Source organism: Phyllostomus hastatus, unplaced genomic scaffold, assembly GCF_019186645.2.
Source record: "Phyllostomus hastatus isolate PE091 unplaced genomic scaffold, TTU_PhHast_1.1 phas_contig_1, whole genome shotgun sequence".
Lineage (NCBI taxonomy): Eukaryota > Metazoa > Chordata > Mammalia > Chiroptera > Phyllostomidae > Phyllostomus > Phyllostomus hastatus.
This window is the reverse complement of record NW_025333498.1, coordinates 16859129-17003307: the sequence shown is the minus strand read 5'-3', so window position 1 is coordinate 17003307 and position 144179 is coordinate 16859129. Positions and strand designations below refer to the sequence as shown.

The following is a 144179-nucleotide window of genomic DNA, read 5'->3' as shown; positions in this document are numbered from 1 at the left end:
GCTCCTAGATCCACCATCTGGCCACAATCCACATTCTTTCCACATGCAAAATGTACCTACTCCTCAAAACCCCTACAAGTCCCATACTCTTATGGCATCAGGTCAAAGTCTAGGATCTTGTCCAGTAAATAATGTCCAAGCGTAGCTAAAGCACTTCAGGTGTTGTCTCTCAGGTGCAGCTTGGTTGCAAAGCGCTCTGAACTAAAAAGACACAGTATCTGCCCACATGCATCCAACAATACAATGGTGAAATGGGGACAGGAGTATCACAATAGACACTCCATTCAAAAAAGTCAGGGGTTGAGGTTGTGGTAATGGGAAACTCATTACAGTCACCAGAACATAGTAATTCTCAAATTAGGCCAAGCAGGTATTACCGCTGTTTAGCAACTCTGAGATCAGAGAATGTTTATTGATTTGGGCCTAGTTCTGCTTGCTGGGAGTAGTTTTCTCAGATTCTTACACCTTTGGCTCTGCGCTCTGAGTCATTCTTCCTTTTCCATAAAATCAGCGTATGTTTACAACTGAGTAGCTTTCTCTGTTGCTTCTTGTCCAGAGAATGTTGGGGGCTCAGAAGCCCCTGCCATTTTTAAACTCTATCCCTTCAGGCCATGCTTTAATAATTTCTTTAAAAAAACAATTTTGTGGGCTTCCAGTATACCAAATTATAATCTACATTGGATAAAAGCCACACTCACGAATCTCTTTGAGACAGCCTCTATCTTGGTTTTAGAGTCAGGTGTTATGGCATAATGCCCTTGATTCTCAGAAGGCTTTTTGCTTAGAGAGAAAAAAATTCATGAGGTGCACACTTAAAATTCTTAGGAACCCTATCATGGAGATGGCAGCACCTTGGACTTGATCTTTGCCAGCAACATCCTGGCTTGGACTCTATATTCACGTTTCATCGTAGGCAGCTAAAAGAAACCAAGTGGTACTTGCAACATTCTGCCTGCAAATCTCCTTAGCCTTATTCACAAGTTCATTGTTTTCTATCTTGTGTATCGCCTCAGTCAGCAGAATTGGCAGTCATTCCACCAGTACATAACAAGGGTTTCCAGACCTTTTTCTCCAGTATTCAATAACAATTTTATCGTGGTCCTTCTGCCTTGCTTTTGTTTACAGATTCCTCAAGGCCTTTTTAGCCTCTTCCCTCCAGCTCATCCCAAAGCCAACGCCACATGTTTTTAGGTTTTTGTTACAGTACAGCACACTTCCAGATTTCAATTTCTGACTCAGTTATCTATTGTTATATAGAAAACATCCCAAAATATAGTGACTTAAAATGATTGTAGACATAGTGGTTGGGCCTGGAACATACAAATGCTTATTTACTCACATATCTGGCTCAGTGTTCCTCCTTGTGACCTCTCTCTTTATATGACACTCCATCCTCCAGGGTCACTCTATATGGCCTCTCTCCAGCAGGAAAGTCTAGACTTCTTGTATGATGACTCAAGGTGCAAGAAGTGAAGTGCCAGCCCTCTTCAGGCCTGAACTTGGAATTTCCAGAAAGCTATTTCTATTGAGTTTCTTTTTTATGGTGGGGAGGAAAGGGGGAGGAGCAAAGCAAGCCACAAGATCAGCTCAAATTAAAGGGGAGAAGAAATAAACTCCATGTTAAGGAATAAATGTTTGTGTGGAAATCTAATCCCCAATATGATGATATTAGGGGATGTGGCCTTTGGGAGATAACTAGGTCATGAGCATGGAGCTTTTATGAATGGGTTTAGTGCCCTTATACGAAGAGGCCAGAGAGCTATTTTACTCTCTTTCTACCATGTGAAGATACAAGAAGTAGGCTGTCTACAACCACAGGGCAGTCATTAGAACCCAAACAAGCTGGCACCCTGATCTTGAACTTCCAGCCTCCACAACAGTGAGAATAAAGTTTTGTCATTTAAGCCACCCAGTTTATGTAGTTTTGTTATAATAGCTCAAACTAACTGAGACACTCCACTTCTAAATATAAAGAATAAACCCTGACTGGTGTGGCTCAGTGGATTGAGTGCCAGACTGTGAACCAAAGGGTTGCTCGTTCAATTCCTGGTCTACATGCCTGTGTTCTGGACCAGGTCCCCACTGGGGGGCATGCTAGAGGCAATTACACATTGATGTTCCTTCTCTTTCTCCCTCCCTTCCCCTCTGTCCAAAAATACATAAATAAAATCTTTTAAAAATAAATAAAGAAGAATAAAATGTCATTCAGGGAGGGTAGAAATTGTTGGGGCCAATTTTAAGATTCAGTTTTACCACAACCGTGAAGTCTAGATTTGCCTTGTTTGGGGTAAGTTGCAATAAGTCTGGGCACAGACTCCTCTCTTCTTAAGCGTTGGTACACTTAAGCGTGGGGTCAGATCTCTGCCTAGACTGAGCACTGTTGCTGTCAACCACAAACCCTGTTTCAGGTCATCAGTGAATGGTAGACCAGGCATTAGAAAATTGCAAAGTTCCCTTTTCCTTCTTCTTCTTTAATCCTTCCTTCCTTCCATCTTTTTTTTCTTTTATATATGCCATTAATCCATTTAATTGGTCCTGGTAAGGAAGAAAATTTTACAATAGCCAAGATATGGAAGCACCCAAGTGTCCATCAGTAGATGAGAGGATAAAGAAGCTGTGGTACACTTACACAATGAAATACTAGGAAGCCATTAAAAAAGAAAGAAATCTTACCTTTTGTGACAGCATGGATGGACCTGCAGAACATTATGCTAAGTAAAATATGCCCATCAGAGGAAGAAAAACACCATATGATTTCACTTACATATGATATCTAGTGAACAAAATAAACTAACAAACAAAATAGAAACAGACTCATAGATTCAGAGAACAGACTGACAGGTTCAGAGGGGAGGGAGTTGGAAGGCTGAAAAAGATGAAAGGATTTTAAAAAAAGAAAAAAAAATTCATCGACAATAAGCTGGTGATTACCAGAGGGAAAGGGGGGTGAGACAAGGTAGAAGATAGTAAAGGGCGAATAAATGGAGATAAAAGGAGATTTCATTTGTAGTGGTGAACACACAATACAATATACAGATGATGTATTTTAGAATTGTATCCCTGAAATAAAAATAATTTTATTAACCAATGTCACCCTAATAAATTTAATAAAAATTCAAAAATAATAAAAAATAAGAACAAAGCAAAAAAAGTGCATTCATACACTTATAGTCTTTTCTCACTCTACCTAGAATTCCCTTTTTTAGCTCTACCATTGGCAAAATTCCCATTCCTACTCCAAAACCCAGCTCAGATAACACTTGGCCATCTTAAGTTTTTATTACAGCTTCTTCACCCTACACAGAAGAATAAATTATTCCATTATTATATTTTATTATTGGTACTTATTTGCATATCTATCTTTCCTGTTAGGTAGTCAGGTTTTAGGGAGAAGCTTATGCAGTTATATATGCCATCTATTAGGCTGAGTAAGTCTGTGCTAATTTGAGTTGGAAATAATTTTTTTTAATTATTTCATTTCATTTTTTGTTTTTGTTTTTGTTTTAAGATTTTGTTTATTTATTTTTAGAGAGGGAAGGGAGAGAGAAAGAGACAGAGAAAGAGAGAGAGAAAGAAACTTCAATGTGCGGTTGCTGGGAGACATGGCCTGCAACCTAGGCATGTGCCCTGACTGGGAATCGAACCTGCGATGCCTGGTTTGCAGCTCGAGCTCAATCCACTGAGCTACACCAGCCAGGACAAGTTGGAAATAATTTAGATAAATGGGGTGTGACATTGTTGAGAGCTTTATGAATATTATTTTGTGGAAGTTGTATTTTTATCTTGTAGGCAATGAAGACGCATAAGGATTTGGGCTGGGTGGGTGGGAGTTGATAAAATGGACTCTGCCATGTTTAAGAAAAATAAAGCAGCATCAAATGAAAGAACAGTCTAGATATGTGTCCAGGTGGGAAAGGCAGCTGGGTTGCCTGCCCAACCCACATGCCTAGATAATAATCTACCTCAAACATTACAAACAGTGATGGAAAGGTATTATTCCTGCAGAGGAGAACAATTAACCAATTTCTGAGTTGTTCTCATGTTAGCTTTCAATTATAATGTCTCATTTGATGTTCCAAATGCCAATTTGTTTAAATCACCCTGTAAGCACACTCATACCTGTTTCCTCATGGCATTGACTGGCTTCTAACTATAGGCTTTATTTATGATATGGCTGCATATTCTACTGTCTGCTAGGATATGTGGGGAAATAACCTCTCAACTCAAGGGCCAGTCTCTGTTCCACTCCCTTGTATGACTCCCCTTTTCTTAACTGGATCCCACTGACTTCCCTAACAGGACCTAGGCTCCCTCCAGACTGGGCATGGCAGGAACTTATTTCACAACAAAGTCAGGTCATCCTTGCAGCACCTTGGCTCCTCTCCCCTTTCTTTACTTGCTTTCTTTGCTTTCCCTTAGTCTTGATTTTATTTTTCATTAACCTCATTGCATATTTTTTTTCTGAAAACCATGTCAAATACATTTTGGAAAAGGCAGGCTATAAATAAAACCAAGAAAAAAAGGAACAATAACACACTTTTTAAAAAGAGAGAAAAAGCACCCTGGCTGGTGTGGGTCAATTGGCTGGGTGTCATCTCACAAACCAAAAGGTTGAGGGATTGATTCTGGTCAGGGCATGTGTTTGGGTTATGCATTCCAGGCCTGTGCAGGAGACATCGATGTCCCTCACCCTCTCTTTCTTCCCTATTCCCCTCCCTCTAGAATCAATGAAGAAATAAAATAGAGAAGCAATACATATACATATATATTAGAAATTATATGAAATGTAGATAGGTATTTAAAGGTGTAGGTATTTAAAAAAAAGAAAATCTTGCTTGTAAGCCAAATTAAAGATATCTTCTTCAATTCAATCACTTACTTCACTTGCATTGTAAAATATCTCAACCAATTACCATTTGACTGGTTCTCCTAAAGCAGTATAAGAGAATTTGTCAAGTAGTAAAATACTTATTAGTGCTCAATTCCACTCCTGGCTGCTTAGGTCCAGACTCACCATTGAAGATTTGGCCTGCTTAGTGAGACTTTTCAAACAATGGATATAAATAAGACATGTTTAATGTATGCAGTAATCTTAAATTCATTTTTTAAAAAAGGCAATATATGACCAGCTGATTAAAAGATAACTTTGACCCCATTTTTACAAATCTTAAATCAGATAACTTCAGAGCCTACAATGATAGACAAGTATAACAAGGCAAAATAAACCAGCCTTGGGGACATTAAATTGGAGTAAATGCTTTATCTCTATGTGGCATGCCAATGTGTTATATAGACCTTACTTTAATCTCAAGTAGCTTTTTTTACTTTATTTTTTATTGAGATATAATTCACATTCCATAAAATTCACCTTTTAAGATGTACAACTCAGTATTTTTTGCAGCTATCACTAGTAACCAATTCTAGAACATTTCTATTACCTCCCAAAGAAACTCTATACTCATTAGCCATTGTTCCCCACTCTTGTCCTCCCAGGCCCTAGAAACCACTGATATTCCTCTGTCTCCATAGCCTTACCCATTCTGGACACTTCAAATAAGCAGAATTGCATTATATGCGGCTTTTTGCATTGTTTGCCTTCTTTCACTTAGCATAATGTTTTCAAGGTTCATTCATGTTGTAGCATGATTAAGTACTTCATCTCTTTTTATTGCCAAATGATATTCAGTTATATGAATGCTACCACATTTTCTTCATTCATTCATCACTTAATAGACAATTGGGCTTTTTCACTTCTTAGCTATTATGAATAATGCTATGAACATTTGTGTATCACTTTAACTTTAAACTAAAGATTCCTATAGAATATCCTAAATAAACAAGGTTAATTTTTTCTTTATTTTTAGTTCTTATTTTAATGTTATAGACAGTTTGTTTTTTTTTTTTTGAAAAGAGAGCTGTCTAAAAGAAAACTGATTCCTGGAGGGAGAAATTAGGGCAATAATGAATAGTTTGATAAAGTATAGAGTGTGAACTTAGAAATTACAGGTCCACTTTACTAATCAAACTCATAACCCCAGGAGAATGACAAGAACATAAAAGAGAATTCAAGCTGTTTTTCAGGGATGGGGGGGATTTATATAACAAAACTTAAAAGTTCTCTGGTTTCAAGATTTACAGGAAGTATAACCAAATAAAATGCCTTATTATGAAGATTTAGGCTGAAGAACTAAAAAAGTTCTTTTTAGCTAGTTATTTAATATCTCAGAGTGCTTACCTCTCCTGTCCTGTTTCTTGTTTTGAGGGTGTTTTTGTTTTTACATATAATTAATGGTCCCCAGATGTACTTGCTTTTTAGAGCTCTATCTTTTTTACTTTCATCTTCTTTAGGGAACAGAGGTTTCCAATATTTCCCTAAGCCCAAAGTTGAAAAAAGATCAAATAATAGAGCCATGTTGACATCATTTTTAGGAAATTTTGCCTTTAGGTCTAGTATCAGGCTCTCCTGTGTAATCTCAGCACATTTTCTCTACATATTAATACTGACTTTAGGACCTGGTCATTACCGACACTGCTCTTCCTCCGAAATCTTTAATCAGAAACCTCGTGGTTTCCCCACCGTTTTCTATGCTCCTGCAGTTCTCGTGTTCTCCCTGTCATTAAACCTGCTCTTCAGCCTTCCCTTTACCTCAAGTATCTTAGTTTGTCAGACTTCTAGTCCCCTCCTGGTTCCTTTTCCTCCCCCTCACTGGTATCCCAAAATGTCAGCACTTTCTCACCAGCCTCCCTAATTCCCTCAGCCTGAAACTCTGGCTTCATCAACCCTGTCAGCTGTCCAAACAGGAATCAGCCTCCTTCAGTTTCTCTGTTCCAGGACTATTCTGACTGGGCCTCTCTACCCTTTTATGAGAGCCTTGCCTCACTGGGGTTTCAATGTGGCCCAGACATTGTTTTATTCCCTTACTATTCACAATGGCTACTCTAAACCTTTCCTATTCTCCTCAAGTCCCAGACTTGATTCACCATTCTCTCGGCAGAAGCAAATACAAAGATAAAAACAGGTATCATGCAGGGGCTTCTTTAATTCCCCTCCATCTGTAAACTTATCTGAATCTTTCCTCACCCTTATGTCTTTCTCTTTTCTTCATCGATCTCCTTCTCTGTGCATTTTGGTTGTATGGCTTCCTTCAAGACCTTATTCTGTCAACTTCCTCACTTATAAGTGCAGGTTCTTTTACACCAGCTTCTGCCTTACAGTCTCTACACAACACCCTAAAACTCCTTCTAGCTTGTCCCGTCTCTCTGGATTCACCCTTAACTTTGTAATTAATTTCTCTGCCTTCAAACACTTTCTGTCTCTACAATTCAATCCCCAAAGTAGAGGGAGATTCAAAAACACAAATTTGGTTGTGCCATTTCCATAATTTAAAATTTCTTTCATGGCTTCCAGTAGTCTCCATGTTAAAATCCAAATTTCTCAGCTCTCTAGATAAGACCCTCAACCCTGGGAGCCCCATCTGCCTCCCCAACCCCATCTCTCTCCGCTTCCCATGGAACGTATTACTATTAACCACAGCAAACACTCAGGGATCATCATATACTTCCATGCCTTCATACCCCTGCCTAGTACCTCAGAATTGACTGTATTTGGAGAGGGGGCCTTTAAAGAGGCCATTAAGGTAAAATGAAATCCTATGGATATCCCTCATCCAATGTGACTGGTGTCCATACAAGAAGAGGAGATTAGGACACAGACACAGAGGGAAGACCATATGAAGACAAAGGAAGATGACTGTCTGCAACCAAAGAAAAGAGGCCCTAAGTAAAAACCAACCTTACTGACACCTTGATCTTGGACTCCTAGCCTCCAGACTGTGAGAAAATAAATTTCTGTTGTTTAAGCTACTCCAACTACAGTTTTTTGGTATCTCAACCTGAGAAAACTAATACACTTCCCATTCACTCCTCCAAGTTCCTGCCATGCCCAGTCTGGAGGGGGCCTTGAATTACATGGAGGCTCTATTACTTTATCACCCTCATCAGTCATTGTTGTTCTATATACCTCATCGGCTTCTTTAACCTGGAAACAGTGGAAGTAGTATTTATATTATTGTGTGATCAGATTCTCTCTGGACATCAAATACTAGGAGAAGATATTTCTTCTCCTGATAGAGATGCCAGCAGCCTTAAAAACCATCACAATTTCACATCTATGTGAGGTTTTCTCAGTATCTTCTAGTAGACCAACAACCTGATGTGACCTGAAAATACATTGCGTCACACAGATGTTCATTCAAGAAGTTTCTATTTATTTTAAAGATTTTTACCATGTACAATTAATAACATTTTAATAATTTATAACACTGAGCTTTTCAGATATTAGTATTATTACTCCAAGTGTGTTTTTAAGCACAGTGGTAAAGGAAATGAGGAATTACATAGAAACAGGTCATTGTAGAGTGTTGCTTTTTGAAAATACCCCAAAATGAAGAGTAGTCCTTTCAGGTGTGAGATAGGTTACAACCTTTGCCAGACCAGCTAGACTTCTTATATGACTGCAAAGGGCATTGTCCTTTAAAGGCAGCAGTTTCTGCAGTAACAATGGAGAAGACTCTGGCTGCCTGCTATCTGAGGTCAGAGGAGTAGAAAGAAAGGAGCAATGGCATGAGTGGGTAGCCTCACTCATTAGAGCTAGAAAGAGTATCTTAGGATGGCAGACAACAAAAGAGATGTCAGGAAGATCGCCTCTATCATGAGGAAGGCATTGGGAGAACCATGTGCTTGCCATCCAGCTTGAGATAGGAGAACTCTAAGACTTTGCTTTGAGCAATTGTTAGGGTGATTGTATGGCCATCCAGCTTTCATATAACTCAATTCCAACATTTAAAGGGACATAAGTGAGAATTTGGTACACACTTCAGCTAAAGAATTTAAGGGCAGAAATAGTATTTTGTAGGTAGAAAATATCACCTCCCAAAATACAGTCTGAAACAACAAATTAAAGACAGCCCAGGGAATTATGGAGTAAGAGTTGACACACATAATAATGCATGAGAGACTCCAATCTCAATTTCATTGTTGCAAAAAGCTCTGCAACAATAAAGGAAGACAGTCCCATTTCTTGGCTAATACCTTCCTTACTTATTGTATAAGTCACTGCCCTTAACCTCTAGCAAAAATCAGTCTAGATCTAATCTGGTTCAGTTTGTACTAGCCCTATTTCCTTGTCTGTTTCAAATTTGCATTCTCCATCTTCCACCTTATTTAAAGTGCAGTGTCATATAAATAAAGAGGTGGGCAGTGACTTGAACAATAGGAGAAATCATGGGCCAGGACACGGGACAGCCACCCTCATTGCTCCAGGACATTCTTACAGCAATGGAAATGAGATTGTAGGACAGCACTCTTTCTTCCTTTGAGGTTATGAGTGTCAGATTTCTCTTTCCCACCCTCTGAGCCTTTCACTCACCATCAAGATGTCTCATCTCAGGCTCTGTGAATTTCCACTTAAACCCCTAATTGCTAGGGGCATAGTAGTTAATTTGTAGGTGTGCGAAAAGGTAGTTTATCTGGGGTAAAGGAGCCAACTGGTACTCCCGAGCAATGCCTCATGTGATCTTATATTCTGCACATTTTTCTGTCCTATTGGTCATTTTATGTTGTGTCTATGGAAAAGACCCTGGACTTCAAACCAAGGTTTAAAATTTAAGTTTGCTGTACTCCACTCTTCCATTGTACCATCCCCTATAATTGCTGACTGCTGTAGGTTCCTGGTGGTTAGGAAGACCAGTCTCACATCTTCCCTACTCATTTCCTTATTCTGACATTCACATAAGGTGATGAATATGAAAGCTCTCAATGAACTCTAAACAATTAAGCAAATATTAATAGAAATTTTATTGCCTTGTTCTAATATTACAGATTCACTGTTTCTATTAATTCACTTATTCATTTAATGAATTTGGAGGTACAGAAGTAAATAAATAAGTAAATACAGGATCCAGAACAAGTAGCACCCCTTTTTATTACAAAATCTTTTATTACAAAATCATAAGTATGTAATTCTGTAACATAACAATATCATACTCAAGCACACCATATGACATTTTAGGTGAGATGTTCAAATTAAAACTATAAATTATTACACTCATTTCCCTACCAACCACATTCAACCAGGTCTTCTGCCAGACCCTGTATATAATAACACCTACCATTTCTACACTTTTACTTTATTTAAAAAACCTTATTTAAATACTTTACATAATTTATCTCCTTGTCACAAAAATTCTGTGGGGTAGAAATTATTATTATCCCTATTTTCATATGAGGAACTTGCAGCTCTTATATACCAAGACCTTATAACTTTTAAATGGCTGAACTGGTTCTCAGTCCAGGCCTTTTGAAAAATATTTATTGACTTTCAGTCAAGATGCAGGCATAGGTAAACATGGCTCACCTCCTCACACATCCACATCAAAGTTCACAACTAAATTATAGAGCAATCATCACTCAGAACCATCAGAAATCAAGTTGAATGGAAGTCTGACAACTACAGAATTGAAACCGTATTCATCCAGACTGGTAAGAGCAACAGAGACATGGAACAGGCTAGTCCCACAGCCACACATGGTAGATAAAAATCTGGGAGGATATCTCAGGAGCAAGAAGTCCTGGCACCACACAAGGCCACTCCAGCTCAGGGTTCCAGCACCAGGAAGATGAGCCCCCACAACTTCTGGCTGCAAAAAGCAGCAGGGATTGAATCAGTGGAAAAAAACATCTGTAGTCCCAAGCAGTTCCCCTTAAAGAAACCACACAGAGACTTACTCAGACTCACTCCCTTTGATCACCAGCACCAGGGTACTACCTTGAAAGGTCCCAGTAACATACAGGGAGGAATAGAAGTCTCTGGCTTCAAGACAGAAGGTGGGGGACAGTTTTCTCCCAGACAGAAAGGTGGGCAGAGGCCATTGTCTCTTTTCTGAACTCTCATCCCACAGAGCCACAGAGCCACTAGGCAGGAGCCATAGCTGTGACTCCATCAACCTGGCTAACACTGCCCTACCCTGGACATCCCCTGGGATTCTATCCCAAACAACTTTCCAGCCCACCTAAGCTGTTAACAATGGCCTTTCCATCTGAATGGCTGGTCTTAGTGCATGCTTCACAACTTCCAAAATCCTATCAGATAAGCAATAGCCAGCCTCAGTGAGCCCTCAACCCCTGCATCTCATGCTAGGTGACTCCAGGCCCAGCACTAGCAGCTGCCAGCCTAGATTCACAGCCTGCTTCTCCTGAGAATCTCTAAGCCCAGCACAAGTAGCAGCCATCTCAGATTGCTTTATAGCTCAGGCAGGGTGGCCCCAGGCAAAACACAGGTGGGGGCTCACTTGGCCTGCACCACCTGAGAAATCCAAGAGCCTTCACTGCCAGTGGACAGCTATGGACCACATCAGAGCACTACCACCCTGCCTTCACACAGCTGATCCCCCACAGAGTGCAGAGGTTGGTGGTCAGTGGTCACAGCCAGTCCTTGCAGCTGACTGCCTGTGTAAATCCCTCCCATTGACCTGCCAACAGCAATCAAGACTTAATTACAAAAGAAGGATGTACTCAGCCCACAGGAAGGATGCATATCGAGCACACAGCTTGAGTGACAGGGTATGCTGTGCTACAGGACCCTACAGACACCTCCTACATTAGGCCACACAACCAAGAGAGGATGTCATAGCAGCTCTACCTAATACACAGAAACAAACACAAGGAGGCTGACAAAATGAAGAGAAAAAGAAACATGGCCCAAATGAAAGAACAGATCAAAGCTCCAGAAAAAGAATTGAACAAAAATATCAGATGCAGAGTTCAAAATACTGGTTATGAGGATGCTCAAGAAACTTAGTGAGGACCTCAGTGGGATAAAGAGATCCAGATAGAAATGAAGGATACACTAACCAAAATAAAGAACAATTTACAGAAAACCACAGTAGAGTGGATGAAGCTGAGAATCAAATCAATGATTTGGAACATAAGGAAGAAAAAACAACCAATCAGAACAACAAGAAGAAAAAAATTTAAAAAACAAGGATAGTGGAAGGAGCCTCAGGGACAACTTTAAGCTTTCCAACATTTAGATCATGGGGGTTCAAGAAAGAAAAGAGAAAGGGCAAAAAATTGGAAGTCTATTTGAAAAAAAATAGTGAAGTAAAACTTCCCTAATTTGGTGAAGGAAGTAGACATGCAAGTCCAGGAAGCACAGAGAGTCCCAAACAAAAAGGATGCAAAGAGGCCCACTCCAAGATACATCATAATTAAAATGCCAAGAGTTAAAAGATAAAGAGAGGCTCTTAAAAGCAGCAAGAGAAAAGCAGTTAGTTACCTACAGGGGAGTCCCCATAAGACTGTCAGCCAATTGCTCAAAAGAAACTTTGCAGTCTAGAAGGGATTGTCAAGAAACATTCAAAGTCATGAAAAGCAGGGAATATACAGCCAAGATTGCTCAACCCAGCAAAGCTATCATTTAGAATCGAAAGACAGATAAAGAGTTTCCCAGACAAGAAAAAAAATCATTATATGAAATGTTTAAGGGACTTATTTAAGAAAAAGAAGATCAATATTGTGAACAATAAAATGGCAATAAATACTTATCTATCAACAATTGAATCTAAAAAACAAACTAAGCAAACAAGAGGAACAGAGACAGAATCATAGATATGAAGACTATTTCGATGGTTGTGAAATAGGGTATGTGGGGGAATCAGTAAAGAGGTAAGAGGATTCAGAAGTACAAATAGGCAGTTACAGACTAGCCATGGGGATGTAAAGTACAGCATAGGAAATGGAGTAGCTGAAGAACCTCTATGCATGATCTACGAACACAAACAAAGGTGTGGGGATTTCCTAGGGAATAGGTGGTGCTGGGTTTGGGAAGCAAAGGGAAAAACTGGAATAACTATAATAGTGTAATCAATAAAATATATTTATTAGAAATTTAAAAATTAAAGTATTAATTTTTGCTATGGTAAAATATATAACATAAAATTTATGATTTTTACCATTTTTAATCTTTTTTAAGATTTTATTTATTTATTTTTAGAGAGGGAAGGGAGGGAGATAGAAAGAGAGAGAGAAACATCAATGTGCGGTTGCTGGGGGTTATGGCCTGCAACCCAGGCATGTGCCCTGGCGGGGAATCGAACCTGCGACACTTTGGTTCGCAAGCCCGAGCTCAACCCACTGAGCTACGCCAGCCAGGGATTTTTACCATTTTTAAACTGTAGCATTTAGTACATTCATATTGGTTGGCAACCTGGACCACCATATATCTCTAGGATTTATTTCATCATCCCAAACTGAAATCTGTGCTAAAGTAACACTAATTCCCCCTCTCCCTTTCCTCCCTGGCCCTGGTAACCACTATTCTAATTTTTGTCTCTGTAAATCTGACTATTCTAGGTACCTCATGTAAGTAGAATGGTAGAATCAGATGGTACTTATACTTGTATATCTGGCTTATTTAAATTACCATGTTTTCAAAATTCATCTATGTTGTAGTATGTAGCAGAATTTCATTCTTTTTAAGACTATGCCATTGTATGTATACCACATTTTGTTTATCCATTCATTTCTTGATGAACAGTTACCCAGGTCTTTTAAATGACAAAACTCTTAACCTCTTAAGCACTAAACCAAACCTAATTGTTATTCTAATAATTATTATGCTGTCAAAATATATTAAAAGCTAAACTGTTGCTCTTAGAATTTTACTCTGTATGATTCTAGGAATCATTTAATTTTCCTAGCATTAAATTTAATAAGATTTCCTGCCTAATATAATAGTGCCAATTCAGATTATCAGGGATGAAAAAAATATATATCTGCATGAATTGTGTCATTCTAAAATTAATACTTATTTTGGAGAATTACTTTCTCATTTCAAAGTTAAAAATCTATTCTTTTAACTTTTAGCAAAAGATACAATTTTTATTTAGAAGACTTCTTTTTTTCTTTTTTAAAATATATTTTATTGATTATGCTATTACAGTTGTACCATTTCCCCCCTTCACTCCCCTCCACCCTGTACACCCTCTCCCACCCACTTCCCCCACTTCAGTTCATGTCCATGTGTCATACTTATCAGTTCTTCAGCTTCTACATTTCTCATACTATTCTTTTTTTTAAAAGATTTTATTTATTTATTTTTAGAGAGGGAAGGGAGGGAGGGAGAGAGAGAGAGAGAGAGAGAGAGAGAGAGAGAGAGAGAGAGAGAGAAACATCAATGTGCGGTTGCTGGGGGTTATGGCCTGCAACCCAGGCATGTACCCTGGCTGGGAATCGAACCTGCTACACTTTGGTTCGCAGCAGCATTTCTCATACTATTCTTACCCTCCCCATGTCTATTTTCTACCTATAATCTATGCTACTTATTCTCTGCACCTTTTCCCCCTCTCTCCTTCTCCCACTCCCCTGTTGCTAACTCTCCATGTGATCTCCATTTCTGTGGTTGTTTCCGTTCTAGTTGTTTGCTTAGTTTCTTTTGGTTTTGCTTTAGGTGTGGTTGTTAATAATTGTGAGTTTGCTGTCCTTTTACTATACATTTCTTTTTAATCTTCTTTTCTTAGATAAGTCCCTTTAACATTTTATATAATAAGGGTTTGGTGATGATGAACTCCTTTAACTTGACCTTATCTGAGAAGCACTTTATCTGCCCTTCCATTCTAAATGAAAGCTTTGCTGGATAGAGTAGTCTGGGATATAGGTCCTTGTCTTTCATGACTTGGAATACTTCTTTCCAGACCCTTCTTGCCTATAAGGTCTCTTTTGAGAAATTAGCTGACAGTCTGATGGGAACTCCTTTGTAGGTTACTGTCCCCTTATCTCTTGCTGCTTCTAGGATTCTCTCCTTCATTTTTACCTTGGCTAATGTAATTATGATGTGGCTTGGTGTGTTCCTTCTTGGGTCCAACTTCTTTGGGACTCTCTGAGCTTCCTGGACTTCCTGGAAGTCTATTTCCTTTGCCAGAATGGGGAAGTTCTCCTTTATTATTTGTTCAAATATGTGTTCAATCCATTGCTGTACCTCTTCCCCTTCTGGTACCCCTATAATTTGGATGTTGGAACATTTAAAGATGTCCCGGAGGTTCCTAAGCTTCTCCTCATTTTTTTGAATTCTTATTTCTCCATTCTTTCCTGTTTGGTTGTTTCTTTCTTCCTTCTGCTCCACTCCACTGTTTTGAGTCCCAGTTTCCTTCCCATCACTATTGGTTCCCTGTGCATTTTCCTTCATTTCTTTTATGGTAACCTGCATTTGTTCATCTAATTTGCGACCAAAATCAACCAATTCTGTGAGCTTCCTGATCACCAGTGTTTTGAACTGCGCATCTGATAGGTTAGCTATCTCTTAGTCGCTTAGAAGGATGAGTTCTGGGGCACTGATTTGTTTTTCTGTTTGAGCCATCTCTCTCTCTCTCTCTCCCCCTTTTGGTCTGGTCACTCTGGCTATGGTGAGGGGCAGAGCCTTAGGTGTTCACCAGGGCTGGGCACCCCAGTCGCTAGATTGTGACGTTGTATGTGGGGGTGGGGTCAAGAGGGAACAATGGCGGTAGCTCCATTCTCCGTGGGACCTCAGTCCCTTTCCTGAGATCGTTGGTTGCACGCTCTGCCCTGCTCCACAATCGCCACCTCACTGGGTCTGCCAGCTGCGGCTTGCGTACTCAGGGTCCACCTGCTGCGATCTTGCATGCCCCAGATGCCTTACGCACTCATGGTTGCCTTATGAGCCCAATTTTCCCTGTTCTCTGCACCTGGCTGTTTGTCTCTGCCCTCCTACCAGTCTGGATAAATGGGCCTATTTCAACTTTTTGGCTGTCCGACTTCCATTCAGATAAATTTTCGATCAGTTCTGGGTGTTATTCTGCCTCTAAATTGCTGTTGTTCCAATCTTGGTTGTGTGTGGAGGTACAGTGCATCCACCTATGCCTCCATCTTGCCGGAAGCCTTATTTAGAAGACTTCTGACATCATCTAAAAATTACACTTTTTTTTTTCAGAAGTAAATCTTAATGTTTTTCTAAATAGCTGTACTGAGATATAGTGACATAGGATAAAATACATATATTTGAATGTCTACAACTTCACAATATTTGACATATATACAGGTCTGTATAGAAGGTATCCAGCCACATACATAATATGAAAAATAGATCCCTGGCTGGTGTGGCTCAGTGGATTGAGTGCCAGCCTGCAAACCAAAGGGCCACTGATTTGATTTCTGGTCAGGGCACATGCCTGGGTTGCAGGCCAGGTCCCCAGTAGCAGGGAGTGTGAGAGGCAACCACACATTGATGTTTCTCTCCCTCACTTTCTCCCTCCCTTCCCCTCTAAAAATAAATAAATAAAATCTTTTTTAAAAAAGAAAAGAGAAATAGAGACATTGACTAAAGAAGATACAACATACAAGAAACATTGTACACAGAACAATGATGCCTCAATCCCCTTCAAAGTAGGTACCTTGGGACCTCACACAGTTCTCCCAGTCACCATCACCTGCCCCATCATATTTTCCTGAATCTCATCAGTGGTCTGAAATCTCTTCCCTTTCAAAGGTGACTTTAGTTTTGGGAAAAGCCAGATGTCACAGGGCACCAAATCTGGGCTGTAGAGGGCCTGAGTCACCTGGGTGATTTGCTGTTTTGCAAAAAAAGTCTTCATGAGACATGATGCATTGAGTGGACACACTGCCGTGATGATTGGTTGCCAATCACCAGTTACCCATAGCTGCAGACTTCTGAATCATCCAAATAGTTTCCACAGATGAATGTTCAAGCTTAACGCAAAATTTGATGCAGATTCGTTGCTCCACTCAGTCATTTTGAATGCCACAGCCACACAGTACACATGCTCAGTCAATGGTGTCTACTGCCCCCACTGACTAGTTCAATGAAGTCGTCATTGTTCTTGCATGCGCATTCCAGTCCACTCTCCTTGGCTTCTAGGTTACGTTGAGGTGCAAACTGTTCTCATATTAACAATAGCTGGACTTTTTCTGGACAGACCTCATATACATTCCAGCACCAACTGACTGGGAAAATTAAAATTATCCTTTTTCCACTGAACTGCCTTTATACATTTGTCCAAAATCAAATGTCCACACAGATGTGAGCCTATTTCTGGACTCTATTCTATTTCATTAATCTATGTGTCTATCTTTGTGCCGATACTACTCACCATCTTGATTAGTGCAGCTTCGCCATATCTTGAAAATAAATAGTATAAGTTTTCCAACTTTATTTATTTTTGTTGTTGTTTTAGCTATTGTAGGCTCTTTGCTTTTCCATATAAACTTTAGCATCAGTTTGTCAATTTCTATAAAACAGACTGCTGAGTCCTTTTTTTATCGGAATTGCCTTGAATCTATACATCAATTTGAGGAGAATTGACATTTTCCACCCCATGAACAAAGTTTAGCTCTCCTTTTGTTTAGGTCTTCTTTCATTTCTATCAGCAATGTCATGCAGTTTTTAGTGTATATGTACAGGTCTTGCATGTTTTCAGCCAGAAAAGTATTTATTTTTTAATCCATTTTTAAAGGAAATTGGATCTTTAAATTGCATTAATTCATTTTTAACTATAGAATAAGTATACTAGCATACAGCTGTCTGTTTTGAGTATAGAAATGTTTTAATGTCAGGAATCTCTAAAAGTTGTAATGCTTCTAGCTCTGTTTCTTATTGATGAGGAGCAGAATAGGCCTTGGTGGGAAGGCTTCATCCCAGTGGTAAGGGTTTCACTCCTTATTTATGGTAACTCTTTCCTGACTACAAAGAAAACATGCTTTTCTCCCTAACTTTCTAATTAGGAAGGTCATGAAAAATATACATTCCAGTTGGATATTTGGAGCCAAGTTTTATTTTTCTGGTGAATGAAAACATTTCCAGCTTTCCGCTACAATCCTGGAAGGTGCTTAACAAATATTTGTTTTGAAAGAATGAATAGTTAACATATGGGGCACAGAGGCTCTCTCGGAAGATGCCTTTTACAGTAGAAGGAGTCAGGATCTTTCATCTAAGCTCCGCCTGAGTTTTATAATTTACTCAGTTTATTTGTGCTCACTACTTTGTATTTGTTTCAAAGAACTTTTAAAATGATATACACTTGAGGATGTTTAAATGTGGACGGAGGAGCCAGTAGAGATGGGTTCACTGAGGTTAAAAACAGGAAAAAGCAGAAATAATTTAAATGAGTTCTCTCAGAAGTCAGAATCCGGGGAAGAATCCAGGAGAATCCAGGGCACAGATGGAGGGGTTGGTCTTACACAGGCGGAGGGTGACTGTCTCTCTCACTGAGGAATAGAGGTGACACATGCAGTGTAAGCTGTAGGTGTGTCGCAAAGACATTGAGGGAGCTCTGGCCTAGTGTTGTCCACTTTCTCTGACAGTCAGAGGCAGAGTGGTAAGGAAGGCGAACAGGAAGTTTAGTTGGGAGAGCCCAATAAAGAAAGATAGAATCATATACCAGATCATTTTCTATTAATGATATTATTAGGCTACAAAATTATTGTTTTCTTTCCCTCATTCCCACTCCCCAACAACCCTACTCCAAACCTTTGCCAAACCCTTGCAGCACTGGTGAGGGTCCAGTGATATCAGAGACGATGAATTAAACAAGAATCATCTATAAAGAAAAAAATATATTTACATGTATTAAGCACTGGGATCATTTTGATGATTTCTAGTTAAGTTGTGAGATCACAAAAATTGAGAAGTATTAATTATTTTTGGGCTATGATTTTAAGCACAAACCAATATAATAATTCCACTAGTAGTTAAAAATTTCAATATTACTTTCTGTCATAATCCTTAACACTTTGAAACACAAATATGAGAAAGAGTTTCATTATCTACACTCTTTGCTGCCAATGGTAAGTGGTTGATAACCACTGTTGATGGCCATAAAATTACTTTTTTTTTTTGGTCCATCCTAAGATGTATTTTTTTACATTTTAATACTTTAGAAATTTAAAAGTATATTACAATTGATGGCATCTTCTGATTATAATTAGAAGCATGTTTCCTTCTTAAAGAAATACATCAAGGAAAGGTGCTCCTTACTATTGAAGGCTTCATAAATAGCTCTTGCATCTCTCCACTTCCCTAATTCCTAGCTAAGAATGACAGAGAAAAAAATAAATTTTTTTGATGCATTCACTCTCTTTTAGAGAAATATGGTTAAGAATGTTACTTATCCTAAAAGTGTTTATATTTTAAAAGGGTTGAAATAGAGAATGAATCCATTCTGTAAGAGTAGAGGGCATTTCTATGGGCAAAGGCTTTTGGGGGCCCTCAGATCTACCATGGTGGCAACTCTCTGCACCTCTGAGACGGCCTTGTCCTCACCTCCTAAAAATTAGATAAACTTGTGAACAAAATGAAGTGTAGGCTTTTGCCCATAGGATTATCCTAACTATAACTCCAAAATCCCTGGGCAGTGCAGGGGTCTCACCCATCGTGTCCACCAAAGCAAGAAGATGATTGCTTAAATGGTCTGGTTTGAGGAGTTGCTGGTCCCCAAAATGTCTTCTCATCAGAATGCACTAGCTCCTTTTCTCTCCAGGAACTCCAATACAGTCTTTGGGTAGTGTTTTAAAAATAATAATATAGTTATTTTCTGAAAAGGAGCAACATGCCCACAAGGTCTTACTTAAAAGATGTGCATTTTCTGAAGGTAAGGGGTAAAGACTTAAAGTAACATTTCTCATATAGATGGACAACTGCATCAGAACCCTCTGGGAAGCTAGTTAAAACACAGCTTCCTAGGCCCCATTGCAGGGGATGAGCCACAGAAAACAGCATTTTTAGTAGATGACTCATATATACATTGAAATTAGAGATCTTAGACCTCTGTAGAGAAGCTCATACTCTCATAAGTTTTACACATAGCCTGGCACATACATACCATAAATAAAGGGTAAGGGATTGTATCATTATCTATTGCCACATAGTAAATCACCCTCAAACTTTGCAGCTTAAACAACAGCATTTATTATCTCACAGTTTCTGTAGGTCAGGAATTTGGAAGAGGTACAGATAAGGGAGCCTAGCTCAGAACTCTCATGAGGTTGTATTCAAGATGTTGGCACCGGCTACCACCCTCTGAACACTGACTGGGACTAGAGAATGGCTCGTCCACATGGTTCTTGACAGAGGCCTCAGTCACTCCTATTAGCTGCTGTTTGGAGGCTCAGTTCCTGGATTGATGGGCCTCTCCATAGCACTGCTTGACTGCCTTCTTGAGATTGCTTCAGGAGACAGCCACTGCTTTCCGAAGAGTGAGTGATTCAAGAGAGAGCCCAGAAGACTCCTCAGCACCACCTAGTCACCAGTGGCATGCTTCATCCTTTTCATTATATTCTGTTTGCCACTAAATCTAGCCTACTATCAAGGAGAGGAAAAATAAAATTAATTGCCAGCTCTTAAAGGGAAGAAAACCAAAGAATCTGTGGACATATTTTTTTTATCCTCACCCCAAGGACATGCTCACTGATTTCTAGAGAGAGGGGAAAGGAAGGGGGGAGAGAGAGGGAGAGAAATATCAATGTGAAAGCAAAACATCAATCAGCCACCTCCCGTACACGGCCCTCACTGAACGGGTTCTGAACCCACAACACAGGCGTGTGCCCTGACCAGGAATCAAACCTGCGACCTTCTGGTGTATGGGATGATGCTCCAAGCAACTGAGCCACACAGGCCAAGGATGTGGACACATTTTTAAATTACAACAGTACTAATTATTTCTTATGCTAATGCTGAAAGCAAAGCTTTGTATAATGAAAGGGCCCCTTAGTTTAAGTTTCTCAAAAATGCGCATACTTCTGACCCATCTTTTTGGAGGAGACTGACAAAGAACCAAACCTACAGACCATTCTGTGCCAGACATGACTTGCTTTTCTAACTGTGAGTAGAAGTTGAACCTCTCCCTACCCTTCCTTCCCCTGCAAACAGACTTTGGTTCAGCTAATGGTTTAAAAAACCCAACAACCTATTATCATAAATATTGTAGAGCTATAGGAAGAGAGTAAGCTTGAAGTGGGTATTGTATTCTCCCTCTGTGGTACCACTTCACAATAGAAATGCCAAGTGGAATTGCCACAACTACATTGCTACACAGCCCCTGGACCTGTCAACCTGGAGGTCAGCACTCCATCAAACCAAGGGGGAATCCAAAGCTCATGGGTTTGATTACCAGTCAGTGCACATGCTTGGGTTGTGGGCCAGGTCCCCAGTTGGGGGCATGCGAGAGGCAACCGATTTATGTGTCTCTCGCAATTAGTGTTTCTCTCCCTTTCTTTCTCCCTCCCTTCCCCTGTTGCTAACATTAAAAAAATGTTTTTAAAGAACCATTCCTTCATGTTATAAAAATTTGGACTATAACATTCCAATTGTATTGCCCTAACCAGTGTGACTCAGTTGGTTGGACATGATCCTGCAAAGCAAAAGCTTGCAGGTTTTATCCCCAGGTTTCACCCTCAGGACTCATGCCTGGGTTGCAGGTTCGGTCCCAACTGGGGAGAGTACGAGAGGCAACCAATTGATGTTTCCATCTCACATCAATATTTCTCTCCCTCTTTTTCCTCCTTCCCTTCCCCTCTCTTTGAAAATAAGTAAATGAAATGTTTTAAAATTTTTGTTTGCAAGGATGCATGAGAGACACATCTGCAGAACTCTAGGAGCCTATCAAAGTTCTATAGCTTCCAAAAGCATCTAGTTTATAACCAGCAAGTAGTTCAAGCAGCAGAAGCATTGGGTTGATCCCAGGGCTGCCTTAGCTGACACTCTGAAGGGAAATTGAGTGCAGTACAAGATGGAATCAAATCCGATCTTTCTTCAAATGCCTCTTGTCTGTTTTATCAAAGACATTCAATATGGAGACAGTGCTGGCTATTGAGTCTCAATAAAATCTTTTCTTTACTTTCTTTTACCTCTCCTCTGCAGACTGTTGACATTTTCTTTTATTTCAACACTGATGTTTTTCTTTTACATTGGAGATTTTAGCACTGATGTTGTAATTGCTTATCACACAGCTGGCCCTGTTATGATGTTCTCATGAATGTCCCTTCATTTTCATGATGGTCCTGTGATCCAATCTACAGTCCATTTAAAAACAAAACATTCATGTGCCATTTTATTCTGTGGTTCTTTTGGAGTTCCATTTCAACTTCATTAATATTGATGCTGTCTGTCTCTTTGCTTATTGCAAAAGGTTCTTTGAAATTAATCTTTAGAATTCACTGTGATTTGTTGCTGTTTGTGTGTCAGCCCCAGTCCAGCTTGTCTCGTTAATTTTGTTTTTCTTTATTTTTGCACGTCTGCTATGACTGTCCTCCTAGTTGTACTACCAGTGTGTGTCAGGTCCTTTATGGAATCCAGTGTCGCCTCTGTCTTTCACTGTGATTTCCCATCATTAGGGACCTCTTGAATAAAAATGTAGCCCTTGTTTCTGACAGAGTCCATGGTCCTTTTCTTTTCTTTCTGTGTGATTTTCCATCATTATGGTTCTTAAGTTTCTTGAATAATGATATATACTATGCACAAATGGACAGAGCAGTAATGGCTTCATCAGTGTTTTCTAAAATGTATCCACAGCCTTTAGAGCACAGAGTGCCACAGTAGAATCTGTACTATGTATGTAAAAGAATTTTTAAAATTATTTTGTGGTCTGTTGATGCCAATGTTTTGGTGCATTAATAATTCACATTCTTGCTTACAGCATCTGCTTGCTAGAATGCCTGTTCCACAGCAGCCAGGTGGAGAAAAGTCTTAGGCCTGAGTGTCTTTGTGGAAAACAAGTATATTGCTGCATCTTTTTTTTTACTTTTTTATTGTTGGCACTATTACAGATGTCTTCATTCCCCCCCCCTTTTTTGCTGTATCTGCTTTTATTTCTGTAATATTTTCAAAGACAGCCAATATTTCCTCGACCAGGAATGCTAAGTGGGAAATTGCACTAATTTCAAAAATGATGTAGATGAAGCAAAACTTTACTCATTTGAGATATTTTGTCTGCTAGAATGAGTACTTTCATTGACCATTTCTGAGTAAAATAGCTACATATTCTAGCTACAAACAGACAAGAGAGCATTATAGGTGATAGAAGAACAGGATTCAAACTTAATAGCTACAATACGATAAATGCATGGAATGAGGGCAAAACTAAAATATTGGCTATCCAATTATTGCTATCAAAATGTGGAGAAACAGTAATGCTTAAATAAGATATGGAAAATATACTGTTCACTACACTTTCTATATCATGTTCAGAACACCAATTATAGTCATACCTCAGTACCCACAGGTGACTGGTTCTAGGACCCCCCATACCAAAATCCAAGGATGCTCAAGTCCCTTACATAAAATGGTGTAGTAGTTGCATATAACCTGTATACATATTTCCATATACTTTAAATCAGCTCTAGATTACCTAATACAGTGTAATACCTAATACAGTGTGGTATGTAAAGAGTTGTTTTACTGTATTATTTAGGGAATAATGACATTAAAAAAGTCTATATCTGTTTAGCACAGACACAACCACCATAATCTTAATTACATAGTACACATTAGCACTAACATACACACATATGTGCATTTTTCAATTCATGGTTGGTTGAATCCATAAGTGTGGAACCCGTGGATAAGAGGGCTGACTGTACCAGCTGAAGATTCCAAGTCAGCTCAAGCAGTTTACTCTTTAAAAATGCCCTACAAGAACTACCAAAACTTACAGAGAACTGGCCTTTCAGAGAGTGTAATAAATCTATGATCTTCAAGTGATTTCAAAGTAAAACAGGAGATTTAGTAGTTTCCCCTTAGATGAAACCAGTGTAACTTGGACATGAACCTACAAATCAGAAGTTCTGAGTTTTCAGTTTATTGTTAATACCATATTTCATTAGAATTATATCAGTTCCTTTATCAATGCTTTCTATATTTTAAATAGCAGCAAAAGTTTCTAGAAAATGGAATAGATATCCACATTCAAAAGAATGAAGGTGTACCCCATCTCACATGATATTAAAAAAAAATTAATGAAAAATGCTTCAAAGACCTAAATGCAAAAGCTAAAATGATAAAAATCTTAGAGGAAAACATAGGAGTAAGTCTTCATGACCTTTGATTAGGTAATGGTTTCTTAGACATGGCACATAAAGCATAAGTAGCCAAAAAATAGATAAATTAGACATCATCAAAATTAAAAATGGGTGTGCTTCAAAGGACACTATCAAGAAAGTAGAAAGACAGCCACAGAAAAGAAAATATTTGCAAGTCATATATGTAATACAAGTCTAGTACCTAGAATATATAAAGAACTATGATAGCTCAATAATAATAAGGCAACCCAATTTTAAAAATGGACAAAGGATTGAATAGACATTTCTCCAAAGAAGATACTCAAATGACCAATAAGCACATGAACAATGCTCATTCAACATCTTAGTCATTAGGGAAATGCAAATTCAAACCACAATGAGATACCGCATCATACCCACAAGGATGGCTGTGATGAAAAAGAGGGACAATAAGTGTTAACAAGGATGTGGAGGATTGGAACTCTCATACCTTGATGATGAGAATGTGAAATAGTACAGCCACCTTGGAAAACAGTCTGGCAATTCCTCAAATAGTTAAACAAAGTTTCCATGTGGCCCATGATTCCACTACTAGACATACGCCTAAGAGAACTGAAAACATGTTTTCCTACAAAAACTTGTACACAAATGCTCGTAGCAGCATTATTTATAATAGACAAAAAATAGAAACAACGGGAATGTTCATCAACTGATGAATGTATAAACAAAACGTGGTATTTCTGCATAATGGAATATTACTCAGCCATAAAAAATATGTAGTACTTGTTTATGCTAAAACAAGCATGAATCTTGAAAACATTATGCTAAATAATAGAAGCCAGCTACAAAAGGCCATATATTATATAGTTTTATTTATATAACATCCAGAATAGACAAATTCACAGAGACAGAAAGTATATTAGTGGTTGCCAGGGGCTGGGGGCACAGAAGAATGGGACGTTACTGCCAAGGGGTCCGAAGTTTCTTTTTTGGAATGATAAAAATGTTTTGTAATTATATAGTGGTGATGGCCACACAGTCTGGTGAATGTACTAAGGCCCACTGAATTGCACATCTTAGAAAAATAAACTTTAAGACTTTCTGGTTTTTCCTGTTGAATTCTTCATGAATTTTCTTTTTAAGAAAAATAAGATGTGAAGGAGAAAAGGGAAAAATACCTGGAAAGTGTCTTTATCAAGCAGAGTATTATGAGAACTGAAATACTCTATTAATATTAATAACATGGTTTTTTAACTTTTTGAATAGAAGTGATTGTTTATACCTTGGAAAATTTAACAGAAATGGGCACTGAATGTACATTGATATTTCAAAGCTGTATTTATATTGTCTTATAATGAAAAGACTCTGGAAAAATTCAATTTTCAAACATGTCTCTAGGTTGGACACTACATTTCTTGACATTTTCTTAGGATCTTTTGGTGTGTAGACCTTAATCTCTTTTCCAACAGGATCTATAACTTGATTCGCCTTGGAACCCACTTTTCAAGTACTATATATTCCATAAATATTTGTGGAGTTCTAAGTATTGACATAGTTATTGACTCATCTGCATAATATTAAGCTCCAACCATCACTCAAAGCAAAAATTATGGGAAAAGAAATTTTCACTTCCGGTCCGCCAGCAGGGGAGTGCAGCTGCTTGCGCCGATCTTCAGTTTACACAGTAACGGGCCACCGCAGCAAAGGATGAACGGAGCTCCGGGAAAGGTGCTGTGTTTGAAGAACGCTATCATTTTTAAGCAAGCCTTTCCCCTTTTAGATTCAAAACTTCAGGAAAGAATCCCATTTGTTCTGCAGGTGGCATTTTGCTGAGTACCAGTGGGCATTACAAGACAAAACCCACCCATGGCATTGGAAGATACAAGCACCTAATTAAAGAACAAGAGCCCAAGAAGAGGGGAAAAGTGGAAGTGAGACCTATTAATGCGGGGACAGATTATGAGTGTGGGATTTTGAACATTCACCTGACTGCGTACAACATGGCACTAGCAGAGAGCTATGCCCGGTATGTTCACAACCTCTGCAGCCACCTCCCCATTCAAGTGGAGGGAAGTTATGCGATGCCCACCAAAACCATGGAGGTATAACGGCTGCAGGACCAAGGCAGCAGAATGTTCCTGGATGCAGCTCTTACCACCCATGAGTGAGTGGTTCAGATAAGCAGTTTGAGTGCTACATTAGCAGAAATTTTCTTGGAAATAATCCAAAGCAATTTTCCTGAAGGAGGCAAAATTGTCAATGAAGGAGCAGTTTAAAGAAGACTTCAAGGGAAGGTTCAAAGCTCAGCCAGAATTGGAAGAACTGTTAGCCAAGTTGAACTAGCTCATCACAGACTCTTTCCTGCCAGCACCAGTGATGTTGGTTCCAAGGGGAAGAGCTTGCTGGGTGGTCAAAGTAAAGCAGGAGACCTGGACCCTTAGACATTAGCATGAACCTCCACAGCCAGGAATGCCTCCTCTCTGTGCAGAGGAGTGCTGGCCAATTGCCACCACTTTCCTTGGGGCCAACCCTAGGTATCCTCCATCTAATAAAAATCTGTTGACGAAAAAAAAAAAAAGAAATTTTCACTTCCTAGAGTACACATAACTTAGTATACAATGATGCTACAATAGTAGTGAATGTTGAAATATATTTCAGTGAAACTAAAAAATAACACTAAATTTTCATTGGTTATGAACAAAGATGTTTACCTGAAATAATCATACCCATAACTCATTTTTGAGAATTCTTGGATCTAAATTGTGTCATAAATCAGACATAAAGAATCAGAAAGTGGTAAATGCTCCCAGTTCCTGACCCTTCTTTGAAGTCCCCAGGAATGCTCTCAATTCAATGCCTGCTCCCCATAGACAAGGCCATCAAATTAGCAGAACAATTCCTGGTGAGCAGCTGAATTCTAGGGTTACCACCTGGATTCATGGCTCTGGGCACAAGGTAACAGATTCCTGATGGAGGCACATCCAATGATCCTAGCAGTTAGCTTCCCATCATGACTCTTCCTTACTGTCCCACCACTGGATATAAGAGCCCGAAAGTGAGTCTGCATTGTACTGTTTGTTAACCTTACCTTCCTTTGTGTTTCCGGTATGGCAAACAGATCATCTTCCAGCCAACACAGACTTGTTTCTTGAGAGAGCAATGTATGCAGAGTCTGACCACTACAGTGATTTATGTGATGCTGGTCCTTTCATCTATCACAAAATAGGCTGCAGAAGGCTAGCAGTGAATCACCATTCTGTGCAAATTGCCATTCTGTCCCCTCTCAAAGGGGATGGGATAGTTGGGTCCAACTTTCAGAAATTTAACCAAACTAATTTGTAGTATTCACCCCTCATCAAATGGATCATCTGGAATCACATGTCTTCTGCACACAATCTTTGTGACAGCAGAAAAAGAGGGTGTACAGGGAGCAATATATTTTTATTATTCTTTCAAATAAAAGGGCTGCTGGGGTAAGAAGGGCTGTGGAACAGCTGTTTTCTCCCCAGTTTTACACATAAAAGAATTCTATATGTAAAACACCTGTAGAGCATGGGTTATCTGTTAATCCACTGCCCCGTATATTGCTTATCCCATCATAAGCCCAAGCAAACATTTATAACAAATGAAAGTCTACCATTTGTAGACCTGAACACCCTTGGACACATTTGGTAGCCCCTGCAAATCTTGCCTCTTTTTTCTTTGATGTTGCCCATGGAGAATGAATTAATTCTCTCCAACCAATAGAATGAAACCAGATTGGGAACATGCTCAGGTTAGTGTATCCTGTTCTTCACAGAAATTTCCAGGACACAAGAAAGATTTTTTAAAACTGCTTAAAAATATAGGTAGTTTTACCAGGACCAAGGAAGACTACCTCTCCCTGCAAGGGACTTAACCCCTTCACCCCATTAGGTGCCCTGTAAGGCACCTAATGAAAAAGCGTAGAGAGAAAGATAACCCAGCCTTCTCCTAAAAGGCAGGTTCCAGCTCATTTTATTCCTTCTGATGCATGAATGAGGAGAAGTACCAAAAAGGAGTAAAATGTCTGTGTTTTAAATACAGGTTCATGTCAGCTCATTGTACGAAAATATAGAGAAGAAAGTGTATCTTTAATCACAGTAACTCTGCACACAGGTAATTGTAGTCTAATAAGTTTCTGAAAACCTGACAAGAGTATCAACCCCTCCTCCCTGGGGAAAGGGGCATGAGATTTCCCTTTCCCTTTCCTGTGGCTTTGGCTGTCACAGCCCCTACTACCATGCCTTGCTCCTGCCCAGCCTGAGTTAGATTCTTGGTAAGTTAGATACTTAGCAATCAGTCTTGCCTAAGCAAGATCTGGGCAGACACCAATACCAGAACTGACAGAATTCTTTGTCTCTGCTGGCTGTGGGCCCAATGCCCTAGCCATCAGCCACTTTGCTCCTTGAGTTCTGCCTCTTCCTAATCCCCTAGAGACAGAAAGGAGAGAGTTCCCTCTCTGGTTTCAAAAATCCTTGGAGAAATTTTGGTTAGTCATCTCTTTCACATTGATGAGGATGGGGCTTTACTCTTGACCCTTTTGCTCAGTCATTTTGGGGAATTTTTTTGAAATAACATTGGTTAATAACATTATTTAGGTTTCACCTTACAATGTAATTCAATATCTGTGTACACTATAGTGCACTCACCACCAGAAGTCTTGTTTCCTTCGTCACCATGTATTTGACCCCTTTACTCATTTTGCCCTCCTACCATCCCTTCTCCCTGGAACCCATCATTCCAGCCTGTTTCTATGAGTTTGTTTTATTTTATTTTATATGTTCATTTGTTTCTTTTTGTGTTATATTCTACATATGAGTGGAACCATACAGTTTTTGTCCTTTTTCACCTAACTTATTTTACGCTCAAGATCCATCCATGCTATCACAAAGGGCAATGTTTTATCTTTTTATGGCTGACTAGTATTCCATTCATCTGTCTATGGACACTTAAGCTGTTTGCATCCCTTGGCTATTGTAAATAATGCTGCAGTGAACATGGGGGTGCATATATCTTTTGGGGGGTAAATATCCAGAAATGGAATTTCTAGATGATAAGTTCTATCCTTAATTTTTGGAGGAATCTTCATACTGTTTTTCATAGTGGCTGCATCAATTTATATCCCCACAACAGGGCACAAGGTTTTCTTTGAGGACTTTTAAAGCCCCTCTGCTACTAAATTGTGTAGGCTTTTAAGAACATTTGCTTTCTCAGCAATTTCATCTTAGTGCTCATAGCATGTGTTCCATCTTATGTTGACATTCCACTGGGGGCAAGCAGAAGAATTTCCAACTCTTCAGGTTCAAAAGTTATGCCTCTATGTTGGCTCTTCCACTCCTTTGCTGTTTTTTGTCTTTTGAAAACTTCACCTAGCTGGTGTGGCTCAGTGGATTGAGTGCCAGCCTATGAACCAAAGGGTCACAGGTTTGATTCCCAGTCAGGGCACATGCCTGGGTAGTAGACCAGGTCCCCAGTAGGGGGCATATGAGAGGCAATCACACATTGATGTTTCTCTCCCTCTCTTTCTCCCTCCCTTCCCCTCTCTCTAAAAATAAATAAACAAAATCTTTTAAAAACATTATATAAAAAAGGAAAACCTCAATGTGCCTGGCAAAGATGAAAAGCAAGTTCTAAACCCAATGAATAATCTTACCTTTACCTCCTCTATTAGGTCTGCCTATTATCCAGAATCTCTTTAATGACTAGTCCCATCTAATAGCTCTCTAAACACAGTGGTTTGTGGAGGGGAGAGTAAATTTCTCACTTGCACTAAAAAAGAAAATTTAGTAATAATATCAGGAAGACTATCATATTGTAATGGAAACTGAAAAATGCAGTAGCATTAAGAAACAGATAAAACTTAAGATCTTTAAAATTGTGGTGGAGCCCAATCTCTTTCCAAAAACTATGAAGTCAGACATCATACCAAAATTCTTGATTCACAAATGAAGACTTAAGAAAATTTGTAAGTAGCAGGACTCTTCAAAAACAATTTCCTGCCCTGGACATGTGTGTGACATCAGGATAACCAGCTAGCTCCTAGATGATGAGCCAAAGTGGACATGTAGAATGATTAGGGTCAACAGAACTGCTACAGGGGTATACACAGACATTCAGCTTTTTTAAAAAATAGATTTTATTTATTATTGTTAGACAGAGGGGAAGGGAGGGAGAAAAAGAGGGAAAGAAATGTCAATGTGTGGTTGTCTCTCATATGCCCCCTACTGGGGACCTGGCCTACTACCCAGGCATGTGCCCTGACTGGGAATTGAAGCTGTGACCCTTTGGTTCGTAGGCTGGTGCTCAATCCACTGAGCCATACCAGCCAGGGCAACATTCATCTTTAAACATGTGGCATCTCCATGGAATACTGAAGAAAATCAATAGCAGCCCTTCTCAAGAAAAGATTTTAAATAGGGGATAAATTTTAAAGGACAGAGTTACAAATAGCAGTAAGGGACTATGAATGGTGGTGGCTGCCATATATTTTAAAAGAACATGTGAGTCACTTGAAGTAAGAAATGCTTTGGAGCACCGCTGTTATAAAGAAGGGTCACTACCTTTGGTATAACTAGTTAGTGGTCCTGTTAAGCAGACTCTCCCACAGCCCTGATCTTTCCACCCCAAAAAGCACAATAGCACTGAGCAGCAATGGTTTATATTTCACTAGAAGTTTTGTGACTCTTAAATTGGAAATGCAGTGGTAAAATTTGCAAGGATATTACTTAAACAACCAGGTTGGTCTAATTTGAAAAATCAGAGCATAACGGTCTATTGGATTATTTCTTCATCAGCTGCATCTCATTTAATAGCTGCGGAAGTATATATTATTGTTTTCAATTATTCACTTTTACTTTCTGTAAGAAAATTATGTATCCCATACATTTCCATGTGACTTGCAGTCCCTTCCTAGAGAAGTACATACTTCCCCATTACATTAACATTAGGTTTAACCATGTGATATACCTTAGCCAACGAAATGTGAGGTATGATCCACATGTACCATTTCAACAGAAGCATAAGAGCCATTGCATGATTCATTCATTACACCCCTGTGTCACAATAATGAGTGGTCTAAATAGGTGTTGCTCCTTCAGCCTGGATTTTTTTCTCATCTAAGGACATTTCTTCATTGCTTTTGGAGAGAGAAAAAGAGGAGAGGAGACAAGAGAAGAGAAAGGAAGAGAAGAGAAGAAAGAGAGAGAGAGAGAGAGAGAGAGAGAGAGAGAAACATCAACTGGTTGCTTCCCACGCATGTGCTGACTAGGCATCAAACCCACAACCTTTTGGTGTATAGGATGATACTCCAACCAACTAAGCCACACAGGCCAGGGCCAGCCTGGATCTTGAAATTAACATATATTGAACTGAGACACAGCTGACATGTTCTGTGAATGAGAAATAAACATTTGTTGTTCTAAGCCATTGAGATTTGTGCATGTTTCTTATTGCAACACAAACTAGCAAAAGCTCATTCATATAATAACCATGTAAATTAGTACAATAGTTACCCATTAACAGTATTCATCTGCTATGCAATATACATGTTCCAGATGAAGTGCTGGAGTCCAAATATCTTAGATAAAAACATGTCTCACAAAGAAATGTAATTGATGTTAATCTTAATTTTCTACCTCCGACTTTTTTGCTTTTTTGGAAGGTTGATAACAGGTTGTAGAGTATAATATATCCAGCTTCTGACATGATCTTTAAAAAGGTTTTGCCCTGGCTGGTGTGGCTCAGTGGATTGAGTGCCAGCCTGTGAACAAAAGGGTTGCTGGTTCAATTCCTAGTCAGAGCACATGCCTGGGTTGAGGGCCAGGTCCCCAGTAGGGGGCATGCAAGAGGCAACCACACATTGATGTTTCTCTCCCTTTCCTTCTTCTCTCTTTAAAAATAAATAAATAAAATATTTTTTAAAAAAGATTTTTGTTGTATTCAGTTAAATTAAGACTCTTGTCAGTGTAACATCTCTCCAAATAAAAACCATGCACTAACTTTTAAAGGAATCTTCATTTTTTGGACAAAACATTACTAATTCCCAGAGTATTTTGTTGAATGGGAAATTAATTTGCATTTATGAGTTTGAATAAACAATTCAATTGATCTCCAGCATTTTTAACGGTAATAGAAGCAAAATCATATATTAGAACAGAACACAAAAGCACTAGGAACCAGGCAGCTTTCTATGGGTTTTTATAGCTAATGAAGCTTCAGACTATAATTATTTCCTCCTTCAGTTGTATTTTATCTTGGGAACCCAATATTTACAACTTCTAGGCTTGACATTTTTAAGGTCAAATACTGCAGCTTCGACTTCTGAAGAGATTATTTGAAATTCCCTATCTACACGGGGTCAAAATGTTTGGTCAGATCAATGAAAATATTAGGCAAATCAGCTGTTTGGTGCAATGTTAACACAAAGTGAGTCCCAATGACTGGTAAAGAGATGACATTCCTTATTTATGGCTTTGATCTTACGTTTAGAAATATCTTTGCCTCCCTGTGATTATAAAGATATTTACCATTTTTCCAGGTTCTCATATTGGGAGACAAATAAAAGGACTTTGGGAAGATACCCAGACCCTAAGAAGGTGGCTATAGGCCAATTAGCTTCATTTGGGGAAGCAGCCAGCCATGAAGCCAGACTGAGCTTTGCCACCTGAGTAGCTACGACCTCCTGGCTTGAGGAAGAGTCTGGCTCACGGTTCTGTTCTCTGCCACGTACCTTCAAAGGGAACCTTCCTGAATGCCTTTTCCTCAACCCTACCATACCCTAAGCCACACCTGCCTACAAAGCCTGCTGTAGTGGTGGCTGGGGGGCCCAGTGGAGGGGACATGCAAAGGGAGAATCAGCGACTTACACCATTTCTTATCAAATCCATACTTGAATGCCTGCACAAATCATTTAAACCTTCATTACTTTTCTTTTCTTTAGGAAAGAAAATGCTGGCTTCACACTTACCAAATTGGAGAGTTTGACTCAGCCTCTACCCAGACTCGTTTTCTAATACTTCTACATGTACCATCATATTCAGTCGCAGGCAGAGCTCCTGGACAACCCACCTTAGCCTCCCCTCCAAGCCAGCCAGTCATGTCCCATGTTGTCACACACTGTCCTTCTACTTGTGTGTGAACCCCATACTGTGTTATTTGTGCTGTCATTTAAACCATCAATTATTTTTTTTAAAAGATTGAAATAAGAAAAAAATCTTACACACTTGCATACATAGTTACCACTTTCAATGCTCTTTATTCCTTTTGGTAGGTCCGTATTTCGAACTATAGTATTTTTTTCTGCCTAAAAGATTTTCTTTGATATTTTTAATGTGGATATGCTGATGAAGAACTGCTTCAGCTTTTTAATATCTGAAAAGGTCTTTTATTTTGCCTTTATTTTAAAAGATATTTTAGTATAATATGTTTATAACAGTTTTTTTTATTTTTAGTACTTTAAAGATGTTACTTCACTGTTTGTTTGTTTGTTTGTTTCTCACATTATTCCTGACAAAAGAATATTACCTCATCATTATCTTTGACCCAATGAGCTGTTCCTCTTCAAACTCAAAAGGCGAAGCACTTTGAAGGCTGTTTGGTTAGTTGGGGACACCCTGAGGGAAAACTTCATCAAGGTATCCCTGCAAAAGTCTCATCCTTATTGTGACAGAGAGATTACAAAAATGGTTCCAATTCTTCTCCTCCCAGAGTCCTTGCCTCTTAGGATGTAATTCGCAACTTCTCCCATCTGGAGGTGGAATCTCTTTCCACTACCTTTGTATCTCTGCTGGGCTTGTTACTTGCTTAACCAGCAGAATGCAGTGAAGTGACCATACCGGTTCTGAGCTGAGACCTCAAGAAGCCTTACATGCTTCTGCCTGCTCTCGTAAAACCCTGCCTCCACCATGATGGTGAGTATGGGTTAGACTGCTGGAGGCTGAGTACAGAGATGAGTCACATCAGCCAGGGCCATCCTGGTTCAGTCAGCTCCCAGCTGACTTCCTGGAGGATCCCAGACTGGAGTGAACCCAGCTGAGATCAACCAAGCCCAGCTCAAATCAGCAGAAGTACCTAACCCCAAAGGCTCATGAGCAAAAATCCCTATTTACTGTATGCCAAAGTAAGTTAATGTCTGATGATTTCCATCATTGTAATCTGGGATACTGAACTATGGCTATCTGCTATTATTTGGTGGAGGAGCGTTGAGCATACATATCTTATATATCAAAGCTCAGTGTTGATCTGAAAATGTGGTCGGAACTTGGCCCAGCTGTGTCAGGGCATCGCTGCAATGATTGATTCAGATTGTGTACTCAAGGGAGAATTTCCCGTGGAAGATTTGGACAGAATTTATAGCTATTGGCCACAAAGATCATGTAACAATGTTGTGAGAACTTGTAAAAGATTACAGAGAGTTGTTTCATCTACAAGACCAATTCTTATAATAGGGACCAACAGAACTCAAATATTTGTGAAGTTTGTAAACTGGCAACAATAGAATTTGTACCATCAACTCACTTTGACAGTACTCTTAGTGGTATAACCTCTGCTTCTGCTTATGTCTCTATGTTTTTTCTTACAGTACTCCCTTCTTGCTTTTAAGATGGATCCATCTTTTATATCTCTAGTATCCTTTTCCTCTTCAGTAGAGACTTCTAAGTCTTAAAATTAAATATCAAGTTATAAAATAAGACATACAAAATAAAAAGTTTATCTAATCTTAACCTCAAAGTTATAAATAACTTCGTTTTCTTTGGAAACTTCTGGAGCTTCTTCTTTAATGTCATTTTTCTGAGTCACTTGCTTTACCTCTGACCTGGGAGTTAGGCATTCTCTATCAGAGTACATATCTCTTCCTCTTCCCTGTGGTCACTAATGGTCAGCAGGCTGCAGCAGTTCTATCCCATTTTTCCTTCTTTGAGGGTGGCTTTTGGGGTTCAGCAATCTCTGTATCAGAGCCTCAGATGTGGCCCTGAATCTTCTCATTCTGCTGACTCTCTCCTTGCTTGTATCCATATTTGACAACTTTGTCTGGATATTGTCTTCTTTCTTTATTCAGCCTTTCTTCCTTTTCTTTTCTTCTATAACAATACTGTCATTGGTTTTCATTTTATTTTAACTACTTCTATTTAAATGTTAATATTATATAACTCATGGGCTACTCCAAGGGCAAGAATGGGCTTGTTTTTCACTGTCTTAGGTTTTCTTGGTGCCTCTTTTGGTGGGTTGTAGGAAACTGAAACAAAAACAGCAAAAAGGTTTTCTAACTATTTAAGACACTTGCTAACTTTCTTTTTAGGTTCTGGACCCACCTCTAGAGTTTTTGCTGCTTGTTCTTTTGTTTCAAATTCCACAAAGGCAAATCCCTTTGGATCTCCAGTAGACTTGTAACTTGGTACACTTATGTAAACAACATTGCTGCATTTTCCCAGTACTTTTTCCATTCAGCTATGATTAACATTTTTAGGAAGCAACTCCAGTGATAAATTAGCAGCAGTATTAAATATGTAAGAATTCTTACTCAGAAGGTCAATATATGTTTGCGTGAATGCTTTTTTAAAAAATGTTTGTATGACAGAATTTTTGAGTCCCCACTGGATAGCCTGCTCTTTGGAAACAGTTGATAGAAGAAAATCTCAGTACTGCTAGAGAATACTCTGTTCCTTGGGTCCGTAATAAAAGGTGATGTGATTACACTATGGCACATTTTCCCAAGGTGACTAAAAAGGAAATTACCGTTCCTCTGAGTTGCCAGTATTTCCCTTGTGATTTTGAAGATGCCTATGTCTTTGCCTTTCCGCCAAACTGAAACTCTGCCACCGTGTGTCATTTGAAGCTAGTTATTTCCTTGTTCTGGCCCTCAGTTTTCTTTTATGATATATTGAATGATCTCTCAAACCTCTTCTATGTCAGTTTTGCATATGAATTTTTTCTTAAAAAATTTTGTTCTCACTCATTGAACACTTATTTTATATCTATCATATGCCAGGTGTTTTACTACTCACTGAAGATACAGCAGTGAATAATGAGACATAACCTCTGCACTCACATTAATAATAATAACAAAAATGACGGCAAGCATAGTATTAACAATAATTTATACCATACTGCATTATGGGTTCTGAAACACTTTCATAGGTATTTTTACATGTGACCTTCACTGAGATGCTATTAACTGTTTAGGACAAGTATTATCATCTACATTTTACATATGAAGAAACTGAGACTCAAAAATATTAAGTAACTTGGCCAAGGCTACAACTCACGTTGTTACTTAGGATTTATAAATTTGAACTTGATGATTTACAAAAAAAATATTATAACATGTTTCAAAAATACTAAAAAATAATAGTATGACAAATCCCATATACTCATAAACCAAAATGTAAAATTATAAAAATTTTGACCCTATTAGATAGGAAATACTTTTTGCCCACAACATCTCATTTCCCCTTTTCCCTTAGTTATATAGTTTTTAGCTAGTAACATGGCCACAAAGAATGAAGACTGCTCGGCCCCAGGCTTTCTTGCATCTGGAAATGACTGTACGAGTAAATTCTACTGGATGAGAAGTTAAATGTTGGGTGTAGCTCAGGGGAAGTGTTCTTCAGGGAGACAATATGTTTTCCTTGCTCTTCTTTCATTACACTGACTAGTCTATAGAATTGATAACTAGGACTTAAGTAAGCACCTTGACCCATGATGCTCTATGCTAAATAAAGCGGGTGAGTCAGCACAAGAGAAGGAGTCAGATTCAGGATTATGGACCTACCATATTAGTTTAGAAGTAAACTTCTATCTTCTAAACTTCAAGCCAATGTTATTTATCTTGGTTATTTTCTGTTTTTTTTTGACACATGTAGCCAAACAAACATAAACTTACACACATTTATCTATATATACTTCTTCCACTATTCCTCAATTATGGTAGAGCTAGGCACACAGGAAAAAAATGGGTTAGTTAATGCCTCCTCATTTAATATAACAATGAACTGAGATATATTCCATTAACTTAATGTTTTAAAATGACAAATTGTCAACTTTAATACTCCTTTCCCTTGGGAATGTCCCTGCTATATAATCAACATTGTTTCTGCCTTCTTGATTGATAGGCTACCCAAATGTACCAATTGTTTGGTTCTTAAAAGAGGTATTTTGTTCATAAAGTTGGCAAAAAAGATTTAGAGAAAGGTGGAAAGTCCGGAACCATTGAATGTGTGACAAGCTTTGGATGTTGAAATCAAGAAAGCCCGTGACCTGTCTCAGATCTCAGAAAATACATCATTGATTTCAGAGCTAATCTGGTGACCACAGTGAGCTGTCGCAATTGACGTCATTATCAAAAGATTAGAATTTACAAGATTTGTCCAGAAGGTTTCCATCCACATAACATGAAAAATAGAGACATTTATTGAAGAAGATACAAGAAACATTGTACATAGGACAATGGCGTTTCAATCTCCTTTAGGGTAGGCACCTTGGGAGCTCACACAGTTCTCCCAATCACCATCAGCTGCCTTATTGTATTTTCCTGAATCTCATCATGGGTATGAAATCTCCTCCCTTTCAAAGGTGATTTTAGTTTTGGAAAAAGCCAAAAGTCACAGGATGCCAAATCTGGGACATAGAAGGGATGAGTCACCTGAGTGACTTGATGTTTTGCCAAAAACTCTGCAAGAGACATGCTGCATGAGCAGGCATGTTGTTGTGATAAAGCTGCCAATTACCAGTTGCCCATAGCTGCAGCCTTCTGAATCATCCAAATATTTTCTGCAGAGGAATGTTCAAGCTTAACACAAAATTTGATGCAGATTCGTTGCTCTACTTGCTCCATCATTTTGAATGTCATGGCCACACAGTGCACATGCTCATTCAACAGTGTCTACCACCCCCACTGACTAGTACAGTTAAGTCAACATTGTTCACACATGTGCATTCCAGTCTGCACTCCTTGGCTGCCGTGTCACATTGATGTTGCACAAGCTGTTCTCATTATATTAACAATGGCTGGACTTTTTCTGGACAGATCTCGTATAACAGGGCAGCTGATGGCGATTCCAAGGAAGGATTTTGCAGGGTATTTTGAATGGTGGAAGAGACACTGGGAGAACTGTGTGAAGTCCCAAGCAAGGTGTGTCCTTTGAAGGGGACTGAGGCATCACTGTCCTATGGACAATGTTTCTTGTACCTTGTATCTTCTTCAATAAATGTCTCTATTTTTCATACTAAATGGCTGGGTACTGGACATGAACAATGGTGTGGGGATTATTTAAGGGATTGGGGGGTGCTGAGTGGAGGGGGCACAGGAGGAAAACCTGGGACAACTGTAATAGCATAATCAATAAAACATAATTTTGAAAAAGAAAGTAGAAGGACAAATAAAGAGCTTTCTAGACAAGAAAAATCTAAGAGTTCATCACCACCAAACCAGTATTACAACAAATATCGAAAGGTCTTCTTTAAAAAGGAGAAGAAAAAAGATAAAAATGTGAATAATAAAAATACATATCTATCTACAATTACTTTAAATGAAAATGGATTAAATACTCCAATCAAAAGATACATGCAGGCTGAATTGACACCAAACAAGACCCTTACACATGCTGTCTTCAAGAGACTTCAGATAGAAAGACGTACACAGACAGTAAGTAAAGGGATGGAAAGAGATATTTCATGAAAATACAAACAAATAAACAAAAGCTGGGGTAGAAATACTTATACGAGACAAAATAGACTTTGAAACAAAGGCTATATAACATGAGACAAAGAAGGACCCAGCAATTTCACTTCTGGGTATTTATCTAAAGAAACACAAAACACTAAATCAAAAAGACATATGCATACATATGTTCATTGCAGCTTTATTTATAATAACCAAGATATGGAAGCAACCTGAGTGTTCCTCAATAGGTGAATGGATAAAGAAATGGTGCATATATACAATGGAATATGACTCACCCACAAAAGAATGAAAATCTTGTCATCTGCAACAATATGGGTGGGTCTAGAAGGTATTGTGCTGACTGAAGCAAGTCAGATAGAGGAAGACAAATGCCATGTGCTTCTACTTATATGTAGAATCTAAAAAACAAAGTAAACAAATAAGCAGAACAGAAGCAGACTCATAGATTCAGAGAACATGTCAATGGTTACCAAAAGGGAGGGGTGTTGGGAAGATGGGTAGAAAAGGTGAAAGGATTAAACAGTACAGATTGGTAGGTACAGAACATTCAAGGAGACCTAAACTACAGCATAGGAAATATAGTCAATAATATTGTATCATTGTATGGTGTCAGATGGGTACTAGATTTATTGTGGGGATCACTTAGTAAGTTATATCATGTCTCATCACTGAATTATACTTAAATTTAATGTAATAGTATATATCAACTATAATTGAAAAATAAGTATTTAAAGTAAAGAAAATATTTTAGCTAAGTAGAGCAATCTAAAATAAAATGGAAGGACTAGAAACTTTATTATATTGCAAAGGAAGACTTCCTGTACCAGAATTCCTTTTTTTTTTTTTTTGGTCTTCTGAAGGATGACAAAATAGCCTCCCAGGAGACTCATAAAAGGAGTCATCTTACCAACAGCAGCAGAAACACCTGGCACTTTTACTACCCTGATTTATACACACCGTAGTTCCAGGTCTTGAAACGAACCTTCCTTCCATTCAAGAGGAAGGATTTGAATATTTGTAATTTTACAAAATCAGGTTTTGGGTTTTGTTTTGGGTTTTGTTTTGTTTAGAATTATGTGCATTAGAAGCACGACTATGAGGGAAATTTTATTTGGAAACCTTACTGAACACATTTCTCCTTTGCTGATTCTTCTCTACTTCACCTCCTTGAAACACTAACGACTGATTTATCAAATGCATAAAACTCAACTCAGTGTGCACCACCCCCTTATTCCCTTATCTCACTAACTAGCACCATTGCCCTCCTTGGCAACAGCACACCTATCGGGTGTTTCCAGAAAGATTCTGTAGTAGACTATTGGCTCTTCTAGTCACTTTTTTCCCCTGGCGAAGTCTTTGGCGACTGAGCTAATGCTCTTTAGCCATCCCTCCTCTTTTTGTTTTAGAATAAATGAAGCCTTTAGGTTTATTTTAGTGCTGCTTCTCACCCAGAAGCTCCTTTGGCAGGTTAAGGCCCTTGGATGGTAAGGCCCTCAGCGATAGACACTGAGTCCTGTCCTTACTGGTATTTGCTCCTTGGAGGTGAAGAAAATAAATGTTTTATAAAGCTCAAATTGGCCTTATCAAACAAAACATCTGCTAGATCAGTGAATGACTGGTGACAGCAGGAGATGGCAGTGCTGGCCTCTCCAATAGAAGTCACTGCAGTTAATGGAAGCTATTATGGGAAAATTCTGGCAAGAAGTTTTTTCTTTTTTTTCTCTTCCAGACAGCTAAAATTTTTTAAAAGAAAAAATGTATTCAGTTGCTAGGGTAACTGTGGTTTCAAAACTACTGTAACAAAAGCCAGATATCACATATCAAGCTACTAAATTGTTAATTTGACTGGAATTTTAAAATAAGTATGTAGAAGAGATGTTTTCTCCTTATCTAGCTATAGAGAACAGAGAAAAGGGTGAAATAGGAGGAAAAATGGAGGAGAACAGAGAAAAGGAAATTGGTAGATTTGTTTAAGAAATGTTTTTGCTTTGCTAAATATTTGTTGGAAATAAAAAACCCTTCAACCATGTTATAAATACATTTGCATGCAGAAATTTAGTCAGATTCAAAACATAAGAAGGATAGTGCGTTATCCTGTTTTCAATTTCTCTTCCCACATTTCAACTCCTGCCTGAATTTCAAGTGAATGGTTTTCTGTAGGCACTTGGTAAAGGAACTGGTTACTTAGAGGAGTCTTGCATGTTCTGAAATCTTTTACCAGTGATTGTGTTTATCCTCCCTTGATTTAAAAGGAATATAATAAAACCACTAAGCACTTGGGTTCTGGAGTCAGACATAGGTAGGGCTTAATTCCTTTTCTATCTTCTACTAAATTCCTTTAACCTCTCTGAGCCTGCTTCTTCATTTATAAAAAGGATATTAGGACAAATGACTTGGTTACTTCAATAAATAAATTGCAAGGAAAGAAAAAGAGGGAGAGGGACCCATAGATTAAAAGAGACTTGAGAGGCCCTGGCTGATATGGCTCAGTAGATTGAGTGCTGGCCTGTGAACCAAAGGGTCACTGGTTTGATTCCCAGTCAGGGCACATGCCTGGGTTGCAGGCCAGGTCCCCAGTAAGGGGCACATGAGAGGCAACCACATATTGATGTTTCTCTTGCTCTCTTTCTCCCAACCTTCCCAGATCTCTAAAAATAAATAAATAAATAGTCTTTTTTAGAAAAGAGAGAGAGACTTGAGAGTCTAAATGTATGGATATTGGTTAGATATGATTGGGGGTGGGAAGCAATGGTCAAAAATCATCTATGAGACAACTGGAGAGACTTAAACACTGATTAGATGTTTGGTAACACTAAGGAATTATTTCAAATGTATTTAGGTATGATTGTGACATGGTGTTACAGTTCTGGAGTTTTTTAAAGAGTTAATTGTCTTGATATTTTGATACCTACTAGAACATTTACAAGTGAAATGATACAAAGTACAAGATCTGCTTCAAAATACGGGGGGAGGACACAGATGGGGTAGACATTAAACAAGAGTGGCTATCAGCTAACAATTATTGATGCTGAATGATGGACATAGGGGTTCATTTTAGCATTCTCTACTTTTAAACATATATTTGAGATATTCCATAATAAAAGTTTAAAAAGAGAAATGGCAATAATAGTCATCTGATAAGGTTATGGGGTGGATTAAATGAGATGCTGTGTGTAAATCAGTTGACAGAGTGTCTGCCATATAATAAGTGCTTGATAAAACCTTAGCTACTCCTATCAGAGAAAACATTTCTTCCTTCCCATGGGCAGACCAGCGAAAGCCAGACCATGACAACTTGCTGACTGGAACAGCTACCTCTACCCCTCCCCAAACAGGCAGCTGTCATGACACTTATCCAACCTGACTTTGTTCTAGTTCCTGTGCTTTACACACACACACACACACACACACACACACACACACACACACACATTCTGTTTTACAGTAGCTGTTGATTTTTGTCATTAGTTCCATTTAAGTTTTAGGTGGGAATACTATCTCAGTGGAACATGAAAATGAAAGGCAAGAACTTTTTTTAGTTCAACTATTAAGCTTTGAGCACATTACTATGAATTTCCCTATATAGTTTAATTTAACCTTTATAATAAAACTTAGGAGTTTGAAATTATTAGCTTCCTCTTAGGGAGGAGAAAATGTAGAAGCATCTTGGCCCAGCCAACATCACAGCATTAAGTGGTGGACCTTAACTCACACCCAGCTCCTGAGAGTCCCCAGGGGTGTGTGCCCACCCAGGACAGGAGCCCTGGGCATCAGCCCACTTGCCTTTCTTTTCCTTGTGCCAGCTTCAAAACAACCACAACCCAGAAAAAGTTAAATGACATCCCCAATCAAGAGTTTGAAACCGTATTTATCTGTCCTTTGGACTGACTGGCAGGATAGTTTGCAGCAGGGCGGTAAAAGATCTGTATAGCTGATAAGGAGAGTCACAGGCTTGGGAGGTAGCAGAAGAGAAACTCAGGAAGGAGTAATAGAAAAAGGTTTTCAGGATTGCTCTGACATTTGTGTTCAATTTTCCTCTTTTTCGAAATGCTATTCAACTTTTAAGGGAAGGAGAAAGCAGAGATACCAGAACTGTTCAATTCCAAAAATTAAAAACAGCCAGCTGCCATTCAATCCTGTGGGATCTAATTCAAGCACCAGCTGTAATTGAGTTCGGTGGTTGCACCGGCACCCTAAACTTGCAAATGATGAGTTGACTTCAGAATCCCGGCTCATTTAAATGGAACAACTGCACGCAAAGCGGGTATCTGATTACAACGGGAGTTACTGGTTGTTTATACCGAACATTGTTGGGAATGGAGGGGAGAAACAGAAACTCCTAGCGGCAAAGTGCCCCAGGAGAAAGTGTTACCGCCTCAAACTGGAGGGCCAGCCTTCTGCGTCCCACTCCAGGGCGTGTCGGGAGTGGATCCAGTTTTTTTTTAACAGCCACCAAGAACTATCCCCACTGACCCCTTCTCTGCGGAGGCCCAGAGGCCTTTCCTCTAGGGCCACAGTGGCAGCCAAACTGTGGTAAGGAGTGAACACCACCCCTCGTCAGAGCGGACCGCCCACCTCCCCGGGCCCGACCACCCGTAGGGGCGAATCGAGGATCTTCTCCTCTCGGTGAAGCTGAGGTCCTCTTTTAGGAAACAATAGCTATTTCAGAAGAAGCGCAAAAAGCCAGGTCTCTGGTCGCCCGAGCAAGACCTTCTCGGGAGTTCCCGCGGGCCAAGGAACCTGGCAACTCCCAGCAGCCGCGGAGGAAAAGAGGGAGCCGGCCTGCGCAGTCCCGGGTTCCCGGAGCACGCGGCGACCCGCCTCCCGGGCCCCGCCCTCAGTTATCCCGCCCGGCCGGGACCAGCCCGGCGTGGAACCGCTCTCCTCTCCACCAGACATTTGGAGGGGCGGGGTCCAGAAGCCGGCTGGGAGACGGCGCCCAGCGCGATTTCGAACCGTTCGGAGAACGGGGCGTTCCCAAGTCCAGCTTCAGGCTCCCCAGGCGCGGGGTGTCACGGCCACGAAGTCCTATTCTTCCCCGGAGAGAGCCGCCCCTCGATCCCTTGGAGGGTGGAGATTCCTTCCGTTCCCTCCTCCCGCTCTCCCGCGTCGGAGAAGAGACGTGTGATTAGGCCGGAGTGAATATTCTGCGTGCTTTGTAATTACGCACACACTGAAATGTTCACCGTTGACTTAAGTTACTTGGCGCTGCGAGGGTTTGGGCCCTGGGTATTGATTAAACGCAGCCTCTATTTACCTAAACAATAAATGTAGAGATTGGACACGTTCACTTGATCGCAATAATGGGATTGGCAATTAAGGGGCAATGCATCCCAGATGGAACCCAGTCTATGGAAGGCGGGCGGGCAGCACACTTCTCCGAGACCCGCGCTCCATGGCTGAGACCGCGGAGGTGCGGAGAGGGGCGTAGAGCTGGAGGCGGTGCCCTGAGCGCAGCAGGAGACGGAGGGAGGCCCTGCCGCTGCAAGGCCGCAGGCCACCAGCCCGGGAAGGCCCCCAGCGGGCTTTGGGGGACCCGAACATCCCCCCTCGCAGGGTGGCGTCTGGAACGCGAAGTCCGTTTCCCAGAAGCGATGTCACCTGCCTGGCTGGGAAGGAGGAGGGACGTCACTGCGCGAGCTCAAGTAAGTGTGTCTGTGTCCTCAGTGTGCATTCGGCGTGCGGCAGCGGGAGGGGGAGCGAGAAGAGGCGCACGTGTCTAGTGAGTGCGGAGCCTCCCTCTGCCCTTGTGTAGACCCGGCTGTCGATACTTCGAAGAGCGAGTCAAGGTGGTGGTGTCAGTCTGGCCTCGAGATGGAGGTGAGTGTGACAAGAGAGGCTAGACGGCGCAGGGTTGGACTTGAGAGTGGCTGGAATCCAGAAAGCATGGTAGTGTTGGCTCAGGACAGGCCTGTTCCTGGGGATGTCGCAGAAGTGCCTGGGTCCTTGGAGAGAGTCTTATAAGCGACTTTCTCAGCCTCTCACTGAGCTGTAGGACCCTGTGATGAAGTCTTAGGAAGAAAGGGGTTGAAAGGCACTAACTCAGAAAAGAACTCAGGAGAATGAGATATGGGGTGAAAAAGGATCCATGAGAGCAGCCGCTGATGGTGGGAGGGTTGTGTGTGTGAAAGCATGATCCACCTAGAGGAGTTTCCATATCCTGGGCTCTGGTGGCATTCTGGCTGCAAGAGATGCAGGTAGCAACTCTCCCAATGCATGTGGTTTCTCGGCTTTCCGTCTCTTCCCTCTGTGCCCCATTATTCACTGGAATGCTTCCCATTCCTCATTTAGACACAAACAAAAGGATTTGTCCCAGACACCCATGAACAAGCTAGGACGAAGCCCTTTCCCGCCAAAGCACTAAGGCCAGGAAATCAGGGGCGCCTGCCTAGCCTCTGGGCGCGGGAGCCCGCGAGATTTGAGTGGTAAGAGGACCTAGAGGATTGGAAGGGAGGAGGGAGAAAGGAAAGGAGAAGGTTGGGAAAGAGAAGATGGAGGAGGAAGAGGAGGAATCAGCAGGGGCAGAGTTGGACGTGGGGTGCCATTACGATTGCTCCGCCCACACCCCCACCCCCAGTCCCCCCCGCAGTGTTCCGAGGTCCTTCGGCCAGCCGCCTGCCCAGCATTTCAGAGCTTACGGCAGGCTGGGGGAGGGGGGATAAGACAAAGGGAATTCTCCCTCACTGGGAAGTGTGAAGTGCGTCTGTCCTCTCTTTGCAGGCTCTGGAAAAACTGGCAGGAATTTCCTTGTCACGAGAAGACCGACGAGTGTCTGCAGCAAAGGAGACAACTACAAACAGACTTTGGGACGGGATAGCAGGGCGGGAGGCGGGGTAGCGGGGCCAGCTTTGATCGCTTCAGCTCTGTTGTAATTTTGTCTTCGCCAGATAGATTAGCTGAAATAGTCGGCCCTTGCGAGGAGTTCCGTTCCGCTGAGTCCCCTCCCTCCCCGCCCCACCCCCACCCCACCCCAGCGTCATCTGCGCGCGGGGAGCTGGGTCGCAGCTCCTCTCCGAGCAGCGCCTGAAACTTAAAGGGCTAATGGTTCTGTGTTCTTGCACAATTAGGAGGCCACACGGCTCTCCAGCACACCGTTAAACAAATGTGTCATCCTCCCCCTCTCCAGGGACAGACCGGGGAAGAGAGACAGCTGGGACCCCTCTGGGAGGTGTCCTCTCCTAGAGGAGTGGCGTCACTGTGACCCCCCCACCTCCCCTCCTCCCGGCCTTGGTCTTTCTAAGTTCTTCCTTAGGGAAAAAAAAGGGGGGGGGCAAAGAATGTCCATCTTGCCACCCACCGGAGGAGCCAAGAGAGCCTGTGTCCTTGCTTGAAAAGTTTTCTAAATAAATCGCTCTGGTGGTTCTAAGTAATAGCGGTCCCAGGTTTTCTCCAGAACAGTGGGAGAGGCGTAAAGGATATGCACTCGTCCCCCGCCCCCCACTCTTCTTTTTCTTCCCCCTGTAAATCAGCCATATAAATCATTCGCATTGTTTAAGGTACATTGATCAATCTAATGGCTTGTAATAGGCTCCTAATTGCCATTTGCAGAGTTCTGCAGGCTCCTGTTTGAACAGGGAAGGTTCTCGATTCCAGCAAAGTCCACCTTAATCTTGAGCCTGGAGGATTACAGACCCGGGAAGAGAACCACGACGTCCAGGTCACTGCAGCAGTCTCAGCGCCTCAGGAGAGGGAGGGAGGGGGGCTTACTGCAGATATTTGCTATTCTTCTAAAATCTCACTTCCAAATCAGCGATTCGTTAATTAGCAAAGCTCAGACTGTGATTTACTAGCTATTGTAGATTGAGGATGGTTTCATTTATGTCAGACAAGAAACCTTCCTTATTTGTGTCCCTTGTGTCTGTATGCACAGGGGAAAACGTTCTTAGCCACAAACTGGTGTGCTCCTAGGCATACCTTTTCTATTTATTTACTGATTTCTACCAGGGCAACATTAGGACTTGTGATAGGAAATAATATGGGTAGGCATGTTAAAAGGAAGGAAGGAAGAAAAAAAACTTTCTCCAGTATGAAGTCCTGGAGATATGCCTAAGCTCATGTTTAACAGCTGGCACTTACAGTGCCTCCTCCAAGCCCCGGATGGAGGAGGAAGAGCTGGAGGTCTCCTGCCTGTGAAAGAGTAAACTGAGGAATCTGGTACTCAGGCTGGGAGAAGCTGACTAGTGACCAGAATCCTCTGGCCTTTGATATATGTGTATATATATATTTTTTCAGGGTTTATGTGAAAACATTACTTTAATGCCTCCAAAGATGGTTCCATTAGAATTTGCCATGACAAGAAGTATACTCTAAAACAGGAACAAGCCAATACTGACTGCCACATTTGCTTAGGTCTATGACCCCTGTATGATAGTTGATGAGGGAGGGAGGAAGGTAAACCCCAAGCTGAATAGGCCCCCCATAGTTTCCAAGTAATGCAGTAAACAAATCTATGATGCTTGTTGAATAATCTTCCAATAATTGCAGTCATTAAAATCATCACACAGTCTACAGTCACCTTCCTTCCTTTGACACACCAGAGTCTTTCCTTTAATTGTTAATGCATTTTTGGCTCAGATAAACAGATCAAGGCAAGCTTAAAATATATGGCCCAGATACATCTAGCAGCAGAAAATTAGTTCTGTAGCAAATGTTTGGAGTATACTTAACAGACTAAGGGTTTTCAGTTTCTCCAGTAGACCTTACAGGCAAGATGGGTACTTCTGAGCTGGAGAAAAGATGAAAGTTCCATTGACCTACTGATTCTTCCTGGCTGTTTTATTTGCAAGGGTTGGGCTGGAATGAGGGCATTCTAGAACAAATATTAAATGAAAGCTCAATAGAAATTGTGGGAGAGTTTCTCAATTTTCAATTAATTTCCCTATTCATTTGATCTCAAGGCTGGTGCTTTTTAAAATCAAGTATGTGTTAACTATAAAAGATTCCCTTCTAATCAAAAGCTGCATTTCCTTTGCACCCACAACTGACAAACTCCTACTGTGGGAAGGAGTCACTGTGTTCACCAGGTGCTGTGGTCTGCACGGTGTCCTCCTCCCTTGTTCACTGCAGGTGACTATGGTACACAGGGCAGCTTTTTTTTTATTTTAACTCAACTTATTCATGCATTTCCCCAACTCCCACACCGTGTTAACCTAATAATCATTGCTGTAGTGTAGGTCATGCAAACGAAAAGCATAATTAATTGCGCAAATGATTCAAAAAGGCAGTTCTGAGGGCTAGCAAATAAATAAATAAAGACAGGTAGGAGGAGGGCAGGTCAGAGACACGCTTTTCAAGGGTTCCTCTTTCTTGCCTCTCCCCTCTCTCCGCCCCTAGAACCCAGGCACGGATGGCTGACACCGGACAGTAGGGCCCAGGCGAGAAGGTTCGATTCCTCCTTCCCCGATGCCTCCACTCCGTCCCACATCCTTGAGTCTCCCCAACTCTACCTTCACCCCACCCCCACGCAGTATATCCGCTGCTAACTCAGCTACTGGCTAAAGCCCCCGGGGGGACTAGGCAAGCCACCGAATATTTTGAGTTTCTCAGAAAATAACTGGTCCTCCCCCACTGCACTCTGTTACTTGTGCATTAGGGAGAAGCTGCCCCGCTCCCTCCCCCACAATCGCGCCCACCCCCGTGGTGTAGGAGCTCCAATCCTTCGGATCAGTGCTAATGACCGAATTGTTCCCCAGCTTTGCCTCCTAAACTCAGCAACTTGAGCAGTTGCTCTAGATCAAAGCTCTCGGTAGAGGCAAGATGGGGGAAACAATATTTGTTCAAAGGAAGTGAACTCTTCCCTTTAATTACCCTATTCTTCTTTATTAGGATTTCTATTGAAAATTTTGCAAAAAATTATGTTGATTTAACCATAGTGTATTTATGTTGTAAATATATTCCAAGATGAAAACATCACGGATCAATTGTAAAGGACCCGGATACATAATTTTTAAAAATCAGTTTCAGTGTATATGAGGTTCTCACCCCACTTTCGCTGCTCAGTCAGATTTGTTTATGCAGAATCGACATTTAATAGTGCTAATTGCACTCCAGTTAAATTGCCCTGATTGCAGAAAGGGAAGCAATTTTCGTGCTCTCTGTCTGGGTTTGGAAGAAATTGTTTTATATTCACCTCTTTATAAAGAAGTGGAGATAAGGCACCGGGGCCTTTGCACAAATTGCACTTAGGGGCTGACTGGCAGCATTCAGGCGCTATAATAGAGCATTATTTGGCCGTTTTGAATAATGTAAAGCGTTTGCTGAAAGCTATTCTCCTGAAAATTGCTTTAACTTTTAAAAAAGGGTGATGATTCACTCCAAACCAGGCCTTTGTTACATTGTCATTATTTCCCCAAATGTTTTAACAGTCAGCTCAACACTTTAGCATAACACATTGATCTTTGTTTAAAAACTAGATTTTTAGAGGATGAAAAAATCTGTCACACAAAAAACTGGACTTCTTCAGAAAGATTTCCTTGGGGCCCCACCTTAGATTTAAAGTCGCTAGGGTGTTTGCCTGCGTTGGTTTGGAAGATTTCCCTAACTTTTGTGATCCCGACGCGTGTATCTAAAGGAATATCCCAGGGCATACGTGGAGTCTGACAGCTGGAACCACATTGAAAACGGCAGGAGGGGGAGGGGCGGGGAGGACGAGGAGGAGAAGAGGAAGGCGAACGGGGCTCTCGGAGCCCGAGATGCCATCGTGAACGGTTTTAAATGGTTGATTTGAAAATGTCACCAGTGCTAAGTGGCTTTCGGATTGTCTTATTTATTACTTTGTCAGGTTTCCGTAAGAAGAGGGTGTGTTGGAGTGAGGGAGGAGGTGGAAGGGGGAAATCTCGGCCCTTCTCCTCCCGGAGCTTTACTGGGTGAGTCTGAAACGCCTCGCTGCCACTTAACAGTTCCTCTATTAGTAAATCCGCGCAGAGACTCTACAGGAAGCCGAGCACCAGTCTCCCCTTCCAGGGCAGAAGTCACCTGTTGGGAACGGCTCCCTAGTACCCCTGCTAGGCTTTCTGGCTCTCCCAAACTGCCTGGGTTCCCCCTCAACCTCCACTCCGAGTCCCACGGGGCTTTTCACACCTGCCCCTGTCCCCCGCGGATTTCCACCCCAATCACCCAGTACACTGGGCTTCATTACGGTCATGTGAGTCTTCTCACTCTCTCCTCTCCTTTCTCTTTCTCTGTCATAATTTCCTGGGTGCTTTCTCCACCTTAAACCAAAGGGGAGGAGAAAGCATTCTGAGCAAAGGTATTCTAATGAAAAGCAAAGAAAACAATCCGTTTAGCCATCCCCACCCAGGGAGTGCACTGGGATGCAAGCAGGCTCCATCTTAGGGCTGAGAGAAGAGCCACGCTAGTTGCATTTTTGGGCCAAGAGATATTGCAAAACAGGAAAGAAAGCACAATTCCACGTCCTCCTCACTGGATTTTCCGCTGCAACGACTCATCTTTTTCACCCAGCCACTCGAGGTTCATGGGTTTAAAATGTCTTTTAAAAACCAGGATGTGGTTTTGGAGGTGAATGTGGTACACTAAAACCAGTACCCAGGTCTGTCCGAGGGCGCTGGTATTTCTGGTTCAAAAGCAGCTCCTGGATGCCCTGAAGAAAAAAGAGAAAGCAAGAGCCAGGAAGAAAAAAGATCCAGGAGGAAGAAGCTCGGCGGTTGCTGAGGGACTCCAGGAAACGCAGTTTTCTGTTTGAGGACCCCTCCTTTTAAATAGACAAGTCTGGAGAGGACTTCAGGAGGCTTCTTCTTAAGTCTCCTGAAGGCTAAAATGTGGAGGCGCCTACGTTTGGTCTCGTCCTCTGCACTCGAGGGTGGAGGTCCCGGAGAGAGGCTCTTCAATCATGTTTGCCAAAGCAAGACGCGGGGGGGTGGGGGGGTGGGTAAGGGGCTAGCCCACCTCTCAACAGGGTGCCCTTTCCCTGCAGAGGAGCCCCTAGGCCTAGGGGGACTGTAGTGGGAGTGGGCTGAAGATGGGACAAGAAAACTCGACTCTCGGCTGAAACGTGACACGCAAATCTTCACCGGGTTAAACAAACAGCCGAGCAAGCTGCAGCTTCAGCGGGGGTGGAGGTGGGGGGCGGACGCGGCTCACGCCGGTCTCTGTTCCCAAAGTTGTTGAAACGTGAAAATAACCAGCTTCATGCAGCGTGTTGTATGGGCTGATACCTCCCACCCCCATGCCAACCCCCCAGCGAAACACGGCAGATAATCAGCACGTCCCACTGTTTAGTCGTATTTGACAACTGGGTTAACCTGGTATCTAGGCGCTTGCGAAACGGTACAAAGGGTGCCCTCAATTACCATCAGAAGCCTCTGGTGTGAGTGGCACTTGCATTGCCCACCAGGTCAGAGGCCAGAGCGACAATTAGGAAGTCACTTAGACCGCTGGGGAAAACGGTGGGATGCAGCAGGCTCTAGGCCCTCCCAAGTCTGTGGGTGTAGACTTCGACGGAGAGGCCTGTTTCTCTCCCCTCAGAGGAACTGTCCCTTCCCGCTCCCTCTTCAATGAGACTCAGAGTAAAACTGCATCCACTGGGAATAAGGAACTGGGTAGAAGCCATGAGACAAAGCTAAAATCGTGAGCTATAATGATGGATTCCAGCTGAAGTTGGGCTCCGAGGCGAAAGCTTGGACACACAAAGTGAGCGTTGACATTTGCGTCTCCACTCAGGCCTTGGTCATACGGTCTCTGCCTCGGCGCTCCCTCCCCTCCCGCTTCCTTTTCCACAAGTGGGGAGTGGAGTAGGACTGTCAGTTCCAACTTGCATCATCTCAGGGTGCTCTGGGGGGCTTGTGACTCGGTCTCAACGGTACTTAAACCTGGCTTGTTGCGTGTGTGTAAATTTTTAATTGCACAGTAATGTCTTCAGGACCTAGCGCGCGACCCCCGCCCCCCACCCCCATCTCAAGCGTCTTTGACTGGCACGCGCCAGGAGCCCGGGCCTGGGCCCGTCTGAGCGTCTGATTGGCTGCGGGACAGCTCCCGTCTGCTCTGCCTGCGCCCTCATTGGGCGAGAGGCGCAGCCAGCGGCACTTCAAAGCGGGTGCTCCTCGCACTTAGGCTGAGTTTAGCCGGCGGGAGCCCGGAGTCTGCTCGGCGCGAGCGCGGGGACGCGGGAGCTGCGCTGGACCGGAGCGGTTCTCCCAAGCAGCCGCCAGGCTCAGCTCCACTCCTGGCCCCATCACGCAGCCCAGGGACTTGCTATGGCCACGTCTATACTTGGGGTAAGTCGGAAGTGTGGCAACGCTTTTGCGTGTTTTAACTGAGTAATTTTTCGTTATGGCTTCTCCGGGTCTGCGGCTCCGGAGAAACTGTTGCTGCCGGACTGTAGCTTCAACTTCTTTTAGCACTTTCCACATTTTAGGGACTGATTCTTTCTAAGTTATTGGCACCTAGGAGGTGCCTTTGTTTAAAAAAAAAAAGATTTGTTAAGTAAGTCTTTTTAAATATAGCTTTTAGGAAAACCTAAAGGTTTCTTCCCCTCGTGATTTTTACCCCCTCCCCCTTGCTTCGGGGATTGCTGCAATTAGGCGACAGTGGTGTTTCCAGAAAACAGCCTTAATCGGTTTGCAGTTCGTGTAGTCATGTTAACAAACATTTACACTTCTGCTGTTCCCTAATTGTCTTGAGACTCAAATCCATCGCTGGGTCGCTTCTCTGTGGATTCTTGTTTTCATAATCGGGTATTTGGGTGCATAAATATTTAAAACAACAGTTTCTACTTTTTTTAAAAAAAAGAGTCTAGTAGTAGACACCCTTGAAGGAGTGCCCCAAGTTTCCTCCGCCCCTGGGCCGCTGTTTCAGCCGCTTCCTTCCTCACCCTGTGTTTGTTGTGGTTGTATTTACCTCCGTGCTTCACCCTGAAGGGCGGTTTGGGGGCATCCATGAAGGAATAGGTTTATGGCGAGCAGAAGGCGAGAACCCTGAGTCTGGTTCTGGGCAGGGGTTGCAGCGACTGAGGCTGGGAGAACCGAGACATCTTTGATTTGTAGCTCTACCGAAAAATAACTTTCCAGTTCCGGGCCCCTCGCCCTTGTGATCATCTGTGCTCGGTGAAGGGCGCGGCGCATCTTCAGTGAGCCCGAGGGTAGGAGGCACGAGCCCGGGAGCCACGACCACCCCCCCACACATACACACACGCCGCGGGGCGATGAGGCTGCTCACGGGTGCACTTTGTGTCTTCCTCCCACTTCTTCCTGTCCTCCTCCTCCTCCTTGCTCCCTTCCCCCAACCCCCTCTCTAGGAAGAGCCGCGCTTCGGAACGACCCCATTGGCCATGCTGGCGGCGACCTGCAACAAGATTGGCAATACGAGCCCGCTGACTACGCTGCCTGAGTCGAGCGCCTTCGCCAAGGGCGGCTTCCACCCCTGGAAGCGCTCCTCGTCCAGCTGCAACCTCGGCTCTAGCCTCTCGGGCTTCGCGGTGGCCACTGGTGGCCGCGGCTCAGGCGGCCTGGCGGGCGGCTCAGGCGCAGCCAACAGCGCCTTCTGCCTGGCCTCTACGTCCCCCACGTCGTCCGCGTTCAGCAGCGACTACGGCGGCCTCTTCTCCAACTCAGCGGCGGCCGCGGCGGCAGCAGCCGGTGTGTCCCCGCAGGAGGCAGGTGGCCAGTCAGCCTTCATCTCCAAGGTGCACACCACAGCGACCGATGGCCTGTACCCGCGCGTGGGCATGGCGCACCCGTACGAGTCGTGGTACAAGTCAGGCTTTCACTCTACACTGGCAGCGGGCGAGGTGACCAACGGCGCAGCGTCGTCTTGGTGGGACGTGCACAGCAGCCCGGGCTCGTGGCTGGAGGTGCAGAACCCCGCTGGGGGGCTCCAGAGCTCGCTGCACTCGGGCGCCCCCCAGGCCTCGCTGCACTCGCAGCTCGGCACCTACAACCCCGACTTCAGCTCGCTCACTCACTCGGCCTTCAGCTCCACCGGCCTCGGCTCCTCGGCTGCCGCCTCGCACTTGCTCTCCACCAGCCAGCACCTGCTGGCCCAGGACGGCTTCAAGCCGGTACTTCCCTCCTACTCAGACTCCAGTGCAGCTGTGGCTGCTGCCGCTGCTAGCGCCATGATCTCGGGAGCCGCGGCTGCCGCCGCCGGGGGGAGCTCCGCGCGCTCCGCCCGCCGCTACTCCGGCCGCGCCACCTGCGACTGCCCCAACTGTCAGGAGGCTGAGAGGTTGGGCCCGGCCGGGGCGAGCCTGCGGCGCAAGGGCCTGCACAGCTGCCACATCCCGGGCTGCGGCAAGGTGTATGGCAAGACGTCGCACCTGAAGGCACACCTGCGCTGGCACACGGGTGAACGGCCCTTCGTGTGCAACTGGCTCTTCTGCGGTAAGCGCTTCACACGCTCGGACGAGCTACAGCGGCACCTGCGGACTCACACAGGCGAGAAGCGCTTCGCCTGTCCGGTATGCAACAAGCGCTTCATGCGCAGCGACCACTTGAGCAAACACATTAAGACGCACAACGGGGGTGGCGGGGGCAAAAAGGGGAGCGACAGTGACACGGACGCCAGCAACCTGGAGACGCCCCGCTCGGAGTCCCCTGACCTTATCCTGCACGACTCCGGTGTCAGTGCTGCCAGGGCAGCGGCTGCGGCTGCGGCGGCAGCAGCGGCTGCAGCAGCGGCGGCAGCCTCAGCAGGAGGCAAGGAAGCAGCGTCTGGCCCCAGCGACTCTTAGAGGGCTTGGCGTGAGGCGCGAGCGAGTAGAGACACCGAGAGCGAGAGAGCAGAGCGGAGAAGTTCGAAAGGCGAGCGAGCGGAGAACGGGCGGGGGCTCCGGTGACGCCGCTGGGCCGGCGCGAGATGGAGCAGTACCCGACTCTCCAGCCTCTCTTCGCCGGCCACGCCTGGAGCTTCCTGCTGCTGTCCGAGCCCACAAGAGAATCGAACGCATGGTCCAGGAACAAAAGCGAACCACCCTCCAACACAAGCACTTAAAAACTTTACAACACAGAAACATACATACACACACCGGAGACCTACAACCAAAAGCACGCACACTCGCGCACAAACACACCACTCGCACAAACTTCTTGAGAGAAGAGCAATACACAGAAACGCTCCCTCCTCCTCCACCGCCCACCCCCTCCACCAACCTCCTCTTTCCTTTTCTCCAAAAACAAGCCACTACCCTGCAAAGGACTGTCAGATCATTTGAAAACAAATGGGACCTAAAAAACAGACCTTTTGTGTGGATTATATTATATATAAAAATGCTCCAAGTCCTGCTTGATACCTACTTACAATGAGACTTTTTTCCCTAAAAAAAGGAAGCATCAAAAAAAGCTTAAGGTGAGAAATTAAACTGGAAGTCTAGTGACAGTTTCTCTGTATTTCATAACTTCTGTATAAATAGGGTTCAAAAGATTGTGTTTTCTTTTATTTTCTTGTAAATGTTCATTCGAATAGAGGGGTTTTTTTGGTGAATTCCTGAAATTCAGGGAGTTTTTTTCTTTAATTTTCTGATGCACTTTGTGAAAGTCAGTATATATGTAAAAGATATTTAAAATGTTGAGTTATCATTTCACTCACAAAAACGTAAGTTAAAGTCATCTAAAGAAATTAAATGCGTTTACCTGTATGAAGAAAATCTTGACATCATATTTTCATTTTGGTATTATTAAAGGACTCTGAACAATACACTTCCTTTTTTTAATCCTGTTCCTCAATAACTTTTATGTGGGTCCACTATTTTGGGTTGGGAAAAAAATTCCCTTAATGTTAGTTTTAGGTAATGTAAGGTTCATGTAAGTTATGAAAGCCATAAACATATACATTTTTTGAGGAGTCAAAATTATTTATTTGTATATTAACAGTATAAATTAAATTGGGTTATAAGAATGTGTAGTTGTATTACTTCATGGGAGAGTTCTCAAAAGGTGACATTTTAAAACTCTGGAGCGCCTTTAAAAAGCAAAAATCTTACGCAGCTTTAACTGAGGAGGTGCTTAAAGCTCCCCTAGGGGGTCAGCAAAAACTCTAGTGGGTTTGTTTGTTTTTTAAAAGCGATTTTAAAACAATTTGAAAGCAAAGAGCTTTTTGAAAGAAGTCTTTTAGTTTCCAAGGCTCTCTATGTTGGGAGGCAACTCAAGGGAATAAATCGCTAGAGTCAATACCCCGGAAAAGACATTTCATGCCTAAATGAAAATCTTGTTAAATGTTATTAATTTTGACTTAGAGCACACAGCAGCCCCCTGTGCCTTGTATTCCCTTATTAGGGATTCATGTCTTATCAAATATCTAATTAATCTCCTAGACATCATTTGTTCTGGCCAACTTTATCTCAGCTGGTCCACAGGGAAAACTCCAAATATTCTCCGTGACAAAGCTCCCTTGAAGATCTTTTTAATTGTCTAAATTAACTGCACCAAATTTGCATGTCAAACGGTAAAGGGCAACCTGAGATAAAATGTAAACGTTTTAAAAGCCCCCAAACTAAGCACTTGATTTGATAACTAGCCGTTTTAATGTTATGGAAGACAACTGCTCCTTTCCTTTTCAAAGACGGCTGATCTATGCAAATAGTGAATTGGAAATGCCTAGGTCCCCGCGCCGTCAAATGGCCCTCGCAGGTTATTTGAATATCAGTGGCGCTGCCTCTGAAAAGGTTCAAGGATGCTCTCTGACTTCTTTGTGATTACTCAGTGCGGCGTCTTATTCTGAAGAAAAAAAACTCAGGAATAATTAAAGGCTGGGATCAGGCCTGGGAACACATTTGGGACAGGAATCTCATTTAGACAGTCTCTTTCAAAATACGGCACAGTTAAATTGACCAGAAGGCAATTATTGAAATGAAAATTATTTTCACTCTCTTTGTCTTCTGACCACCAACTTAACAGCCCCAGTTTAAAAGAGAGGGAGAGACTAAAAGAAAATTGGTAAATGAGATAATTTCGTAATTCGAAAAAAATGTTAACTTAGAAAATAAAGTATGTATTTACAGAATAAAATATTTCTAAAAGGTTCCCCACACAATAGGAAATACAAGCAAAGTGAGACCCAGTGGAAAAAATTTTTTTTTATTACTTTCCATCTTGGGAACTTGAATGAAGAAGGTTTTGATTTTTAGGGAAGAAAGATAAATTGTTGTTATTAACAAGCAACAAAATGTTTTCTTGGGAACTCTGCTCTGAAAAGTCAAGTAACAAAAGTAGTGATAAAACATAGAGCAAGGGTCCTCGGAGGGACGTTTGCCTCGTGAGGTTCTGTGCCTACTTTCCTCTCCTCCTTGCGGTCCTCGCAGCCTCGGATGCCCAGCTCTTCTTCCTCGAGATTTTTTTTTTTCCTTTGGCTATTTTCTCTACCAGATCAAACAGTTCATAACAGTAACACCATCCCCCACCCTATCCCCAGCGGGCCTTTGGTTCAGGTCTAGCCTTCTGGAAAGGCTGGCGGGAGTGCATTTGCTCTGGGGACTTTGGGCCGAAGCGCTGGAAGCCGAGAGGGTGCCCGGCACGTTTGGGGGCATGGGCCAGCGGAGCAGAGGTGAGGGTATGCTGGGCTTTCCTGCAGAATGAGGGCGCCCGGGCGTCTGTCCCGTGCAGCTTTGTTTCTGGTGGATAATAAAGGCAGATCAAAGGGCCTGGTGGTGCAGGTCCCGCTGGCCTTGCGGCTCCCTCCGCAGCTCACTGATCAAGGCCTGTGCGCGCTGTCTCTGCCCCGCAGGTCAGCGGATGTCCATCACCGCGGCTCCCGGGAACGGCGGGCGGCAGCCGGGGTCCGAGCGTCCAGCCGGAGACCCGAGCTCTCGGAACCCGACCTGGAGGGAGTGGGGCTCCAGGTCCCCTGCTAAAACCAACAAGCGAAAACAGATCCCAGCCCCAGGGGTCCCAGGGGGCGCTGAGAAACCTTGATCTGGGCTGTTGGAGACCCGCTGAGGCTGAGCAACTAGCAGAGAGCGTGCGTAGGAGGCGAGCGCCCGCCGGAGAAGACTTAGTCTCCACCTGAGCCGAGGGTCCCCGGGGCCACCTCGCGACTGCAGCGGCCCGGGCCGCTCTGGCTCTGGGGCCTGGGAGGAGCAGGGAGCCGCGGCCACGGGTCCAGACTCAGACGAGGGCTGCTGCCTAGAGGCCAGTGTTCGGCGGGGGCGCAGACCGGACCCCTGAGTTCCACCCAGGCCCGGGTGAGGGGAAATGAGATTTCGTTTAAGCCGATTTTTTTCGCGTGTTTCCTGCTCTGTACCTTCCTGCGTCGTAGAGAAAAGAAGACCAAGTTTTCCCCGGCCCTGCGGCTACCTGTGGCCCCAATCTACACCCTCCCCTGGCGGTTTTCCCCCTCTTCTTTTTCTGGACTTACTCTCCTCCCCCCCCTTGGAGTGTATTGGATCCCACCTGATGAGGAAAAAGAAAAAAAAAAAAAGATTTTCTTTCCTCAAGGAGGAAAACATTATTTTGACGAGATTAGATTGTGCACCTGAACTGCGTGTCTGGACATTCCTTCAAATCGTTACAAGTCGTGTAAAATTGAATTTCTTTTTTATTCAGATGGAAACTATTTATTTTAACTCTAATCTTATTTGCATCTATTATCTGTATTCACCAAGGCTCTCTCCCACTACAAAAATGCAGATGAAGTAAATCTTACATAAATCCCGCCCATTTGTGTAATTGGTATACTAAGTGTTTATTTTAAGTGAGAATAATTTAGCTACAAATTTTCTTAAGGAATAACATTCTTAACACATTAAAAAACTGAAAACTCTGATTTGCTTTTATGTTTGACAGTCGCTCTTGATTCCGTTAAGAGGAGCTTGGCGAGTGCGGCTCGCTGGCGCCATCTAGAGCTCCGCGCCGGGACAGCTGCGCTGTCCGCCGGGTTCGCTGCTATTAGTGCCGGGAGACCAGCGCTTTCCGCTAGCTGCAACAACCCATCGAAGCAAGGAAAGAAAAGCGAGCTTTTGTGTTGGGGGTTACGGTGAGGGTGGGGGTGAAGAAAGGGAAAGCCCCGCTTATGGGGGGCATTGCTTAGCAATGGCCGGTTCATTTCTCCTAGAGAAAGAGGTCGTTTCTGAAACACGCTAACTGAAAATCTAAACAAAATAAACAAAATAACTCCCTGCTTGGCCCTAGCCTTAGAATTGTTGCATTTAACATCCCTTTCAAGGCAAGTTCATGGTCTTACGACTCGGAGTTGAGCAAGCCGGGTGTTGGCGGCGACGTGGACCGGGGATGCGGACCCGGCGTGGGCGCAGCTCCGGGTGCTCTTCGCCCAGTGACCCCAGATCCCAGGGCTCCCGGGCCGCCAGGCCCGCGGGCGCCGTCCGGAACCCAGCTGGTTAAACCAGGCAGCCAGACAGTCCCAGGTCCCCAGATTCCCCTGTGAAGGGTTGGGAAGCGAGGGGCTTGCAGCTCTCGCCAGCCTGGGGCCGGGATGGCCGAAGCGGTCTCCGGCCTCGCCGACGTCCTCCAGCGGCCGTCCCGCCCGAGTTGAGCGCCGGGGGCTGCTGCGCGGGCCCGGGCCGGGAGGGGCGCGCAGGGCCGCGAGAGCCAGAAGTCCCGAAAACCCTCTTCGCAGACCGTCCCAAAGGGTCCTCACTTCCTGCCCGCGAAAACTGACCCCCTTGGCCCCCCACCTTTTCCCTTTGAAACTCAAATCTAAAATCGGATAACAGTCGGGGGCGTTGACCAATTTTCTCTCCTCTCTGAGCATCGCCCTCCCCCACCGCCCCTTTCCCTCCTCTTCCTAGTCCACGACCCCACCCCCAGTCTTCAGACGTCGTGCAGTGGTTTCTTCTCCTTTCTTGTCCCCCGACCACCCTGCGCTTCTATTGTGTTTCCATCTGGAAAGCTACACCTCCAAGTCCCGCGCCCGAGGTGGCGGAGGCGCCGTCGACCGCAGCAGCTAGAGCTGGAGGAACCTGCCCGGGCACCGGCCTCCGGACTCCAGGGTCTCGAGCCGGGGAAACGCCGTGCTTTTCCGGGAACTCACAGCCACCTTGCAGCGGATAACTCGGCTGGATTTGTATTTTCTGTTTTAATACAAACCCCACCGCACTGCCTATTTCAAAGATGTGCTAATTACTACTTGGATAGCAGGGCGCAGAGTCCTTGTCCATTTCCCAGTACAAAGTAGGTTGCTAGAAAATTTGAAATTGCCTTTCAGCCTAAAGCTGCCTTACCTGAATGTCATAATTACAGTAATTATGTACATCCAAATTACATGCTAATTAAATTAGAATCAAATCGTTCTAAATCGAAATCAAATGAGGTAGTGAAGAATTAATCAATGACAACATAAATAGAGAGCTTCCTTCAGAGATATTTATTGTAACGATCCAAGGAGGAATTTGATCTGAAAAAGTCACCTGTTTATTTACTTTCAAATTAGTAATCAGTTATTATCCTTTCTCCATAATTTTAACCGTTCAGTGTTATTTACCCCCCACCCTTTCCAGACGCACGAGTTTATAGAAATATGTATGAAGTAAATACATACAGACATGCCTACCCTATATGTAACTGATATAAACATATACAGTGCGTCTGCAACTCCACTTAAGGGGAAGGTTCCAGAATGTCCATGGGGACCATCTTCCAGGGCCCTGTTCTCAGGGATTTCGGAAGGGAAAGAATCTAAGTTTCAGGTTTTCCAACACCCGTGCCCTCTCTTCTTTTGGAAATGCATACCAGGGATTTTGCATTGTTTTGCAAACATCTATTTCTGGGTAATTCATATATAAAAGAAATGTAAAGTGACAGCGAGCCTCTCCCAGCTCGTTCCCTGCTTGCAGGTTGCTGGCGAGAGCTGACATTTTCCTTTTTGCTCCAGGAGTGAGATTAGCAGCTGCGTCCTAATGCGCCCTCTTCACCTGTGGAGCCGGAGAAACCAGAGAAATTCGCCCGCCCTCCGACCTGCGCGGGAGAAACGCGTTGGATGCCCGGCGAGCTTAGGCGGGAACTGGCAGGCGAGGGCTCGCGTCGGCCGGGGTGCGACGGTGCCCTGGACGCAACTCCTGCGGCCAGCAGCCTGGCGGGGTGGCCGGGGAATTTCTTCTGGGTGGGCCACAGCCGTGCGGCGTGGGGGCACCAGTGCTGCGAGCCAACCTGACCCTTTCCCTTTACACTTTGCGGCTGGGGAGTCCAACCGCTGCCTCACGCCCGAGGCGCATTTTCTAGAAGGATGTGCCCCCTAATCCTCGGCCTCTCCATTTGGGTTTGAGGTGTGTCGGAAGATTCCCAGCCACGGGTCTAGAAGGCAAGCACCGTAGTAGGCAGAGGCAGCGGCGCCTCCGGGGAACGGAGGGGAATGCCGGCAGCCCCGAGCTCTCTCGAGCACCCGCTCCAACCCTTTTCTGGCTTCCTTTGGGTCTAGGGAGAGGCCCTTGAAAGCCCCGCTTCGGCCAGTAGCCAAGCCCCTGAACCCCGCTCTGCCCACGCCTTTCATCAAAGGGACTGTTGTTTTCTTTTCCGTGTCTACGAAGACGCAAGATGGCTCACGGGCAGTTTGGGCCAGAATGTGCATGCCTTTCTAGCACTGTAACGGCAACTCCTGCGTTTCATCCCGCAGCTGGCTTCATTATTACTGTTACATTCTGAGGGTGGTGGTAAGTGTGGCGTGAAGGGAGGAGAAAGGGGGAAGGTGATGAGTATCTGCTTCCTTTCTGTCAGCAGGACCGGGTTTTAGGAACCTCATCAGGAGACCGCTCGGCTGTCATCGCATTTCCCAAACCTTCGAGTTCCCTTGGTCTTATTTGTTCCTCACAACTCTTTAAAAGGATTTCTCCTTTTTGATCCAGAAAACTCTCAAGGCCTGCAGCTAGTGCATGCTTTTCTTCATCTCAGTGGTAACTACCAGTTCCCTTTTCAGAAAACTTAAGTATTTCTTAACATCCCTCAGCTACTTAAGTTAAAATGCAGCTCTCTTCCAGTTCTTCAGCACAGGGTATGGAGGATGAGGCCTGTACCAGCACCTGGGCTCAGTGGTCATTAGGTAAGCAGGAGAGTGAAATGGCTCCAGTGGATTTTGGAAATCTTTGACTTCAATGCTAAAGCAAATTAAGTATTTGGTGGTTAAAATTGGAAAATGTCGTGTTCCCAGCAGACGTGGACTGATCTGATTCACTACCAGTCAGCAGCCTCATGGAAGAATGGCAAGACAGGTCAGGTCCCACAAGGCTTTCAGATAAACAGCTTTTTTTTTTTTTTAGATTAAAACCGTATGATGCAAAACTAGATCTCCATTTCACGTTGCAAGGTAACCAGACCTGCCACTTTGCTGCAGCAACCTCTGCTTATTTTGACACATTTATTAAATGAAATTGTGACTGACCACATCAGTAAACAAGTCCTAACCTAGTAACCTGATCCTTCTTGGCCATTTGTAAATCAACAGCACCTCCTACAGGAATTAATTTGCTAGTGTTAAATTATGTTAAACATTAGGCCAAGGAAAAGGGGAGTGCCCCCAAAATGACTAAGAATGCCAGTGTTTCCAGGGCCCTGGTCAAATAAATGTTACTAGGCACACCCAGATTTCTTTAAAAGAACTTCTATTAAGGGTAAGAAGAATTACAAATATCATCAGACTTCTCTTGTGGTTTTTTAAAAACGTCACCATTGAGGACTTTTGTTCTTGAATCATTTTCATTATACTTGAAGGATTCCTTTTCGGTTTTCAGTACTTTGGGGACTCTTCATACATACAGCTAGACATTTTTATTATGAGGTTTATCTATGGTTTTTACCTTATATTTCAAGAGCAAAAGAATTGGTGCCTAACATTTTTATCTTAAAAAATCACTTTCAATTCCTTTTACTGTTATCAGTAGAGTATACAGAACAAGTAAGGTGAGCCTCTTTAAAGATCTTACCTTATGACTGTGTGTGAATTTACCTTCCTTCATTTTTTAAGTTTGCAAGGTTGATATACTAGCCCCTTAGGTGACCGAGGCTAAAAGCCAAACAGCAAATCAATTTGATCTCCCACAAATACATGGGAATTTTTCTTACCACTGGATGGATAAGTTGGTAGCACTTTATATTTTTTCAATCTTAACAATGAAGGATAATTAAACCATAAATTTAAAAAATTCCTATGGCCACATAAAAGAGGACCACACTTTTGTGAAAGTCAAATGAAAAAACTGTAAAAAATAGTATTTTTAAAATTCATTTTATGTTACAGGATGCATTTCAACATTGCTCTTCATTAACCCTGTATTGGTTCAGAAATCTTATTTTAAAAATTTTATTTATTTATTTTTAGAGAGGGGGGAGGGAGGGAAACAGAGAGGGAAACATTGGTCACGCCTCCAGCCCAGGCATGTGCTGCTCTGACTGGGAATCGAACTGGCAACCTTTAGGTTTGCAGGCCCGTGCTCAATCCACTGAGCCACACCAATCTCTCCAGAAATCTTTTAAGGCAGTAGATATTGCATAGGTTTTGACATTATAAAAATTATAAAGTCTAAAAAGGCATAAGATAGAAAATTAATGCAACACTGATGAACTCAAGGTGTAAATTAGCAGCCTTTATCAATTTCAAATGCATGCTTTCTTTTTTTATTTTAAATGAAGGAATCTTTTAGGTGCACTGTAAGTTATTAAAAAACACTGTAAAAGGAATTCAAATTCTTCCACACTAATTTTCTGAAAAATCTAAATAAAGAGTTGCTTACACCTTTCCTTCTAAATCAGAGGGCATTTGTGTGTGCATATACAAGACAAAGACATATATATCTTATTTGGAATGCTTTTGTTTACCTCTTCTTTCACGCTTACTTACTTTTTTACAGAATTTATAAAATTATGACTGCCAACCCTTAAAATAATCTAATCAATATTTGTACTGTAGCCCTGGCTGGTGTGGCTTAGTGGATTGAGTTCCGGCCTGCAAACCAAAGATGTCTCGGGTTCGATTCCCAGTCAGGGCACATGTCTGGGTTTCAGGCAAGGTCCCCACTAGTAGGGGCGTAAGAGGCAACCACACATTGATGTTTCCCTCTCTCTCTTCCGCCCTTTCTAAAAATAGATAAATAAATAAATAATCTTAACAAAATATTTGTACTGTATTACGTTAACAAATGTTTAAAAAATGTGGAACCCTGATAAAAATACTTGTGCCCAAGATGTTTAGTATATATATTTTGGCATTGAATGTTACTTGTAATTTGTACTGATATTTTCTATAGTTTCCTATTACCGGATCCTTTGAAACACAAGGGAAAAATTTGCAGCTAAGTTTAAATATACCTTTTACGCTTATACTCATGAAATATATCTGAATAATTTACACTGGTCCATTTGTAATAATACATAAATGCTTAACCTTTAGAAGTAAATTCTTTAATAGCAGTATGCCAATAGTAGAAAGACCATCTGTAGTTAAGTAGAATAATGGTTCTTTAAAGATACACACATCCTAACCCTTGGAACCTGTGAATATGTTAGATTACATGGCAAAAGGGAATTAAGATGACAAATCAGTTGATTTTAAGACAGGATGATTCTCCTGGTGGGCCCATTATAATCACAAGGGTCCTTAAAAGTAGAAGAGGAATGCAGAACATCAGTGTCTCAGCGATTTGCCTTTGTTAGCTTTGAAGATGGAAGGGGCCAGGAGCCAAGCAATGCAGGCAGCCTCCGGAAGCTGGGATAGGTGAGCAAATGGTTTTTCTTTAGGGCTTCCAGAAAGAACCAAGCCTACTGACACCTTGATCTTACCCTGGTGAGGACAACTTTAGACTTCTGATCTCTAGGAACTGTAGAGTATTTTTTTGTATTGTTTTAAGTTTGAGGGAATTTGTTACAGCGGCATTGAAAATTAATATGTCGCCTGAATGTAAACAGCTTACTCTGTAGAACAAAACCCCTGAAAGGAGTTCAGTTGACTGGAGCGCCAGTTCCAATTTGCCAAGGATGCAGGTTCGAACTGCAGTCAGGGCACATACAAGAATCAACCAATGAATGCATAAATAAGTGGAACAACAAATGGATATTTTTCTTTTTCTCTAAAATCAATAACAAAATAAAGACTTTAAAAAAGTTTTAAAGAAATAAATTCTACCCATTCAATTGTACTATCATTCTTTTAATGATGTTTCAGAACAAAGAAAATGTCACAGAGTTATATGGGGTTTTTATCTGGTATAGAGGGCACAAGAAACACTTATAAACGGAAAATATTTTTATAGCTCCAAAATAGATTACTTACAAATATTTGCAAAATTCATTCTTATGAGACTCATGTAGTTTGTACTTGATATGACAGTTCATAGAGATGGAGAATTAAAATAGAGCTTTTTTTATTAGGAAGACAACAGTGCATATTAGCCCTTGCTAAAGGTATTCAATAAGGAAGTGGAGATATTTTTATTCCCAGGTAACTGTCACATGCAGTCTCTCTTTACTCTCTACTTCTGCTTCATTCTCTCTGCATTTCTCCTTTTCTGTGCCATGGCTTCTGGTGTCATCTCTTCTATTCCACTCTTCACTGGGAGTTCGCTGTGGCCGTTTTCTTATTTCCCTTTGCTTGTAACTACTGTGACTTCTGCTCCGGCTTCTCCTGCTCCTCTCATCTCTGCTCCGGCTTCTCCTGCTCCTCTCATCTCTGTTCTGGTTCCTGCTGCTCCTCTCATTTCTTTCAGATCCTCTCTTCTCTGGGCTGTGGTTATGGCTTCTGGACTTTCTGTCAAAATCAGAATGACTCCATCTGCTAGTCTCCCTAGAACTCTCTTGTTTTAAAAATCTAGGCTCTTCCTTGGCTTTTTCCTTGTCATAGTGATTGCTAGAAAGTTCTTCATAAAGTTTTCTCTTCCTTGGCTTGTCCTTTTCTTCTGTATCACTGTTTTTATTCCTTGAACATTTGTTTTTCTTTCTTTTCTTTTGTATTTTTTTTTCTTTGTTATCACTCTCACTGCTGCTTTCTGAAGTCTCACTACAGGAAGAGGAGGAAGAGGAAGAGGAGGAGGAGGAAGAGGAGGATTTTTTATGTTTTTTGTGTTTACTTCTGCTCTTCTGAAGCTTTTTCCTTTTTCTATCTTTTTTCTTTTTCTTTTTTTTCTTCTCAAGTCGATCCAATTTCCTGTTATTGGGAAAAACAGTAACAGACTAAAAATAGTCCGTTTTAGGACTAGCATAAAATTTTGAATAGACAATATATTTTCTTAGCAGCCATTAAAGTGGTACTAAATATAAACATATACTTTATTAAATGATAAATAACTTTCTTCCTTTTAAACTATTCATGTTACATATACATTAAATTTAAATAAAAAAATTAAATGCATTAAGCCAATTCTGACTATACTTTGCTTAATAGTAATGTCTATTAAAAAAATTCTTACTGAATCAGAATTTAAAATTATATAGCACTTCAAATAAATGGTTATCATGACTTAAGGTTTGGAACATGCATTAACTGTAGCTACTGCAAATTCAAGTATAGAACTATGATCAGATGAAAAATTAATTTCTTGTATATACTATTTTAAACTATGTAAATACTAATCAATATTACATGATCAAGATTCAAGAGCATTTTTTCCAGAAATTCTGAATAAGAACACACTTTACATTTTTTTATACTGTTGTTTAGTTATATAAAATTAAATAATCACATACTGGTTTCCAATAATTATTTAGATTTATAAATTATTAGAATAATTTTATTAAGGCATTCTGAATTTCTAAAGAGTACTTCACATTCTCAGAAGAGCAGCTCGTTTACATGATTTGTCTGAATTACTCTGAAATAAAAATGTCTTTCACTGGGTTCTGTCCAGCCGTTTTTCAAACTCCACACACAGAAACATCATGAGCTCCCTCTATTGGACGCAGCAGATACTTCTTGGATTCTTTAATCCAGAGGTAGTATGTTTAAGAAGATTCATGTTTAACTTAAATTTAAGCTTTTTTCAGCATTCCTCATAAAATCTTACAAAATATAAAAAGAGAAGTACGTGGCCAAAAATAATTTTCTAAGAATAACCTACAGACATATACAAATCTATTATAACAAGTAAAACCTACAAATTAATCTATTTTCAAATTAAATGTTCTGAAAAGTGCCATGTTTTTCTGGTGCAATCTGAGTATATAATCTTAGATTCATTTTCATATTACTGAAAGAAAGAGCTGTATTACTATAGCTGAATGTGATACATGGTTCCAGTACCTTCATGAGCTCTTAGGATCAGAGTTAAATATGATACTAAGATGAACACACACACAAAAATATAATTGAACCCATTAAATATATACTTTTTTTATTACCTGAGAAGTTTCTGTTTTTGTTTGGTTGTTAGTGACTTTAAAAATTCGACTTCTGGATCTTCTTCACCCTCACTTGCAACATATTCCTGAGTCAACAAAGATCATTAAATTGCTACATTGTAAGACAAGTAAGTTATCGGATAGGAAAGAAAACATTTATAAATAAGAAATTTTGTATTGGGGACATATTGTAGATGAGTGTGACCTTTTGGACTGGAACGTAGGGAGGGAGTACGTTGAGGAGTATCATTAGACACTAAGAAGTTAAGATGACAGCTTTACCAGCATTAACAAACTTTACTTAGGAAGAGTATGTCATAGAAACATAGATCAAATGTTTATAGTACAGCTTCTACTTTCCATCTCTTGAGTTTGAATGTAAATATCAATATTTATGAGTTTGAATGTCTTGTTTTAAATTTAATGAAATATTAAAACCAAGAAGATCATTAACTTTTGGGGAAGATGAAAACATCCATAATTTTAGCCTTTGTAAGTTCAACAGTACATTATCAAGTATATGATGAACAAATTCATATCAAATACATCAAACAATACATATAATTAAAAAAACAAAAAATATAATTATTTAGGTTATGTGAACAATCCCTAGTAATGTTTGAATAGTAATGGGCCTCTTTTCAGAACAGCACAAGTTTACGCCAGTGGGAGACCAGGTTTTGGTTTCATCTCTGTCTCAAAATAGACACATGACTTTAGAGAAATCACTTTATTTCTATGGGCTCCAGTTTCCTCATTAAATAAAATAAATGGTTTGCATTAGGATATCCACAACCCTTTAAATTCAACCATTTTCTGGATCTAGGTACAGTTAAATATTTAAAATATTTTCTGTAATTTTTAGAAGTTTTCTTTTATACACTTCTTCCCACTGGTTCTATTTAATGCCACTTCAGGAATAAGTTAGCAGGAAGGACAAAATAACAACCTTATCACCAGTTTAGTTAGGTATTCCATGCACATAAACCCAGAGGAGCAGTTCCATTTATTAAAATACAGGTTTAAAAACAATTTCTCATTTAAGTTAAAATAATAAAGAAGCAAAATCATAATACATTTTAGGCATTTTCTTGCTCTATTTTGCTTTCCTACGGATATATGCATATTGGAAAACATTAAGTAGCAATTCACAAGCAATCACATTTAGATTTATAGACATTTTCAGCTTACTGATAAAAAGATCATTACCTGTGATGGATCATTTGCGGTCAAGTTTCTCCCCAGTACATTTCGTTTCAGTGCAAACCCACTGTTTCTCATCTCCGCTATTAGCTCCGAGGGGTGCATCGATGGCCCTGTTCTCAAAAATCACAGTTTGAATGTATCATTTATATCTCTCTACCTTTTTCGGACTCCACAGTAGGAATGCAGTTGAAGCTTTGTTAAGTAAAATCACAGCTAAATCAACTCAATAATCTTCTGCTGGGCAAATAATCAGATATGATTTTCTAAAACAGCAGTCTGGAGATTTAGAATAGAAAATAATTGCATTTTTCTTTACGTGCTAGGGGATTCTCTTATGTAACTTTGTCAGAAAGAAAAAGATACATTTAGATGCTATCTGTGTGGTAGCTGTTAGTAAAGTCAAAGCAAAGTGGTAACAAAAACTGCAATTAAACTTTTAATAATTATTTTAGTAAGAATTAAATTTAAAAGAGATACTTTTAAAGGTGCATGACCAATTTATTATTCTACTTTCTAATTCAAAGTTCCTCACCATTATTTATCAAGTATCAATACTGAGTACATTGCCCTGTGGTTGCTAATTATCAACAAAACACACACTCACTCTCACGCAAGCACTATGGGTATGGTTTCTATTTCAATTAATCTTATGTGTGTGCTCACATGTGTGTACTCGCACATGTGTGTATACCTCCAGAACTTGAAATTCCTAGTTATTGGTAGGGCGTTCGTGATAGCAATTTTAGACTGGTGATAGGTTTGTATGTGTTACGTTTTTCACAAGCTGCTATTTCCACCACTGCAAAATCCCAAATGGAAAAGTGAGCTGCTTTCCGGTCACATAATATACACTAAAGATAAATAATATGGAATAAAGGTAGATATAATTAAAAAAAATTGTAAACATCTGAGACCTTCCCTCAAACATTATTAGGTTTACATAAGGTAGGTGAGACTCTTTCCAGTTTCATTTTGTTTTCCCTGCAGATAACAAATAATGACGATAGTTTATGGAAGCTATTCAACTTTCTGGTCTAAATTATCTATCTACACTGGCTTAAATGAACGATACTGGGCGATATATCTGGAATACAAGGAAGAATAAGAGAATTCCTGAAAACGAATTCATGAAAGAGGTGGGGGATAGAGAAACATGCACAAACTGATTCTCTAGTTTGAATTAAGTACTTTATCTATTTGGTTTTTTTACTGCTTTATTGACTGTTTACCTACATGTTACCATAGAGGACAAAAGGCAATACAATTCCAATCTGTTCACTGGTCAGCAGCATCTTTGGTAAAGGTTTGGTCATAGAGCTCAGGTGTAGGTAGGTATCTTTTACTGAACTCTATGGGATTTTACCACTTTATTCATGTTACCAAAGAGCAACTGAAAGTTGGCTCTAAGTATCAGGCAGATAAGAGGGCAAAAGATGCCCATTATTGGAGGATGGGAAGTTATTAATAATGCGATGCTTCACTTTACTGGGGAAAAAGCCTTACTTAGTTGAAAACAAAACAAAAACATCATGAAGCAGCATCTTATTTAATTAAGATTTCATTTTAAAACAATGTAGGATTTTTAAATTTTTCTTTTATACAGGATCTTTAATTCCGATGGATTACTTTATTTTTATTATTTAAAAAATGTATTGATGTTCAAATATAGTTATCTCCATTTTCCCACCACCACCTTCCCCCACCCTACCCACGCCCACCTCCCACCCTCAATCCCACCCCCCCTTGGCTCTATCCATGGGTCCCTCATGCATGTTCATTTACTGATTACTTTAATAACATTTTGATTATTCAATTTGGTTGATAATATTGATAATAAAACCTTACATTTGAATTTTAAATATTAATACTAGTTGCCTACAAATGACATACAAGTCCTAATACAATTAATGCAAATGACTCTTAGAGAACTCAAAATTTAGTTGATATAATAGATTATATAGCTATATTGAAAAAAATTAAATTAGATAGTGTTCACTTTGGTGGCTTAAATTTCACACACAGAAACATAATTTTATAAATCAGAAAATGTCTTTTCTAAAGTGTCAAAACTACATTTTGTTGTCAACAACTATTTTAGATACCAGATGAATTCAGAAGACAAACATGCTAAGAATAAGGATAGAAACCACTCCAGTAAAGGGCCAAGGAACTTGGCCATTATGACGAGAGGTCACTAATTTCATCAGAAGATGGGTGATTTTAATAAGGTGTTTTAGAAAACATATTTACATTTTTTTTTATCTTTTTGTTCTACATTTTTATTACAGTGCTTTTCAATTACTTCAAGAAAATTATCTCTTTCCCTAACCTGATAGAGAGTATACAGATTACAAAAGAAACACTAGTCTCCTAGTATTTGTATTTCTTCAAAACCTTGCCCTGGCTGGCAGAGCTCAGTGGATTGAGCGCGGGCTTCGAACCAAAGTGTTGCAGGTTTGATTCCCAGTCAGGGTACATGCCTGGGTTGCAGGCCAGGGCCCCCAGCAACCGCACATTGATGTTTCTCTCTCTCTCTCTCTCTCTCTCTCTCTCTCTCTCCTTCCCTTCCCTCTCTAAAAATAAATAAAATCTTAAAAAAAAAAAACTCAACTGATTTCTGTGTAGTACGTATGCATAGCGTAGACTTCCACATTTTAAGACTGTAAAATACAGTGCTTAGTGAAATACCAGGCAAATAGTACTCAATAAATAGTAACCATTATTTTTGCCAGTAGCTATAAAACTTTTATAATTATCTTAAGATATATCCTTCATAATTAAAAAATACTCTTAGTAGTAACATTTTTAAAAAAGATTTAATTTATTTATTCTTAGGGAGAGGGGACAGGAAGGATAGGGTGAGGGGAGAAACACCCACATGTGAGAGAAATACCATTTGCTTGCCTCTTTCATGTGCCTGGACAGGGGACCAGACTGCAACCCAGGCATGTACCCAGACCAGGTATCAAACCGGCGCTTTGCGGGACGATACCCAATCAAATGAGCCATACTGGTCAGGGCAGTAGTAACATTTTTCAAAATCCTGTCTTATTCACATACATTATTTTTGTACTTGAAACTTCTATCATCAAAATTTCTGGATTTAGAAGATGTGACAAGTCAGATTTAATTAAGACATATTTAGTAAGATGTCTTTATATTTCCACGTTATTGAGACAGCGGCTAGGTAAAAGTTAATTTGATAAAAATGACTCTTAGAGAACTAAAAATTGCTTGATATAATAGATTATATAGATATATTGAAAAATATTTTACATATATGTTTAAATGCAAAACCACCTCTTTTATGTATTATATTTCAATACTTTACATTATAGCTGGCGTTCGGACTCAGGAATGTTTGGTTTGCTCTTCAATTTGCTATGGCGGAATAATTCTAGGTAATCCAGAAAAAGGGCACTCATTTTAAAATGTTGACTTTGTGAGGGTTCCTTTCTAGATCTCCTAGGCCACAAAAAGTTAAGTCTATATATCATGAAAACTAATGTTTCAACTTATAAAACCAGGCCTACTGAAGAACATGTTTTGAACACTCATGAATTTTGCAAACTTTCTTTGCTGTGATCTGGGTAAGCACCAAAGTACTGATTATGACTATGGTATGCAGTCTGTGTCCTGACTAATCCAACTATTTTCTACTAGAAAAAAGCCAAGAAATCAGTGTCTCAGGGGAAAAAAAATTCCCCAAAATGTGAATTATGTTGTACAAAATTATGTTTGCAAAGGTTTCAATCTATTCATTGAGAGCATTCATTTTTATAGAACTAAGCAACAGCAACTGAAGGCAAAAAAAAAAAAGGTTCTGAAGCAAAATAGGTATTTTAATCTTAGGACAATATGGGAGGTTTTGGCCATTAGGCCACATCACTGGCTTCACAATTAAGAGGATGGCAGTCACACGCTAAGGGCAAAGATACTTTCTGTGTTTCATTGCAAGCACAAGGGCAGATGTGTCTTCCTCTCAAAGTTTATCACTCCTTTCAAATGAAGAATGACCTTCTACAATTTATGGTATTCAGTGGGAGAAGAGAGGGCACTGAGTTATAGGTTAGGTAAGGCTGTATTAGAAATTGTCTTTCTCTCCTTCATCAAATTTAAAACATTAATTTATAGGATGGGTACTGTTTGCTGAAACTAAATGGCTACTCCTAAAATGAATATAGTTTTGTTTGCTATTACAGTGGTGATCAATTTTTCCTTCTCATTGTGAATGTACGTGTATATATGTTTTACTAACTTTACATTATGGAAAATTTCCAACCTAGAGAAAATGTAATGAGCCTTATGCACTCATCACACATTATCAACAATTATCAATATTTTGCCATTCTTATTTTATCCATTAACCCCAACCTTCTATTTCCTTTCTGATAGAGTATTTTTAATAAATGTCAGATATATAAATCACTAACAAATAAGGATTATATCTTAAAGATAAAATCCCAACATCTTCAATATATCTACCAATAGTTTTTAAAATACCATCAAATATCCAGTTAACATTCCAATTCCCCTAGCAGTCTCAAAAGTATCTTTTCTTCTTTTTTAGTTTTCACCAAGGACATGTTTATTGACTGTTAGAGAGAGAGAGAGAAAGAGAGAGAGAGCAACATCGATGCAAGAGAAAAACATCAATCCCATACACACCCGGACCAGGGATCAACCCTGCAAGCTTTCAGTGTACGGGACGGTGCTCCAACCGACCAAGCCACCTGGCCAGGGCTCAAAAGCATCTTTTTATAACTGTTCAGATTAGGATCCAAACAAGGTCCACATGCTGCATTTGTTTCATGTATCTTTTAAGTCTCTCTCTTTTTTATTGATGTATAACTTACACACACTTTAGGTCTCTATTAATTTTAAAAATTTAGCCATCTTTCCCTCTCTCCCCCATTACTATTGTACTATTTGTTTGTTGAAGAATCTCAGTCATTTATCCTGTATAATTCTCAAAATTCTGAATAGTAACACCATTTAATGTGTTCTTCTAGCACTTGTATTTTCTGTAAATGTATAGTTAGATCTAGAGGCTTATTACTGAATTATTTTGGTATTTATACCACATATTTGGGGGGAATATATAGAAAGTCTTCTGAAGTCTGAATTCAGGAAATGATACATGAAAATACACACATTTTTGGCTAATGGACCAGACTATGGAAAAAAGGCTGAGGCTCCAACCTGCTACATTGCGGCTCTCACCATGTATTTACTACAGTTGTAAGAACAGTGGTATAACCTTAAAAATGTGCTTTAAAAGAAACCCCTCAGCACTCACAAATGAAATACACTGTAATTCTTATTACCATGAAAGTGCAACCTTCTTTCCTAATCCTACAGTTAAATTGACTATATTTAGTGAAAAAGCCAGTCCTTGTCCCTAAATGTAGAAAGGACACTTAAGAGACACTTGTTCTAGCACATGATCAAGCAAGAGATCTGTGTCTAGTAGGAATTATCAAGAATTATCTTACACTTGTATTATCTTATAATATCCTAATATTACCTAACCTTTTTGCTTTTAAGAAAGCTTAGAGAAAGTTATCTTTCAAACAAGACTAAAAAAGGGGGCACAGTAGGAACATGCAGCACAAGTCCCAGGGAAAAAGTGAACAAAGCTATTAATAAAGTGTGTGGGTGATTTTTATTTATATAGATGAGAATGTTTTATGTATGATTTTCTAAAGGTTATGCAAGAACCAATTGTACTGAATTGTAATAAAACTGCTCCATACTGGGAATTTTCCTGACACACTGCCAGTTCATCTTAGTGGAGGCTGGAAACAATGGGGTTTCTTATTGCCCTTATCCCAAGTTCATACTGAAGACAGCTAATTTGATCTCTATTAAAACATACAATATAAAAGAAAAATTAAACATTTCATTTAGTCTATGTGTCTGGAAAATACACAAAAGCAAGGAAAGATAAAACTGCCCTTATTGTATGCTAATAGAAAACACTATTTATTAAAAACAATCTTGCTTTACAGAATAAATACAGTTAAAGATATATGGCTTGTATTTGATTATGTCTTTAAACTCACATTTTCAACTTAATTTATATGCAGATATTTTAGTGATGATACATCCAGCTATAATAAAGTTAATTCATAGTCCTAGAAGACTAAGAAAAATCATTTGTTATATGATGACAAAGGGATACTAGACTTTGGGTGGTGAGAAAACACTGCAACATACAAATGATGTATCATAGAATTGAATATATGAAACTTTCATTTATCCCCTCAACTTTTATAGAGAGGGGGAGAGAAAGAGAGGAAGAGAAACATCGACATGTGAGAGAAACACTGGCTGCACCGCCTGTAGGACCCTCAACCAGGGACCTGGCCTGCAACCCAGGCACATGCCCCAACTGGGAATTGAACTGGCAACCTCTTGGTTTGCAGGCTGGCACTCAATCCACTGAGCCACACCAGCCAGGACAGTACTATGTTTTAAATAAATTATGAGAAATATTTATGAGAATATTAATGCTCTTGAAAAGTTATGCATCTACAGACCTCAGAGACAGTATGCTGATTTCACAGAAGTCAGGCACAGAAGAATATATACCGTATGACTCCATTTACACAAAGATCATGAGCAGGTAAAATTAATATGTGGGATCAAAAATTAGAAAAGTGGTTGTGGGTGCAGGAGGCCAACTGGAAAGGGATATGGGTGTTTTCTAGGGTGACTGTAGTGCTCTCTATCTTGTCAGAGACATTGGTTACATGGGTGCATATATTTGTCTTACTCAAACTCTACATAAGACCAGTGTGTTTTATGTAAAAAAGAAGTTACGCATGATATTTTAAATCAGTCACCAGTAATTACTAAGACAGAGAATCCAAGATTGCAGAGGAGTAAGTAAAAGCTACACTAACTTCCTCCTGGGACCAATCTGGAATTACAACTAAATTATACAGTAATCATCCTGAATAACCAACTGAGGACTAGCTGGAGAGAAGGCTTATAACCAGGACAGACAGAAAAAACCATTTCCATACAACCAGACCGGTAGGGAGTATGGAGGAGGAGCGAGGGCTGGCTGGGCTCTGGGGGTGGCAGCTGAAGTCCTAGAAGGATATATCAGCTGCTGAGGGGTTTCCCCTGAGAAGTGTGAGGTCTAAACCCTAAGCTGGGCTCCCTAGCTTATGGCACCAGAGCTAAAAAGGAACCCAGGTAACAACCAGCTGTGAAAAGCAGCAGCATTTCTGTCTGCTAGGGAGAGATTGCTGGAGATGCAGAGCACCTCAAAATTTTGTTTGCAGCTATTTACCCTGGGCTCTGGCAGAGGGAGAGCAGAGTGGACTAGAGATGCTTGAGGAGAGTCTGGGGTTGGTGGCTCTGGGGAGAGAACTGAAAGAACAGCTGCCAGGATGCCTGTGCTGAGTCATTCCCCATACTGCAGGAACCATCTTTCTCAGGCAGAGCACTCCCCTCCCAGTGGCATCAGCCTGAGGGGAAGCAATGGCCCCACCCATAGGAATTAGTCTGCCCCACCCAGTGGAGCTTAAGCCAAGAAGCTGATTACAGCTTGAGGCTGTAGCACACAGTTCAGTGTGACAATTAAGGTGGAAAATACAAAGAAGCAGCCAAAATGGGAATACAATGAAACAGACCCCATATGAAAGAACAAGAGAATTCTCCAGAAGAAGAACTAGATGAAATGGAGGCAAGCAATTTATCAGATAGATAATTTAGAGTAATGATTATAAGGATACCCAACAGCATGAAAAAGGACATAGAAATCATAAAAATAAATTCAGAAAAAATAAAAATCAGCCAGAAATAAAGAATGCAATACCTAAAATAAATAATACACTGGAAGGAATAAAATGTAGCTCAGATGAAGGAGAGGCTCGATTAGGTATTTCGAAGATGAGGTAGGAAAAAAAAAACATTCAGGCAGAGGAGCAAAAAGAAAAAAGAATTTAAAAATATGAGGAGAGCTTAAGAAACATTTTGGACAACATGAAGCATGACAATATCTGCATCGTGGGAAGACCAGAAGGAGAAGAGAGCGAGCAAGGAATCATGAACTTTTGAAGAAATAATGACTGAAAACTTCCCTAATCTGGTGAAGGAAAAAGACACACAAATTAAGGAAGCTCAGAGAGTCCCAAACAAGTTAGACTCAAAGAGGCCTACACTGAGACACATCATAATTTAAATAAGGCTTAAAGACAAGGAGAGAATCCTAAAAGCCTCTAGAGAAAAGTTACATACAAGGGAGCAGCAATTAAGATTGTCATCTCATTTCTCAACAGAAACATTTTAGGCCAGAAGGGAGTGGCATGAAATATTCAAGGTGATAGAAAGCAAGGACCTACAATGAAGGCTCTTTACCCAGCAAGGCTATTATTTAACACTGAAGGAGAAATAAAGAACTTCCCAGACAAGAAAAAGCTAAAGGAGTTTGTTAACACCAAACCAGTACTGAAACAAATGTTAAAGGGCTGGCTTTAAAAAGATGAAGAAAATGAGAAGGAAAAATAAAACAAAAAACAGAGGAAACTGCCTCCAAGAGACCCATCTCAGATGGAAACACACACAGATTAAAAGTAAAGGGATGGAAAAAGATATTTCCTGCAAATGGAAAAGAAAAGCTGAGGTAGCAGTACTTATATCTGACAAAATAGACTTTAAGACCAAAGCTATAGTAAGAGACAAAAAAGGACACTACATAATGATAAAGGGAACAATTCAACAAGAGGATATAAACACAGCAAACATTTATGCACCCAACATGGGAGCACCTAAATATGTGAAGCAAATCTTGATGGACATAAAGGGAAAGATCGACAGAAATTCAATCACAGTTGGGGATTTCAACACCCCATTGACTTCAATGGATAGATCTTCCAGACAGAAAATCAATGATGAGACAGCAGCCTTAAACAACATACTAAATGAAATGGACTTGATATCTTCAGAGTATTTCACCCCAAAGCAGAAGAAAATACATATTTTTCAAGTGCACATGGAACGTTTTCTAGGCTATACCACATGTTAGGACACAAAACAAATCTCAATAAATTTAAGAAGACTGAAATCATATCAAGCATCTTCTCTGACCACAGTGCCGTAACACTAGAAGCACTGAACAACACTGAAGTCAATCACAAGAACACTGAAAAACACACAAAGACATGGAAACTAAATACCATGTTATTAAACAAAGAATGAGTCAACAATGAGATCAAGGAAGAAATTAAAAGATACCTTGAAACAAATGAAAACAAGGACACAACAATCTAAAATCTGTGGGGCACTGGGAAAGCAATCCTTAGAAGGAAATTCACAGCATTACAGGCTTATCTCAAAAAAAAAACAAAAAACCAACAACCCAAGAAAAAGCTCCAATAAACAATCCAACTTACTTCACACTTAAAAGAACCTGAAAAAGAAAAAAACACCAAAGCTCAAAGTGAGTAGAAAAACGGAAATAAAAATATGGGCAAAAAAAAAAAAAGAAATAAAGTCTAAAGAAAGGTACAAAAGATTAATGAATCCAAGACCTGGCTCTTTAAAAAGATAAACAAGGTTGACAAACCTTTAACTCATCAAGCAAAAATGAGAAAGGACCCAAATAAATAAAATCACAAATGAAAGAGGAGAAATAACAACTGACACCAAAGAAATGTAAAGGATTGTAAAAAAATATTATGAACAACTATATGCCACCAAAATAGATAACCTGAAAAAAATGGATAAATTCTTAGAAATATACAATCTTCCAAAACTAAATCAGGAAGAATCAGAGATTTTGAACAGGCAGATTACACCTAATGAAATTGAAGCAGTCATCAAAAACTCCCAACAAACAATAGCCTAGGACCACATGGCTTCACAGGTGAATTTTACCAAATATTCCAAGAAGAACTAACACCTCTCCTCTTCAGACTTATTTCATAAAATTCAAGAGGAAGGAAGGCTCCCACATGCATTTTACGAGGCCAGCATTATCCTAATTCCAAAACCAGATAAAGACACTACAAAGAAAAAAAATTACAGACCAATATCCCTGATGAACATAGAAGCTAAAATCCTGAACAAAATATTAGCAAACTGAATATAGCAATGCATAAAAAAGATCATATACAATGATTAAGTGGGATTTATTCTGGGACTGTAAGACTGGTACGACAAATGCAAATCAATAAATGTGATATACCACATAAACAAAATGAAGGATAAAAACCACACGATCATAATAATAGATGCAGAAAAAGCATTCCATAAAATCCAGCATCCATTTATGATAAAAACTCTCAGCAAAGTGGGATTAGAGAGAATATACTTAAACATCATAAAGGCCATAGGTAACAAACCCACTGCCAGCATCATACTCAATAGACAAAAACTATAAACGTTTTTTGATCCCCTTAAGATCAAGAACAAGATAGAGGTGTCCGCTTTTACCTCTTATTCAACATAGTACTGAAAGTCCTAGCCACAGCATCAAACAAGAAGAAAAAATAAAAGACATCCAAATTAAAAGGAAGAAGTAAAACGGTCATTATTTGCAGGTGGCACGATACTGTACATAGAGAACCACAAATATTCCACCAAGAAACTACTAGAACTGATAAATGAATTCAGCAAAGTAGCAGGGTATAAAACTAATATCCAGAAATCAGTTGCATTTTTATATGCCAATAAGGAACACAAAGGGAACTTTGGAAAACAATCCCATTCACAACTGCTACAAAAAGAATAAAATATCTACGAATAAACCTAACCAAGGATGTAAAAGACCTTTACTCAGAAAATTACAAGACACTGAAGAAAGAAACTGAAGAAGATACAAATCAGTGGAAGCACATACTGTGTTCATGGATAGGAAGAATCAACCTCATTAAAATGTCCATATTACCCAAAGTAATCTATAGATTCAATGTAATTCCTCTCAAGATTCCAATGACATATTTCACAGAACTAGAACAAATATTTCAAAAATTTATATGGAACCACAAAAGGCCTGGCATAGCCACAGAAGAAAAAAAAACAAAGTTGGAGGAATCATGCTTCCTAATATCAAACTATACTATAAAGCCATAGTAATCAAAACATCACGGTACTGGCATAAAAACAGACACATATATCAATGGAGCAGAACAGACAGCCCAGAAATAAACCCACAGCTTTACAGTCAATTGATATTCAACAGAGAAAGCAAGCACATACAATGGGCTCAAGATAGTCTATTCAATAAACGGTGCTGGGAAAATTAGACAGATACACGTAGAAAAATGAAACGAGACCACCTTCTTACACCACACACAAGAATAAATTCAAAATGGATCAAAGACTTAAATGTTAGACCTGAAACTGTAAAAACCCTAGAATAAAACATAGGCAGCAAAATCCTGGACACTGCTTATAGCAATATTTTATTGTATATAACTTCCCAGGCAAGGGAAACAAAAGAAAAAAATAAACAAATGAAACTACATCAAACTAAAAAGTTATTGCACAGCAAAGGAAATCATCAACAACAAAAAAAGACAACCCACAGAATGGGAGAACGTATTCACTGATACATCTGATAAGGGGTTAATATCCAAAATTTATAATGAACTTACAAAACTCAACAACAAACAACTCCAAACAACTCAACTAAAAAATGGGCAAAGGATCTGAACAGACACTTCTCCAAAGTGGACATACAGATGGCTAATAGCCATATGAAAAGATGTTCAATGTCACTAATCACCGGAGAAATGTAAATTAAAAAACCACAGTGAGATATAATCTCACACCTATCACAATGGCTATCATTGAAAAATTAACAAACAACAAGTGCTGGTGAGGCTGTGGAGAAAGGGGAACCCTTTTGAGCTGTTGGTGGGAATGCATGTTGGTACAGCCCATGTGGAAAGCAGTGTGGAGATACCTTAAAACACTAAAAATGGATCTGCTTTTTGACCCAGTGACCCCATTGCTGAATATATTTAAAGGATCTCAAAACACTAATTTGAAAGGACATAAGCACCCCTATGTTCACTGCAGTGTTACTTACAATCACCAATATACAGAAGCAGCCCAAGTCTCCATCGGCAGATGAATGGATAAAACAACCACAGGACATTTACACAATGGAATACTACTTGGCCATAAAAAAGAAAGTTTTACCCTTTGAGACAGTATATACTAAGTGAAATAAGCCAGTCAGAGAAAGACAAATACCGTATGATTTCACTCATATGTGGAATCTAATGAACTGAACTAACAAGAAAATGGGGACAGACTCATAGATTGAGAGCAGGATGACAGCTAGTGGTGGGGAGGAAAAGAGGTGGAGGGATTGAGCAAAAAGGAAAAAGGACTTATGGACATGGACAACAGTGTGGTGACTGCTGGGGGGAGGGGAACATAAGGGGACTAAATGGTAATGGGGAAAATACAATAAATATTAAATAAAAACATGGTTACTATGTTACTATAGATTCTCATGACATTTCCATTACATCTGTAACGATGGAGAGGGTCCTGCATGGGAAATTCTAACTTATTTTCCCCTAGTACATAACACAGAAAGTGATTTTAAAAATCAGTATGTGTTACTGAGGGCTTACTATTGTATCTCACTAGGTACTTGAGAGATAAGGAATAGAGATCTTGGTTTCTGCCTTTAAGGTGATGATCTTTTTTTGGGAAAATTAGTTTATATGAAAGAAAAGGAAAAATATAAATTATAAATTTGTGTTATAAGATATATTCAGAAAAGTGGGTAAACTGATGTTTAGAATAGTTAGCAAAGCGTTTCTACTCACTTACTAAACAATTATTCACTAACCATGCAGAACAAGGGTGTCTAACCTGTGGGCTGCATGTGGCCCAGGATGGCTATGAATGGGGCCCAACACAGAATCATAAATTTACTTTAAAACATTATATTTAATTTTATTACTAAGTTTTATACTAAGTTGTATTACTCAGATATGTGCATTTTCTATATTAGTGATAACAAACTCTGGACCTGCTTGACAATTTTTAAAGATTATCAAAAGGGCCACTGCATAATAAGGGTTGTTATGTGAGAAATATTTTGCTTATCTGTGGTGGCAGATATCACAAAAATTATGCAGAGACCTTTTTTTTTGCTCATCGGTTTTCATTAGTGTTTGTGTATTTAATGCATGGCCCAAGACAATTCTTCTTCCAGTGTGGCCCAGAGACACCAAAAGGTGGTCGCCCCGATGGTAGACTGTACAAGACATTGCAGATAAAAAGGTACATAAGATACAGTCCCTATTTCAGAAAAGCTTGTATGTGCCAGGAAAGAACTAGAAACTGAATTTGATGTTCAAATTCTCATAGAATTTAGGAAAAGGTAAAAAGTAGGGCATTCTAAGTGAGTGGGACATGATGAGGTTCATGTTAACTTCATTAGTTTGATTTGAATAGAAGAATTAATATTTACTAGACAGACTACATTTCACTCATTCTCTTTTTCCTAGTTAATCACTGCCTAATTTCCTTTACTTGAAGCTGGCAGACCTTGAGTAGATGAACGATGTTAACATGAAAAAAGAGAGTCATGTAAAAGAGAGTTATGGCTGAGATCTGAGAATCATAATGCCCCTTTGAGATTATGGGAGGTGTAGCTTCTGCTAGTCCCACACATGCCTTTAACACAGAGCAGTCATTTACTGATAGAACAGGATTGCAATTAGTTTGTTAATGTCAATGGAATTTCAAGGCATAGCCACTCTAACAAATTTAATCACTGAATTATAATAGTGCTTATAGTTTGAAATGACTTAATCATTGGTAATCACTTAAAACAAAACAGCCAAAATATAAAATACCAATCAAGAGCATCATTTTGACCTTTGAAGCACAATGACTTAATAAGTTTACTGAATAATAATCTCTTTTATAAGTCAAAATTTCTTTTCAGTTGATTAGCTTCCTCATGCATTAAAAAAAAATTTGGTTCCTGACTGATCAACTACATGTTATAAAGGACAGAAATTGTGCCTAACTTCACTTAGTTACTTTATTTATTAGTTTTTAAATATCTGCTTTTTAAAAAAAATTATTTATTATTTATTTATTTATAAGGGGGACCCCAATAAACCCAGAATTTACTTATAAAAATTGTATATTTATTCTTAAATATTTAAACTTCAGTCACCTTCAAAGCACTCTCTATTGGATATAATACACCTACTGAGACGTTATTTCCACTGTTCAAAACAGTTTTTGAACTTGTTGAATTTGATGCCTTTTAGCGCTTCTGCAATTTTTTGTTTCACCCCTTTGACACTGGCAAAGCATTTATTTCCCTTTGAAGACTTTTTTCATCCAGGGAGGTAAACAAAAAAAGTCACTCAGGGTGAGACCAGGTGAACAGAAAGGTGGGACATGGGGGGGGGGACATGCTGTTTTTGGTCAAAAAATGGGTGAACGGTATGGGCAGGTGTGCTTGTAGATCACCCATCATGAAATGACAATGTGTTGAGTCTTCAAAAAAATTCACTGAAGCTGAATGCAGCTTCACAACAACACCAACTGGTACTCTGATACAGATGGGTTTCTAGAACACTCACCTTGCAGGGGAAGCCTGCACTACAAGGGGCCCACCCTCCAGAAGATAATTCTCATTTTTTGGGGGGTCCCCCTGTATGTATTTATTTAATGAGAGACAGAGGGAGGTGAAACATCGATTAGTTGCCTCCTGTACACACCCCAACTGAGGACTGAATCCTGCAACCTACATGTGCTCCAACTGGGAATCGAACTTGTGACTAACTAAGACATACCAACAAGGGTCACATCTGCTTATTTTAGGAGTTAAGCTTTAAGGACATTCTGGTAACACAAATACTTTTTCTGCAGTAGAATTACATTGGAGGATTTATATTTTTATTTTATCTTTTACTTTTTTTTTAGTTTTTTTTTATTGTATTTTTTCCCAATGTTGAAGGATTTAAAAAAAATTCTGCCATCAGATATAGGGCTTTCTAGTAGCTATGCTGGTAGAATTGAAGTTCTTCAAGGATTTGCATAAGGAAAATCCATGACAGATTCAGAAGGATCTGCCAGAAGGGCAACCAAGTTTATCATCTTTCTTTCTACAGAAAGTCCTTCCAGTATGCTTGTATGTGTCTTTCTAGCAAAGCCTGTGATCTGACAGTTATTTTTCAAATTTCCCAAACATGTTTTCAAGTATCAAAAATGCCTTCAACATGAAAGGTTGATGAAAAGACAGAGAAGTAGCATGTGGGAGCTCTGCTGCAGAATACTTCTATCAGTCTTATGGCTTAGTGTAAAAATCTTCAAGAAAATTAAGCCAAGAGTGAGGGAAAATTATACAAGGGAAAGAACACTGATATGCGGACAAATATTTCAACAAGTGTAGAATAATGCTTTCTTTAATTTAGCTATTCATTTTCATATTGTTTAAACACACTACAAACTATGATGTAAACAAGACTGGATAGAAACATTTCAAATATTAAGTACTTATTGATAGCATTTGAGCCACTGTGGTATTACTGGATCTCACACTGAGGCATTAGAAAGAAAAAGAAATATTGTACATGATCAAGAATATCCAATAACATCATTTGGAACTTGAAATTTACTTTTATTAACAATGTGAAACTTTCCACATTACCTAATGAGACAATTTCAAGTATTTTTAAAATTATAGTTAAATTTGGAAAAAATAGCAAAATAACATATAGTAACTTAAGCCTGAAAAACCTAGTCAAATTAGTGCCAAGTGAAACTGATGTTAACAAATTTGATTCAATGTTTATTCACTTTTATCTTGCTTTTACAACTTTTGGGTTTCAATGCAATACACATGGCACTTGAAAGTCCTATTCTCACAAAGAAAAAAGCTGAAAATACTGGAAATCAATAAATTCTCGTAGATCTATAACAGAATTGAGGTCACAGAGCAAATTACTACCCCCAAAATGGGAAAGGCAAGTGACAGAGAATCACAGTTTGCCAGAACCAGAAACCACCAGTGGAGCCAGCAACTGGTAGGATTACTGAAAAGATAACTGACTATTGCTGGAAACTGAGCAAGAATTGCCAAGAAAAATTGAAACTCCTGATGGCCCAACCTTAATGGGACTCCCACTGTTTTGTGAGTTTTCCCTCCAGGACCCCCACCAGGTTTTCACTATGAACAACAAAGGACAACCCCCTTCTACTTCCCTTCCAACAGAAGAACAGAAAAAGTAACCATTTGGCAATAAATCCAGAGCATTCTGTTGTCCTGGACAAATGCTTACCCTTCAGGGAAGCTACTTTCCCAGAGCCTAACCTATATGGGGAGAAAAAGCTGAGGAGCACTTGTGAAGGTTACAGCCCAGGGGCACAGGCTCAGTAAAAGAATGAGACCTGCGCACAGGATTATAGAATGCTTTGCTTCCCCCCATATCTTACCACCACAGCAATAGGGCTCCTGTATAATATCAAGGGATTACAACTGAAAAAAGGCTCAGACTCTATTAAAGAAGGAGTCTTGAGGGAGACAAAAACAAGAACGCTTGAGGAAATTTTAGCCTCTGACATCTAGCTACAATAAAGAGTAAACTCAACCTAACACATAGCCAGATAAACATACAACCTCACACTAAAAGCATATTTACCTCAGTTCTGTCTACCTGATACATGATGTCTGGCTTTCAACAAAATTTTGCAAGCACACTAAAAGGTAAAACCACAGTCTGGAGAGACAAAGCAAGCGTCAGAATCAGACAGCATGATGGAGATTCTGGAATTATCATTATTGGGAATTTAAAATAACTAAGATTGCTCTGCTAACAGCTTTACTGGAAAAAGTGGACAATATGAAAGAACAGAAGGATAATGTGAACAGAAGGATAATGTAAGCAGAGAGATGGGAACTCTAAGAAAGAATCTAAAGAAAATGCTAGAAATATGAAACACTAATGGAAATGAAGAATGCCTCTGATGAGCTCATTAGCAGCCTAGACACAACTAGAGAAAGAATAAGTAAGCTTTAAGATATGTCAATATAACATTCCCAAATGAAAAACAAAGGGAAAGAAAATGGAAAAAAATAAAAAAAAAGGAAATCAGAATATCCAACAACTGTTGGACAACATAAAAGGTATAACATATGTACAATAGGAATACCAGAAGAAGAGAAAACAACAGAAGAAATATTTGAAATAATGCCTGAGATTTCTCAAGACTAATGACAGACATCAACCACAGATTCAGGAAGCTCAGAAAACATCAAGCAGAAAATACAAAACACACACGCACCCCTGGAGATATCATATTTGAACAGCAGAAAATCAAAGATGAGGACAAAATCCTTGAAAGATACTGAGGGGAGGAAAGTGGGGAAATCCATTACCTAGAGAGGAACAAGGATAAGAATTAAATCGGACTTCTCTTAAACCACGCAAACAAGAGGAGAGTGGAGTGAAATATTTAAACTATTTAAAGAAAAAATCACCAACATAGAATTTTGTATCCAGTGAAATTATCCTTCAAAAGTGAAGGAGAAATACTTTATCAAACAAAAACTGAGGAATCTGTCACCAGTAAATCTATCTTATAAGGAATATTGACTAAAGTTCTTCAGAGAAAAATGATGATCAAAAACTCAGATCACCCTGGCTGGTATGGCTCAGTTGGAATGTTGTCCCATGAACTGAAACGTCTGGGGTTCAATTCCTGGTCAGGGTATATGCCTGGGCTGCGGGTTCGGTCCCCAGCTGGAGCAAGTGTAAGAGGCAGCCAATTGATATTTCTCTCTCCCATTGATGTTTCTCTCCCTCCCTTTCCTTCTCTCTACAATAAGCATGTCCTCGAGTGAGGATTAAAAAAACAAAACAAAAACTCAGATTTACATAAAGAAAGAGCATTTGAGAAGGAATAAATGAAAGTAAAATAAAAGTTTATTTTTCTTACTCTTAACTGATCTAACAGATAACATCTTGTTCCAAATGACAATAGTAACAACATATTGGACGATTGTTGCTTATGGTAAATGAAATGCATGACAGCAAAGGGACAGGAGGGAGGAACTGGTTTATATAAAAGGAACTGGGTTTACTCTGTTTTACGATACTGACATAGTGTTATTTGAAAGTGGACTTAGATTCACTGTAAATTTCTACTGCAATTTCTAGGGTAACCACTAAATTAAATATAGGTATAACTAATATGCTAAGAGAAAAAAGAAAATGGAATCATATAAAATGCTCAATTAAAAGAGAAAGCAGAAGAGTGGAAGACCAAAAGTAAAGAATGAAGGCAACAAATAAAAAACAATTATAAATATGGTAGATCTTAATCCAATTATATCAGTAATAAATTAAAAAAACAAGATCCAACTGCATGTTGTATATAAGAAACCCGTTTTAAATATGAAGACAAATAAAGTAAAAGGATGGAGAAACAGATACCAAGCTAACAGTAATTAAACAAAGCTGGAGTATCTATTAATTTCAGACAAGGCAGATTTCAGATCAAGGAAATTTTATCAAGGATTTAAAGAGAACCAATTACATAAAGAAAAGAGATTCTCCAAGAAGACACAACAATCTCATATGTCTAAGCACCTAACAAAATATGTGAAGCAAAAACTGATAGAAATGTTTTTACAAATACACAAATACACTATTATGGCTGAGAGACTTCAATGCTCCTCTGACAGAAATGGACAGATCCAGGAGGCAGAAAATCAACAGGATATAGTTAAACTGAACAGCACCATCCATCAACTGGATCTACCTGACATTTATAAGGTACTTCATCCAACAACAGCATAATACACTTTCTTCTCAAGCTCATATTCACCAAGAGAGACCAAATTCTGGGCCATATAATGCACTTTAACAAATGTAAAAGAAGAAAAACCATGCAAAGAATGGTCTCAGACCATAATGTAATAAAACTCTAGAAATCATAACAGAAAGACAGCCAGAACAATCCTGAAACATTTGGAGATGAAACCACACTTCTAAATAACATGGATTGAAGAAGTCTCAAGAGAAATTTAAAAATATTTAAACTAAGTGAAAATGAATATACGACTGCTGTGTAATAAAAAATTTGGCAGGCCCGCGTCCCCAGTTTCTGGGAATGAGCCTCTAAATCCTCAAAATTACCTGGGTGACAGGAGTATCTCTGTTATTCACGGTGGAATCTAATAGTTTATATTAACAAGGTGACTCATGGTGAGCCCTTAGATAGGTTATATTAAGGAGATGACTCAGGATGGGACTGGCCATACCAGAAAGACCAACCATGTGATTCTAGAGGGCTCGGCCTTTGAGCCACATGATTATCAGTCTGACCTCCAGGAAAGGCACAGGGACTAGAGGTTGAGTTCAACCACATGGCCAATGATTCCATCACTCATGCCTATATAATGAAACCCTAATAAAAACTCTGGACAGCTTGAATGAGCTTCCCTGGTTAACAATAAATACTCTGTGCACATTGTTGCATATCAACGTCCAGATTCCATGGGGAGAAAGAGGATGCTGGAAAGTATGCATTTTGGGTGTGGGTTGGAGGCGGGGAGCAATGCAATTTTCATTGTGTTAAAGTGTAAAATTTAAAGGCAAAGAAAGAGATATTAAAACAACTTTCTTTACTACATACTGTATGATTCCTTTCATATAAAATGTCCCAATAGGGGCATTTTATAGGGAGACTAGGTAGTGAGAAGTTTCCTACTGGAGTAATGAAAATGTTCTAAAACTACGGTGATGAATGTACAACTCTGTGAATATACAAACTAAAAGTCATGCAATTCAAAGCCACTGAATTGTACACTTTAAATAGGTAAACTGTATGGTGTATAAATTATAACTCAATAAAGCTGTTTTAAAAACACTTTCTAAAAAAAAAATGATCTAACAGCCTTAACAGACACCTCACCAAGAAGATATACAGATGGCAAATAAGCACATGAAAAGATGAACTGTCAATGGCATACTACTTGGCTATAAAAAAGAAGAAACTTTCACCCTTTTCAACAGCACAGATGGAACTGGAGAACATTATGCTAAGTGAAATAAGCCAGTCAGACAAAGACAATTACCACATGATTTCACTCATATGTGGAATCTAATGAACAAACTGAAAAAACAAGCAAAATAGAGACAGATTTGCCTTGATCGGTGTGGCTCAGTGGGTTGGGTGTCATTCTGCAAGGTGAAGGATTACTGGTTCAACTCCCGGTCAGGGGACATGCCTGGGTTGTGGGCCTTGTCCTAGGCTGGGGCACATGGAAGAGGCAATGGATTGATGTTTCTCTCACATTTTGATGTTCCTGTCCCTCTCCTTTTCCTTCCCTTCCTCTCTCTCTAAAAAAAATAGAGAGAGAGCAGGCTGACAGCTGAGGGGGTGCAGGTTAGGGGGAATGGAGGGATTAAGCAAAAAAGAAAAAAAGAGAAAAAAGAGAAAGAACTCATGGACACTGACAATAGTGTGGTGACTGCAGTGGGGAAGGGGTGGGTGGAGGTGGAAGAGAATATAGGAGGATAAATGGTAATGGAAAAATAAATTTTAAAAAGATGCACTTCGTCATGTCATCGGGGAAATGCAAAATGGGATACCACTATAGATCTATTAGCATAGCCAACATTCATAACATTGACAATGCAAAATGGAAACTCTCATTCATTGCTAGTGGGCATGCAAAATGGTATAGCCATTTTAGAAGACAGTTTGCAATTGCTTATAAAACTAAACATACACTTACCACACAATCCAGCAATCAATCACACTCATTGGTATTGACCCAAAGGAGCTGAAAATTTATGACCACATGAAAACCTGCATATAGCCGTTTTATTCATAATTGCCAAAACCTGAAAGTACCGTAACTAAGATGCTCTTCAGTAGGTGAATGGATCAATAAACTGGGATACATCCAGACAATGAAATTCAGCACTGAGAAGAAATGAGTTATGAAGCCATGAAAAACATGGAGGAAACTTAAATGTATATAGCTAAGTGAAAGAAGCCAATCAGAAAAGGCTACATACTGAATGATTCCAACTATATGATCTTCAGGAAAAGACAAAACTGTGGAGACAGGAAAAAATCAATTGTTGGAGGGGAGAGAAGGATAAACAGGCAGGGCACAGAGGATTTTTAGGGCAGTGAAGCCACTCTGTATGGTACTATAATGGTGGATACATGTCACCATACATTGGTCCAAACCCATAGAATGCACAACACAAAGAGTTAGCCCTTAGGTAGACTGTGTACTTTGGCTGACAATAATGTTTCAATGTAGTTTGATCAGCTGTAACAAAGATACCACTCTTGTAGGGGATGTTGATAATGAGGGAGGCTACACATTTGTGAGAGTGGAGGATATATAGGAAATCTCTGTACTTTCCTCTCAATATTACTGTGAACCTAAAACTGCTATAAAAAAAAGTACTAAGAAGAAACACAAACAAGATTAAAACAAAAAGACTAAGTAGAGGCATACAAGTATATGTAACTATGAAATTTATGAAGAAAGCAGAAATACAAACAACCCCCACCCAAAGAAACCCACTCGCTTTGTTGAAAACCCCATTGCAAATTTTAAAATGTTTAACTTTGATATATATTAAAAACATGAATGACAATGGTAATAGTCTATGATAAGAATAAAGGCCATAGATAAAAGCCAGGTGGGTGGGTCATTTAATTATGTTATAATATAAAAATATTTCATAAAAATTCAGTCACCACGGAGGCTTGCAAGTTTTGCATATAATTTGGATGTATCTAGAATGGGTGAAAACCTACAAAGTTAAGATGATCTTATCAATAGAAGAGATTCTAAACCAGCTTAGCCAAAAGAAGCATTTTGATTGCCTAATTTTACTTTGTAAAGGAGAAGTAAATCTTATAGCTGGTCTCTGTAAACCTCACAGCTGGAACATTCTAACAGCACCTTGTAGTTTCCAGTGATCAAAGTAAGTTACTTTATACACTAAACTAAGAATTTCATAATAGAAATAATGCAACACCAGGGGGTACGGTTATCAGGAAATAATTACACTCCTGGGAGATTACAGGCAGAAGGCTGTATACCCCAGGGGTGTGATTATCCCATGATAACCGCGTCCACTGAAACTGCCTTATTGCAAAAATAATCTCTTTTCACTGGTGAGACATTATTCAATAGGTGATTTTTTTGTAAATGAAAAGATTTTTTTTAGCTTGAATCAGCAAGTGGATTAGAAAATTGAGAGTTTGTTTTTCACTGCAAACTCAGAATACATCATTATTATTTGCTTTCCTATTTGATACAGTAGAGTTTTGATTTTGTTGTTGAAGAGTTTCTGTTAGAGTTAGTTAAGTGGCCCTATTATAGTTAGGTCAAACTTGAAAGGTATTAATTGAGCAATACAATTTAAAATAACTTATACATATCTATGTGTAACTTTTAATTTTTAAAATAATATTCACTTAAAAATTATAAATGTACAGCTGCTGTTAATATTCTGTGAAATCATCTTCTAGGCATTTTTCTAAAAGTATCTGTCTATATTTTTACCTAAAGATAAAAAAAAGAAACTCCAATGGATAACTACTTTGTTTTAAAATCTGTTTTTATTTGACCAAATGTTAAAAACAACATCCATACCATTAAGCAGTCTTCATATCATTTTTAATGGCTGTATAGTAGTATTCCTTTGTTAACATCACGTAATTATTCATCTAATGTCCTTTTATTAGGTATTTAGGTTCTCTCTTTTACTATTAGACACATACTTTGCATAAAATCTTTGGACATAGCCATGATTATTCTTTTAGGATAAATTCATGACTGTAATATTAATAAAACATAATTTAAACAAATAAAAGAACAAATAAATAAAAGTACTATTTCCCATATCTTCAATTGTTCCTACATACAGCTGAAGCTGATGGCTTTCAGCTGTGACAGTACATCAGAAATATATGGTATATCATCTAATGTGGTATCAGCAATGGTGGAAGTTACTGACTTGTTTTTATCATAATTTTATCATAGAGTTCAGTGCTTTGAGATATTCTCAGATATTTACCAGTATTTGTTCTCACATTTACACCTCACGGAGTGGTTAAGCAGTCTGTTTCAAGTTACGTGGCTACTAAGCAGCAGAGCTGGGGTTCCAGATCAGGCATTTACTACCTCCATCGCACCACAGTCTGTGCTCTTAGCCACTAAGTACATTGCTTCTCTGAATTTATGGTTCCCTCTGGGCGGAAGGCTGTTCTTTCTGCCTGAGATGCCACATGCTCTTCTCTCAGATCTTGCATAGCTGCATTTTCCCTGTCATTTAGAGATCTCAGTTTAACATCACTTACTCCGAGAAGGCCTTCCTGACCACTTAAATCAAAAGTTACTCCCCATTGCCCTGACTAGTATGGCTCAGTTGGTTGGGCATCATCCCTTAAAGCAAAAGGTCACCAGTTAGAATCCTGGTCAGGGCACACGCCTGGGCTGAAGGTTGAGTCCCTGATCAGGACATGGGGACAAGACAACTGTTTCTCTCCCTCTGTTTCTCCCTCCCTCCCTTTCCCTCTTTCTAAAAATAAATAAATAATTTTTTTTAAAAAAGTTACTCCCCATTTAGTTGTTATCACAGTATCCAATTTAATTTTATCATAGAACTTTATTAATACCTACTGCTTTCTTATTTATCAATTCATTTTGTGTGCCCTGACTGGTATGGCTAAGTTGGTTGGGCACTGTCCCACAAAGTGGAAGGTCACCAGTTCGATTCCTGGTAGGGCACACACCTGGGTTGTGGGCTTGGTCTCTGGTTGGGGTGTATATGAGAGTCAATAAATAGATGCTTCTCTCTCACATCGATTTTCTTCTTTTTTTAAAAAATTATTTTATTGTTCAATTACAGTTGTATGAATCCCCCCCACTCACATAGATGTTTCTTTCCCTCTCTTTCTCCTTCCCTTCCCCTCTCTCTAAAAATAAATAAAATCTTTAAAAAAATCTTTCCTAGGATTTTAGAAAAAAATTTGTTTTGTCATTTCCAATATAATGAAAGGAAGGACCTTTTCTGTCTTGACATTGTATTCCTAGAGCCTAGAAAAATACCTGGCACAGAGTAAGTGCTCCATAAATAATTGTTGAACAAGTGAGTTTATTTTACCTTTACTGATGAACACTTAGGGTTGTTTCTAATATTTCATCACTATAAACCTTTGAGCATCTGCTTTATCACTTTATTATAAATTCCTGGAAGTTCAATTTGTATGTAAAAATATGCATGTTTTTAAGGCTTTTGATACATATCATCAAATCACTCTTTAGAAAAGCTGCTTCAATTTATCACATCAGATTAAAATGTTAATTTTACACTTGTTCTAACACTGGGCATATAGTTGTTTTAAATTTTTACCAAATTTGAGGGGCAAAAAGATAATATATCACTTTAGTTTTCATTTAATTGGTAATTAATGTTGTTGAAAATATTGTCATAGCTTTTATGGCTATTTGAATTCCTCCTTTTGTAAACCACCAGTATTTATGTCCTTTGCTATTTTGCTCTTTCATATTGACTTGAAAGAACATTTTATATATTAGAGATATTAACTATAGTATTTCAATAAAGGTGATACTTTTCATCCTCTACCCCCTCCACCCCTCCACTGCTCAGTTTATTCAGAGAGAAAGAGTCACTAATTTGTAGACTTCTCAGGGTGGTTACATGTGTTAAAACTTGATAGCAGCCAAAAACTTGAGCATTTTCCTACTCCATTTACTTTATTTTGAAAAAGTTCCTTCGACTGAAAAATACAGTAAAACCCCACCATAAGTGGGGTCCAAAAACTCTGATTGCACAAAATGAATGACTGAATTACTGTAAGGTTAATAAGTATAAATGGAGAGCTCAAAAACAGCCAATCCAGTTTCATTGTATCTGAATTCACTGTTTTCAATACGAGGTTCAAAAATAGGTTAACTAAATAGCACAAGTTCTTTTAGCTGTTGTAGGAGACTTTCTAATATCGACTCAAGAGAAAGTAGGTCTAATCAATTACTAAGTAAAGGGCTAAGTCTGGAGTCTATCTTACTCATTCTCTCAGACTAGGATCAAAGATGAGGCCAAGCAACAAAGACAGTTACCACCACTGCCCAGCCCTAGCCAACACAGGAGTCATGCAATTGAAAAGGCACCACAAGGCTGGAGTGAAGGAAAAGATAAAGACACAACCCCTTCCAGCAAACAGAATATAACTTTCATATGTAATAACAGATCCCTGTGAGTAAAATTACTGGTCAGAAATATCTGAGCCAATGGGTTCTTCATATAAGACCTACTCCACCCCCATTTCTTTTGGGGCTTTATTTCTTTGAGGTCTCTCACCCTTCTTTCACCAGTTAAGTAGGGGCAGGGGAGCAAGGAGCATAGTATGTGGGCTTGAAGATACCTGCATTGCAGTAGCCATGGGATGTTCTTTTTGTCAGAGGTTGTCAGACCAAGGTCTGTATCAGTATTCTCTCACCTCTGAGCAAATAGTTTTCTCTTACTTAAAATGTGGCTTCTATTTTTTTAGAGCAATAAGGATTTAAAAAACTCAATGTAATATTCTATTTGAGTACTTCCTCTACCCATTCTGACATCTGTAACACCATTAAAGAAACAGTCTAACTTGATAATGGATCAAATTTTTAAACTCCTAATAAGAGAACTGGCATCTTGAATCCTACAGCTTGCGTTTGGCTTGCTGGAAGGAAGCAGGATCTCTAGCTACAGAAGAGAAGCTAAAAGTCATATGCTGACTGGGGGTGAACCTTGGGCTCAGAGGTGGCGATGGATGACAGGAAGTATATAATGTGGTGCATCAGAGGCCTAGATGAACGGGGGATTGGGTTCATGCCCAGAGCATTTGCTTAAATAGAGCAGCTCTGCCTTTATATGTTCTATATACTGGGTTTCATGTTAGATATCTTTAAAAAAAATTAGACAGAAAAAAAGGTTTTATAGCTGCTTAAAAAATACTGAAAACCCCTAGTTATACTATCAAATCCCTATTTAAATGTTTTTACTTATTAATTTTAGAGAGAAAGCAAGGGAGAGACAGAGAAACGTTGCTTTATTGTTTCACCTACCCATGCATTCACTGGTTGTTTCTTGTATGTGCCCCAACCAGGGATCGAACCCACAACCTTGGCATATTGGGACAATGCTGTAACCAACTGAGATGCCCAGCTAGGGCTCAAATCCTTATTTTACAATGAAGAGTTGAAGCTGATAAAAGTGAAATGAACTGTGTAATGTTTCAGGATTAAGCAGGTTATTTCTACTATACTTTATCATGAGTTATGGTTGGACTAGTGTGGCTGTCTCAATAATATACTAACAAGGCACTGATAAATTAACTTAAAACTTCTCAGTTTTAATATCTTTTTAAAGATTATTTATTTATTTATTTATTTTATTTTAGAGAGGGAAGGGAAGGAGAGAGAGAGAAACATCAATGTGTGGTTGCTGGGGGTCATGGCCTACAACCCAGGCATGTATCCTGACTGGGAATCGAACCTGTGACACTTTGGGTCACAGCCTGCGCTCAATCCACTGAGTTTAATATCGTTTTATAAAAAGAACACAAATAATACAAACCAAATTAGACCAATTTTTCTTAGGTAGATAATAAAATGCAGGAAGGTAAATAATTTTCAAGTAAACACCAATTTTTAACATAGTTAACATCTTTTATTTTTTAATATTATATATATTTTAAAGATTTTATTTGTTCCCTTTTAGAGAAAGGGGAAGGGAGAAAGAAAGACAGGAAGAGAAACATCAATGTGAAAGAGATACAGGGGTTTTACTTGCCTTCAACTGGGGACCTGGCCTGCAACCCAGGCATGTACCCTGACTGGGAATCGAACCAGTTACCTATCGGTTCACAGGCTGGCGCTCAATCCACTGAGCTGCACCACCCAGGGCTAGTTAACATCTTTTAAAACACAATTTTGATTTTATCTCTAAACTAAAGAGAGGTGATTTCTGAGGCTTCTAGATCAACCTACTTTTACAATTGAGAAGGACATAAAAACAAGAAATAACCATTTCTTCCTGCCATATTTAGGTTAGTAGCCTGATAAACTTTGTTTAATATATCTTGCATAGGGGCCCTTGGCTAGAAACATTAAATTTAATTCTGAAATATCACCCTTGAAATTCAAACCACATGATCAGAGTTTGACTATATTTTGGGAATGTGCCTTAGTCCAAAAATCCCAACCCAACCCAACTAAAACAATACCCAGAGAGATTAGAGAAAAATGTTATTTTATCTTTCCTTATTTATCCTTGATATATATTCTAAAACAAACAAACAAATTGTGTCTAGTGCCTACCTGAGCCATCAGTAGGAACTGAACTTGCATTGATTCCAGAAAGACCAAACAAAGGACATTCTCGGTCTGTGTTGACATGACCCCATTTGTGACACTTAATGCACCTCACATTTCGAACCTGAGAAATAGTGAATGTGATTTTGGTTATTAAAATACTAAGTCTAACCAATGTTCAATTCTCCACTCTTTGACAGAATTTACATTAAATTATTCTAATTTTTAAAAGATCTCCAGAGAGAGACTTCACAACCGTATTTTATAATTTAATACAAATATGAAAACCTTTTACTATAAATTCTGCCTAAAAGCTAAGCTAAGTTCTATCTATTTCTTTTTGACTCTTATTTTATGGCAATAAAATAACATCATACAAAAAGAAATGGTAGAATTTCAAAAAAGAATTATCTTATGGCTTAATCTTAAATTCTCTAATTTAAAAAAGTTTCCTTTGAAATTTCAATTTCTTGAAGCAGGGGCTGGCAAACTTTTCATAAAGGGCTAAGTAGTAAATATTTTAAGCTTTATGAGCCAGAAGTCTCTGTTGCAACTATTCAACTGCCACTGTGGCAGGACAGCAGCCACAAGACAATCAGTAAATGAGTGTGGCAGTGTTCCAAAAAATGTTATACATAACAAGGATATAGCCCTCTGATGACAGCTTATCCCAGTTCAAAACAGATAGTTTTGCATCTTCTCTGGACTTTGAGCTAATTCCTCAAATTTTTTGAAAACTGCGGAAACCATTTTCACTACAAACTTCACTACAAAACTTTGATTTCTATCCTTCAACAATGTGTTTATTACATTTAACATTTTCTCCCCTAGTCTCCCTATTATCTGATACAAACAGAAACCACAGAGCCCCTCTGCATTTTAAATACCTTTTGGACAACAATATAAAGAAGTACTTATTAATTAAAAATTATTCTTACAAAGTAAAATATGTGTCACTTGCCTGAATACCAAAGGGCTGATCTCGGATGTTCATGTCATCTTTGGCATATCTATTAAGTAGAGAAAAATGTACAAACACAGTATTAAAAATAACTTTATAATAAACAGCAGTTATTCTGAAAAATAATTTCATAGTTCTAGGTACATTACAAAATGTGTAACTGTAATAAATATATAGAACTAAAAATTATTTAGTATTTCCAAATACCACTTAGTTATTAAGTGTCCAGTCTAATGACTATAATTTTAAAAAATGAAAAAAATAAAACTAATACTGTATCAAGCAAATTGTGTAAGACAATCATTGAAAATGCTTTCATATTAGATGCCTTTTAGTAAAAATATATTTTATTGATTATGCTATTACATTTGTCCCAATTTTCCCACCTTTGGCCCCTTCCACCCAATAACCCCCATTCCCTCTGGCAATCCCCCTCCCCTCATGTCCATGGGTCATGCATATAAGTTCCTTGGCTACTCTATTTCCTATACTGTTCTTAACATCCCCATCTATTCTGCACCTACAGTTAATACTGCTTAATCCTTTCACTTTTCCCCCTTCTCCTCCTTCCCCCTCCCCACTGATACCTCTCCAAATGATCTCCATATCTATGATTCAGTTTTTTAGATTCAGTTGTTAATAGTTGTAAATTTGTTGCCATTTTAATGTTCATGGTTTTGATCTTCTTTTTCTTAAATAAGTCCCTTTAACATTTCACATAATAATGGCTTGGTGATGAGGAACTCCTTTAGCTTTACCTTGTCTAGGAAGCACTTTATCTGCCCTTCCATTCTAAATGATAGCTTTGCTGGATAGAGTAATCTTGGAGGTACGTTCTTGCTTTTCATCACTTTGAATGCTTCTCTCCAGTCCCTTCTAGCCTGCAAAATTTCTTTTGAGAAACCAGCTGATAGTCTTATCGGAACTCCTTTGTAGGTAACACTGCTTTTCTCTTGCTGCTTTTAAGATTCTTGATCTTTAACCTTTGTCATTTTAATTATTATGTGTCTTGGTGTGGTCCTCTTTGTGTCCATCTTGTTTGGGACTCTGTGCTTCCTGCATTTTTACGTCTATTTCTTTCACCAAATTAGGGACGTTTTCTTTCATTATTTTTCAAATGAGTTTTCCATTTCTTGCTCTTTCTCTTTTCCTTTCAGCATCCCTATGATTCGAATGTTGGTATATTTGAAGTTGTCCCAGAGGTTCCTTTGCCTGTCCTTGTGTTTTTGGACTCATTTTTTCTTTTTGTTTTTCTGATTTAATGTTTTTTTTCTTCCTTTTGTTCCAAATGATCAATTTGATTCCCAGCTTTATCCACTCCACTGTGATTCCCTGTAAATTTTTACTTCATTTAGTGTAACCTTCATTTCTGCCTGGGTCTTTTTTATGCTGTTGAAGTACCCATGAGTTCCTTGAGCATCCTAATAACTAATGTTTTGAACTCTGCATCTGATAGCTTATCTCCGTTTTGTTTGCTTTTTTCCCCTGCAGTTTTGTTCTGTTCTTTCATTTGGGCCATGTTTCTTTGTCTTCTTGTTTTGGTAGCCTCCCTTGTTTGTTTTTATGTATTAGGTAAAGCTGCTTTGACTCCCTGTCTTGGTAAAGCAGCCTATTGTAGAAAAGTGCACCAGTAAGTTGGATGGGGTGGAGCCTCAGGTAATTGCCAGGGCACAGAAACCCACATGAACCAGGTTGATGGAATCTCTGATATGGTGTTGCCTCTCTGTGGCTCTGTGTGGGGGTGGGCTCAGAAAAGGGACAGTGGCTGCTGCCTGGCCTCTGGAATTTTTTCTAGAATGGAGCTGTCTACCGCCACTCACCCTGATGGCAGACACTTCAGTTTCTCCCCACGTGCCCTGGTGCCCTTCAAGCTGCTGCCCTTCAAGCTGCTGCCCTGATGCTGGAGCTCTGAGGGAGTCTGCCTATGTCCACTGTGGGCTCCTTGGAAGAGACACCTGAGAATCCTGCAGTTTCTTCTGCCACCCCAACTCCCACTGACTTTTACAGTCAAAAGTTATGGGGACTTATATTCCTGGCACTGGAACCCTGGGCCACGTGGTCTAGTGTAGGGCTAGGATCCCTCATTCCCAAGGTATCCCTCCCAATTTTTAGCCACCACACATGGGTGTGGGACCACCCATTCTGCATCTATGCCCCTTCCACCCATCTGGATGAATGTGATTTCTTTAATTCCTTGGTTGTTGGACTTCCATACAGCTCGATTTTTGACAATTGTGGGTGACAGATGTTTTATAGTTTAGTTGTAATTTTTGCTGTGGTTGTGTAAGGAGGTGAGTCATGTTTACCTATGCCTCCATCTTGACTAGAAGTCTAGATGCCTTCTTTAGTGAATGAAAAGGCAACATAAAATAGGATATCAGATAAAAAAATTTTAAATTTTTGCCCAAAGATAGACTTATTGATTTTAGAGAGAGGGGAAGGGTAGGAAAGAAAGAGGGGGAGAAACAATGATTAGTCTCTTTTCGTACGTGCCCTGACCAGGGATAGAACCCAAAACCTAGACATGTGTCCTGACCAGGAATCAAACCTTGCAATCTTCTGGTCTACAGATGACATTCTAACCAACTGAGCCACACAGCCAGGGAGGATAGCAGATAAAATTAATCACATATATTTTATCTTAAAAGAAAAACCAGTTCTTACTTTTCTCGTGGGGCTCCTTTCTGCCATTCAAATTTGTATTCAGTCTCTCCTTCTGTTTCTTCTTTCTAAAAACATTCATTAAAAAGTCTTTCAATTTCTTCATAAAATTACAATCTACTGCAAATAAATTCAAACATAGAATATGGTACTTTACCTCTTTGTTTTCTTGATTGCATATCAAAAATATGGGAAAAAAAGGAAGATCAGGTTAAAAATCTCATAAAAGTCTACCATATACTATACTATGATATCATATTTAATTGTAATATGTAAGAATTTATTGGTTTAACTTTTTTCTTCACAAGGTAGAATTCAAGTCACTGAAGGACAAGATACAATATTAAATAAAGAGATCATATTCAATAAGCGTGTAATTCCTAATTTTTAAACTTTTATATTATCCATTGTCAGTGAATTATTATGCCTTCTATTTCCAAATTCATTCAGCAAGGAGTAAAAATATATACAAAAGTTATAAAAAAGAAATGCATTTCTGTTGATGTTGAGATTTTGTTTTCCTCCCCAAAGGACAAGTCATGAAATATTACTAGTTAGACAAATACTTTTAGTATTTATTCTAGTGATTATAGCACGTTTAAAGATTATTTTATAAAACAATGGCAATATTTTTTTAAACAATAGCAATTTTAAAAGATAAAGAGCAACCTAAAAAAATGTCATGTTTAGTTACCTCAAAGAATTATAAATGGAACTGCCTTATTACTCAGCAATTTCACTTCTGGGAATTTATCTGAAGAAACTCAAAACACTAATTTGAAAGAATATATACATCCCTATGTTCGTTGCAGCACTATTTACAATAGCTAAGATTTGGAAGTAGCCCACATGTCCATTAGTCGATGAATGGATAAAGATGCTGTGGTACATTTACACAATGGAATACTACTCTCTTGTAAAAAATAAGGAAATTTTACCCTTTGCAACATGGATGGACCTAGAGAACATTATACTAAGTGAAATAAGCCAGTCAGAGAAAGACAAATACCATATGATTTCACTCACAAGTGGAATCTAATGAACAAAATGAACTAACAAGAAAAACAGAGACAGACTCATAGATAGAGAGCAGACTGAAAGCTCAGGGCTTGGGTGGGCTGGGTAGGGGGGCTGGGAGGGACTGAGCAAAAAAGAAAAAAAATGAGAAGGAATTCATGGACACTGACAACAGTGACTGATGCGGTAAGAGGGGTGGAAGAGAGACGGAGGAGGGTGTGGGGGAGATAAATGGCCAAGTCAAGATGGAGACTTGACTTGGGTGGTGAACACACAATACAGTGCACGGATGATATGCTATAGAATTGTGCACCTAAAACCTGTATACTTTTGGTAACCAGTGTCACCTCAATTAACTCACTTTTAAAAAATGTTTGTCTTAACAGTTCTTAAACTTTAGTTGCAAACATATCAAAGACTAAAAAAAAAGAAATAAGGTAAGTACCTTTTTTAGCTCCTGGTGGGGCCTCATACATGAAGTTAAGACCATTCTTTACACGTTCATCTCCCATAAGCAATCTGCATAAAAAGACATAAGGTTAAGAATTTTATGTAGGAGGAAAAACTTACAGAATAACTGTCCTCCCAACCTCTAAAACCCCGAAGGGAATTAAGGTATTTTTGTCAGAAATAAAGTTCCAAAACTTTACTCCACTCATTAGATGACATCTGAAATATCTAAGTCCACAATGATAGAAATAAATGACTAAATAAATAAGTAAATAAGAAAGAAAGAAAATTTTTCTTTCCAGAGGAATTCAAATGAAAAAATGTATCAGGAACAAGAAAAGTAGAAAATCACTGTTAGTAAACCACAGTAGTAACTGATGCAGGTGAGATCCACCAATAAATGGTAACATTAATGGGCAGAAGTTCCAGGAGAAACAGCTTCAATATTTATTAATTACCAAGTTAAAAAAGTAACTTTTTTAAAAATAAAGAATAAACATACTATGATCTGCCGCAAACCTACTCTCCCACCTACACTATCTCTTTATTGGTCTAACTCAATTATTGACTGTTTCCTGAACACCCTCTCTACTTTCCCACTGTGCTGATACTTAGCAAGCTTTTACTACATGTAAATCATGGCTTCTCAACAGTGGTACTATTGACAGTTTGGACTAGATCACTCTTGGTTGAGTGGGGCTGTCCTGTGCGCTGCAAGCTGTTTTTCAGCATCTCTAGTTTCTACCTACTAGTTGCTGGTAGCACCCAATCCCAGCTGTGAAAATAAAAAATGTGTCCAAACATTGCTACATGTCCCATGGGGCAAAACTGGTCCTCAGTTGAGAACCACTAATATAAATCCTTATTATTCTTTTTTAAAAAAATATTTTATTTATTTATTTTTAGAGACGGAAGGGAGGGAGAAAGAGAGAGAGAGAGAAATATCAATGTGCGGTTGCTGGGGGTCATGGCCTGCAACCCAGGTATGTACCCTGGCTGGGAATCGAACCTGCAACACTTTGGTTCGCAGCCCGTGCTCAATCCACTGAGCTATGCCAGCCAGGGGGAATCCTTATTATTCTTTATAGTTCAGTTTAAGTGTGACCTCTTTCTTGAAGTCTTACCTTGTTATATCCCACATGGAATTACTCTGTCCTATATTAGCATGCCATAGTTTTAAAGCAGTGCCTTTTCGATACATCAGTTATGATGTTCACCATTGAAAACCACATCCATCCCTTTCTAGGTTTTTTTGAGGCTAGAGAAGAATTATGTTATCACACTTTTATAGGCCCTTACAATACCACTTATTGTCTTGCATAAAGTAGATACTCAATAAAAGTTAACCAGATTAAATAAAATAGTGAGAAAAGTACTTAATTGAACTAAAAGTTTTATTTTTTACGTTTTGCTCTCAATATACAATATATTTTAAAGAGCGTATTTAGCAGTAATAGTTTGGTACTACTTTGCTTAAGTTCTGTATTTTGATAAAAAGCAGGACAGAGTAGAATTGAGAGTATGATCCAGGTTAACTGAAGTACCACTATTCACTTGCTTGATTAACCAAGAGAAACCAGCTTCAGAGTTAGACTCGCAAATACATGTATAAAATGACAACAGCTAAAGGGTAGGTACTTTGCTGGAACAAACCAATGAAGAACTCCAGCCAGGATCCTGCCACTAACAGAACAATGACATACGGTCAAGTAAAGACACTTCACTTTACTTCTCGAAGTTGTCCTTGCATCTTTTCATTTCAGTGTATTTTAAAGAAATATCTTTGTGAGAGGTCTCAGTAGTTTGAGTATAGACTTTTGTTGTTCTTCTAAGCTTTGCCTAAGTTGGAACTTGATCATAGACTGTATGTAGAGTCACATAAATATATTTTATGTAAATTATAAGTGGCCACCTACAAACATAAGAGTAAAGATAGTTCACAGGGAATAGAATCCTATCTTTAAGCTAACATACAAGGTCTGTCCGGAAAAAGTCCAGCCATTGTTAATATAATGAGAATGGTCTGTCCAACATTGATGTAACCTGGCAGCCAAGGAGCGTGGACTGGAATGCGCATGTGTGAACAATGACAACTTCACTGTACTAGTCAGTGGGGAGGGAGAACCCATTCAGTGAGCATGTGTACTGAGTGGCCATCACATTCAAAATGATTGAGCGAGCAGAGAAATGAATCTGCACCAAATTTTGCGTTATGCTTGAATATTTCTTCACGGAAACTATCCAGATGATTCAGAAGGCTTTCAGGGACAATGCAATGAGCGCAGTACAAATAAACGTGTGGCACAAATGCTTCAAAGATGGTCAAGAATCCATTGAAAATGATCCACATTCTGGAAGGCCTGCAACATGCAGAATGCCTGAGAATGTTGAATGTGTATGGGCAACTAACAGTGTGAGAACTAGCAGCTGATCTGGGGATTCTAAAATCTACTGTGTCTGAGATTTTGACACAGGATCTTGGAATGAAATGTGTCATGGCAAAATTTGTTACATGGCTTCTACAACCAGAGCAGAAGGAACATTGTGCTGCAGTTGATAACTTCATTCAAACTGCTACCAATGAACCAGATTTCCTCAAGAAGGTCATAACGGGAGATGAATCGTGGGTCTATGGCTATGGTCGGGAAATGAAGGCCCTTTGTCCCAATGGAAGTTACTGGGTTCTCCAAGCCTGAAGAAGGTGCGGCAAAGTTGCAGCAAGATCAAGACCATATTAACCATGTTTTTTCATTAGGAAGATGTTGTCCATCTTGGGTATGCCCCTCCAGGCCAAACAATTAATAAGGAGTACTACCTCAAAGTTCTTTGTTGGCTGAAAGATGCAATAAGACAAAAACGGCTGCTGTTAAGGACAACTAGTGATTGGCAGCTTCATCACGACAAAGGTACCTGCTCATGCATCACATCCCAAGCAGAGTTTTTTTGATAAAACATCAAATCACCAAGGTGACTCCACCTCTCCCACAATCCCTCAAAGACCAGATTTGGCACCCTGCAACTTTTGGCTTTTCCCAAAACTTAAATAACCTTTGAAAGGGAAGAGATTTAAGACTGTTGATGAGATTCAGGAAAATATGACAGTGCACCTAGTGGCAATTCCAATAAAGGATTTTGCGGAGAGTTTTGAACAGTGGAAGAGATTCTGGGAGAACTGTGTAAGGTTGTCCCAAAGTGCTTGTTTTGAAGGGGACTGAGACATTACCGTCCTGTGTACTATGTTTCTTGTATCATCTTCAATAAATGTGTCTTTTTCATAGTACATGGCAGGATACTTCTTGGACAGACCTTGTATAAGTCAGTTAGGGATCAATCTCATGCAATTGATTATTCTAAAATCACTAGCATAGTGGAATTTCTTACCTGTTATCATATGATTCTTGTTCTTTAAGATATTGCTGCATTAATTCTTCTTGCTTCTTCTTATCATATGATATTTTCTGTTCTGCCATCCATACCTAAATTAATGAAGTAAAAATTTCAAATTAAATGGGAAATTTGCCTTTCTTTATAAATCATAAAACACTATTGTATATAGTTCACAACATAATGCATTTTGGTCATAATGACACCATCACAAAATATCAGTTGAAGCCTGATTTGTGCTTTTGTACAAGTCCTTCAAGCCAACCATTCAAAAGAGTTACACTTTTAAGCAAAAATATCAAACTTGAGAACCACTCTGAGCACCTGCAGTACAACAGATTTTTCCATTCAGTCCCTGTGTTACTTCAGAGAGGAGAACCACCATCTCTCTACACGTAATAAGTCTAGACTAGAAAACACACAGGGTACAACCAGTAGGGTCAAATAGTGCCAAGGGGTACAAATGGGAGTCACTGACACCTGAAGAGAGGACAAATGGAGGAAAAGGAAGAGGGAAAAAAGGAAAGGAAAAAGTTGTAGAAAAAAGGAAAGAGACAGAGAGGAAACAAAGAGATAAGAAAGAGGTATATCAGATATTTCAAAGACACCAGCACCAGAAGCTGAATGTGTCCCTAAGTGAAATTCTCAAAATCATAAATGTGGTGAAGGTAAAAAGCGCACACAACTTATGTAATGATATTTAAGCATGTTTCTTCCAGGTTTAAAAGTCTTCCTACCACCTTTAGCATGAAGGACAAAGTATTTGACAACCATTCAACAAAAACAACTCAAAATTTTTGCTCCAAACATGCTAAGTTTTAAGAAGGTAAATTGTAGGACAAACACTTATGTTGATAAAATTATAATTATTAACTGTGTCCAGATGAGCATGGGGAGAAGGGTGTGGGACAAGACTGCCACTGCTCAATTTCAGAAGGAAAAAAAAGGGTAGTTGTTAGTACTTTGGTAGTGCTGAGATAGGAAGGTTCTATGGGGACACAATTGAGATGTGAACAAGAAAGATTAATGTGGAGATAAAAGCAGATATTGAAATGAAAAGAGAACCCACCACAGACCGAATACACTAGAAATTTATTTTGGTGTAAGTCCCTGAAAGTTTCTTCCACTGACTTTATACTTACCAATGTAATGTTATAATAGAAGAAACATATATACTTGGGATAGGCAATAAAGGGCACCTGTTTGGAATTTTCACTGTAGCTTAAAATACAAACTGTCATAACAGAGAAATGCTCAGCAGAATAATACTAATAACATTCTAATGAATAACATATTACTTCTAACAGAGTAACTACCACCTATTTGCTTTAGCTTTTATAAAGTTATTTTACTTATCTCAATTGCTCAAGAACTTAAATACATACTGAGTATTTATCACAGACTGGAGTAAAAAGTAATAGAACATATTCTTGCCTTCAAAGTGCTAAGAAATCTGCTAATAGAAAATCATACTAACTTTTCTGTAACTTTAAGCTATTTGTAATAAAAATAAAAGGTGTGAATTACATAAATAACAATAAAGTTTGATATTTGGATAATAGAAATATGTACAACATAACAAAATAAAGCAAAACAGTGATTAACTTTAGGGCACATGATGGAAGGCTGGTATAATGGAATACTTTACAGCAACTTTGGGTTTTAAAAAGTTATTTATTTTTTAAAATTAAGTAACTATATTCACAGCTGCCCATGTTATCCATTTCTTATATATGAGTGTGTGTATATATATATATCCTTTCAAAGCTGCTGTAATGCACATATACATAAAGAATATATAGGGTGGGGCAAGAGTACATTTACAGTTGTGAGTACATGAAACAGTTTATTTTTGTATTGTTATTTAATTATTGTATTTTCCATATGAACAAATGTAAACCCACTTTTGCCCCACCCTGTGTAGTAAATCATACACACATTTCTTTTCTTACTCTTTTCATATATTGGTAACATATATTGCATACACACACACACACATATATCCACACAGAGAAGATGTACATAATTCTATACTGTGGAGATCATTCCAAAATCACTAAACAAAAAGCCTTCTTGTATTTAGGTGGGGGCTGCAGAGAGCTGACTATCATTCCATTGTGTGGCTATAACATCACTTATTTAACCCATCTCTTGCTCTACTAGTGGGCATTTAAGAAATTTCCAATCTTTTGCTATTAAAAACTGTGCTGCAATAAATAGCCCTGTACACAAGCAACTTCATACATGTTAAACAAGATTTTAAAGAGGATCAAAATTTTGCCAAGGAAAAAACAGGGTAAGATATTATCAGTAGAGGGAACAACTCAGTCTAAGGCCCAAAGATATAAAACCAGAATTAAGTAGTTTGATATTGCTGGAATATACAATCTGAGGTAGGAGAATGGCAGTAGGGGACGAAGGAGGAAAAATAAACTGGAGCCAGATAACTTGGACTTACTCCTGTGATATTTTAATAAGAGGGAAGAGATCAGATTTGTCCTTTAAAAAGACTACTCTATGGAAACAACCCAAATATTCATCAACTGATGAATGAACAAATAAAATGTGCTATATACACACAATCAAATATTCATCAATAAAAAGAAATGTAGTACTGATACACTGAACATCGATAAACTTTGAAAACATTATACTAAGCAAAATAAACCAGTACTTGTCAAAAGATCACATATTTTATTATTTGTATGCAATGTCCAGGACAGCAAATCCACAAAAACAGAAAACAGATTAGTGATTCCTAAGGCTGAAGAGGTGGGAGGGTTAAAGACAAATTGGGAAGAACTGCTAACAGATGTGGGTTTTGGGCTGAGTGGTGATGAAGATTGTATCTTAGTAAAGCTGCTAAATAAAATAGTTATTCTGACAGCTATGTAGAGAACAGATTTGAGAAGGGTCAACACTGGGAGGCAGAAAACCCAGTTAGAAAACATAACAGTCCAGGTGAAAGACAGTGAATCTAAGCTAAGACACAGGCAGTAGTGACAAAGAGGAGATAAAGATTCAAGATATATTTGGGAGGTGAGACCAATAGAATTTATTAGCTACCTAGATAAAGGGGTAATGGGAAAGGGATGAATCTTGCCATTCTGGCTTGGGTGACTGAGTGACTGGGTGACTGTTAATGTTAGGTAGCAACTAGGAACCAGCAGCCAGAGGGGAAACAAAGGCAGGGCCCTCACTATTACAATCTAACAAAGAACTTAATACAGGAGGCGGGAAGCAAAAGGAAAACAAGTCTCATCAATTAACTCAGCAGTGGCCAGGTATCCCAAGCATTACAAGGAAAACAGCACAGGTGAAGGGGAGAGTCCTTGAGACCGTGCTGAGAAAAGGGGCTTCTGTAACAATCTCACTAAGATTGCCAGGCATTCTGAACATCACAAGCAGGAATTACACCTGAGGAAGAGGGGGCCTATGCTGGGAAAGGGACCTCTGCAACAATTTCACTAAGACAAAAAGCCTTTACTAACCAGGAAAGAAAGCCTTTGTAGCTGTACATTATTCCCAAAGGGGGAAGGAAGCGGGAACCTAGAAGCCAGCTAAATTGTATAACCCCAGAACCCTAATAGTCAGTGTACTTAGCTAAGTACTCACTTGTAGCCTTGCCTCAAGTGTATAGAATAAACTTACTAACAAACTTACTAGCAACTTTATGGGTGCCTGCCTGCAGCTTTGTGCTTGTGTATTTCATAAATGAACTTGCTTCTCATTTCCACTATACTTATTTGTCTCTCACTTTAATTCATGTCTTGTGAGTGAGGCAAGAACAGAGAGGCTGGGGAAAGAGCCTCTTGACTCGGGTCTCTCTCATCTCACCCATAACATTACTCCCTACAGGGTCTGGCTGAAGTAACCCTCCCATGCATGTGGTTGGTAGGGTAATATATGGGTGTAATAATTTGAACATGTCACCTAAAATGTCATATGGTGTGTTTGAGTGTGATATTGTTATGTTACAGAATTACATTCTTATGATTTTGTAATAACAGGTTTTGTAATAAAAAAAGGGGCATTATTTGTGCCAGACACTGTATATTTACTACTCATCTGATACAGTAAGTAAAAAAAAAGAGGAGCAGATTTTGGATGAAAGATAAGTTCCATTTCAGAAATGTTGAGTCTGAGATGCCAGTGGAGTATCAAGATGAAACTGTCTACTATATGGTTGTTTCTGAGGTGTCTTGAGCTAGAGGGAGAGACCTGGGGCTGTAGCTTTGACAGGGTGAAGAAGGGGTAGTTAAAACTACAAAATTTGATACACTTGCTTGGGAAAACATACACAGTAAGCAAGACCTAGGCCAAGAATGAAACCTTGGGTAACACCTGTATTTCCAGAGCAGGCTAAGAGTACAAGTACATGTGTAGGGGCAACTAACATTTTATTGAGCACCCGACTGCATGGTGGGCACAGTGCTAGGTGGTATCTTGTTTCAAGACCTTTATCTAACCAGGGGTGTCCGAACTTCTGGCATATCTGGGCCACACTGGAAGAAGAAGAGTTGTCTTGGGCCACACATTAAATACACAAACACTAACAAAAACAAACAAACAAACAATCTCATAATGTTTTAAGTAAATTTATGATTTTGTGTTAGGCTGTATTCATAGCTATCCTGAGCCACATGTAGCCTGTAAGCCATGAGTTGGACACCCCTGCAAGAGGAACACCCTGAAATAATTGAGGTACGAAGACACAAAAATTTTTTTAAATCAGGAAAAGTAAAAGAACTCACAGAAAGCCTCACAAGCATGCTATTGACTCAATGTTGATCATTATCTCTTTAAAGCTATTTAAAATGCCACTTATTATTACTTAAGGAAATAAGTAACTCAGTCTAGGTTAAAAACTGTTATGGTTAGTGGGCTTCAAATATAATGTCCTGTGTTAGCTTATGAAATATGGTAAGCCTGAGGCAGCCAATATAATCAGAAGCTGATTGCTAAAACCATCACTTAAAACTGTTTATTAAACCATCTTATTTAATAATCATACCAATTTCACCAGTCAAGGCAGCTGATACTGATTATCCTTAATTTATAGACTTGGAGACGGGAATGAGGGATATTAACTACTTTGTGCAAGGTATCAGGGCTAAAAGTGACTGTGCCGTAATAACTAGAATCCAGGTCTTATTCCAATGCTCAGATTCTTCCTACTTCAGTTCTGCTTTCCACTTCTACAGTATTGAGCAGTTTTTCTTTACCGAACCTAGTAGACATATAATTGATTGCTTAAAAAGCCAAACTAAAGAGGTCATCAAAAAGGCGCTATATTACCGGGTGGAATAAGAAGAGGAAGCAAGGGGGTGATTTTATTTCCGTTTTGAGATTTACCTTATCTTAAATAAACAGGAAGTTTTAGTTTGTACAGAATAGCAGTGCTCCAAAACAGTGACCCCTGGGATTCGAAAAGGCTAACCCAGAATCTGCCGAGGGAAGTAGTGAGGAATCTCTATGACCAGTTTTCCCATCTTAGGAACTTAAAATCTCGCTGACGGAACTGACAGCAGAGACCAGGACCGCCTGTTTCCGGGCTGATGCAGAATAAACGTCGAAGACCAGCTTTGTCAACGAGTTTCTCAGTGGGGGAGAAAGTGCGAGAACACCTGGGCTTCAGGCCTGAAGAAGAGGCGACTAACTCAGGGATCCTAGGGACACCATCACTCCCATTTCCAGCACCCTTCGGGAACCCAGTCAAAGGGCCAGCACCCTCCCCAGCTCCTCTTACTCACTTTTTTGATATTGGATTTGGAGGCGGGATGAAAGTCCTTCTTGCACATGAAATTGGCGAAGGATTTCCCCATCTTGGAGAATAATACAGGGAAACCACCCACTAGATCTGAGAGCTACGTAAACAAACTCTGCCGCCTAACCGGAACTGCGCCTTCTGTGCACTGAACACTTCCGGTTGAAAGGTAACAGCTTCCGACAACTAACACTTCTACAAGCCAAAGTTCGCCTTTTTCCCTTTTCACTTTGGGTTGCTCTGAGGCCAGGTGAGGTACGCGCACAGAGGAGGGGTATGCGTAGTTGAGGTAGGAAAACGGAAAGTGCAGCGCGATCGGACCAAAGGGCGCTGGGAGGGGTTCCGGGTCACTACTGCGCGGGGTGCGTTTGAACGCCCGAATGGGGTGCGGTGTGCAGCCGGGGCATTGGCTCTTCTGCAAGTGTTTTAAGTTCGAGCCCTTTACCCTGTGAACGCTGACTCGAATTACATAAAGTGTTCTGCACCTATTTTCTCATCTGTGTTACGAAAGTAGTAATTCTCGCAATATGTAGCACGTTTGTGAAGATGTTTCTGAAAGCATCTAAAGCATATAGAATACAATGTCAGCTCTACAAGTGCGAGGGCTGTCCATTTTGTTACCAGCTGTACGGTGCCTGGTGCAGAAAGATGTTCAACAAACTTTTGTTGAATGATAAATGCACAGGAGGTGTTAGTAAACGCTCTCAAGGCTTCCCTCCGAAATGGGCTTAGATGTCCTTCTAATCAGGATGCTTGTTTCCTTTGCTTCCCCTACGACCCGTTAGAGAGGTCAGATCACCTAGTGCAGCTAATGGCCCTGAGTCTCCAAGGTTTTAAGTGGAAGTGGCTGCTGCAGGAGATCCATAAATCAGCTATTGTGTGCGCGCGTGTGTGATGCCTTTTGTAAGAAGTTTACTCGGCTGCCAAATGACAACAATAGCTTTCATTCGAGTGTCTTCTATGTTCTATGTAGTGCAAAACGCTTTACACATTGTCTTATTAAGTTCTCAAACAGCCCTGTGAGATCATTACCAATGAGGCAGGGGCCAGAGAGAGAATAAATAACCTGCTTCGCAACACAAATATAAGGCTATCCAAGAAATAAAGGTTGAAATACACACACAAAAAAGAACAGAAACAATTGTGACCTCTCTGTTTCCATCACTGAGGAAAAGAGAAAAACTCTAGGAGTTTCAGGCTGAAGTTCTTTCCTGTTTGAATCATTTTGTCTTCTTTCTAATGAAACATTTATTAGATTTAAATTTTGTTTTAAGATGTATGCATAAAACCATTTTAAGTTTTGGGCATTATACAATAAAGGGAGAAAACTATAAAACAATGTGTTCATTCTGGAAGCACAGTAAAAACTATGAGACACTTAAGTGTTCTAAAATTTAGGATTTAAGATTTTTCTGAATTACAAATGAACACATAATCTTTTTATTTAAAAAATATTTTATTCTTATTCTGTTACAGTTGACCCCATTTTTTCCCTTTGCCCTCCTCTGCCCAGGGCTACCCCCCACAGGAAATCCCTACCCAGTTGTCCATGTCCATGGGTCACTCATACATGTTCCTTGACTAGTCCCTTTCCCTTCTTTCCACCATTATTACCCTCCCCCCTCTCCTCTGGTCACAGTCAGTCTTGAGCACATAATCTTGATATTAAATTCTGCAATCAGGGTTTACAAGTTCCAGATGAGAAATTTCTCATGGAAATTTGAAATTTTATTGACATCTTCTTTGTATTTGTCTGATTTAGTGAGTCTGTTTCAAAGTGTCAGTCTGACTAGTATTATAATCTGTGTATTCTTCTCCAGCTCAAAGGAAATTCCTTCTCAAAGGAGACCCATTCCTCCTTCCTTTGAGGAAATAGTGGATACACAATACCAGGACTTTTCTGTAAATTCCAGTGATGAAAATACAAAGTTAATAAGACATAGTCTCAGGCCTCGAGGATCTCCTAGTCGGTTAAGGACTCATATATGTACATAAATATAGTAAAATATGGTCTTGACAACAGCAGAACTAGGTATAGGGATTCCCAAATATAGAAATAGTTAAAGGTGAATCAGGGAAGACTTCAGGAGAAAAAGATCTTAGAGGGTATATTTGAGGGTATAAATAGATAGAAGAAGGTACTTGCCAATGCCATTTTCCTGGTTAAAAAAATTAATTTTTAAATTGGTTTTAGAGAGAGGGAGCGAGGGAAAAGGAGAGAGAGGGAAGAGACGTGGATTTATTGATTTGTTGTTCCACTTAATTATGCATTCATTCGTTGATTCTTGTATGTGCCCTGACGGGGAATCCAATGGACAACTTTGGCCTTTTAAGACAATGCTTTAACCAGCTGAGCTACCTGGCTAGCCTCAATGCTATTGTCTTTTGATTCTTGTACTATAAGATTCATTCCTAAGTCATTTTCTTACTGACTTTTATACTATAGTATATGAAGTCTAAAACATCAACTAATAGCTTTTATTAGTATGGTAATAATATCCCTCAGTCATTAAGTTAACTTTTTGTTTTGTATACACTTAAAAATGCTTTTCTTTTTTATTTTTAATCTTTTATATGATTTTCAGTTAAAAAATGGAACCTCGTTCCTGTGACACTTTCGTGGCATTACCTCCAGCAACAGTTGAAAACAGGATTATTTTTGGAAAAAATTCAGATAGACTCTGTGATGAAGTACAAGAGGTAGTTTATTTTCCTGCAGCAGTTCATGATAACCTGGGAGGACATCTTAAGGTAGGTGAAATACATATTTGTTAGTAATATGCTTCTTGAAAAATATAAAGTTTTTTTCTATCATTAGCTAGCTATTTTGCAGATATTATAAAAGTTACAAATTCAAGAATATAAATTTGAAAAATAATTTAAATCAGAAGTAGACTCTAGTCTTTTATGATTTGGAGGAAGGTAAAATAACAATAATAGTTAATTCTTGGATCAAATATTTGAATACTTATATATGTGAGTGTGTTAAATAGAGCAGTCAAGCTTAGAGTTTAGTAGAAGAATTGATGTGAATGCATCTAACCCCATTATAAAGTGTGATGGTCTAATTTCAAAATTTAAGAGCAGCAAGCTGTGACAGCAGTGCAGAAGAAACAATTAATTCAGACTAAGGGTGAAGGAAGGCTTCAGGAGTTTGGGGTTTCAGCTGGGGTTTGGTGGACAAAAAGGATTCTGATTGGTGTAGAATAGGAAAAGTCATTCCAAGTTTCTAGAATCACAGTTTTATTATCTGGGAATAAAATTTTTATTGAGCCCAATGAAAACACTATCAACATGAATTTTTATGTAGCCATTTGGTAGAATTAAAGGATTCTTTAAATTTTTTAATTAAAATTCCACTTAACATGGAAATTAAAGTTCTATATTGTACTTTAATTGCTAACATATTTTTTAGATTTCATTGATATTCTAATATATTAAATACTAGCTGTTTTCTGGGTACTAGGCCAGTTTTTCTTTGGTTGTGACTATTTATTCATCTTAGGTCCCTTTCCACTTTTGTCTCTTTATATTTAAATCTAGCCTATCCTGTAAACCAGTGGTTCTCATTCTTTTCACTGCTGTGGACATACCATGCCAGATGGATGGGCTTCTGTGACAATACCATGTGTTTAAGGGCTACCATGTGGAACTGAAATCACTAACCAAGAAATACTGGACATTGAGATTGAGAACTGCTTCCTTAAGCTTCAACTCACATATATCTCCCTTTACAAAATGTTTCCAAATTTCACAATTAGAAACCATCTCTCTCCTGAGTTTCTGTTAGCTCATCTGCCTTTTCTTTGTGGCCCTTATACTTTATGTTTTGTTGTATGTCAGTTAATGTACAAATCTTAGTTTCTTAAAAGCAAGATCAGTATCTGATTTCATCCCTTAGCAGAGTGCTTTATAATAGGAGATGCTCAGCAAATATATGACTTGAATAAATGCATCAGGGTCAATCTGAGTATGTTTTGTGAGTAATGACTTTATTATTGAAAATTTCAATTTAGTTATATTCATTCTTCTCTTTCACAATGGTTATGCTTTCTGATTGACTTTTAAGATTCCAGACTTCGACAACTTTCAGTTTTCGACTTTATGGTTATTGCTGTGACTTTCTTTACAGTGTACTTACATAGAAATTGATCAAGTTCCTGAAACATATGCTGTTGTTCTCAGTCGCCCAGCTTGGTTATGGGGAGCAGAAATGGGAGCCAATGAGCATGGAGTTTGCATTGGGAATGAAGCTGTCTGGGGAAGAGAAGAAGTTTCTAATGAAGAGGCGCTACTGGGCATGGACCTTGTCAGGTTATTTTTCTGTTCCTTTTTTTGCACTTATAGAACTTGTCGAAATTTTAAATTTTGGTATAACTCTTACATATTTCATTTTTCCATTTTTTTTCTTTTTTCTTGGTCTTTGATACTTTATAGTTTGTGTGAAAAATGCTTTAAAGTACTGGCATGCAATGTAAAGACTTTCAAATATCATTGATTGGGAGAGGCTATCTGAGGGTCAGAGATGAAGTAACTTGCCAATAAATTACCAGGTTGGAACTTGAACATTGTGAACATCCATAATCTTTGTTTTCAGTTGCCAACTGACTTCAGGAGGAGCAGTTTTGAAGTTGGATGTTAGTTTATTTGTTAACTTGAAGGGATATTTATTTTGAATATAAACACAAAATCTCATGTGCATGAAATTATTTAAGCAAAATAATGGGAATTTATTTTTAATCTGAGAACTTTAATATTTTTATTTTAGACTTGGCCTCGAAAGAGCTGATACAGCCGAAAAAGCCCTTGATGTCATTGTTGATTTATTAGAAAAATACGGCCAGGGTGGAAATTGTTCGGAGGGTGGTATGGCATTTAGCTATCACAACAGTTTCCTGATAGCTGACAGGGGTGAGGCCTGGATTCTGGAGACTGCAGGGAAGTACTGGGCAGCAGAAAAAGTACAAGGTATGGATGACTTTTCATCATTTGTTTTACAATTAATAAATACCCCATTAATTGCATAAATTGCATTTAATTGTCTTTCAAGATTTGTAATTCAGTGTAATGAAGGTTGAACTACAGGGGAAATGAAAAAATGTTAAAGAACATACAATAAGAGCACTATAAGAGCTTTCTTGAAAAGGAGGCATTATCTCTTTTTCATATCTTTAATATAAATTTTAAAAACCTGTACATATTTTCTTTTTTTTAAAGATTTTATTTATTTATTTTTAGAGAGGGAAGGGGGGGAGAGAGAGAGAGAGAGAGGGAGAGAGGGAGAGAGGGAGAGAGAGAGGGAGAGAGAGAGGGAAACATCAATGTGCAGTTGCTGGGGGTCATGGCCTGCAACCTAGGCATGTGCCCTGACTGGGAATTGAACCTGCGATGCCTAGTTTGCAGCCTGTGCTCAATCCACTGAGCTACGCCAGCCAGGGCAAAAAAAACCTGTATATATTTTCTATACAGTAGCTGTTGCTGTTTTATAGTGCTTTCCCAGTTTTTAATAATTCCTTACCATTTCTTTCTCTTTTTAACTTTGGGCTGAAGTGCAAAATTTCATCATGTCTGGGGATGGCAGTAAGAAAGGGGAATGGTGTTGGGTGGAGATGGATGTTTGAGGGGTTAGTGGTTAGAAACCTTATGTGGATACAATAGTGAGGCATGCAAAAATTGGTAATGGGTATCAGAGTAAAATAACACAATTTGATTGTTTTAGGATGCTTTGCTTTGTTTTCCATGGTTTCTTTGTGATCACATAGTCCTCTTATTTTTCAAGTGAGAAAATCCGTATATGTGAAGTGAATTACTCAAGGCAGTGAGTGAAAGACTAGAATTTAAATCTTTCCGCCTGGACTCTCAGTTCAGTATCCTTTCACTAAGAGTACAGTCTTGCGCTCAGGTGTGATCACATAGTTATTGTGAACGTGCCTTCTGGGTCTCATGGTTTTACAAGGGAGATAAGATACACATATGAAAATATTACGTGATGTGTGAATGATACAGACACATAAATGCTGTAAACATTTGGAGAAGTAAAAGTCATCGTGAGCCAGAGGAGTTCAGAAAGACTTCATAAAGGTAGCCTTGAGCTTTGGAGGATTTGGATGTTATTTTTCACAAATGTTGCCAGTTTTGGTGGACATTTTATATTTTTTCATCTATGTTTACTAATATAACAGTAAAAAAATACATTTAATTGAATTTATACTATTTTTCTTATTATGATAATTGCCCTGCTTGTATCATTAGCACTTTTTATTTTATGAAATGTGCCACATGCAAGAGAAATGAATAAATGTATTCTTTTGAAAAAGATAGGCCCAACCCTGACTGGAGTTGGCTGGGTGTCGTTCTGCAAAGTGAGGGGTCAACATCGTTAACCACTAGGGAAAGGCAAACTGAAATCACAATGAGGTATCACTATACTTCTCTCAGAATGGTTAAGATAAAAAATGACAGCACCAAATGCTTGTAAGAATGTGGACACTGGATCACTGATACAGGAGTTGTAACAATATACATCTACTCTGGATAACAGTTGGGCAGTTTTTCAAAAAACTAAACATGGCAACTACCATAAAACCTAGCAATTGCAATATCGTGCATTTTCCCAGAGAAATAAAAGCTCACATTATTACAAGAATCTGTACACGATATTTATAGCAGCTTTTTCCATGACAGCCCAAAACTGGAAGCAACTCAAATGTCCTGTAACCTGTGAATGGCTAAACAAACTATTGAACATACATACTATAGAATACTACTCAGCAATAAAAAAGAATGAACTGCTGACACATGTAATAACCTGAACGAATCTTTAGAGAATTATACTGAATGAAAAAAGCCAAAAGGTTATATCCTGCATGATTCTTTTTATATAACATTCTTAAGTGACAGCGGTAGAAATGGATAACAGGTTAGTGGTTGCCTGGGTTTCATAAGGGGTTTGGGGTGGAAACCAAGTGAGTGTAGCTATAAAATGGCAACCTGAGTGATCCTTGTGGTGATAAAAATATTGTGCATCTTAACTATATCAACACCAGTATTTTGTTTGTGATATTATGCAAAGCATTACCATTGGAGGGAGCTGGGTAAAGTGTATGCAAGATCTCTCTATTCTTAAAACTGCATGTGGGTCTATATCAAAATAAAGAAGTTTAATTTAAAAAGCAATTCATTTACCTTTTTGAATATGTAATAGATGCATATGATATACAATTTAGAAGTCTATGTTCACATTTAAATTGTGATTAAGAATCACAATGTACCAATAGCTACATTATGTTAAATATCATTTTTCCTCTCCCTTTACCTCTTCTTTGAAAACAGAGGGAGTTCGTAATATTTCTAATCAGCTTTCAATAACAACGAAGATTGATCGGGAACACCCACACATGAGAAACTATGCTAAACAGAAAGGTTGGTGGGATGGTACAAAGGAGTTTGATTTTGCGGCAACATACTCTTATATCGACACAGCCAAGATGATGGTTTCACCAGGCAGATACTGTGAAGGCTACAGACTTCTGAATAAACACAAAGGTAATCATTTAAATAATATCAAAATGAAAAATTATATTTTGTGTAGATATAATGAGGGGAACCCCATATTATATGATCTTAATATGATCTTTGATCATATTAAACACATGATCAAAGTGTTTTTGAGAAATTATTCTTAGTAAAGATATAGTTTTATTTAAACTATAAACATTGTGATATTGTAAGCTATTTTTTAAGATGACTGAAGTGCTGTATAATTATGAGAAGGTAATGACTTTTCAAGGACAAGTTCAAATTTATAATTCTCAGACCCTTTTTCAAGTTCTTACTAATGTTCTTAAATCCAAATTAGGATTGCTTTTCTTCTCAAAGTTCATTGGAACATGAAAACAGAGTTCTTGGACTACAGCCATTGCTTCTTTCATTTATCTTTGATAATATAACTATTGGTTATTTGTTTACAAAAGTTATATCGAGACCTGGTCAAAAAGACAAACTGAGCAGATTAAGAATTTCCACTTTCCACTCCAAAACTCTAGAAATGCTGAACAAAATATTTAAACATTAAAGACATGTATAGTTCGGACATAAGAGGAAATCACTAGGTAGCAAATGTGAGGAAAGAATACATAGTGGTAGCAAGATTTGAGATGTCTTCTTCCAACACAATCCTCTTTCTCTCTGTGTCAAAGTGTGTGGGGGTGGAGAGAAGGTGATTCGGGACCAGATGTAAGCTTTAGAGGCTAATTTTAACATTTATGAGAATATAGGTGTCTAGGTGAAAGACCCATTTGGGGAGCAGGAACTGTACTCCTTTCCAAGATTACAGTGTGAAAAATGCTACTCTGCTCCCTGCGCAGGGTTCCAGGTTGGAATTGGGTTGTCTGCTGTCTCAGGCTTTGGGTCCAGAAGTCACCTGTGAGCAACTGACCTCCGAGCTACACATATTTTGTAGGCACAGCTAAGGCCCTCTGTGCTCTTCTGAGAAACAAACATTGGTTTGGAACCAGTAAACCACACAGCATACCTGTATCTCTACAACCACTATGACAATATTTGATACAATAAATAGGTAGATTTTTTACTCAAAACTTTCTGTCCAAATAGTAAGCATGCTATATATAATGAATCTGTATGTAACTACCATTGAAAACATTTAAGTTTCATGGACATTCAGATGAGAGCTTGTAGTTTCTACATTTACTATGGATAATTTCTACTGTTGTGTCCTAAAGTTAAATGGTATTTTTTCTATATTATCTAACCTGCCGTTAATCTCACCTAGTGACATTTTTATTTCAGTTATTGTAGTTTTCATTTCTACATGTTTCTTTGGTTCTTTTTATATATCTCCCATTATTTTATTTATTATTTTCATGTTTTTCTTTAAGTCCTTGAACATATTCAGCATATTTAAAATAGCTGTTTTAGCATCTTGGTCTGCAGACTCCATTATCTCTGTAATTTCTGGGTCTGTTTCTGTTGTTTTAATTTTCTTCTGTTTTGGGTCACATTTTCCTGCTTGCTCATGTATCTAATTTCTTTCTTTCTTTCTTTCTTTCTTTCTTTCTTTCTTTCTTTCTTTCTTTCTTTCTTGTTGTTCAGTTACAGTTGTTCCGTCTTTCCTCGCTTGCTCACCCCAACCCAGTCTGTCTCCTCATGTATCTAATTTTTGAGCAGATGGTTGGCATTATAGATTTTATTTGTTGAATGCTGGATTTTGTTTTGTCCCTTTAAACAGTGTTGGACTTTGTTTTATCATTAAGTTACTTATAAAACAGTTTCATCTCTCTTAGGCTTGTTTTTAAGCTATACAGGGTCGCTCTAGAGTCACCTTTACTTTAGGACTGGTTTATTCCCACTACTTAGGAATGTCATCCTTCTGGAATTTCCATCGAATGCCCTGTGTATTAAACAAGATGTCTGTACTCCACTCCAGCTGATGGGAACTCAGTAGATTCCCAGCCCTGTGTTCGATTTATGAACTTTTTTATTCATAGTTCCTGGTAATTGCTCTTTCCTTAAAACTTGTTTTTTGACTTTGTGAAGTTTTACTGTGTATGTATATATATGCAAATTGGTATTCAGGCAGAGAGGCTTATTATACAGATTTTTAGAACTTTTTGGAGGGTAGCTCCTTCTTCTCTAGTGCTCTGCTCTGCAAATTCTAGCCAATAGTGTCTCCCTGAACTTCAATCTTTGTTTCCTCAGCTTAGAGTGATCTTTGGCTAGTCTGCTTTCCTCCTCCCTACACTGTGCTCTGGAAATTGCCTCCAACAAAACCAAACTGGATTCAGTATGATGGTAGAGCTTGCTTGCTTTGTTTGGTTCCTGTCTTTCAGGAATCACAGTCTTACTCCACCTGTTGTCCAGTGTCCAAAACCAGTTTTCTATATTTTGCCCAGTTTTCTGGTTTTATTTTTCTAGAGTAGGAGGGTAATTCTGGACCCTGTTGTTCCTTCATGGTTGGAAGCAGAAGTCCTATTTACATTATAGTAAGTGTTTCTTTGCAGTGTAGAAGAGAAATACAGTTCTTATCCAATAATAGACATTGTTATTATGAACTGCACATGAGCACAATTACTATAAAGTCCATTAGAGTTAAATAAACAGGTAGTAAGTGTTCTACATTCTTTCTATTATACAGAAATTTTTATATTGTTATATAGCTTTTAAAAGTGTTTCAGTAATATTGGGAAATTGAGCTTTTAAATATGGCTAGTAATACATTATTATTTTTCCTATATAGAACAACAGACTCTAGACTCTTGCTATTTTGTGTCTTTTCAAATATTCTAGATTTAGGTAAGGAGGATGTATGTTTTATAGTAACCACCTATATGGGGGCCTCTATTACCTATGGCCTACCAGGATTCTACCAGAGGAAAATTCCCTTTGAAGGTGTTTACAAAGAAAAATAAACACATGAGCAAAGTCAGTACTAAGAGAAAACAATTCATAGATCCAACAAATGTAGGACATTCATAAACAAGGACAATTAGAGCTAACAAGAAGTTTAAAACAGTATAGTAAAATTTTCAAAGCTATCTGATAATATTAAGGAATTATTATTAAAAAATTCAGGTGTGATCATTGTATTTGGTTATGTTTTTAAAGTTTCTTTTTATAGATACATGCTGAACTATTATAGATGATATGATATGACTGGGATTTCCTTCAAAATACCTTGGTGGGAGTGGTACTTGACAACTGTTGATGCAGTGATGAGTAGATGAGGATTCATTGTATAATTTTTCTCGATTTTTACCTATTTGAAACTTTCTGTAATAAAAAGTTAAAAATAAAATAAAAATGGTCAAAGATATAAAGAAAGGAATAAAATCTATAAAGCAAAGGTAGATTATGAAGAAAACCATAGGAACTTAAAAATTCTAAAATATATAGAAATTCTGAAAATAAAAATGTAATCATTGAAACAAAAGTAACAACTGTTAAAAGTTAAGTATTTAGAAGACGCAGGTGACCAAAAAGGAAAAAAATTCACTTATAATGAGCACTCAGACTCACTTAAATTAAAATTTTTTAATTGCAAAAGTAAAATATGTCATTGTTAGCAGTTCTTTATAGCCATATTTTTTGTAAATACATACATGGCTTATTTTAAAAAATAAAAATAGGTCAATACTGTATATACTCTATTTTATTTTATTTTTTGAGTCCTTTTTAAAAATTATATTTTATTAATTATGCTATTATAGTTGTCATGATTTTTACCCTTCTGCCCCCCTCCACCTAGCACCCTCCACTCCCCCAGATAATCCTCCCACCATTATTCATGTTTATGAGTCATGCGTATAAGTTCTTTGGCTACTCCATTTCCTGTACTGTACTTTATATCCCCATGGCGATTCTGTAACCACCTACTTTTATTTCTTAGTCCTCTTAAAACCTGATCCATTCCTCTACACCCTCCTCCCATCTCGCAACCATCAAAATGTTCTCCATATTCATGATTCTGTCTGTGTTCTTCTAGTTTGCTTAGTTCGTTTTTTAGATTAAATTGTTGATAGATATGTATGAGTTGCCATTTTATTGTTCATAGCTTTGATCTTCTTTTTCTTAAATAAATCCCTTAAATAGTTCATAGAATAATGGTTTGGTGATGATGAACTTCTTTAGTTTTTTCTTGTCTGGGAAGGTCTTACCTGCCCTTCCATTTTAAATGATATCTTTGCTGGTCAGAGTAATCTTGGCTATAGGTCCCTGCTTTTCATGACTTGGAATATTTCTTGCCAATCCCTTCTGGCCTGCAAAGTTTATTTTGAGAAATCAGCTGATAGTCTTATGGGAACTCCCCTGTAGGTAACTAACTTCTTTCTGTTGCTGCTTTTAAGATTCTCTCTTTATCTTTAACCTTTGGCATTTTAATTATGATGTGTCTTGGAGTGGGCCTCTTTGTATCCACCTTGTTTGGGACTCTCTTTGCTTCCTGGGCTTTCATGTATATTTCTATCCCCAAATTAGGGAAGTTTTATTTCACTATTTTTTTAATAGATTTCCAATTTCTAGCTCTTTCTCTCCTCCTTTTGGCACATTTATAGTACTAATGTTGGACTTCTTGAAGTTGTCCCAGAGGCTACTTATACTGTCCTCATTTTTTTGGATTCTTTATCCTTGTTGTCCTGATTGGTTGTTTTTTTTTTTTCTTCCTTATGTTCCATATCATTGATATAATTTTTGGCTTTATCCACTCTATTGTTGTTTCTCTGTAAATTGTTCTTTATTTCAATTAGCATGGATCTTTTTTATGCTGCTGAGGTCCTCACTAAGTTCCTTGAGCATTCTAATAACCAGTGTTTTGAGCTCTGCATCTGATAGATTGTTTATCTCCATTTTGTTTAGCTCTTTTCTTGGTGTTTTGATCTGTTCTTCTATTTGGGCCATGTTTCTTTGTCTCCTCATTTTGGCAGCCACTCTGTGTTTGTTTCTATGTATTAGATAGAGCTGCTTTGATTCTATGCCTTGGTTGTGTGGCCTAATGTAGTAGGCGTCCTGGAGAGTCCAGAGGAACAGCCTCCCCTGTCACCCAAGCAGGGTACTTGAGGTGTACCCTTCATGTGGACTAGGTACACCCTCCTCTTGTAGTTGAGCCTTGGTTTCTGTCCAGGCCAGTCAGCTGCAAGGATTGGCTGTGACCACCAGCTACCAACCTGCGCCCTCTGTGGAGGATCCACTGTGCAGGGGCAAGGTGTTGGTGCTCTAATGTGGTCTGTAGCTGCCCATTGGGTGTGTTGACCATGGGGTTTCCTGGGTAGTGCAGGCCAAGGACAGTCCCCACCTGTGTTTTGCCCAGGGCCACCCTGCCTGAGCTATAAAGCAATCTGAGATGGCTGCTACTTGTGCTGGGCTTGGAGTTTCCCAGGTAAAACCAAGCTGTGCATCTAGGTTGGCTGCTAGTGCCAGACCTGGGGCTCATTGAGTCTAGTTGTTGCTTGCCTAATTTAGGAAGTTGTGAAGCATGAGCCAAGACCAGCCATTCATATGGAAATGCAACTTGGGTAGGTCTATAAGTAGGGTGGGGTAGAGTCTCAGTGAATTTCCAAGGCGGGTCAAACTGTTGTAGCCAGGTTGATGGTGTCTCAGATATGGCACCAGCCTGCCAGCTCCATGGCTTTGCAGAGGCAGGGGTCAGAAAATGATCAATGGCCTCTGCTCACCTGGATGCCAGGCACTTAGCCTCTCCCAGTATGCCACTGGTGCCACCAAGCTGCCACCTCAATGCTGGAGCTCCAATGCTGGAGTTCTGAAGGAAAAGATCTATCAACCCAGTATTCTATATCCAGCCAAAATATTCTTCAGGAATGAAAGGGAAAGAAAAATATCCTGACATGTAGGAAAATTAGGCGGCTACTTTGTTGCCAGTAGCCCTGTGCTAAAGGAAATGCTGGAGAAGTGTTGTAGATAGAAGGGATGTGCTACCACAGGAAAACATGCAACTCCAGGAGTGAAAGAACTACAGAAATGGTAAATATTGGGGTAAATGTTACTAAATTTCTCCTCTTAAGATCTTAAAAAATATGTCTGGCAGTTATGCAAAATGTACATTTCTCTGTCTCTTTTACAATCTAACCTACTTTTTTAAAAAAAGATTTTATTTTTTAGAGAGGGGAAGAGAGGGAAGGAGAGGAAGAGAAACATCAGTGTGTGGTTGCCTTTCGCACGCCCCCTACTGGGGACCTGACCTACAACCCAGGCATGTGTCCTAATCTGGGAATCGAACCTATGACCCCTTGGTTCTCAGGCTGATGCTCAATCCACTGTGCCACACCAACCAGGGCTATCTGCATTATTTTTATATCTCTAGTAGTGAACAATGGATTCACCATCTTTTCATTGTTGACTTAACGTATCACACAAACACTTGGAAATAAATCTACAGTTGACCCTGAACAACACAAGTTTGAATTGTGCTCTTTTCCCATTTTTATATTCAGTTACTACTAACTCTTAAAAAATAATTTCTAATGTATCTTTGTCCCTTTGTTTCCAAATAATACCAGAAAAATAACTTTTACTTAAGAAGATTATTAATTTGCATGTAACTGCTAAAATGGTCAGTCCACTAATAAGAAAATATGATATATCCTCTTTCACGTGAAGTATAAAATAATTCTTTAAAACTGTCAGAAGCAAGTACTCAGATCAGTGAATGATTGTGATACTTGCTTCCCAGGAATTCATTAAACAAATTATGATGTTAGTTATTTAGTACTAGAGAAAAAAAAGTTTGTGACAGTGTTTTTAGAATGCCCTAACATCATTGTTTTTGATATATTTAGTATCTTATTTATATTTTGATTTCCAGAAGTATATATTATCATTTGAAAAATTTGCTATAAAGTTTTTTTAAAGATTTTATTTATTCTTAGAGAGGAAGGGAGGGAGAAAGAGAGGGAGAGAAACATCAGTGTGTGGTTGCCTCTCGTGCACCCCTCAACTGGGGACCTGGCCTACAATCCAGGCATGTGCCCTGACTGGGAATTGAACTGGCAACCCTTTAGTTTTCAGGCTTGCGCTCAGTGAACTGAGCTACACCAGCCAGGGCTCTATAAAGTTTCTTAATGTTACCATAGTTTATCATTTTATAAATAGGTTATTTAAACTGTATGTTCTCGTGTGAATAGATATATAGAAAATGCTAACATATGTTATTCTAAGGATTTTAGTTTTAGACTAATTACTGGAAAAGTAGAGACAGGAGTAGCAGTGGCAGCAACACCTACTTCCATTTATTAAAAGCACGTCAAGGGCTAGATACTGTGTTAAGTGATTACATTTCATCTTCAAACAACCATGTGAAGTAGGTGTTATCTTCACTTTACAAATTAGGAAATTGTGCTCTTCATTTACCTCCTCTATGAAATTGAAAAAAAAAGGTGGACTCTCTTGTCTTTGTATTTCTCTCAGCACCTAGTCTTGCACTAGTGTGTTGTGTGTACTTAATAAGTGTTTTTGATTAAAATTTAAAAGGATTGCTTTAAATTATAATTTGCTCAGTTTAACAAAGATTACTGTTGTGCACTTTTTTTTGGCAATAAACTTAAGTCCTCAGGACATAAAATTAGCAGGCCTTCTTAAAAAGTGAAAACAACACATAATTAAAGTGGAGAGGAAAATGCCAAGAGTCCTAAGGTTTATGGTAATTAAACAAAAGGAAGAAAAATAGAAATGATTACAAATTAATTAGGCACTGCATCATAATAATTAATTCTATTTTATTTAACTACAAAGTAATTGAATAATATATTTGAAATGTACATATGATTATAGTAATAGATGTATCTGACAGGAAACTTATTTTTTCCCCCAAGTTTAAAGTACAGTTCATCCAGTTTTTGTTCTTTGCCAAAAGAATAAATGTCTTTCCAGCACTTTTATAGAAAATTGTCTACCAGTACATTATGGTTAATTTTTTCTATGATTTTTCTAGATGGAAGAGCTTAGCTCTTCTTTCCAACTATCCCTGTCTGATAGCTATTAACTGTGCTGCAATGTATATCCAAATTGTATCTATATTCACTCATGTATTTTAAATAACTAGTTTAAATTGCAATGAAATTGCACCCTGTGCTTTGCATTAATTTTAGTAAACCCTGCCACTGCAGTCTCAGTATTTATTCAATGCTTGGTAGTGGGTTACTTACAGCTATCCTACTCCAGTGATCATATAAATCCTCCTTTCATTTTGAGAATTGTAGGTTCTGAATACAGAAAACATTTTCATAATACCTATATTATTGCAGTGTTATGGTTCTGACACTGTTTTCACTTAAACTTGCCATTTATAGGAATTTAGATTTGAATCATTTTAAAATCTCACTGGGTGCAGAAGCTCTGTGTCTGATGGGTGTGGATGGTGATAGGTGTGGATGTTAGGCTTTTCCTTTAATGTTTAGTCTTAATATTAAGGCTTGTCTTCAGTTGTACTTTTTTCCCCTTCTGTATCCTTTTTCAAATTTAACAGAGAGATATTACTCCTGTAACGAGTATTATAAATTACTTTTCTTGAATTTGAAGTCATAGCTATACTATGGAGGAAACAAAAATTTGCTGTTAATATAAAACAGTTGATAGCTTGTATAATTAACTGTGGGTAGAACAATAGATTATTTTATATGCAAGTCAATTTTATTTTAATTTGAAATGTCAAAAATTCACAGTTTGGATACACACTTGCTTTAAGCCTTTTTCTTTTAATTTTTCCCACTATTCATGGGAATAAGGGAAAGTGTTGCTTTTCACACTTTTTGTCTTTGTGAATTATTTTACTTTTTTATTCCTTTACTGTTATTGTAATAGGATTTTGGGGAGAGAGGAAACAAATACCTGTGGTCAACCGACTATGTTAAATGAAAATTGTTCGTTTCTTTAGATTTAATTTAATTTAATTTAATTTTTTTTAAAGATTTTATTTATTTATTTTTAGGGAGGGAAGGGAGGGAGATAGACAGAGAGAGAAACATCAATGTGCAGTTGCTGGGGGCTGTGGCCTGCAACCCAGGAATGTACCCTGGCTGGGAATCGAACCTGGGACACTTTGGTTCCCAGCCCGCGCTCAATCCACGGAGCTACACCAGCCAGGGCTTTTTTTTTTTTCTTTAGATTTAATTTTAATGTAGTAATTAAACATTTCCATATAAAGTATCTGAAAATATCTGATCACAAGACTATATATTTTCTTTAAAAAACTGTACTTATTACACTATGGATCTACTGTGTTGATCACAGTTACAGGCATACCTCAGGTGTATCACAGGTTTGATATTCACACTAAAGAAAGTGAATATTGTAATAAAGTGATTCACACCAGTTTTTGGTTTCCCAGTGCATATAAAAGTTATGTTTACATTATACTGTAGTGTGTTAAGTGTACAATAGCATTATGTCTAAAAATCAATGTATATACCTTAATTAAAAATAGTTTATTGCTAAAAAATGCTAAGTATCACTTGAGCCTTCAGAGAGGCATAATCTTTTTTTGGGTGGTTGCCACAAATCTTCAGGTTGTAAAAAACAAAACATTTGCGAGGTGCAATAAATTGAGGTAAGCCTGCATTAAGAAATTGATGCTACTCGAGGGTAACAAGAGACTGGTGTATTTAATAAATGGGGGGCATAATAGTAGAGTGGTTAAAAGCATAGAGCTGGACTTCTGCTTCTGGTTTTGAAGGAGTTGCTAGTATTAATCTAACCTTTCCCCAAGAATAACTATAAAAAGTGGAGGAATAAAACCTACTGTTTGAAGGCATGAGTGAATGCCCAAAATAGGACATGAGAGGCCTAGATCCAGGAGATTGAGAAAAGACTGTCTACAGGTTGAATAGAGCCTGACTTTCTAGCCACAATTTCTCCTTAAAGCAGTTGTTGACTTCTAAATAGCACATTATAGGATGAGATACTGAGAAACCAAGCAGAAAGCAGTTGGTAAGAGCCTACAAAACTAAGTAGGGATTTTGGCAGTCTCACAGTGCTTTAGGAACAAAAATTGAATTTGATTACTTACCAAGAAGAGGCCTGGGAAATACCCCAGGCTTTTAGACCCCAGAAAGGATACATCTTAGAAATAAGAACAAACAGGGACTAGATCAGTCTTAACTTGATCAATAGGTAATATGCCTATATTCTGTCTGCTTGCCAGAAGACAGTTAAATCTGTTCTGGAGGAAAATACTACACAGAGTCTCCACAGTTTTCCTATACAGTGTCCAACAACCAATAACAAATTATGAGACATGCCAAGAAATAGTCCCAAATGACTGAAAATCAAGAAAAATCATACAGTAGAAACTGACCCATGGGTTATCCGCACATTAACTGTATCGAACACAGACTTTCAAATGGGTATGTTTTGTATGTTCAAGAAAATTACATAAAAAGATGGAGAATTTCAACTGTCATCTATAAAAGAGAACCAAATAGAAATAATAGAACTGTAAAATTATAATAAGTGGAATTAAGAACTCAACAGATTGATTTAATAATAGATTAGATATAGCAGAAGAAAAAAAAAGAGTGAACTGGAAGATCAGTAGAAAAGATCCTGGTTAAAACAGATACATAAAGTTCGGAGAGTGTTGACAAGGGTGTGAGAGGCATATGGGAACTCCGTGAAAAGGTTTCACATCTATGTAGTTGAAGTTCCAGCAGGAGAGAGAGAATATGGAGGGGCAAAAGCAATATTTGAAGAGATAGTGGCCAAGAATTTCCCCAAACTAAAAAACGTCATTAAGCCACAGCTTCAAGAAGTTCTACAAATCCCAAGAAGGATGAATAAAAAGAAACCATACCTGGTACATCATAGTAAGATTGCTAAAGGGGGAAAAACAGAAAATCTTCAAAACAGCAGAGGAAAAAATGTATCTCCAATGAAGCAAATATGACTGACAGCTAAGTTTTCAACAGGAGGTAAGCAAATCCAGGAGACAGTTAAATGACACTTTTAAAGTGATGGAGAGAAAATAACTATCAATTTAAAATTTTATACCAAGGGAAAATATCCTCCAAAAAATGAATTTGAAATACAACTGAGAGAATTCATCACTAGCTAATTGGTGCTAAAATACTAAGGGTCATTCGTCAGGCAGGAAAAATGACCTCAGAAAGGAGCAAGGTAAGCAAGAGTGCATGAAGAGCAACCAAAACAGTAAACAGTGGGTATTCACTGTTTAAAATAATAATATTATCTGACCAATGGTCACAGCTACAGTATTCAAAATCTGTTGTGCATGGATTATATGTAGTACTGAGATTATGCTTCCTACAGGCTGCTCCTGGCTGGTGACAAAATATCAGGGAGACCAAGGCAGGCCCATTACTGGAATGCATGAGGCTCCTCTGGTGGATGACTTGGAGTCAAGATCCCTGATAAGCTTCCCAAGCTTTCCTTAGATGGGATGGCAGTCTAGGATGTTTCCACCTGACTTTCATTCCCTTTCTACTAAACCCAGGTTCAGACTCGTATCACAGTTTCTTGCACAGGTACTTTCCCTAGTAAAACCTTTGTTATTTAATACCGTGTGGTGGTATCTGCTTTTCAGAAGACCCAGATGAATACAGTAGAGTTAAATGTGTGAGAATAGCACAAAAGATAGGTGACCATAATTAAAGTATTGTTAAGATCTTGGTGTTAACTGATGAATGGTGAAGAACTGATTTAAGGCAGACTGGAATCAGAGAAATGAATAAAACAATAAATGAATGTATAAATGATAAGCTAAAGCACAGAAGTAAAATAATAAACACTCAAAAAATTCAAGGGGAAAAAGGAGAAAGAGGGACAAAGTATGAATATGGTTGGAATGAATGGAAACTAATAATAAAATGGTTGACCTTGTTCCATGTGGAATTTTTTCTTATATGGTTTCTAGCACTGATATTGTGCTTTTAGAAAGGTCATTTTTACCGTACCAGAAATGTATCAACATCTCATATTTATAGTTTTATTTTGTAAATTAAAATATTGGTTCATCTGGAATTATTTTAAAATAATTAAAGTATGAATTAGGACTCCAGCTTTTTTCCCCACCCCTCAAATGATTTGCCAGTGATCTCAGCACCACTTACTAAGTGAATTATCTTTTCTCTACTGATTTGAAATGCCAACCAACTTTATCAAATATAAATACCTAAGTACACCCAAGTATAAGTTAGATTACAATGTCTTGTCCAGTTTTGTTTAGAACAGTATATGTGCACATAGTAAGTCCTCAATGTTTGTTGAGCCAAAGAACAATATGAGTGAATGTACAATGCTGTTTTTTAAAATTTTTTACTTCATTTTTTTAAAGATTTTATTTATTTATTTTTAGAGAGAGGGGAAAGCAGGGCGAAAGACAAGGAGAGGAACATCAGTTTGCAGTTGCCTCTCACGTCCCCCCTACTGGGGACCTAGCCTGCAGCCCAGGCTTGTGCCCTGACCGGGAACCAAACCTGCAACCCTTTGGTTCGCAGGCTGGCACTCAATCCACTGAGCCACACCAGCCAGGGCCTGCTTTTTAAAAATATGGTGAAACACATACCTCCTATTAGTGTTTTTGTTTTGTTTTGTTTTGTTTTGTTTTCAGACTTTTCCTAGCAATCCTTGAATGTTCATTTTTCCAGATGAATTTTACCATAAGTTTTTTCAACTCTTCCCCCCCACCCCCAAATCTTTTTGAAATTTGATTGGAATTGAATTAAAACTGTAGATTATTTTTAGAGGAGAATTGATATCTAGTGATACTGCCTTCCTATTCAAGAACAAGATATGGTTGTTCATTTATTGAAAATTTCCTTTGTGCTCTTAAGTAGACTTTTATAGTTTTATTTATTTAGGTTTTCTATATTGACTTTTATTTTTCACTAAATAAATCTTTTTGTGAGAACTTCCCCAGTGCTAGGCATGGGACCACATAGCAGCAGACATGTTATGGTCTATGGCCTCTTGGAACATAGAGACTAGTATAGGGGAGGATACAGGCAAGTAACAAATGGTATTGTTTGCCATTTAGATGCTTCTAATTTTTGCCACTGTAAGTCATGTTGCAGTGAACATCTTTGCTCATTAAGTTTGTCTGCATTTCAATGTATCTAATAACAACATCTCTATTTCTCTGCTACAGACCTTAAATAAATTGTTCCTAATGAGGACTTTTTTTCAAAATTTCAAATTGTTTTAATTTTTTTTTGTATGTAGATCTTGTATTCTGTGACCTTGCTAAACTTACTTACTCCTAGAAGTGGTTTGTTTGTTTGTTTGTTTGTTTGTTTGTTTTTTTACAGATTCCTTGGGATTTTCTAAGTAGACAATCATGTCATCTGAAAATAGAGACAGTTTTAGTTCTTCCTATTCAGTCTGTGTGGGTTTTTTTCTTACCTTATTGTGCTAGCTAAGACTTCTAGTAATATACTAAGAATGGTGAGACCAGGTATCCTTGCCATGTTCTGAGTCTTAGGGGGAAAGCATTTAGTCTTTTACTATTGAGTATAGTGTTAGCTGTAGCTTTTTTTAAAAATATATTTTATTGATTATGCTATTACAGTTGTCCCATTTCCCCCCTTCACTCCCCTCCACCCTGTACCCCCTCTCCCACCCACGTTCCCCCCTTTAGTTCATGTCCATGTGTCATACTTATGAGTTCTTTAGCTTCTACATTTCCCGTACTATTCTTGCCCTCCCCCTATCTATTTTCATCCTACATTCTCTGCTACTTATTCTCTATACCTTTTTCCCCTCTCTCCTCCTCCCACCCCGCTGCTGCTAGCCCTCCATGTGCCCTCCATTTCTGTGGTTCTGTTCCTGTCCTAGTTGTTCACTTAGTTTCTTTTGGTTTTGCTTTAGGTGTGGTTGTTAATAATTGTGAGTTTGCTGTCCTTTTACTATACATGTCTTTTCTTTATCTTCTTTTCTCAGATAAGTCCCTTTAGCATTTCATAAAATAAGGGCTTGGTGATGATGAACTCCTTTAACTTGACCTTATCTGAAAAGCACTTTATCTTCCCTTCCATTCTAAATGAGAGCTTTGCTGGATAGAGCAATCTGGGATGTAGGTCCTTGTCTTTCATGACTTGGAATATTTCTTTCCAGCCCCTTCTTGCCTGTAAGGTCTCTTTGGAGAAATCAGCTGACAGTCTGATGGGAACTCCTTTGTAGGTGACTGTCCCCTTATCTCTTGCTGCTTCTAGGATTCTCTCCTTCGTTTTTACCTTGGCTAATGTAATTATGATGTGCCTTGGTGTGAGCTGTAGCTTTTTGTAGATGCATGTTATCAACTTTATTTAGTTGAAGAAGTTTCCCTCTATTCCTTGTTTGCTGAGAGTTTTTATCATTAGTAGATGTTGAAGTTTGTCAAGTGCCTTGTTGTTGTCAATTAATATGATATTTTTCTCAAGTCTATTAATGTGTGAGGTTACATTGATCTTTAATATTGAACTAACCTTGCAATCCTGAAATAAATCCAGCTTGGTCTGGTATATAGTTTTTTATGTATTGCTGGGTCCTATTAATAATGTTTTTTGGGGGGTTTTATATCTATATTCATATAAACAGAGATATAGGTCTATTGTTGTATAGTTTTGTTTGTATTGTCTTTTGTTTGGTTTTGTTGTCAGGGTAATATTTGCTTCATAAAATGAGTCAAGAAGTATCCCCTCTTTTTTTACTTTCTGGGAGAGATTTGTGAACTGGTTCTTATTCCTTAAGCGTTTGGTGGATCTCTGCAGTGAAACCATCTGGGCCTGCAGATTTCTTTCCTGGGAATTTTATTTCTTTTTTATTTTCATTTTTAAATATATTTTATTGATTATGCTATTTCAGTTGTCCCAGTTCTTCCCCCTTCCCTCCCTCTGCCCCATACCTCCCTTCCCTCCAGCAATCTGCCCCCCTAGTTTATGTCCAGGGGTCATGCATGTAAGTTGCCTAGCTTTTCCATTTCCTATACTGTTCTTAACCTCCCCTTGTCTATTTTGTACCTACAAATTATGCTTCTTAATCCCTGCGCCATTTCCTCCATTCTCCACTTTTGGAGGGTTCAAATGATAACCCTCCAAATGATCTCCACATTTATGATTATGTTCCTCTTTTGGTTGTTTGCTTAGTTTGTTTTTTTAGATTCACTTGTCGATAGTTGTGAGTTTATTGCCATTTTAATGTTCATAGTTTTTAACTTCTTTTTCTTAAATAAGTCCCTTTAACATTTCGTGTAATAATGGCTTGGTGATGATGTACTTCCTTTAGCTTTACATTGTCTGGAAAGCACTTTATCTGCCTTTCCATTCTAAATGATAGCTTTGCTAGGTAGAGTAATCTAGGTTATAAGTCTTTGCTTTTCATCACTTTGAATACTTCTTGCCAGTCCCTTCTTGCCTGCAAAATTTCTTTTGAGAAACCAGCTGATAGTCTTATGGGAACTCCTTTGTAGGTAACTCTCTGCTTTTCTCTTGCTGCATTTAAGATTCTTTATCTTTAACCTTTGACATTTTAAGTTTGAAGTGTCTTAGTGTGGTCCTCTTTGGGTCCAACTTGATTGGGACTCTCTGTGCTTCCTGGACTTGTATGTCTGTTTCCTTCACCAGATTGGGGATGTTTTCCTTCATTATTTTTTCAAATATGTTTTTAATTTCTTCCTTTTCCTCTTCTCCTTCTGGCATCCCTATGATTCAGATGTTGGTACATTTGGAGATGTGCCAGAGGTTCTTTATATTATCCTTGTTTTTTGGTTTTTGTTTTTTTTAATTCTTGTTTCTTCTTCCTTTTCTGGTTGAATGCTTATTTCTTTCTTATATTCCTAATTGTTGGTTTGAATTCCAGCTTCCTTCCCTTCACTGTTGGTTCCCTGTAGATTTTTCTTTATTTCACTTGGTGTAACCTTCATTTCTTCCTTTATGTTGTTGCTATACTCAGTGAATTCTTTGAGCATCCTGATCACTAGTGTTCTGAACTCTGCATCTGATAGGTTGGTTATTGCTGTTTTGTTTAGTTCTTTTTCTGGGGTTTTGTTCTGTTCTTTACTTTGTAACGTACTTCTTTGTTTCCTATGGAATGAGTTTTGGTAATGTGTGCTTTTCAAAGAATTGGTGCCTTTCTTCTAAGTTGTCAGTGTATGTGTATGTATAGAGTTTTTTGTAGCATTTTCTTATTATGCTTTTAATATCAGCAAGGTCTGTCCTGATACCCGTTTTATTCCTGATATTGATAATGTAATTTGTGTCTTCTCTGTTTTTCTATTAGTATATCTAGAGGTTTGTCAATTTTATTGATCTCTTCAAAGAACCAGATTTTTGTTTCATTATTTTTCTCTATTCTATTATTGCTTTCAGTTTCATTGATTTATGCTTCTATCTTCCTTATTTCTTTTTTGTACTTGCTTTAGTCTTATTTTGTTCTTTTTCTAGTTTATTAAGGTGGGATCTTAGGCTACTGATTTCCACACTGACTTTTAAGTTTTTCTCTGGAGAAATATATATATATATGTTTTGCTGGTAATGTGAATGGGATATTTTTCTATTAAATTTGCAAATTGTTGTTTTTTTATCTCTGAGAAAACTGTTGAGTGTTCTCATTTACTTAGTGGAACACTTTATTGACATCCTGTTGCTTTTATAGTTTTACTGTCAATTCTCTCGGGTTTTTCAGGTAGGTAATTATGTGTCCGTAGTCCTGTGTTAATGTCCTAGTAGAATTATACTATTAATATATTTTGAGAAATATAAACTTTATACAAACATATAAAATTAGGCCATATAAGAAAAATGGGAAAATGTACTTTCTAAAAAATCACCTCATTTTATTCATATATCACCTGGTTGATGAAGCAAAGATTGTAGAAAGCTGTGATGAATAGAAGAAGGGATGTCTGTTTTATCTGAGTTTTCAGTTTGATGCCCCAAAGTCACAAGGGTTGCCTAGGGAAGAAAAGTTCTAAACATAAAGATGATCACTGATGAACTGTGCACTTATAAAATTAGTCCTTGTTCAAACATCTTTCCCTACTTAATACTATTTTTCTTCTACTTTACTGTCTGCATTTTTGTTTGTTATTATTCAACAACACCAAATAAAATACAAACTGAAAGTCTTGTAAAAGGCAAGTTTTAAAGAAGTCCATGAAAGTAATTTTGGATAACCACTTAAGTCAAATACAAAGCTATTGACAAAAAATGGGCAGAGAGTTATACCTACTAAGAACTGAAGAAAAAACTGATTACAGTAACATGACAGAGAGCTTCAAAATAAAATGATTTGAATATTAAAGAATTAAGACAGGAACTTGAGAAACGTGATGAAGTTCTCCAATATTTTTGCAAAATTTATCTTTATGATCATGCTATAATAGTTAAGTAAAGTTCCATCCTTTACCATTTTGTTGGAAAAATATCCTTGAACCTTGGCTTGTATGGCTCAGTGGATTGAGTGCTGGCCTATGAACCAAAGGGTTGCCAGTTCAGTTCCCAGTCAGGGCATATGCCTGGGTTGCAGGCCAGATCCCCGGTGGGGGCACACAAGAGGCAACTATACATTGATGTTTCTCTCCTTTTCTTCTCCTTCCTTTCCCCTCTCTCTAAAAATAAATAAATAGAATCTTAAAAAAAGAAAAATATACTTGATTCTTTCTTTGTTCTATGAACATTATTAAAAACTTAACCTAAATTTTGTCAACTCTATGCTTATATAAATGCATTTTTGTAATATGTTTGTTTCATTTTAAAGACTTTATCCTTTGCCTCCACTATTTACCATGAAATTTTGGTTCTCATTTTAAATATGTTGCTTTAAGTGGCTATTTTCTGGTACCAATTTTTTTTTCTGGTAATGAGAATTTCTTGTGTTTATTCAAAGGAAAGCTTTTAAACCTGTTCTGAAACTTGAGGAAGGATTCTTTTTGAATTGTTAACTGTGCTTACCTCAGCTGAAATTTGAATCAGGGGACCTTCCCTCTTTATATTCACAAATCTACAAATCTATGCCTGTGTTTTATCAGTATCTGTCTTTCTGCTTATTTTTCTCTTCATTGCCTAGAACAGTTTCTGGCATTAAAAGGGACTCAATAAATATCTGTTGAATTAATGAAAAGTAAACAGAGAAAAATCCCATTCTTATACTTAGAGACTTTATAATCTAATGGCAGAGCTAGGACCAAAACAGACAGATGGTCAGGAGTGCTGATAGATGGAGAGGAAAAGGTCATTTGAGGTACACTTAGTAGTAAGTTTGCCTCTGAAGGAGTTTTAATTTGATTCAGGAGGAATTGGGAGTCATAAATTTTAGAGAAAATAATTATGACATATGAGCAGTTTTGGCTACTTTTGGAGGAGCAAATTGTGTAGGGTTAAGATTATTCATCTTATCATGATGTAGTTCTACATCTTTGACTATGGATATGAGTAGCAAGGAGTAGTGAAGGCTTGAGAGGCTTTCAAAATTTTTTGATAGAAATGCTTTCCAAATACAGAATTTGGAAAGGCTCTCGGTAACCATGGACTTATTATGTTGGCTAAAGAAAAAAAAAGATTTAAAAAAATTTTTCTTAGAAAAATCTCCTTAAGTATCAAACTTTACTTATTAAATCAGAAAGTAGAATATAATACCATCTGGTTTTCATCATACACAATGGACACGTAAAATTTTATAGTCTTGCATAATTATGCACATACAAATTCCATTAACCAATAACGTCTTTCACATGTCTCCATTCCCACAATTCACACTTTTAAATAAGAGTATTAATTTCAGGCACAAAAATTATTACAGAAAAAATAATTTGTTATTTTGTAAAGGACATCTTGAATAATACTATTGGAAACTAAGGACAATATTCTCTTAATCGTTGGTTCCCAGAATGGATAAACTCATAATATTGATATCCATTCATTGCTAACTAAATTCACCTTAAAATTTTTTGTAAAGGCAGTGAGCTTGAATATAATTTTGCATTATTGATTCCTTATACTTAGAAAGTACTTAGATTTTTTACATGCTATAATGGTCTTGAGAGTATATATTTCATATTCAAAAAATACGTTTCTTGCAATAGTGGAATAGTCTAATCTAACAGTTATGATGCAAGGTTTGTTTACAGTCAGTCTCTTAATTTGTACCTAGACCAATATCTCATGTTATATATTACCAGTAGAGAAAGTAGTTCATATTTGCAGGATACTAACTTGCAAATTATGCATATTTGATGGTTTTATAAATTATTTCCCTAGGAAACATAACTTTTGAAACCATGGCAGAAATTCTCCGAGATAAACCGAGTGGCATTAACATGGAGGGAGATTTCCTGACCACTGCGAGCATGGTTTCCATTATACCTCAGGATTCCAGCCTTCCCTGCGTTCACTTCTTTACTGGGACTCCTGATCCCGAGAGGTAAAGTCACAAAATACTATAAACCAGCAAGGGGTCAGGAGGTAGGGTGGAGTCTTTAGTCTGTTGATTGTGTCAGGTTAAATTTTTGTTACACAAATACAAAAATAATTTTTGGATGCATTTTCTGTTCAGGTTTTAGTCTGCCATTTCCTTATATGCATAATTGCCATAACTATTCTTATTTTTGCTGGAAGAAATGTTAATAGTTTCTTGTATGCAGTCATCCCTACATCCTATTTTCCTAAGTATATTTAACATTGTCAAGAAAAGAAGGTAGATAGATTTTCTTATGCAGATTTCAGTATTATATTAGATGATTAATCAGAGTTAATAAAAAGAGTGAATGATGTAATGTGCTAGATTTAAATGGTTGCTTACACATTCATGTCTAGAAAATACATGCATGTAAAAAAATATCAATAGTTCAAGTTCAGTAGGATTTGTATAGACTGTCTTGATTTAAGTCATTAGTATCTCTCACAAAACTTAATGCACATTACATTCAGAAGTGATCTTATATTCACTCTCTTTCAGTGTTATAGTCTTTCATATTATTAAAGATATTCTCAAGAAAATGGAATGAACCCTGTGAACCCCTTATTAATACTGCTGCTGATTTTCATGCAAAATCTTAATCCTCAATCCATAACATTGAGAACTGTTTTTACCCTCCAATTATGACGTTTGCAGCAGAAAATGACAAACTATAATTTCACTTGACACTATTTATATGCCAGGCCTTTTGTTAGGTTCATGGAATACAAGGCTAAATAAAGCGTGGTTTCCTGCCCCACAGGAGATTCCAGTGTACCAGGGAAGACAGGCATGTCTGTAACTACTCTGACAGAGACATGTTAGTATGCAACAAATTAATAGAAACTTCTAAATAGAGGGAGCCTTCCAAGATTTAGAATAATGTTGAGTATTTTTATATCCCCACATGACAATTTAATAAAAGACTTTTTCTTCTAGATCTGTTTTTAAGCCTTTCATATTTGCACCAAATATTTCACAACTACTGGACACCAGTTCACCAACAATTGAATTTGAAGATCCAGTTAAAAAGAAGCCACATTTTAGGATTCATCCTGACAGAAGACACCCACTTTACCAAAAGCATCAACAAGCATTGAAAGTAATAGACAGTAAAGAGGTATGATTAGATTACATCCTATGTTTTATCATTAGAATGGTTTAAAATGTGAATCAATCTATATTTTGAATTTTAGTTTTCTTTCCCTCCATATACAAATAGGTTTAAAAATAGTTTAGATGCTTAGACAACAGTAGAGCTCTATTATTTCTTATCTTTGGTTAAAAAATGGTTAAGAATATGTTGTGAATCTTCTAGAAGTATGTAGTATATTAAACATAATATCAATAGCTACTTGTTACTAAGCATTTATTATACACCAAGCACCTTGGTACTATTATATGGAATATTTCATTTAACCTTCACAAACTCTTTATGAGGTAGGTACTACTATCATCTCCATTTTACTGATAAGGAATCTGATACTTGGAGAGTTTAAGTAGCTTGCTTAATATATATCTCACACCAAAAATTACAAAGGTACTGGAGGGCAGTTGACCTGGTCTCTTACATAATGTTCTTAAGCATGCAGCCTCAGTGTAATTTAATTGAAAGTTGCTTTAAGACTTCATCTTCTTAAAATAATAATAATGAGTTGCAGTTTTAAAAAAAGTATAAATGCTTATCATTTAAAAATGTAAGCATTACAGAAGATTAACATATCACCCAGAATCTTATCTCTAGAAATAAGGAGATGTATTTTTTGGGGGGACAGATAGATGGATAGACAAATAATTTTATACTATCCACACCTCTTCTGCCCTCTTCCCTCTCTTCCCCATGATAAAAAATAGATTAGAAGGAAATGGAAAGGCTGCCTAAAGGCTTTTAACAGAACCATCACCTGATTCCTTGCAACAAGGGAAAAGATTGGCCATTTCACACATTTTCTCACCTGTTTCTACCAACTTCTCATTTTTACTGACTATAATTTCTTTTACTTCATCAAGGCATATGCTTTTACATTCTGTCTACATTAAATGAATTACATGCTTTTTCCTCTGGGCAATTGTACATTCACTTTTGTCTTCAGTATGTTTGCATGGTTGACATGCCTCCCCCACCTCATTCTTGCTTACGCTTAAAGTGAAGAGCTCTCTCTAGACCTTCTATTTGCTATGAATTCTTGCTTTATCTGGGCCCAGTTTGTTTTCACTCCCAATCTACAGTGTAAACACTTCCTGGAGCCTGGTGGCATGGAGTGAGCTGCAGGTGTTTTGTTCCAGGAGTCCACTATGTGCTGACAAGGGCCCAGTCTACTGGGCCAGAGAGGTGTCATCCACTCCCTGGGTTTGGTCTGTCCTCCAGACTCAGCACAGTGCTATGAAACAGATGAGCTCTCTGGTTTTTCTTGCCTTTGTTCCAGTTCCTCAGTGATATGTTTCTAGAGCATCTGCTCTGGAGGGATTTTCCCTCACTCCTCCTCACTGAGTGGCCACCCCACTGTGCACTTTGCTTATGATAGCTCTCTAGAGTTGTCAGGTTCCCTTCTCCCTCAGTACTGCTTCTGGAGGTAAGTTTTGCAGACTTATGAAATGTTGGTTAAATGAAATGGCCGATTGGCTTTTTTCTAAGTAATGCTGAAATAAAAGTTTAAAAGCTGTTCCTCTTTTTACACTTTCTTTAATGGGCATGAAATATTGATTGACAACATAAAGTAGTGGAAGGACAATAGAATTTGAGGGTAGAAGTGACAAAAAGCTGGGTTCTAGTCCTGGTTCGGCAAATAACTACTTTTGTGTTGTAGGGACAGTCAGTCCTACTTGCAGCTTTAATTTACATTTCCTGATTGTTCAATCTCCTTTCCTAAGGAGGTTGAAAATTTTTTCATTTGTTTATTGGCCATTGTTATTTCTTCCTAAGACTTGCCTATTTTTTTCCTTAGCCTTTTTAAAATTATTAGTTGTTTTTGTCTTTTGCCTCAAAGAGGAAAACTGTGTCAGTAGTCTTTGTTATATTTCAATTTTTTAAAGATTTTATTTATTTATTTTTAGAGAGGGAAGGGAGGGAGATAGAGAGAGAGAGAGAAACATCAGTGTGTGGTAGCTGGGGGTCATGGCCTGCAACCCAGGCATGTACCCAGACTGGGAATCGAACCTGTGACATTTTGGTTTGCAGCCCGCTCTCAATCCACTGAGCTACGCCAACCAGGGGCTATATTTCAAATTTGTAATATTACTTTGTTGTTTGACATTTTTGTCAAAAATTTTTAATTTAGTCAATTACACTTGTTAGCATCTTGTTTTCCTTTAAAGCCCCTTGCTGTCATGCTTCAGAAGGCCTGCCTGACCTCAATATCACCGTAACTTCTGTATTTCCTGCCAGTATATGTATATGTGTTTGAAAATAAAATTTGGTTCTTTAATTCATCTGGAATTTATTTCAGTGTATGCTATGAAATAGGGATTCTAACTTTGTTTTTCAAAGAGGTGAACAATTATTCCAATACCATTTATAGGCAAAATGTGTTTTTTTCTCCACTGACATGAAATGCAATTTCTTCAGGGAAAAAATGCTTACAATTTCATATTGAAGTCCATGTTAAGGTTAAGTATCTTTGTTTGTGGAGGTCTGCCCCATAATGATTCAAATTTTAAAAATTATGCTTACTTTCTAGTAACTTTCTTATCTTTTAGTTGCTCCTTCCCTTGAACATTACTGTTCTATTTCCTTTATTTAATTTGATAAGATGGTTTTTAAATATAGAAGATCCATATTCAAAAAATATCTGTCTCAATTTCCAGCAGCATTTCCATACATAATTAATATCAGACTTTCAACTGCCCTGTTTTTTTCTTCTAGTTTTCTTGCTTATAGACTAATCCTGTGTAATTACTCTTGTCTGTCTACTAAAAATAACTAATAATTTGGGGTTAACACATTAACTCAATCCAGAGCAGTGATTTTTTTCCAAAAGAATTTTATTCCTTCTAATAGCTAAAGAATAGGAGGAGGGGAACCAAATCAGAAGTCGAAAACAGAATGAACAAACCTTGTCTGTAGAGGTTGTTTGGAATTTGGTTGGACTTGTGTCTTTGTGTGTGTTTATTTATTTTTATTTTTAATTGTTCAGGAAAAAGCCAAAACAATGTTGGACAACATGAAGAAACTGGAAAAACAACTATTCAAAGATATGGAATCAATCCTTCAAAGCAAACATCTTGATATGGATAAAATTGTTAATCTTTTTCCTCAGAGTGCAAAAGATGAAATTCAGATTTATAAGTCAAATATAAGTTCTTCATGATCATATAAATGGCCAGCAATCTTCCTCAAAGTCAGAACCAATCACCTTGGTAAATGATATAAGCCTAGTGTGAGCAAATATGATATTCTTTAATAGCATTCAAGTGATAGCTTGATTATGAAAACTGCATGTAATTACTGAAATACTGAGGCAGAAAATAACATTGCAATTAGACACATATATCATGGGATGGCCAGTTATTACATCAGGTACTGGCCTGTGTTATTTTGTTTGTGGCTGTAATAACTTTTTATAAATCACACATATTCAATTCTGCATAAAGTATGAAACATTAAAATAATGCATGGATTTGTTTATTATAATTATGCACTATGCTCTCAATTATGAGATTTTTCTTTAGTAATGAAAAATATTGTCTCACATAGTGAGTTTTATTTGTGTGTGTGCTTTAGGCAAATATTAACCAGTTCTAACAAAGTATTCCAGTTCACACATTAAATCTTATTATAGTGTGTTAATTCTGCAAATGTGCTTTTATTAAACTCAAACATACTCTTTGTCAAGACTTGGGTGACCAGTAAGCCTTTAACTTTAATTATCTAGCTTTTTATTTTTTTTGACCATACTCTTTAGTAGGCTTTTATGTTAATATTTTTAGAAGCCCTTGTCTGGGAGACTAGGAAATAGGATAGGGAACCAAGACTGTAGGAGATACTGTTTCTGTCTCAAATTTCTCTCATCTTTTACTTCTGTTCACTCAGTGAAAACAGAAACAGAAAGGAGATAGTAACAATAAAATTATTAGTATATTATGAACATTAAGAACATTTTAATATATAATGTATTGTGAACATTATAAACAAATAATAGTATCCACCCAGAGCTTACAAAACTTTGTTAAATTACATAGAGATTACCAGGTAAGACTCAAAGTTGCAAATATAAACAAAAGAAAAATCCAACATAAATAACACTATATACAATATTTATTGGTTTCTAGAAATGTCCATTTTACATATTTGATTATATCATCATATTTATTAATTACTATCATTGCCACTAGGATTATTACTAAGGTAGTATCATTATATTTAAAGAGTGCCTAGGAAATTATTTTTAAAACTTCTCTCATTAAAAACTGTAATCTGACTGATTTTGCTCTTCTTTAATACAGGGCTGCCCTTAGAGAAAAGATACCTGTCTCAAGTCCTCAGTTAATTGTTTGCCTTACATGCGATTCAGTGACAAGTTTTCCCTAAATCATGAAGACCCTTGGCCAACTCCCATGTACCTCCTCCCTCTCTCTTTTTCAGTGTGTGAGGAGCTAAGGGTAAGCAATGTACTGATTTATCCAGGGACACATACTTGTATCTTATTTCTCCCTCTAAGTCCAGCGTGTTTTTACTTTCTATTTTGACACCACCTGAGACCAAACTAGCACCATCTCTCACTTGAACAGCTACAGCTAACTGTTCTTCTACACCTGTATTTGATCTTTATCTCCATCCATGTGAATTGGCATAGCCAGAGTGATGATCTATTAAAAATGTGAATTCACTCATGAATTTTCATTCTAAAACCTAAAAATAAGACCTGATTTTTTTAGAGCAGTTTTAGGTTTAGAGCAAAACTAAGCAGAAAGTACAGAGTTCTTTTATCCCCTATACCATTCCCTTCCCCCACCCCCCACTATCAACATCCCGCGCCAGAGTGGTACATTTGTTCCAACTGATGAACCTGCACTGACACACCATCGTCACTCCAAATCCATAGTTTACATCAGGGTTCTCTCGTACTTTCTGTGGGTTTGGGTAAATGTGTAATGGTATGTATCCGTAATTATAGTAGCATACAGAGCAGTTTCATTGCTCTGAATATCCTCTGTGCTCTACCTGTTCACCCTTCCCTCTCCCTAACCTCTAGCAACCACTGTTCTTTTTATTGTCTCCCATTTTGCCTTTTCTAGAGTGTTACATAGTTGGAATCATACAGTATGTAGCCTTTTCAAATTGATTGGCCTTTTCACTTAGTAATATGCATTTAAATTCCTCCATGTCTTTTCATGGCATGATAATTTTTTTTAAGTGCTGAATAGTATTCCATTGTCTGGATAGCTTTCCTGCTGATATCCGCTACTGAAAGACATTTTGGTTGCATCCATCTTTTGGCAATTATGAATAAAGCTGCTATAAATATCTGCCTGCATGTTTTTGTGTGGACATAGGTTTTCAACCCATTTGGGTAAATATACCCAGGAACATGAGTGCTAAGTGGTATGGTAAAAGCATGTGTAGTTTTGTAAGAAACTGCCAAACTCTCTTCTAAAGTGACCACCATTTTGCATTCCATCAGTAATGAAATGCAATGAGAGTTCCTGTTGCTCCACATCCTTGCCAGCCTTTGGAGCTGTCAGTGTTTTGGAGTTTGGCCATTCTCATAGGTGTGTAAAACAATCTCATTGTTTTAATTTGCATTTACCTGATGATATGAGGAGAATATCTTTTGATATGTTTATTTGCCATCTGTATAATTATTAAGATCTTCTTTCATTTTTAAAATCAGGTTGTTCATTTTCTTATTGTTGAGTCTGAAACTCTTTTTTATAGGGTCATTGAGATAAGTCCAAATTCTTGAGGACTATCAGCAACATCCTACTGATCTGCCCCCATCTTATTACACATTCACCATTTTAAAATTATTTTTCAATTACAGTTCACATACAGTATTATATTAGTTTCAGGTGTACACCCCAGTGATTAGAAATTATATAACTTATTAAGTGATCATCCCAATAAATCTCATACCCATCTGACATTATACATAGTTATTAGAATATTATTGACTATACAGTGTAACCTCAGTTCTTGAATTTAATTCATTCCAGAAAACTGAGAAGCGATTTGTTTGAAAACCAAATCTCCTTTGTTGCCTGGGAGACATGCAACTGATCATAAATGTATCAGCATGAAAGGTGGTTGGGTAGAGAATTGAGACTCAAAGTTTTGCTAGACAGCAGACATTTTTGCCATGAACAACTTGGTTGAGAACCAAATTGTTCGAGAACCAAGACATTCAAGAACTGAGGTTTGACTGTATTCTGTATGCTGTATTTTACATCCCCATATATATTTTGTAACAATCAATTTGTATTTCTAAGTCCCTTCACCATTTTCACTCATCCCCAACCCCTTTCCAGCT

General features: G+C 38.7%; 3 protein-coding genes and 1 pseudogene across 6 annotated transcripts; 3 read left to right on the top strand and 1 right to left on the bottom strand.

Moving 5' to 3' along the window:
• Nucleotides 1-25785: 25785 nt before the first annotated feature.
• LOC123814080 lies at nucleotides 25786-26421 on the top strand (annotated as a pseudogene).
• A 25484-nt stretch (nucleotides 26422-51905) lies between these two features.
• SP9 (Sp9 transcription factor) lies at nucleotides 51906-54464 on the top strand. The gene is made up of 2 exons (XM_045830852.1): nucleotides 51906-52011; nucleotides 53031-54464. The coding sequence occupies exons 1-2, from the start codon at nucleotides 51991-51993 to the stop codon at nucleotides 54462-54464; spliced, it is 1455 nt and encodes a 484-aa protein (XP_045686808.1). The 5' UTR covers nucleotides 51906-51990.
• A 10328-nt stretch (nucleotides 54465-64792) lies between these two features.
• On the bottom strand, nucleotides 64793-109953 carry CIR1 (corepressor interacting with RBPJ, CIR1). Its single transcript, XM_045845608.1, has 10 exons — nucleotides 109793-109953; nucleotides 104037-104131; nucleotides 100651-100724; nucleotides 99346-99356; nucleotides 99192-99256; nucleotides 96528-96576; nucleotides 95573-95690; nucleotides 68206-68312; nucleotides 66997-67082; nucleotides 64793-65806 (listed from the first exon to the last, which is right to left on the bottom strand). The coding sequence occupies exons 1-10, from the start codon at nucleotides 109862-109864 to the stop codon at nucleotides 65095-65097; spliced, it is 1389 nt and encodes a 462-aa protein (XP_045701564.1). The 5' UTR covers nucleotides 109865-109953; the 3' UTR covers nucleotides 64793-65094.
• SCRN3 (secernin 3) lies at nucleotides 109952-143176 on the top strand. 4 transcript variants are annotated; one of them, XM_045845993.1, is made up of 8 exons: nucleotides 109952-109975; nucleotides 112392-112557; nucleotides 113939-114120; nucleotides 114575-114774; nucleotides 117139-117351; nucleotides 136518-136680; nucleotides 137653-137833; nucleotides 140847-143176. In XM_045845993.1, exons 2-8 carry the CDS (start codon nucleotides 112399-112401, stop codon nucleotides 141018-141020), a joined length of 1272 nt encoding a protein of 423 aa, XP_045701949.1. In that variant the 5' UTR covers nucleotides 109952-109975; nucleotides 112392-112398; the 3' UTR covers nucleotides 141021-143176. The 4 variants fall into 4 exon arrangements, with proteins under 4 accessions (XP_045701949.1, XP_045701861.1, XP_045701785.1 ...); XM_045845905.1 differs by having other exon boundaries at nucleotides 109973-110061; XM_045845829.1 differs by lacking the exon at nucleotides 109952-109975 and adding an exon at nucleotides 109976-110056.
• The last annotated feature ends 1003 nt before the right edge of the window (nucleotides 143177-144179 follow it).

Bases quoted from the DNA above. Each gene is read 5' to 3' on its own strand.
- SP9 (XM_045830852.1), top strand. From the start codon at position 51,991: ATGGCCACGTCTATACTTGGG. The intron at 52,012-53,030 runs GTAAGTCGGAAG...CCCCCTCTCTAG, and splicing joins TGGCCACGTCTATACTTGGG to GAAGAGCCGCGCTTCGGAAC.
- SCRN3 (XM_045845993.1), top strand. From the start codon at position 112,399: ATGGAACCTCGTTCCTGTGACACTTTCGTGGCATTACCTCCAGCAACA. The intron at 112,558-113,938 runs GTAGGTGAAATA...CTTTCTTTACAG, and splicing joins ACCTGGGAGGACATCTTAAG to TGTACTTACATAGAAATTGA. The intron at 117,352-136,517 runs GTAATCATTTAA...TTATTTCCCTAG, and splicing joins ACTTCTGAATAAACACAAAG to GAAACATAACTTTTGAAACC.
- CIR1 (XM_045845608.1), bottom strand. From the start codon at position 109,864: ATGGGGAAATCCTTCGCCAATTTCATGTGCAAGAAGGACTTTCATCCC. The intron at 68,313-95,572 runs GTAGGCACTAGA...TTTTGAGAACAG, and splicing joins AGTTCCTACTGATGGCTCAG to GGCCATCGATGCACCCCTCG. The intron at 67,083-68,205 runs GTAATGATCTTT...TTGTTGACTCAG, and splicing joins CCGCAAATGATCCATCACAG to GAATATGTTGCAAGTGAGGG.